The 144,179-nt window shown below is 39.2% G+C and overlaps 3 protein-coding genes across 16 annotated transcripts in view; 2 read left to right on the top strand and 1 right to left on the bottom strand.

The window, feature by feature from the left end:
- The window catches only part of C2CD6 (C2 calcium dependent domain containing 6), a 62,025-nt gene extending 7,503 nt beyond the window's left edge, over window positions 1–54,522 (top strand). The window contains exons 4-16 of one of the 5 annotated variants that reach the window (XM_036320293.1): window positions 1–26; window positions 2,994–3,113; window positions 7,121–7,165; window positions 8,389–8,457; window positions 8,642–8,721; window positions 11,614–11,760; window positions 13,488–13,593; window positions 18,054–18,120; window positions 20,416–20,459; window positions 21,536–21,775; window positions 32,003–32,060; window positions 33,243–33,301; window positions 53,534–54,522. The exon at window positions 1–26 is cut by the window's left edge and continues 135 nt beyond it. In XM_036320293.1, coding sequence (XP_036176186.1) covers window positions 1–26; window positions 2,994–3,113; window positions 7,121–7,165; window positions 8,389–8,457; window positions 8,642–8,721; window positions 11,614–11,760; window positions 13,488–13,593; window positions 18,054–18,120; window positions 20,416–20,459; window positions 21,536–21,775; window positions 32,003–32,060; window positions 33,243–33,301; window positions 53,534–53,821 — 1,349 coding nt within the window. In that variant the 3' untranslated portion in view covers window positions 53,822–54,522. Of the gene's footprint in view, window positions 27–2,993; window positions 3,114–7,120; window positions 7,166–8,388; window positions 8,458–8,641; window positions 8,722–11,613; window positions 11,761–13,487; window positions 13,594–18,053; window positions 18,121–20,415; window positions 20,460–21,532; window positions 21,776–32,002; window positions 32,061–33,242; window positions 33,302–46,891; window positions 50,362–53,533 lie in introns of those variants that run through there. The other 4 variants (XM_036320296.1, XM_036320294.1, XM_036320295.1 and 1 more) reach the window with 4 other exon arrangements.
- Window positions 54,523–63,005: 8,483 nt separating this feature from the next.
- STRADB (STE20 related adaptor beta) lies at window positions 63,006–82,277 on the bottom strand. 5 transcript variants are annotated; one of them, XM_036320059.1, is made up of 12 exons: window positions 82,122–82,277; window positions 79,091–79,186; window positions 77,678–77,758; window positions 73,361–73,460; window positions 70,601–70,779; window positions 68,638–68,746; window positions 67,461–67,584; window positions 66,107–66,278; window positions 65,700–65,804; window positions 65,296–65,540; window positions 64,564–64,606; window positions 63,006–63,834 (listed from the first exon to the last, which is right to left on the bottom strand). In XM_036320059.1, exons 2-12 carry the CDS (start codon window positions 79,100–79,102, stop codon window positions 63,691–63,693), a joined length of 1,314 nt encoding a protein of 437 aa, XP_036175952.1. In that variant the 5' UTR covers window positions 79,103–79,186; window positions 82,122–82,277; the 3' UTR covers window positions 63,006–63,690. The 5 variants fall into 5 exon arrangements, with proteins under 5 accessions (XP_036175952.1, XP_036175953.1, XP_036175954.1 ...); XM_036320060.1 differs by having other exon boundaries at window positions 68,638–68,716; XM_036320061.1 differs by having other exon boundaries at window positions 70,658–70,779; window positions 82,122–82,276.
- A 248-nt stretch (window positions 82,278–82,525) lies between these two features.
- On the top strand, window positions 82,526–140,429 carry TRAK2 (trafficking kinesin protein 2). 6 transcript variants are annotated; one of them, XM_036320055.1, is made up of 17 exons: window positions 82,526–82,733; window positions 84,012–84,078; window positions 106,516–106,789; window positions 109,660–109,854; window positions 117,048–117,124; window positions 118,648–118,764; window positions 119,763–119,972; window positions 120,558–120,636; window positions 123,771–123,901; window positions 124,774–124,848; window positions 126,734–126,868; window positions 127,598–127,677; window positions 128,506–128,709; window positions 130,605–130,903; window positions 132,306–132,572; window positions 134,299–134,419; window positions 137,050–140,429. In XM_036320055.1, exons 3-17 carry the CDS (start codon window positions 106,699–106,701, stop codon window positions 137,726–137,728), a joined length of 2,760 nt encoding a protein of 919 aa, XP_036175948.1. In that variant the 5' UTR covers window positions 82,526–82,733; window positions 84,012–84,078; window positions 106,516–106,698; the 3' UTR covers window positions 137,729–140,429. The 6 variants fall into 6 exon arrangements, with proteins under 6 accessions (XP_036175948.1, XP_036175947.1, XP_036175949.1 ...); XM_036320057.1 differs by lacking the exons at window positions 82,526–82,733; window positions 84,012–84,078 and adding exons at window positions 101,088–101,218; window positions 108,932–108,999; XM_036320054.1 differs by lacking the exon at window positions 84,012–84,078.
- Window positions 140,430–144,179: the final 3,750 nt, after the last annotated feature.

Here is a 144,179-nt window from a genome sequence, read left to right as displayed (position 1 = left end):
ATGAAGTGAAGTATTTTTCTGTACAGGTAATGTTGATGTTTTCTTCTAGATATAAGAATGCAATTGTTTCAAATGTGCTACATTAATTATATCCTTTGGGAAGGGATAGGAAAGAAACAAAAACAGTACCCTTTAAAAAAATAAATAGGTTACTGTAAAATGCACAATTTTGGTGGTCTTTTTCCCTGAGATCGTACTGTATGGGATTTATCACACATGCATTTTTCCTCTGTCTTGCTCTTACCCTCCTATCCCCCATTGCCTACCCTGTCTTAATCCGTTTGGGCTCCTATTACAAATTACTGTAGTCTGGGTGGCTTAAACAACAAACGTTTATTTCTCATCTTTCTGGAGAATGGGAAGTTCAAGATCAAGGCGATGGCAGATCTTCTGTCTAATGAGAGCCTGCTTCCTGGTTTGCAGCTGGCCCTCTGCTCTTTGTTGTAGTGATGTAGCAGAGAGCAAAGAGTGATCATCCTTTTTGTGCCTCTTCTTATAAGGGCACTAATCCAGTTCATGAGGGCTCTACCCTCATGACCTAATTACATTCCAAACACCCCACCTACAAATACCATCATACTGGGGGTTCAGGGTTCAACATGAATTCTGAGGAGACATTCCCTTCATAGCACACTATTTTTTCTCATCTCCCCTTTTTCTTTTTTCTTATATAAAATCTCTCCAATTATTTTTGCATGCATTAATTTCTTCAGTCTTTATAATAACCCCCTCAAATATGTATACTCTCACTAGCAAAATGAGAGTATACATCTCTCATCAACAAAATGAAAACACAACTTACAAAATGGGAGAAAATATTTGCAAATCATATATCTGATAAAAGGTTAATATCCAAATATTTATAAATATATGAACTGATACAACTTAATAGGAAAAAAAAAACAATTAAAAAAGGACAGAGGATCTGAAGAGATATTTTTCCAAAGAAGCCATGCAAATGATCAACAGATACTCACCTTCAGTAATTATCAGGGGAATGCAGATCAAAACCATAGTGAGATGTTGCCTTACACGTGTTAAAATGATTATGATCTAAAAGATGAGAAATTGCCAATGTTGGCAAGGATTTGGAGAAAAGGGAAACTTTGTGCATTGTTGATAAGAATGTAAATTAGTGCAGCCACTATGGAAAACCTCATTTCTCATCATTGATATTTCTCTCTCCCTTCCTTCCTCCCTCCATCCCTCTCCCTTCTTCTCTGAAATCAATAATATATATATTTGAAAACTTTATTGTTAAAAGTATTACATATGTCTCCTTTTCCCCCCATTAACTCCCTCCAGCCAGCCCCTGCCCTCCCCACCCCAGGCCTTCAGCACCCTATTGTCTGTGAATAAAAAATATATTTTTAAAAAAAGAGTATTTACAGCCTAGCCAGCGTGGCTCAGAGGTAGCTGATCAATTATTCTATCTCTTCAATGCTTCTATCTCTCTCTCCCTCTCCCTTCCTCTCTGAAATCAATAAAAGTATATTTTAAAAATTAAAAATAGAATTATTACATGATCCAGTAATTCTACTTGTGGGTATTTATCCAGAGAAAACAAAATCACTATCTCGAAAAGATATCTTCACTCCCATGTTCATTGCAGCATTATTTACAATAACCAATACATGGGGGAAAAAACCTAAGAATCCATCAAAGATGAATAGGTTTAAAATATTTTTAATAAAATATTATTTAGTCATAAAAAAGAAAGAAATCCTACCATTTGCACTGAAATGGATGGACCTTGAGGGCATTATGCTAAGTGAAATAAGTCAGGCAGAGAAAAGCAAATACTGCATGATCTCATATAAATATGAATCTTAAAAAAAAACCCACCACCACCAAAAAACCAAAACCTAACTCGTATACAGAGAACAGATTGGTGGTTGCCACAGGTGGAGTTTTGGGGTGGGCGAAATGGGTAAGGTGATCAAAAGGTACAAACTTCCAGTTATAAGATAAATATGTTCTGGGTATCTAATGTATGGCATGGCGACAATAGTTATAATACTATATTGTATATTTGAAAATTGCTAAGAGACTAGATCTTAAAAGTTCTCACCACAAGACAAAAATTCTAATTGTATGGTGATGGATGGTAACTAAACTTATTGTGATAATCATTTTGCAATATATACAAATATCAAATCATTTTTGCACACCTAAAAGTAATACAATGATGTCAGTTATAGATCACTTAAATTTTTTAAACACTTAGAATCTTGGGGTAGGGAGGCATGAGATATTTTTCTAATTAGCAAGAGAGTATGGATTTTAAAGGTGACATAGTAATGGTATTACAGGTTTCAAAGTTCCAAGTTGAGACAACGATGTCCATTTTATCAAAAAGTTTTTTTAAAAAAGACTGAAAGGGATGTTGGATGTCTTTTGGTATTGGATATTTGGATTACCTAGATTACTTGGGTTGGGTATTGGATTACCTTTAATATTACAGTTTCAGTAGAGTGTTGAGGCTAAACTTCTGTATAGAGTTAAAAGAGAAAATGTAGCCCTGGCTGGTGTGGCTCAGTTGGTTGTAGCATTGTCTTGTAAACCGAAAGGTTGCGGGTTCCATTTGCAGCCAGGGACTACACCTAGTTTGTGGGTTCGATCCCTACTCAGGGTGCGTTTGGGAGGCAACCTGTGTTCTCTCATCTCTCTCTCTTTCTCTTTTTCTCTCTTCCTTCCCTTCTCTCTAAAGTCGATCACATATCCTCAAGTAAGGATTAAAAAAAGAGAGAGAATGTAGGCATGGGTGTTTCCAAAAGACTGTAATTGACATTAGACATAAAGTAGATTCTGATTTTTGTGTGATTAGGGTATAAGTGCCTCGGAGTTTGAAAAGTTATGACTAATAACATGAAAACTAATCATTAGACTATGCACATAATATAATATAGTTTATGGATGTATTTATTCAGAAGTTATATCCGAAATTCAGATTGAAAATTTAATGCTTCTTTTTATATGTATTTTCTATCAAGGTTCCTAGACGTCAGAATGATGCACGGAATAATATTTACCTGGATCTAATGCAATTTGATAATAAAGAAAAGCATATTTTGTTAGGGCGTGTTCAGGTACACCTTTATGAAGTAATTCAGGTATGTATCCAAATACATTTTTACTTTGGTATTACATTGTCCAGTTGGTGTTTATTGTTAAGATTTACCTATACCTGATGAATTCCTTTTGTTTATTATCTTCTTTCAAACTCATGTGCTCAGGAAACATTATTTCCCTCTGGCTGTTAGAGAGAGAGAGAGAGAGAGAGAGATTTGGTTTATAACAGCGTAATGTTTTTGAAATTTTATTTTCTGGAAGGGCAGTGATACAACCTGAAAAATTAAGCATGTTTTATTATGCTTTCTGAAATATTTTAAAGTAAGACTCAAACCACTAATCTACCTCTTAGTTGGCAGCATAAATTTCAGTTCTTTTATCCTTAGCTGGGCTGCTTGCTGTCTGCCCTGTGCTTGTGTCATTTAGGAGTCAGCCAAAGTTTTGGACAGAGTTTATATACAGATTTTATGAGTCTTTCTCTTTTGTTTTCTCCTTCCTAGGAGTGTTCCCTCCCACATTACAAATTTCGAATTAAGGAAAAATCAATGAATCCTTGGTGATGACAGAGAGAAGAGAGAGAGACTGGGAAGAAAAAGGGAAGCTTTTTATTTTTAAACAGAAGAATGCCAGTTATAAATGTAGAAGGAGTGACAAAATTACAAACTCACCATTTTTACAACTTTTTATAGTAAATAAATTCAGTCAAGAGTTAGCAGTGGCTCTAACCAGTTTGGCTCAGTGGATAGAGCATCGGCCTGCGGACTGAAAGGTCCTGGGTTCGAAGCCGGTCAAGGGCATGTACCTTGGTTGCGGGCACATCCCCAGTAGCGGGTATGCAGGAGGCAGCTGATCGATGTTTCTCTCTCATCAATGTTTCTAACTCTCTATCCCTCTCCCTTCCTCTCTGTAAAAAGTCGAAATATATTTTTTTTAAAAAAGTTATCAGTGGTACTAGAAACATTAGGTAAAAGGTACTTGGGGAATAAGATATGTGCATGGTGCCACACAGTAAGAGCCCACAGATTAATTATTACAAAGGGGAAAGTGCCTGTACAGTAGAGAGATGTGGTGGCTACCACTTTAACCAAGAGCTTAAGCTTAGCATAGAGATTGTAGACAATTTAACACCTGACGTGGTACAATATAATGTACACAACCTAGGAATTATTCTCATCAAAACGTTTAAGTACTAAGAGACACAGCTGACTCTCACAGCCAGTTGGCCTGGAGGTCAAATCCCCCCAGTATTAACTACAACAATCAAGGCTTAACTACAACAAGACTACACACAAAGACCACTAGGGGGTGCACCAAGAAAGCATTAAAAAAAAAATGGGGAGACAAAGAAACAGGACAAAATTGTCAATGGAAGATATAGAGTTCAGAACCACACTTTTAAGGTCTCTCAAGAACTGTCTAGAAGCTGCCGATAAACTTAATGAGATCTACAAGAAATCTAATGAGACCCTCGATGTTATGATAAAGAACCAACTAGAAATTAAGCATACACGGACTGAAATAACGAATACTATACAGACTCCCAACAGCAGACCAGAGGAGCGCAAGAATCAAGTCAAAGATTTGAAATGCGAGGAAGCAAAAAACACCCAACTGGAAAAGCAAAATGAAAAAAGAATCCGAAAATACGAAGATAGTGTAAGGAGCCTCCGGGACAGCTTCAAGCGTACCAACATCAGAATTATAGGGGTGCCAGAAGATGAGAGAGAGCAAGATATTGAAAACCTATTTGAAGAAATAATGACAGAAAACTTCCCCCACCTGGTGAAAGAAATAGACTTACAGGTCCAGGAAGCGCAGAGAACCCCAAACAAAAGGAATCCAAAGAGGACCACACCAAGACACATCATAATTAAAATGCCAAGAGCAAAAGACAAAGAGAAAATCCTAAAAGCAGCAAGAGAAAGAAACTCAGTTACCTACAAGGGAATACCCATACGACTGTCAGCTGATTTCTCAACAGAAACTTTGCAGGCCAGAAGGGAATGACAAGAAATATTCAAAGTGATGAATAGCAAGAACCTACAACCAAGATTACTTTTCCAGCAAAGCTATCATTCTTAACTGAAAGTCAGATAAAGAGCTTCACAGGTAAGGAAAAGCTAAAGGAGTTCATCACCACCAAACCAGTATTATATGAAATGCTGAAAGGTATCCTTTAAGAAGAGGAAGAAGAAGAAAAAGTAAAGATACAAATTATGAACAACAAACATGCATCTATCAACAAGTGAATCTAAGAATCAAGTGAACAAATAATCTGGTGATCATAATAGAAACAGGGACATAGAAAGGGAATGGACTGACTGTTCTTGGGGGGGGAAAGGGGATGTGGGAGATTCGGGAAGAGACTGGACAAAAATCGTGCACCTATGGATGAGGACAGTGGGTGGGGAGTGAGGGCGGAGGGTGGGACGGGAACTGGGAGGAGGGGAGTTATTGGGGGAAAAAAGAGGAACAAATGTAATAATCTGAACAATAAAGATTTAATTAAAAAACAAAAACGTTTAAGTACTAACCTAAGCTAACATTTAGGGAAGAGGGAAAAAGATAAATGATGACATGGTCAGGTAAATGCATAATGGGAGACATACCAGCGTTGCTTCTTTAAAAAGTTAAGTCATTAAAAAAAAAAAAAATGGAGCAACTGTTCAAGATTAAAAAGAGATACAACAACTTTGAACACAAATCTGAAAAAATTACAAAAGACATTCTTGTGAAATTTAGGAAATTTTAAATATATACTGCATATTAGATAAAATTCTAAAATTGTTAATTCTCTGAAGTCTGATGCTAATACTGTGGTCATGTGGAAGGCTATCCTTATCTTTACAGTATGCAGGGGGAAGTTGGACATTTAGGAGTCAAGTGAGATGACGCTGCAACTTCTAAATTGTGCAGTAAACGTGTATATGGACACACAGACAACATAAACGTGGCCAGATGTTAAGACAGTTTAACACACTCTTTAATCCAGGGGAAGTGTACATTGGTTCTTATTATTTTGACTGATCCATATTTCACTGAGAATTAGTGATTAGTGACGGGAATGTCTGAAAGAGATGCCAGATAGCATGAGGCTTAAAAGAGGAAAACTGTTCCTATCTACCTGGAAGCAGCAGAAGGGAGTGTGGAGGATGTAACCCTGCCTCCTGACCTGGAGGTAGGTGGGCCTTCACTGGAGTTCAGTGGTGAACCGGGTCTCAGGTAAAGTAAAGGGGGGATGTATAGTGGATCCGTTAAAGCTGTAACGTTGTTGCGTTGCTCAGTGGTTGAGTGTCAACCTATGAACCAGGAGGTCACCTTTCAATTCCCAGTCAGGGCACATGCCTGGGTAGTGGGCTCGATCCCCGGTAGGGAGCATGCAGGAGGCAGCCTGTCAGTGATTCTCTCTCATCATTGATATTTTACTCTCTCTCTTCCTTCCTCTCTGAAATTAATAAAAATATATTTTAAAAAAGATGTAAAGTTGTTAATCACAGAATGGGAATTTCACGAGTCATGGTGGAAGATGCTGGGAAGGAAGGGAACTGTGGGATTTGGATTGGTGGGAGGACTGATAGCACAGTAGAGGTGACCAGAGATGGTGACCTGGCTTAAAAGATCCCAACAGTCCCTGAAAGATGAGAGAAGCCCCCAGTTCTGTCAGGAGTCAGCTTAGCATGTAGGTTTATGGTTTTTGTTTTTGTTTTGTGTGTGTGTGTGTTTTTAAATTTATGTTTAAGTAATCCTTCAATCACAAACTATAGAAATGATTCCTGAAAGTACTGTAGGCCGGTCCTTTAAGACTTCCAAAAGGAGGACCTATAACTAGCGGGAAGATTTTTTTCTAAAACATAAATATAAATATTAATTTTTGGTTCAACCTAGAATTTTGATTTCCTTCCAAATATTCATTTTATTTGTAATTAGCTATTAAATTAGTATGTGCATTAAAATCATTATCTGATTTTTTAAAAAATTTATGAAATGGTTTAGATTATATACATGAGTGAGTATATATTTAAGAATTTTATTTATTACTTTTTTCTAGAAAGGGTGCTTTACTGAAGAATTTCAAATGTTGAATGAAAACACAGTAAGAGCTTTACTGAAACTTCCAAAGTTTTTGCCCAAACTTAATTAACATTTCATAACTTTACTCTGATACTGTTTGTAGCCTCTATTGTTTTTATTCTTTTGGTATCCTGCTAGACACTGTTTGAATTAATGGAAATATGTTAAATAGAAAGTACAATATTTATTCATAAAAACTTTATCTCCACCTTTTTTTTAAAAAAACTATCCGACTGCTAAATGGTGAATGAGAATCATTGGGGAAGAGAGCAAGGTGCCTTCACTGCTCCTTTGACTGCACAGCCTCAGGATCCTCCCTTGCAGAGGAAACTGTACTTTTCTCCTTGAGGAGTTTCTGAAGAGTTGTTTACAGTTCTGACTTGAATTTCTTTTTAAGTACTTAAAATTGTTATCTTGATTAATTGCACTTCTATTCAGAGAGGCTCCTGCTGCCCATAGCAAAAACAGGGACAAGGACATAAAAAATAGAATGATGACTGGTTTGGCTCAGTGGATGGAGTGTCTGCCTGAGGACTGAAGGGTCCTGGGTTCAATTCTGGTCAAGGGCATGTAACTCGGTTGCAGGCTCGATCCCCGGCTCTGGTTGGGGCGCGTGCGGGAGGCAACCAATCAATGTGTCTCTCTCACATTGATGTTTCTCTCTCTCTCACTCCCCCTCCCTTCCACTTTCTCTAAAAAAAAAAAAAAATCAATGGAAACATATCATGGGGTGAAGATTAACCAAAAAACAAACAAACAAAAAACCAGAATTATGGACATTTGAGGTTATAACCTCTGACACCCTCCTTTATTTCACATATTAGCGAGCTGAGTTAAGTGTCTGAATCAAAATATTATCTGAAAATGGAAGTGGAGGTGAGAGAAGTGAGTAGATACTTTAAAATATATATACATGTATATGAATATATACATACATATATATGTATCTCGGCATAATCCTATTAACAATTATAAATTGATATTCTCCATATTTTAGTCATATAACATTCCTAACTTTAACCCAAAAGTTTTTAAAATTTCAGTGATTTCATAGATTCTTAAATAAGATTTCCTTGTGTAAATGTGGGGTTTTTTATTAGCTTGTTTTTGTTTTGTTTGTAAATCAGGAGATTCATGCTTTGGTTTTCTAACATAAATTTGTGAAGTAAAAATATCACTTGTTATCACTTCTTTATTAAAATATTTTTCTGATCAAACAATAAAGTAAGTTTGCCACATGTTTAGTTTGTCTGCAGGATGGAGGTGGACTTTATGTTCTCCTATGGAAACTTTGGTTATGGATTTTCACATCAGGTTAGTTCCCCTTTTGGCAGATATTTAGTGCTCAGTAGATATTAGTTCTTTCTTCCTCTTTTAATTTCTTTTCTCCTTATATGTATTGTTTAAGGCCTATTTTATAGTCCTGGAGAATAGTAGTATTAGGGTGAACTGTAACTGTCGTTAAACAGTGTTAAAATATACTTACCATTTTTTTCAGTTAAAACCTCTTCAGAAAATTGTTGAGCCACCTATGTTTATGAATGTCCCACCACCTCCGGAAAGAACAGACCCTGTGACGTAAGTGTTTAAGTTTACTAACACTGTCTGATCATGTGGCTTTTCAAACATTGAATCTGATCGGTGAGCATTTTGGTTGTGTTAGGAAATGGCCAGAATGGGTTAGACTCCAAGGTAAAGAGAGCAGTGAATTGTTTTGCTTACAAAGGAGGAAGAAAATTTCAGGACTGGTTATAGTCCTGAAGAGAGCTGGTGAGGAGGTCTGGAGATAAGAAAAATAAAGGAGGTGGGTGACAGCTTCATAGCTGAAGGAGGGAAGGAGGGGGGTGGCCTGATGAGGGGTGGCCAGTGGGATATTTCTTTTGGAGAAAGAAGTGAGGGACTTTTAAGATCAAGATGTCTAATAGTTTTTAGTTTTCTGCTCTGCAGTATAGTAATGTATACCTGACTTCCACACACTCCAGTGTTACTTCCAAATCCAGCCAAAAGTTTGTCTCTGGTCAACAAATGCCATTAGCATTTTACCAGGATAACTGTGCATTAGGGAAAGGAAATAATCCAAGTTTTCAGAGTTACTGGACATTGGCTTTGAGCCGACACTAATTTCAGAAGGTCCAACACATTGCTGATGTTGACCAGTCAGAGCAGGGGCTTATGAAGGTCAGGTAATCAATGGAGTTTTAACTCTGATCCATCCCACAGCGGGCCTAGTGGGTCCCCAAACCCAGCCACGAATTATTTCCCTCATTCCAGAATACATAGTTGAAAGAAATATACTCAGCAGTTGATGAATTCATACGTTGGTTCCCTGATCTGTGGAATGAGGGATATTATGGTAGGAAGGGTCAAATAGAAACCACTAGAGCAGCCGTGGGCAAACTACGGCCCGCTTGAAATGAATAAAACTAAAAAAAAAAAAGACTGTACCCTTTCATGTAATGATGCTTACTTTGAATTTATATTAGTTCACACAAACACTCCATCCATGCTTTTGTTCCGGCCTTCCAGTCCAGTTTAAGAACCCATTGTGGCCCTCGAGTCAAAAAGTTTGCCCACCCCTGCACTAGAGTGACCTCAACCTAGGAAAATAGTAAACCAAAAGCAACACCACATTCCTCAAGGGATTAGAGATTAGTGCCATCATCAAGGACTTGAAAGATCCAGGAGGTGATTCCCATCACATCCCCAGTCAACTCGCTTATTTACCTGTGCAGAAAGCAGGTGGATCTTAAAGACTGAAAGTAGATTGCTGTAAGCTTAACCAGGTGGTGACTCTGCAGCTGCTGTTCCAGATGTGGTTTCTTTGCTTGAGCAAATTAACACATTCCCTGGTACCTGGTATGCAACTATTGACTTGGCAAATGCTTTTTTCTCCAGGCTTGTTAATATAGACCCGTGGTTGGCAAACTGTGGCTCACGAGCCACATGAGGCTCTTTGGCCCCTTGAGTGTGGCTCTTCCTAAGCCTTAGGAGTACCCTAATTAAGTTAATAACAATGTACCTACCTATATAGTTTAAGTTTAAAAATTTTGGCTCTCAAAAAAAATTTCAGTCGTTGTACTGTTGATATTTGGCTCTGTTGACTGATGAGTTTGCCGACCACTGATATAGACCATCAAGCAGATTGCTATCAGCTGGCATGGCCAGCAACACACCTTCACTGTTCTACCTGAGGGGTGTATCAGTTCTCCAGTCCTATATGTCCCAGTTTATTTCACAGGACTCTCCACCTTTCCCTTAAACAACTTATCACCCTGGTCCAGCACAGTGATGACATTGTGCTGATTAGATCAAGTGAGCAAGAACTATACTTTTTTTATTTTTTAGTTCCAAGTGTACAGAACAGTGGATAGACAATTATATAATTAACCAAGTGATCCCCCTGATCCACCTCCTGGCACCATACATAGCTCTAGACTTATTGGTAAGACATTTGCATGTCAGGGTGGGAAATAAATCTGACAAAATTCAGGTGCCTTCTACCACAGTGAAATTTTAGGAATCAGTGATATGGGGCTTGTCAAAACTTCTCTAAGTTGAAGGGTAAGTTGTGTCTGGCCCCTCCTAAACAAAAAAAGAGGCACAACATCTAATGAGCCTCTGGATTTTTGAGGCAACACATTTCTCATTTGGGTGTGCTACTCTGGCCCATTTACCAAGTGATCTGAAAATACAGTGTGTCCCCCCACAATGTATACATACTTAACAGCTGATAGCCCACTTGATGGTTCTTTCTTTTCAAATTTAACCCATTGGAATGCATAATTATTCAAAGTGTGTGTACAAATTTTTTTGGGGGGGACAACCTTATATATCGCAAGTATCTTTATTTTCTTCCCTCTCTTGTCTTCTTATCATTTAACATAAGATATATTGTCTTTACATCATAATATTTAAATATTGTTAACCTTGCATTATAGAATTTAAGTTTCAGGATAGCGAGGAGAAGGGTAAAGGACTTTGCACCTCCTCTTCTGAGGAAGAGGCTAGTGAGTTTTTGGTTGTGTGTAGAATAGTTGTAGCAGATTAGGAGGAATTATGATCTTGTTATTGTTTTCAGTTGGTGATTAAATATGTTTTAAGGAAATGTTTATGGGTGCCAAGTTGACAAAAGGTGGATGTGGTAGTAAATTTTATGTATCAACTTGACTGGGCCATGAGATAGAGATTAGGAGTGAGGTCCGGGCTCAAACACTTTCTATTTCTCTTTAGAACTTTAGGTCCTTCCTTCCCACTCTGCTGCTCATGATCTTAAGTAGTAGGAGTATTCATAGAGCACTTCACTGAGGATTTCTGACTTTGTCTTCTTTTCTAGCTTGTCCTTTGATGGCTTAAGGTAGACAGGGTGAGCTTACAGTGTAAAAGAGAAGGATTCTAAAGTGATAGCTACCAGCGGTTTTAGATGTGTACTTTTGTATAATTTCAATATTTAACTTTATTGCCATTTTGCAGAAATACTATTATACCACAGTCAATAGAATATCCAGCATTCTTATCCCCAGACCTGAAAGTTACTGTTGGGATGCCACCTCCGGAAGCCCAACCCAACCAGCCCCCTGCAGTGCGACTTGAAAAACTTCAGCAACAACCTCGGGAAAGGTAAAAAACAAAATAAAAAATATTTAAAATATTATGTGCGTGTTACTTGTATATTAATATTTTCCTTTGAGGCATAGGCTTGCTGTTAATCTGAATCTTCATCATGGTTATATTTCATGGGTTCAGAGGTTATACCTGAGTTTTGCTTACCATATTTAGGTGTTTTTAAAAGTCAGTGCTATGGCAAGAAAAGAAATAAGAACTCATAAGGTAGTGTCAAAATAAAGAGGACGCCCTAATTGGTTTGGCTCAGTGGATAGAGCGTCGGCCTGCAGACTGAAGGGTCCCAGGTTTGATTCTTGTCAAGGGCATGTACCTTGGTTACGGGCACATCCCCCCTGTGCAGTGTGCAGGAGACAGCTGATCAATGTTTCTAACTCTCTATCCCTCTCCCTTCCTCTCTGTAAAAAATCCATAAAATAAATTTTAAAAAAAGAAAATAAAGAGATAAACGGAGGCTAGGTAAAAATTGTCGAAAAGATTAGTTTATTCAGGAATAACAGAGGACGTGCAAATTGTAGCAAGCTATAAGTAAGTCATTTGAGGGTTTGGGGTAGACTGTATTCACGGACAGGGAATGTAGAGTTTGGAAAAAGAAAAACAAATGGAGACGAGCCTTGAAAATTCCCTGAGCGGAGAAAAACAGCCAGCCAGTCGTACAAACGGCTCAATTTAACTATTTTGCAAGACCAACTTGATTTGGGTCATTTCTTGTTCATGATCTGGGAACCATAAAACTTCCCAGGTTGATATGAGTGAGGCAACCCTGGATTAATTTCCTATCATTTAAGAAAATTCCAATATTTTCAGTTTTCTGTAAATTAAGGATTTATAGGAAATCAGCTTTTCAGTCCTTAAATTTTGTTTCTGAGTTCACATGGGTGAGATTTTCCATTTTGTATCCTTTGGTTCCATTTAGATTGAAATTCTTTCACAGGAGGAAATATAATATTTGCTCTGCCTTCTGACTCAACAATGGAATCTTTAGGCCTCTCATTCTCTGCTCTGTAGTTCAGTCTAGGTATTTTATTCTGACCTGTTTACAGTTCACTGGTTCATTCTTCTTTGTACCTAATCAGCTGTTAAACCAATTGCATTCTTAATTTCAGTTTTCTTCTTCTTGGTTGTGGAATTTCCCTTTATTATATAGTTTCCATTTCTCTACCAAAGTTCTCAGTTGTAGCTCTTAATTTTTTTGAATATATTAATAATTTCTCCATTATCTGGATCTCCTCCTGTAAGTTTGTTTTCTATTGATGATTTTTTTCTTATAGTTTTCTGTCAAATATTATATTATCATATACCAAGTTGTTTTTATCAAGTGCCAAACATTGTACTTGAAAATTTATCAACTAATTTGAGACTCTTGGGTGTATATACTTTCAAAGAAGATATGCCTTTGCATCTGGCAGCTATTATGAATAATGCTGCTATGAATATTCATGTGCAGGTTTTTATGTAAGCATATGATTTTAATTTGGTGAATACACCATATGTACCTGAGAAGAATGTATATTCTACTGCTGTTGGATGGAATGTTTTGTAACTGTTAAGCCAGTCCGATATAATGTATAGTTTAGGTCCAGTGTTTCCTTAAACAATATATTATTGGTTTGCCTCTTTTAGAACTTTTAAAAATGGATCATACTATATGTATTCTTTTGTGAATCTACCATATATATTTTTCTTGCTTTTTAAATCTATAACTCTGTCTTTTCTTTCTTTAGGCTGGAAAAAATGAAAAAAGAATATAGAGATCTGCCTACATGGAGAGAAAAAGCTTCGTATTTAGAAGGAATTCTTAACCCCAAATTGGGACCTAATAAACTTGAGGTAATTAACGTAATATGTTCTCCCATATAGAACTTTTAATAATTTTTATTTTATTTATTTTATTTATTTTTGTTTGTTTGTTTGTTTGTTTTTTAATTAAATCTTTATTGTTCAGATTATTACATTTGTTCCTCTTTTTCCCCCCCCATAACTCCCCTCCTCCCAGTTCCCGCCCCACCCTCTGCCCTCACTCCCCACCCACTGTCCTCATCCATAGGTGCACGATTTTTGTCCAGTCTCTTCCCGCATCTCCCAGACCCCTTCCCCCCCCAAGAATAGTCAGTCCATTCCCTTTCTATGTCCCTGATTCTATTATAATCACCAGTTCATTCTGTTCATCAGATTATTTATTCACTTAATTCTTAGATTCACTTGTTGATAGATGCATATTTGTTGTTCATAATTTGTATCTTTACCTTTTTCTTCCTCTTCCTCTTCTTAAAGGATACCTTTCAGCATTTCATATAATACTGGTTTGGTGGTGATGAACTCCTTTAGCTTTTCCTTATCTGTGAAGCTCTTTATCTGACCTTCAATTCTGAATGATAGCTTTGCTGGATAAAGTAATCTTGGTTGTAGGTTCTTGGTATTCATCACTTTGAATATTTCTTGCCACTCCCTTCTGGCCTGCAAAGTTTCTGTTGAGAAATTAGCTGACAGTCGTATGGGTATTCCCTTGTAGGTAACTGAGTTTCTTTCTCTTGCTGTTTTTAAGAGTCTCTCTTTATCTTTTGCTCTTGGCATTTTAATTATGATGTGTCTTAGTGTGGTCCTCTTTGGATTCCTTTTGTTTGGGGTTCTCCGCGCTTCTTGGACCTGTAAGTCTATTTCTTTCACCAGGTGGGGGAAGTTTTCTGTCATTATTTCTTCAAATAGGTTTTCAATATCTTGCTCTCTCTCATCTTCTGGCACCCTATAATTCTGATGTTGGTACGCTTGAAGCTGTCCCAGAGGCTCCTTACACTATCCTCGCATTTTTGGATTCTTTTTTCATTTTGCTTTTCCGGTTGGGTGTTCTTTGCTTCCTCGCATTTCAAATCATTGACTTGATTCTTGCGCTCCTCTGGTCTGCTGTCGGGAGTCTGTATAATATTCTTTATTTCAGTCAGTGTATGCTTAATTTCTAGTTGGTTCCCCAATATAACATCGAGGGTCTCATTAGTTTTCTTGTAGATCTCATTAAGTTTATCGGCGGCTTCTAAACAGTTCTTGAGAGATCTTAAAAGTGTGGTTCTGAACTCTATATCTTCCATTGACAATTTTGTCCTGTTTCTTTGTCTCCGCATTTTGTTATGCTTCCTTGGTGCACCCCGTCGTGGTCTTTGTTCGCAGTCTTATAGTTAAACCTTGTTGTAGCTAATACCAGGGAGGGTTTGACCTCCAGGCCAAGTGGCTATGAGAATCAGCTGTGTCAGCAGTGAGAGAACTTCTGTCCTCTAGGGAGGTGCTAATCTAGCCTTTGCCTGAGGCTATCCGGCAAATGCCTCTGTGCAGGGCTTGGGTGGGGCTGGTCGCACAGGATCAACAGGGTGGGCCGGAGAGAGCAGTTATGGCGGCTCTCAGTCCTGTCCCCAGGGGCTCTGCCTCTCTGAGTCCCAGCACACGCTGCAAAGCTTGGAGAGAAAGCTGCACTCGCTCTGACCAAAGCCAGACAGTCCCGCTTCTCCCGTTTGAGTCTGGGTCCCTAAAGACTCGCCCGGTTCTGGAGCTCAGAGTCTGCGACTCCCTCCTGATTGAAAACGCCAACCGCGCCCTCCACCGCCAGCCCGCTCCGCGCACTCCGCACCTCAGAATTTGACTTCAGCACTGCGCCTCCTCTGAGTGTCCGTATGCGTTTCTCTTTCCTCCTAGTTGTAGGACTTCCACTCAGCCAGCGTTCCTGTGGTTCTGGGTGATGTCCCTTCCGTCTTTTAGTTTCACTTTTGAAGTAGTTGTTCAAGGCAGCAAACTCTGGCATTAACCTATGCCGCCATCTTGGTTCTCTCAGAACTTTTAATAATTTTTATTTTAAAAGATTATGATAATTAAAAGTGATGATCAAGAATTATTTATGTTCTTGATATAAAAAATGTTATTTATGGTTCATGCACTCTACTACTTTGATAATGTGACATTCAATAAATATTGATTGATAATTTATAAGGTTTAGTATTTTAACAGCTTGTTGAGATATAATTTGTATAGTATATAATTCACCCATTTAAAGTGTACAATTCGCCCTAGCCAGTTTGGCTTAGTGGATAGAGTATCAGCCTGTGGACCGAAGGGTCCCGGGTTCCTTTCTGGTCAAGGGCACATGTCTGGGTTGTGGGCCCGATCCCCAGTAGGGGGCATGCAGGAGGCAGCCAATCAATGATTCTCTCTCATCATTGATGTTTCTATCTCTCTCTCCCTCTCCCTTCCTCTCTGAAATCAATAAAAATAAAACAACATTTTAAAACAAAAAAAGAATGTTACCTTCTCTCAAAGCATCAATACAAGATTACTTAAAAATATAATAGTGTACAATTCAGTGACCCTTAGTATATTCATGGAGTTGTGTGTCCATTGTTACAATCAATTTTAGAACATTTTCATTACCCCCCCCAAAAAACCCCACACCTCTACATCCTTCAAGTTCCCATGTTCCTTAGCCTTACGTTCAGTCTCTGTGGTTTGCATGTTTCAGATATTTTTATAAATGAAATCATACATGGTCCTGTATGACTTGCTTTTTTAACTTAGCATAGTATTTTCAAGGTTCATCTTTGTTGTAGCATGTATCAATACTTTATTTCTTATATTGCCAAATAATATTCCATTGTATAGATATACAGCATTTTATTTATCTGTTCTTCAGCTGATAGGCATTAGGTTGTTTCCACTTGGTAGCTATTATGAATAATGCTCGTATGAACATTTGTGTACAGGTTTTTATGTGAGCATATGTTTTTAATTTGGTGGTGGTGATGGGGGATATACATGGAGTGGAATTGCTGGATCACATAGTAATTCCCTGTTTAACTTTTTTAGGAATTACCAAACTATTTTCCACAGCAGCTGCACAATTTTACCTTCAACTAGCAATGCATGAGAGTTCAACATCTTCTCCAACATTTACTTTCCCTTTTATTTTTTATTTTTTTTTAAATATATTTTATTGATTTTTTACAGAGAGGAAGGGAGAGAGATAGAGAGTTAGAAACATCGATGAGAGAGAAACATCGATCAGCTGCCTCCTGCACATCTCCCACTGGGGATATGCCCGCAACCCAGGCACATGCCCTTGACCGGAATCGAACCCGGGACCCTTCAGTCCGCAGGCCGACGCTCTATCCACTGAGCCAAACCGGTTTCGGCTACTTTCCCTTTTAAAAAATATAGCTGTTGTAGTGATTTTGAAGTGGTATCTCATTGTAGTTTTGATTTGCATTTCTCTAATGACCAATGATGTAGCTTCTTTTCATGTGCTTACTGGTCATTTGTATGTCTTCTTGGATAAATGTTTATTCAAATCCATTGCTAATTTTAAAAACTGTGTTATTTGTATTTTTATTGATGAGTTGTAAGAGTTCTTTACAAATTTAGACCCTTATCAGATATGTAAGTAAGGTTTAATGTTTAGAAATGTAGTCTAACCTCTATTTTTATCTGGCAATGAGGATTCACAGGGATTTCAGTAGATAGATAAACCAATGAAATGAAATGGTAGTTATAACATATTAGCATATTCATGATTTTTAATACCTCTGCTATCATTGGGCAGAGTTCCGCTGCTATGGAATAAATTGATTAGCATTACCAAAGTGAATGGATATTTTAGGAAAGTTTTGGGGGTTCTTCATTAAAGGGACTATGGACTTTGGGTTCTTATTAAAAAATCAGTATTTTATAAATGTGATTACTCTACCTTATAATTCTTCTTGGAATTTTGTAAAGATTCACATCACCTATCAACTCATAGGCCTTAATGTATTTTAATAAAAAGGTCATCTGTTTCCTCTCACAGTCCTTGAAGTTACATTATGTCATTTATCTTATAATCTTTTTCTCTCATACAATCATTATTACTAAATACCCTATCAATTCCTGGGTATCCTCTCCCTGGACCTTCAAGTCCTAGCCAGATCTCCCTCTCTTTAAAATAGTGCTGTTTGGTTTGCTTTTCTCACAGACCCATATCCTTCTTGTCTTCTGTACATTAAAAATATGTATTAAAAGTTATGAAGGCAGAGAAAAACGTTTAGCTCTTTAAACTGTCTAATATATTTTTCCCTTCCTTCCTCCCTCCCTTCCTTCCCTTCCCCTTCCCTTCCCTTCCCCTTCCCTTCCCCTTCCCCTTCCCCTTCCCCTTCCCCTTCCCCTTCCCCTTCCCCTTCCCCTTCCCCTTCCCCTTCCCCTTCCCCTTCCCCTTCCCCTTCCCCTTCCCCTTCCCCTTCCTTCTTCCCTTCTTTTCTTTCTTTATCTTTTTTTCCTTCTAGGAAAGTAATACCTATGAGGTACCTGAGAGCCAATTTGAAAAGAAGCCTGAAGATACTGTAACATCAGGTTAAGAAACTAGTTTACTTTTTGTGTTTATTATTAAGATAATTAAAAACAGGGTAGCTATATCACAGATATAAAATTAGTAATTTGCTTTAAGTGGATTTCATATTTTGATAGGGAATAAATATGCCTCTCATTATAGCTTAAGTACATAGTATTTCTTTTGTAACACTCCGAAGAAAAGACTTAGACTTAATTCAGTTATTTTAATTTTTAATGTTCCTTTCCTACTTTAAGGACAAGAAAAAAGTTAAATTTTAACTATGACCTATGAAAAGGAATTTTAAACATTGTTAACTGTAGAGCTATTGTCTCTCTTATGTAGAGGTGTGTGTGTGTGTGGTGTGTGAAAGAGAAAGGGGGGAATAAATTAATTAGCATTAAATTTGCAAACATACTACAAGTATCAGTAAGATATTTAATTAATGGAAAAAACTGTCATGCAATCTTTTTGAAAAAAATCTCTGTAAAAAGTTTTATTTAGAAAGTTAAAATGGATGCATAATACCATATCTTAAAAATCTTAAATTCTGAAGGTATGGATTAAGTACATCGTTATAAGACTTTGGTCACAGGTGACTTTTCTACTTCTCTACCTCTCCTTCCCTGGCTGCATCAGGCATCTCTGTTCCTTTCCTAACCTCTGAGGTCAACCGCCTGGCAGAGCTGCTGCATCTTTTGCTCACTCTTCGCCTGAAACATTCACATTTTAGGTGCAGAGGAATCACATTTCTCTCGGCAGTGTCACTGCTTAAGAAGGATGCTTGCCTCTTTCACTCACTGGTGGTGGCCATCTTTTCCTTTTTTAATTAATTTTTTCCACTTATCCAAAGAGCTTATTTCAAGTCCCATTGGATCATCTAGTGACTTCTTTCCTTTTGGTATAACTATGGTTTCCTATAGTTATAGCGAATATTTATTTATTTCCTCACCCAAGGGTATTCATTGTTTTTTAGAGAGAGTGGAAGAGGGGGAAAGACAGAGAGAAATATCAATGTGAGAGAAACACATTAATTGGTTGCCTCCTGCATGAGCCCCGACCAGGGCCCCACCAGGAAGGAGCCTGCAATGGAGGTACGTGCCCTTGATCAGAATCGAACCCATGACCTGTTGGTCCATAGGCCAACACTACCCACTGAGCTAAGCTAGCGAGGGCATAGCTAACGTTTATTGATCGCAGTGTTGTAGGCACTTTACTTGGGTTCTATAAATCAATCCTCACAGCAGTCAATTGAGGGCAACTATTACAGTAGGTCCTCGGGTTACGACGGAGATCCATTCCTACGGCGCAACATAAGGCGATTTTCGCAGTAAGTCGGAACCCACCTACATAAGCACCTAAGTCACACCCAGGGAACACATACACAGCAGCAATGAAGTGAAACTAAAAAAAATTTAAAAGAAAGATAATTCCTGACCTTTACTTGTGGTAAATAAATGATAAAAAACACAAAGCACATATTACATACGTCAAAATGACGAAACTTTTTTCTTAATAAATAAATGGGAGATGGCGAAGTAACCACGAAACAATGTACAGAGAGTACCCGAGGACTCTCTGTATTAATGACATTTTTACAGATGAAAAACTGAGGATCAAACCAATCAGTGGTCACATAGCCGATAAATGGTGAGGATTGAGTTTGAGCATTTAACCTTATGGTTGCTCACATCTTACATATATTGGTGTCATATCTACAAGATATCATTAGCTTATTTTATATGTGAGAAAGGCAAGGCTCAGAAAAATGAGCTGAGCACAATCATGCAGCTAATAATGACCATATAAATTTTTTTTGCTAGACTTCATTCCTTTGTGTCTCAATTCTTTATTCCCTCTCTCTTCCTTTCAGGTTTTCCTTTTCTCTTTGCTAAAATGTATCCTTCGTATTTCTAGAAAAAGTTCACAAGTGCTTTATTCAGCCTCTCTTGAATGGTCTTTTTTCACTCTTTTTCCAATCCCAACCTTAACACCGACCATTTGGGATTTATTTTATTTCCTTTTGACTTTTAGCAAAATACACTGAATACTTGTTTTTATGTCTTAATTGGTGAATCTGAAATCTCATCACTTTACATATTTTCATTTTACCTTCACACTTGTACATTCTCCCTGATCTTCCAAGAGATTCATCAGTCTGTTTTTATTAAATAGTGTTTGTTTGAATAGCTACCTTGATTTACTTGATTTAAATTGTTCTTCATTCTTGGTGAAAAAAATATTATAATAATAATTTATTAGTTTACATAAAAATATGTTTATTTTCTATATAATAAAATATTCTGTTAATTTAACAGATATCTCTCATATAAATAAGGAAGTTGAAACTATTCCAACTGAGGTAAGGGAACTTGGAAGACAACTTCTAATAGTCATTTTTTTTTAAAGGGATGAAATATTCATAAATGAAGAAATATTTACAGATGGAAATAAAAGCACTCAAAAAGTTATTCAGTTTATCCTGTTATTTTTGTTATGGCAATATCGTTACAGTTACATGACTTACTTAAGTAAAATTATACTCTTAAAAGAGAAGTTTTAGCATAAAATAGTAACATTTAAAAATACCTATGAAGATAGGGGACAAAAAGAAGGGGGGCACATAAAAGAAAAAGCATCAAGTTCTGCACAATGACCTTAGAAATGGATGCCGCAGACCTAACCACATTCTTTACTTTTTCTCTATGTAATAATAATCTATATATTATAGTAGAAATAGAGTTCACATGGTATTATTTGCTTTTTATCTAATTTTACAGAAGCACACTCCATAAAGTAGTGAATTCCTTTGTAAACCAATAAGAAATAAAAGATTCTTCCCATTACTTGACAAATGGGATTTGATGATTTTCACCTTTGGGTCAAATATCAGTTGAAGAGAGTTAATATGTACTATTTCCCTCAGTCCAGGGAGAGAGAGAGGGGCGGGGGGAAAGATAGAGAATTTTTCATACATCTCAGTTTATTTAGTTTAATAGTCCTTTATTATAAGATACCATTCCTTGTACTATTTTGCTATTAAAAATGCCCTTTATTTTTATGATATGTTGGTGATAGTATAACAGTAAAATGTTATACTATCTTCTTTTTTGAGATGTTGCTGATTTATAACATCTGAATATATGAGAACCACTGATTTATAAAGTAGTATGATCATTGTTATGGAGACTAGTCCATGTTTTCAGGCAAGTAGAGAATTGCTCAATTCTTTTATAAGGACTGTAATAATTTACAAATATTAATGGTAACTTGTTATGATAATGGATAAGGGTACAAATGATTTTAAGTCCAGTTTTATTAGTTTCAAATATTTCTAGTCAGGAATGATTAATTGGTAGCTTGTTCTATGGATATATTTTTTAGTTACTGGGTAATGATGATAAGAAAGGCCTGACTCTACCAACTCTGAACCAGCAGGATGGAGATAACTCAAAGGCGTTTGGTCCTAAAAGGGATGAACCAGCAAAACAAGGAGCTGCTCAATTGTTCACTATTCCTAACCTGACAATAACCGAAGGGAACAAAATGATACCTTTAGAGGAACACCAATATGAACCTGTAACAGACAGAAAACTGCATACTAAACCCTTGCAACCAGAAGGAAAATTATTGGATAAATATCCAAGCATTTTAAAACGAGAATCATCTACATCACAGGTAATGTTGAAAAATATTGCTAATAGTAAATCCAAGTAAAATAAAGGGGGAATTTAAATTCATCTCCAACAGAAATTGGGTGGGAAAGTAGCAATCTAAGCTTAGCTAGAAGGAAGAGGGTATTTGCCCTCATCTTAGAAGTATAAGACTGGGAAAAACAAAATCAATTCATTTAAAATAACAAATTAAATACAAATAAATTGAAAATGTCTCCAAGCAGAAGTGTGTCTAAGTATAGTAAACATTCCTACCCTATTTATACTCATCAAGGAAAGAGGGAAAAAAGCGTATAACAGTTTTATTAAAAATTTACACTGAAATAACTTTCCAGGCTTCTAAATATCCTTTAAATTTACATTTTGTTATTGTTGTTATACTTTAAGCTGAATTTTACAACAACCCATGGGACTAACTTCTGTTACTGGTATCTCTGATCACTTTTCTTTTCCAAGATCCTTAGGCTCATACTCTACTGCACCAGGGTTAGGCTTGAGATACAGAATTTCAACATCTAAATCAGATCAGCATCTAAGTCAGCCTCAAGAAAGAGGCTTCCTGAGTATGGCTTCTCTGTGAACTGAAGATACCAGTTATCTGTCCCCTGCATACATGAGTGAGTCAGGGTCAGGAAACTGCCATATTCTGAAGGTGGAGGAAGGGGAAAGTGAAGGCGGTGAGTGGGCCATACCAACTCAAATTCCTGGCTCTGTCCTTGGGACTTGGCTTTACCTTCTGAATGATCCTTTTTCCCCCTAAAAATGAGCTTATATTTGTGACTGAGTTGTTTTGTAGCTCATGTCTTGTCTGTAGAAAGCTGTAAGTTCAGACCCTCTTTTCACTTTAAATTGTCTCTGTTCCTTTCAGTCCAAGATGCTATGGTTAGCTTAAAGATCTTGTGAGCTTCCTATGTGTCAACTTATGACCCCAGCCAAATGTTACATCTCTAAATATCTTCAAGGCAGGCTATTTTCCTTTGGCTCATAGTCAAGGTTCTTTATAGCACCATATCCTTAAAAATCTTAGAAGCTCTCCTGTCTATGCACCCGAAGATACTTAGAATATTTTTGGTCTGAGTTGGTCTTTGATACCATCTTAAATCTTTTTTTGAGGTCTTAACAACAGTTCTTACAGCCACATCCTGTGATCTAGACCTTGAAACTATGTTTTACTCAAAATGCCTTTGGGCCCTGAGTAATGAAGTCATGAGGTGAGGATTTTTGGGCATTGACTCAATGGCTTAACAGTGCCATAAAAAAACCAGGAACCTCTTTTGTTTTCTTACTCTTCTTCTTCCTCCTTCTCTCCCTCCACTTCTTCTTCCTCCTCTTCCTTCTCTTCTTCTTTCTCCTCTTCTTCTTCCTCTTCTCCTCTTCTTCCCCTTCCTCCTCCCCCTCTTCCTCCCCCTCCCCCTTCCCTCCTCCTCCCCCTCTTCCTCCCCTTCCTCCCTTCTTCCTCTCCCCTCCTCCTCCTCCTCTTTTTATGCTCATGCTTGACACTTCATGATCATAAGATGTTGCTTTAGCCCTGGGCATCATAAATGGATCAAGGCAGGTGAAAGAATGTGGGGTGGAACAATCAAGTATTTCTTTTCCAACGGCTCCCTTTTATTTTTACAAAGAAACAGAAGTTTGGCGTATTGGGATGATGCTCTAACCAGCTGAGCTACCTGGCCAGGGTTGGGGGACTGGATGAAAGAAGATAAAGAGATTGAGCAAAAAACAATTTATGTATATGTGTAAAACATACACACAGACAATAGTTGGTGATAGCCAGAGAGAAGGGGTGGGAGTAGATGGGCAAAGGGGAAATAAATAGGGACAGAAAGAGACTTTGCTTAAGGTGATGGGTGCACAATACAGTGTGTAGATTATGTTTTTCGAGTTGTACGCTTGAAACCTGTACCCCAATAAATTAAATAAATTTAAAAAACAGAAGTTTAACCAGTAATCTCCCTGTAGATTTTGTGTCTCCTTGAGTAGAATTGGATCACATGACTATCTCTAGCTTCAAAGAAGAATTTTGTACTATAAACATTGCTGTTACAAGCAAAATTCAGGTTCTGTCAGAAACAAGATAGTATGGGGAGTGGTTATTGTGCAATCAGTTAGCAGTAGTGCCACAATTATTCTCCTCAACTGGGATGCTTTCCCCCTAGATCTTCTCAGGGTTCCTTTATTCACATCAAGTCCCTATTCAGCTGTTCCCTCCTTAGAGGGGGCTTCTCTGACCAATAATCACCCAGTCACCCCATCCCTATTGCTTTTTCTTCAAGTCTCATTACCTGGTGTCATATTACTTGTTTTATTGTCTGTCATTTCCACTCGATTTTAATTCTAGATGGTAGTGATATACTAGTATTCTTACCACAGTGTCTTACCATTTAGAATAGTGATAAGTCCATGATAGGCACTCAACAAATATTTTTTGAATTAGTTCATTAGTTACAAATACTGCAGGGTATTGCATTTTTTAGAATCTCTGAATATATTATAACTCTGGACCTCTTCGTATGGATTAATCAAAATCACCTGGTCATAGGAATTGCAAATTATTTTAATACTCTTCAGGAGAATAATCTACCTAGCTCTAGCATAGAAAATACCAGGCATCAGGCAGCTAGATTAATTCCACATCCCATAAAGAGTAGTGATAGGACTCCCATTATGTTTGAGTCTCTTGAATTTAAAGATTCTAGGATTAAAGGCGGGAAGTGATATATGCAATATCACTAATATCTGCTCACCCATTAAATTTCATTTCCTTAACGAAGCTGTGAATTCTATTTATGAAATTTTAATCCTTGAGTAATGCCTGATGGACAGATGGGAGATATGCCATGATCTCCCAAACTCTGTCTTTGATTATTCTGCACTTTGAATCAACGCAAGCCATGTGTGTGAAATGGACCTTACAATTATTTTATCCTCTATCTTTTTTAATTCAGTTTTTTTCACTTTGAAGTTTTTCTAATCTATATGCTTTCTCTTCATAGATACAATGAATTTTTAAACTAATTGAGACTATAAAAGATAAAAATAGTTCCCATGATTTTTGGAGTAAAGGGAACTTTTCCAATTGGTCCTAATAGACCCTCTTTTGAAATAGATCATTTTAAAATTTCTAACCATTTTTATCTTTGCCCATACCCTATGAGCTGCCTCACTAGATTCTCTTTCTAGTTGACTTCCAGTTATGTCCAGCACATGGCAGGCATGGCAGGACATTGGAAGGGAGGAGGGAAGAGAAAGGTTGGGGTTTTCTGTCCCACTGTCTTCCTATTGGTGCTGATTCTTACAATGAATTTTCCTTCACATGCACAGCTACTACTGGGGGGCCCCACCTCCGTGCCTCCAGCTAACACTGGGCTCTGGTTGGAGTGGTAACATCGCACTGTTGCTATCTAAATCCCTTATTGGTTTCTTATCTGTACACACACCTTTCATTTATTTTAAAGTTTCTTTAGTTGAACCATTTTAGAGGAACTCTTAATTCCTGCCCTAACTCTAACTAGTAATCTTCTCAGTTTTTTAAATGCATACAGAGTTTTCTCTATTTTCTCTGCTCATTTCATAGGAGCTTTGTAAAAACTCGTTATTATCTTGACTGGAATGTTCATAATGATTTTTTTAAAGTACAGAGTTGAAAATGATGTGTGCTTATGATTCTTCAAGCAGTCCCCCCGCCAAAAGAAATACAAAAAAATAAGAGCCTATAAAGCCCCCACCCAGAAATTATCAGTGCCAATAGTTAATATGTGATGAACCTCATTACATAAATTTTTCCATATTGTCGGAAGCCACTCTCTGATTCTCTTGCCTCTCTGCACATCTTGTGAGAGGCGCAAGGATTCCTTTCCTGTAAAGTAATCCATTGCATGTGCAGTTGTGATCCAACCCTCTTCGGATCCCCTTGTGGGAACTAGGGCTTGAGGAACTGATGGTTACTGTGATTGCTCTAAGTAATAATCTGTCCTTTGTCTCTGACTCAAGAGACTCATGTCTTCTATCAGCATGCTCGGAACCATGGCAGGCTAAGTTGTTAGCTTATACGTAGGGCAAGTTCTTGACAGCTTTGGTGACAAGATGGGATACTTTCAGACGTGGCTTTCTGAAAGAAGCAGGACAAGGACTTTGTGTCTGATCAATTGGATTTAGGGGAAGCTATGGGAATTGGTAGGTGAATATGCTGACCAAATTGTATGATGAATTGGGCAATAAATAGTCCTCCACTTCATTGCCTGTTAATGAGGGGGAATTGGAGAGGTAGTTGCAAGCCAACTGTGGAGAAATAGATTCAGCTGCCTGAACAGTGCCCTGGTTGTTGCTAATTATCCTCCAGGTGGGAAGACTTCCTTGCCAATCTGATGATCTGTTCCATTTTTACAATTGGTACCAAGGTCTGTCCTCAGTGAGAAGATTCTGCTCTTTGACAACAGTTACAGAGATGCAGACCTACACTGAGGATGACAGAACAGGAATTCATGACTGCCATGGACAGAAAACAAGTGAATCATTAGAACTTTGGCTGGTTTGCTTGGGAGATGAGTGTACAGACTGTGTGATACCTGTAAAGGAACAGTGGCAACAGCTGGGCCATCTTATGGCCAACTACTCTGCAGTATATAGTGTCAATCTTACACCCATTTCAAAACAACAGTAAAACATCTCAGTTTTTTGTGGTGAGTTTTGGCTGCTATAACGTAGTTTTGGTCCTCCCAGGAGATTTCCCTGGAGCAGATGAATTCTTGTGGGAAAACATGCTCAGACTTTGACTAGTATTCAGGCTCTCACTGCCCTCAGTTGGGAACACAAAGCTGATGAAAGTGATACCCTAAAAAATGAGAAACGGAACCAAAGAAATACAGACAAATTTTTGCAGTTGGCTTGCTCTGGGTAACTCTTCTAGCCTCTATGTTGAAAACAGGCAAGAATTTATGAGATATCATCATGATAATGGGACAGCAGATGCCTTGGACTGAAGTAGACACCACAGAGTAGCTCACTGCTACGCAAACAAATTCCAAGTTATCTGAGGGACACACAAACTTCATGTTCCTTTACAGAAAGCAGTGTAGATACGGCTGCTGTCAAGGCATTCCCAAAGTTGAAGTAAAAGTTGTCAGCTATGAAGACCTGGCTGCCTAACATAGAGTATTGGAAAGACCAACAGCAACAGTTCATTGGATTGAGTCATGACTTGCTACACCACTCAAAACCAAAAGTAAATGTGAAGCACTGTTAAGTGGTATGGAGTTGCTTCCTCCTTCTGCACCCCATGTCACCTCCCTTCCACCTTAACCTAATCCCAGCTGCTTAAGGAGACACATGATTGGAGATGGAGCCATGGTCTCCTTGTCCCTGAAGGAGATAGAAGGCTCTATACAGCCATTCAAGTTTGCTGGGGAATTTCAGAGAGGGTAGAGCCACGATCTTTTATAGCTCTATTGGATATGGGTGCACAAGTCTCTGTCTTATGTGCACCTGTGGAAAGCAAAGGCACTTAGATTCTGCTTATGGGGTTTGGCAAGGTTCACAATGGGGAAGGGAACTAACGTAACATTCTGGATGGAGCTCTGTAGGTCAATTGAATATACTGCTGTTTCTATATCTGGATGTGTAGTAGCAATTATTGTGTTACATACTTGTTCATCTTCATTCCATAAGTGCCAGAGCAATCAGAAGAGCCACATGTAGAGAAATACTAGTGGGAAATGTAAGTCACTACCCAACTTGTCTCCCTGTGCCCTCCCAGGTGGTCTAACAAGCACTAATTCTTGGAGAACAAAGGGCAATAGCAGCCTTCATTAAGGATTTACAGGCTATAGGGAAAGTAAGAGATGTATTATCTCAGTTCAGCAACCCAGTGAAATTTGCTAATGGAGTTGGAGACTTACAATAGATTATCACCAATAGAATCCAGTTGTTGCTTCCATATCCAAACTGTTCCAGATATTGTGACTATAAGTGAATCCATTATACAGAATGATGTCACTTGGTATGTTCTCTTGGGCATTGCCGTCACCACCTGTGCTATGCCACAGATACCTGAGGATCAAGATGAGTTTCCATATATTTTTAGTATTCCTCTTGGTGTACCTACTCACCTGCCATTTGTCACCAGTGAATGGGTCAGCATTTAACATGCTGTCCCTCTGATATCCATAGCTTTCACTATATAGATCATGTCCTATTGGTCAGCAAATCAAAAGTCTTAGTCTCAACATCCTTGAATATGGTATTATCACATCTCCACCAGCAGAAGTGGCTAATAAATCATGATAAAATTCATGGGTCTACTTACCAGGTAAAATTTATTGGGATTACCTGGGCAGATTTGTAACATTTAGTCCTTCTGGCAGTAAAAGAAAAACTTGCCTCTTTGTCCCACCCTCTTCCATCAACTCCATAAGAGGATGCCCAGAACCTTGTTGGACTCTGAGTATGGAAGATAGTAAGTGCCTCACTTGGCCATTCTACTGGTCCTTTGTATTGGCTTTACCTATAAATCAGCATCCTTTTAGTGGAGCCCAAGCCAACAAGCTGCATTAAAAGCTGTCCAGCAAGCTGTGATGCACTATCTTTGGGGTCCAACAACCCTAAGAATTCTTGTGAGCTACAGATCTTTGTGCTGATTGGAAACCCTGCCTGAAAACCCTTCTTGGGGTTTTGGACTTGTTCTTGAACACAACTCACAGGTATCCCCCTTTTGGAAAGCAGTGATTACCTTGAGTACCTAGTACCAAGAGTTACTGAACTTCATAAACACCTTATCTGTAAAGGCCTTGTGACTCTTTGGCCTGTTGTTTCCATTTTGGGATGGATCAAGTTTGGCTCAGCACCTATCAAAGTGGAAAGGGTCCAATAAGCTTTCCAAATGGAAATGATATATTCAAGAACACAGCCTGGCCCTAGTGAATCTCCGCTTTACAATGTGGCAATTAGGGAAACCATATTCCTCCTTCTGCCTCCTGAAGAAAATCAGTTGCTCCACTGTCTGCTTACCTTGTATCTGATGGAAAATGCCTATTAATCTTATTGAAGAACTTTTGTATATGATGAGTCACTTCTTTCTTGCTGCTTTCAAGTTCTCTCTTTGTATTTTGGTAGTTTGATTATAGTATGTCTTGGTATATATCTCTCTGAGTTTATCCTTCTTGGAATTTGTCAAGATTTTTGGATGTAGATTCATGCCTCTCATTAAATTTAGGAAGTGCTTGGCCATTATTTCTTCAAATATTCTTTCCTCTCTCTTCTGTGACTCCCATGATGTGTATATTGATGGTTGTCCCCAAGGTTCTTTAGACTCTGTTCATTTTTCTTGAATCTTTTTTTTTTAATACATAATTTTGATCTCCTGTCTTTAATTCACTGATTCTGCCTTCTGTCTGCTTCCATGTGCTCTCAAACTCCCTGAATAATTTTCTCATTCCAGTTATACTTCCTGATCCAGAATTTCTATTTGGTTCCTTTTCAAAATTTCTCTCTCTTTATTTTAAACTAGTGGCCTGGTGCATGAATTCGTGCACATTGAAAGGAAATTAATTAGAAGAAGTATTTTAATATTGCTATTTGCCCTTTCTCTATAATAGAAGTGTCAACCACATTCGCGATTGACAATGACAGATCGAAACACAGGCGTGCAATTGGCACCAACAAGAGCTTTATATGTGTATCGCGCATGCACGAGTCAACTTAGCCTTTTATAGATATAGAACAAGCTTGCTTAATTAAACCTGCTTTCGGATTTAGCTAACCTTTTTCCAGCCCAGTGAAGCACCCCAACTTCTCTTTCAGGTAATTGTCAGCAACGCACCAGTAAATATCAACACAAAGCAGATTATTATTGTAGATCACGCAGGGAGAACAAAGGGTAAAATATTTAACTGCAGCAGTGTTTGACTATATTCTGCACAGTGAGAAAACCTGAAATCATTTTCAAGGTCCACCATTTCTTACTTCTTTTCAGTCGGGTTAAGTTTCTAAACTTGCTAAATCTCTGTTTTCCGGCTAATGAAAATAAAATAGGATTCCACTGAGTCTTCTATCTACCTACTCCAAGACTTCTGTGAGGATCAAATGAGATGAGGCATGGGAAAACGCTTCACAGACATTTGGTTACAGTGTAAACTGTTTCCACCTGGCTAATGTGTTTCTGGGCTGAAGAAACTGCAAGGAGGCTAGTCATGGCTAGGGAGAGGAAACCAGGCATTGCTATGTGATGTCATCACCCGGACGGAGGGAAGGACACTTAGCATATTTTATATATATATATATATATATGGTATATACATTGTTTTTGTTTAGTTCTTTGTGATTCTTTTTAGCTCTTTGAAAGTTTTTAAAATATCTTTGTCTGTTTAGTCCAATGCCTGGATTTTCTCAGGGGTTGTTTCTATCCTTTCTTTTTCTTTTTCTGTGAATGGGCCATATTTCCTGTTTATTTGTATGCCTTATAATTTTTTATGGAAATTGGGCATTTAAAGTATTATAATATAACTCTATAACTTACATTATTCTCCTCCACATTATGGGATATTATTGTTGATTTTTTAGCGCTGCACTTACCTATTTCTTTTGTGACTTATTCAAACTATTTTTGCAAAGACTGTATTCCATGTCATTTCCATGAAGTCTCTGTTCCATTATCTCAGTAGCCAGGTAATGACCTAATAGATTTCTTAAAACACCAAAATTTAGCTATCCTTTTAAAATTAACCAGCCCTCTGGTTGCTGTAAGTTTTGAAACCCAAATTAGATTCTGGAATTTGAAATAATTGATCTGTCAGTCTTTGACTATTTATACTTGTTTCAATAGAGAAACCAATTCTTTGAGCACTGTATTCCACCATTTTATATAATGTCACTTCTCCCTTCTCTTTTGATATATGTTTTCTTTGATGTTATTCTCTTTTTTACTTTATTTTTTAAGTTATTAGTCCCCACCTCCAGAGCTTAGAGAGAACAAGAGGGGGTCAATGATGTACAAAGTAATATCACATGATTTGTGGGGTTTTTAATGCTTGCCATTCCCGACCTCCAAACCTACTAATACAATGTTTCAGCCATGTAAGTTATCTCACCACCTGCAGTTGTACTAGTGAATTATAAAGGAATTCTTTTCTTTATGTGAGATAAAGCCAAATGTAACATTGGACCTCATTTTATTATCTATATACTAGTGGCCTGGTGCACGGATTCATGCACATTGAAAGGAAATTAATTAGAAGGTGGCCAGTGTGGCAGGACTGGGTGAGAGATGTGCCAGACATACCCTGGAGCCAACCTCTGGCAGTCCCTCCCCGGGGGGCCCACCTGGGGCAGCACTGAGGCTCAAAGGGCGTCTGTGGATTGAGTGGGGTCCCTCTGGCAGGTGGGGTCCCTCGGCCTGGCCTGAGGGGATCAGGCCAAAACCAGCAGTTTGACATCCCCCAAGGGGTCCCGGAGTGCGAGAGGGCATTCTGCAAAGTTGCTATCGCTCAGCAGCTCCTGTGTTGAGTGTCTGACCCCTGGTGGTCAGTGCGCATCATACCTACCAGCTGGTCCACCGGTTGGACAGTTGTTTAGCCTTTTATATATATATATAGATATAAAAGCCTAAGCGACTGTTCGATAAGTTGCTATGATGCGCACTGACCACCAGGGGGCAGACACTCAATGCAGGAGCTGCCCCCAGTGGTTGGTGCGCTCCCACAGCAGGAGTGCCACTCAGCTGACCAATGGGCCCCCAGTGCCGCAGGGCTCACTGCTAGCAAGCACAGCTGCAGCAGCATGAGTCTCTCCCACAGACACTCCCCCTGTGCGCCACTCCCCCATTGGGACCGGGACTGGCATCGGGACTGGCTGGGAGCAAGCCTGCGGCTGCTTCTCAGTCATGGGCACACCAGTATTGCCCTAGGATAGGTGTGCGGAGAACTGCAGCGGAGTGGCCGTGAGCCTACCAAGCGGTAGCAGCAGGCGCAGCAGGGCCAGGATGAGCAGGAGCACCATGGCGCCCAGTCCAGGCTTGGGCTCCTCCCTGGCTGCCTCTTGCTTCGCGCATCCCTCGGGGGATGTTGGACTGCTGGCTCCAGCCTCATCCCCACAGGCCAGGCCAAGGGACCCCACTGGTGCATGAATCCGTGCACCAGGTCTCTAGTTATTTATAGCCATCAATAATACTAAGTTTAAATTTTATACTGATATTTAATTATTGTTTCTATTAACTTTTTCTGGTCTGTTTTTATTTCAGAGTTCATATTGTTCATTTAGCATGCTGGATGAATATGTAAAGCTCCCTGGTTTTATGCGTATGTTATTATTTGTACATGTATTCTTATAATTTTCAAATATTCAGTGAAATTGAAAACATGAACTCATATAAAACAATGGTTATCAAAACTTTCAAAATGTAAATCACACTATTATGTTTTGTGATAACTGGCATGAAAAATCTATGGAATTATAATATTAGTGGAAAATAAAGCAACATACGAGTGACCTTAAAATCCTAGCTAATGTTTATTTTTATATATTATAATATTAGTAGCCTATTTATTTTTAATTTTTTTCATCACCATTTAGTAAATCACTTATTATGTTTATCTTTGTTTATAAACATGTTGGCTATCCTGTAGATCTATTAGTAAAGAGGTTTTTCTGATTCAAAGAGTTGTTTTGTGATATCATTATGAAAACATATGCAACATATCAGTAAGCCCAAAGGTGATAATCGGAATATTTAGCACCTAGTATAGCATGAGCATGTAACAACCAAATCAAACAATAGTGTTGGATCAGAGTTCTGGAGGTTTCCTGCTGTGCCATGTTGGGGTTTAAGGAAAGAATGTGATTCACTTTTAACAACCACAAAAACATTGCGAACCACCTAGAGTGCATGATGAGTTTTTGTGTTTTTTTTTACTTTATTTTTTGAAATGGCATTAAATGCCAGAAAAATAGAAGTACGCAATACAAACATTGACTATAATCTGACTAAGAGACAGTCTTTTCTGTACATAAAAGTACAAAGCATGATGACATTTAATTGTAATTACTTGTATGCATTTTAACAGTACTATTGAAATAGTAATTGGATTTATTAGTGACAGACGCAAGGGCGCAGTGTGACAGAGATTAAAAGGAGTAGTAATCATGGTAACAATAACAACAACATTTGCATTCATTGCATGTTTATTGTGTTCCACACACAGTGTGACATGCTTCAGCTCCTTAAATCACACAACAACCCTATGAAGGAGGATCTTCATTGTTTGACAAGTGAGGAAACTGAGAGAGAGTCCAGATAAGATGTCCAAAGTTAGATGGTCCGTTAGTTACAGAGACTATTTGAGAGCAAGCAGTCTGGCTCCAGAGCATGCGCTCTTAATAGCTATGCTACACAATCATTAGTTAGATGCAGGTGTAGAACATGCTGGTCAAATGCGATAAGTGCCAACTTACTTATATAATTATTTAAAAAAATTTTTCAGATGAGTTAATGCAAGATAAGAACTGTGGATGGCTAAATACAAATAAAAAAGGAAAAACAGTAAGTAGACAACATATCCTAAAAACAATTGTTAACATTTTATATTGTTTTGAATTAAAATTTTATCATGCATCTATTTTATTTATTGTAAATGTGTTGATTTATTATAAAGCAATGTATATATATATATATATATGTATATGGCATTAACTTTAGCACACTACGCTATTGAATTGTTTACTTCTGCCTCTGCCAAAATAGATATGGCTTAATAAGCAACTCACAATATTATCGGGAGAGCATGGACTACCTCTGCCCACCTATTGTGATATGAACAATTTTAAAGAAGCCATTCTTCTCATCCCAATTGCCCATCAATACCTGAAATTAATGATATTGGATTTCTTTCTTTGAAAATTTTTAACTGTTTGTATGCCATAAACGTCTATAGATGCAAGTGGCAGACCTTTTTTAATTAAATTCAAATATCGTGGCAATTAACTGGTTAATTGTTCAAGATTCAACTATCTGCATGCAGGCTACCAGCAGTAAGTATTTCAGAGATACAGCAGGGCTTGTGTGGCTTGGGATGAGGATCAGGCAAGAAAGAAATACTGAGCCCAGCCGGCATGGGGTCAGTGTAGGCCTGCGAGCCAGGAGGTCACGGTTCAATTCAGGTTGCGGGGCTCAGTCCCACCCAGGCTCAGTCCCAAGTGGGGTGTGCAGGAGGCAGCCTCTGGGTGATTCTCTCTCATCATTGATGTTTCTATCTCTCCCTCTCCTTTCCTCTCTGAAATCAATAAAATATATGTATATATAATTTTAAGAGATACTGAGATGAAAGGTGAGAAGAGAAAGAAAGCTTTCTTGGCTTCACATTTTGCACTCAATAGAGAAGGACCATGCTTACTCAGGGAAGAAGATTCCGAGCCCCTGAGGAAGCATCAGTACTTTTCCTTGCAATTTTTTTTTTCCTTGCAATTTTTAATGACTTAACTGCCTCAATTTCAGACATTGGAACCTCATGCGAATACTCTTTTTGTAGAGTAGAATTTAATATAAGAATGTCTTGGACTCCATGCAAAGGGATTAGTCCCTTTAAGGATAGCAATCCCAAATTTTCAATACATTACTAATACTAATATTCAATTGTCCCAATAATCCATTAAAATGTCCTGAAAATTTTAATGTTTTGGTATTTAGACTACTTTTTCCAGACTGATTCAAGCACCTAAAAACAGACAAAATCCCATAAGATTACTGCCCTAAACTTCTATATAGTGTGTGTGTGTGGGATGGGGGGGATAGTCCATACCACCTATAACGCACATGATTTAGGGGGGAAATGGCATGATATCTACAAGGCATCATGTTGCAGCAGGAGTACAAGATTTTAAGTCAGAAGGCTAGATTGTGGCACCATTCTCACCCCTATTCACTGGAAGTTAAGTGGGGATTAATTCTTTGAATATCTATGATATAGCAGGCACTGTGCTAGTTAATAGTTAATAATAATATACTATAGATGAGCACATATTAAGCTTTTATGAGCATTCTTTTTTTAATCCTCACAACAAAATAGGCATTGTTATTGATTACATTTGCAGATGTGGAAACTGAGGTTCAGTGAGGTTAGATAATTGTACCATGTCACATAGTAAAGGAATTGGAGTTTGATCAACCACCTTCTCCTGCCACCTGATCTTGAGTAACTAAAGCTCCATTAGTGAATGTGGCTGACAGAAAAGCAAACGAGGTATTATGATGCAGCCACACTAGATGAAGGCATAGAGTACCTTGGAGCATCCTGTTAAGAATGCAGGGACCTGGGGCAAGACAGGGAGGATAGATATGGGTAATGAAAGGCCTTTTAACCAAAATGATGACCCAGTGAGATAATATATGAAAATATTTTCTAGTGTCTTGCACATGCAGATTGTGTTGTGTTGGTTAAATTGAATTGAACCCTCATCGTAGTGGCCTTCAAACAGTCCTATTGTGGTAGGACCAGCAGACTAGAGAAATAGAAATTCTATGTCTACTCCAACTCAAAATATTTTGACAAAGTTAAATGTTATCAGAAATATGCAGTCCCAAGGGTCTCCAAAGGACTCACTTAGAGACTCCTAGGCAAGTACAAATTATCTCCTAAGTGCCATTGTACAAGGTCACAGTTGTCTGTCTTCTTCACCAGAATGTAAGCATTATGAGAGCTGGGAATTCTGTATCTTGTTTTCCCAGCATCTGGAACACTGTGTGGAACCTAAGAACTCAACAAACACGTTTTTAATGAGTACCTACTATGTGCAAGATACGGTGGATACAAAAATGAAAAGAATATAGCTCTCGATTTCAAAGACCTTATAGCCAGATAGAGGAAAAGACTTGCTTGGAAGAAACCATTATATTACAGCAACATAATTGTTCTAAAAGCGATAAATTTAAAAAGTACAGTCGGCATAGGCAAAGTAGCACTGACAGGTAAAGATGATCTGGCTAGAGATTGGGCCTGACTCCATATTAACTATGGCACCTCTGGTGTTTGTCACAGAGAGCACTATTCCATCATTTGTACGTGACTATGTGATCACAGCCTTAATATATTTGGGGCAAGATATTTATGTCACTCATCTTTCTATCTTCTTGCACCTGGCAACATGGTATAAAGTTGTCATCTGACAGATGTTGTATTTTGTCTATTTGCCATGTGGGTTTTGGCTTATTGCTGTTGCCACTAATAGTTTGTCTGCCAAGTGCCCTGGGACTACCCCCTAAAGGTATTGGTAATGTTAGGCAAATGCTCACAAGTATACTCTAAATATATTTTCCTACTCCCAGATATACTACATCCCTCAGTCCCTCTAAGATCATCTGCAGCCAAGGCTTAAGGGCACGTATGAATGTAGGGAATTGCATTCCACAACTCCCCATGGATCTTGATTGTGGGTGTTAAGGTCTAGGTAGGGAGGAGGGTATTCAACTCAGCAAAAACCCTGCAAATAATGGGTATATTTCTTTGTTAGAAACAGTCACAGTCACAAACACATACACACACAATATTTATATAAATGGTATACAAAAGTTTACCATTTTAAAATATGCGGAGGAAGGAAAGATAAATGAGAGATTAGGGAAAGAGGTATTTATCATGGCATTAGGGAGAGGCACAGTGGTTAATGAAAGAGAAGAAAGGACAGCCTTCATATATATCAACAGAATAGGAAGCAAGATGATATCTCCCTGTAATTCCTAAGGTAAAGACATCCCAATTTGTCTTACAAATCATTAATCTGATATTACTACTGTTTAAAGCAGGGGTCCTCAAACTACGGCCCGCGGGCCACATGCAAATACAAATATTGTATTTGTTCCTGTTTTGTTTTTTTACTTCAAAATAAGATATGTGCAGTGTGCATAGGAATTTGTTCATAGTTTTTTTTTAAACTATAGTCCAGCCCTCCAACGGTCTGAGGGACAGTGAACTGGCCCCCTGTTTAAAAAGTTTGAGGACCCCTGGTTTAAAGTAAAAAAGTGTTACTATAAGAGCATTGAGCAATTAAATAGCAGTGCTAAGAAACCTACAAATCCTCAGAAGTTTTATGTGAAAATGAAGAGACTTCAGTTCTGCCAAGGTGGAATAGCCCTATTCCTCCCAGGTGCCTCCCTAACAGGAAAAAATGTACATACAACACAACAAACAAGCATAGGAAGTCTCTGAAACTTGGAAAGAAAAAGTTGAGTTGCCTGGGGATCTCAGGGCTTGAGGAAGACTTGGTTTCCGTATTGACTCCCATATATTCCAAAGAGGATGCTGCAGAAGCCTCCAACCAGAAGTTTCCAATAGGCACAGACAAAAAAGCGCCAATGAAAGCCTGTTCCTTCTAGTCAAGAGACCCAGAAGTGGAGCCAGCAGCAAATTTGTTTTGACAATACACACCCTACTCCAGCCAAACACCAATGGAAAAGCCGTGCTTTTCTCCCCATACATGGTATCAGTGGGTACAAGCAGGAAGTTGGTCTTCTATCTCATACCCCTACTGCCACCTCTGGGGAGCAGGTGATACACTCTGATTTTCCCATTAGGTGGGGGAATGCAGGCAGCCTGTCTTCCATCTCCACCCACAGAAAAAGGCAGTGCTCTGATTGCCCAGCTGGGAGAGTGTTGTCGGGGCTTAGCTGGGAGCTGATCTGTCATCCCTGACTGATGAAAGCTCTGATTCTCCCACCACCATAGTATCAGTGGGCTACATAGTCAGCTGAGACCCTCTCCCACTTAGTAGTAAGAATAAATGAGGCTGTGCATGCCTGGTAATTTTTCTCAGCCACCTTGAAGGGAGTCTCTGGGGTTAGAGAACTCCAGGGGACATCAGAGGCCTTGGGGTCTTTATACCCTCAAGGTTTATCTTAACTACAACTGACATATTCTGGACACAGTTTCATGGAGTATGCAAAGCAGGCTGGCTCTAAAATAGCTAAAAATATGCTATTTTTGGTTATGTTTAAAACAATTGGGTGTGTATGAAACTAAGTGTGGCTCTGGCAGGTTTTTGAGCTAATGGGTCTTAGCCTGCTGTGAAGAAGTAGACAACGTGGGTGGGGTAGCAATATATAGGTCCATCCTTGTCTCACTGTCAGAACACAGAACCAAACTAGAAATCAGTTACAGAAAGACAACAGGAAAATCCCCGAACACTGGGAAGTTAAACAGCATACTTCTAAATAATCCTGGATCAAAGAGGAGCTGAATAAAAATGAAAATAGAGCATATCAAAATTGATTAAGACACAGTTACCACTGCACTGAGAAAAAGTATAGCACTAAATGTACATTGGAAAAGGAAAACTTTAAAATCAATCATCTAAGCTCCTACCCTCAAAAGCAAAATAAACCCAAATCAACAAGAAAAAAAAAGAAATAATAACACTTTGTAAAATATATGATTATATGATAACCACTATGCTATAGATCTGAAACTAATACAAAATAACATTGAATGCAAACTATAAGTGAAAAATGAAACTTAGAAAGAAAGAATAAATAGCAGAAATCAATAAAAATGAAAACTAGAAAAATATAGAGAAAATCAATGAAAGAAAGCTAATTTTTCAAAATAATTGACAAAATTTATAAACTTCTACAAGACTGACAAAGGCAAAAAGAGAGGAGATGCAAATCACCAACATCAGGAATGAAAATATTAACACATCAATACAACAATGTATAAAAATAATTATATCCTATTACAGGTGGTATTTATTCCAGATATAGAAGGCTGGTTTAACATTTGAAATCAATCCACATAATCCACCCTATCAACAGACTAAAGGAAAAAATCATATGATCAAATCAATGGACAAAAAATGTTTGCGGGGATCAGGCCGAATCTGTTCACCGGGCCTCCGACATCCCCCGAGGGGTCCCGGATTGTGAGAGAGTGCAGGCCAGGCCAAGGGATTCCACTGGTGCACGACTCCATGCACCAGGCCTCTAGTATAAAATAATATTGAATGTCCAATGTAACTGAAAAATAAAGCTTAAAAAATATAGATAGATCTCGATTATTTAAAAAACCGTCCAGGAGAAACCAAGATGGCGGCATAGGTAAACACCGGAGATTGCTGCCTCGCACAACCACTTCAAAAATACAACTAAAAGACGGAACGGACATCACCCAGAACCACAGGAAGGCTGGCTGAGGGGAAATTCTACAACTAGAAGGAAAGAGAAAAGCAAACCGAGACTCAGAGGACGCGCAGTGCGGAAGTAAAATACTAAGGTGTGGAGGTGCACGCAGAGCGGGCTGGCGGCTGAGGGCACGGTTGTCTGTTTTAATCAGGAGGGAGTCTCAGGCTCTGGGCTCCAGTTCCGGGCGAGTCTCTGGGGACCCAGACTCAAACGGGAGAAGTGGGACTGTCTGGCATCGGTCGGAACTCGAGGGCAGCTTTCTCTCCAAGGTTTGCAGCAGTTGCTGGGACACTGAGAGGCAGAGCCTCTGGGGATGGGACTGAGAGCAGCCATAACTGCTCGCTCTGCCCGCCCTGTTGATCCCCTGGGACCCGCCCTGCCCAAGCCCTGAACAGAGGCATTTGCGGGATAGCCTTAGGCAAAGGCTAGATTAGCACCTCCCTAGAGGACAGAAGTTCTCCCACTGCAGACACAGCTAATTCTCACAGCCAGTTGGCCTGGAGGTCAAATCCCCCCAGTACTACCTACAACAATCAAGGCTTAACTACAACAAGACTGCTCACAATGACCACAAGGGGGTGCACCAAGAAAGCATAAAAAATGTGGAGACAAAGAAACAGGACACAAATGACAGAAATGGAGGATATAGAGTTCAAAACCACACTTTTAAGGTCTCTCAAGAACTGTCTAGAAGCCGCCGGTAAATTTAGTAAGGCCCTCGAAAAGACTGGTGAGACCGCCGATAAATATAGTGAGATCCTCAAGAAATCTAATGAGACCCTCGATGTTGTGATAAAGAACCAACTAGAAATTAAGCATACACTGACTGAAATAAAGAATATTATACAGACTCCCAACAGCAGACCAGAGGAGTGCAAGAATCAAGTCAAAGATTTGAAATGCGAAGAAGCAGAAAACACCCAACCGGAAAAGCAAAATGAAACATAAATCCGAAAATACAAAGATAGTATAAGGAGCCTCTGGGGCAGCTTCAAGCGGACCAACATCAGAATTATAGGGGTGCCAGAAGATGAGAGAGAGAAAGGTATTGAAAACCTATTTGAAGAAATAATGACAGAAAACTTCCCCTACCTGGTGAAAGAAATGGACCTACAATTCCTGGAAGCGCAGAGAACCCCAAACAAAAGGAATCCAAAGAGGACCACACCAAGACACATCATCATTAAAATGCCAAGAGCAAAAGACAAAGAGAGAATCTTAAAAGCAGCAAGAGAAAGAAACTCAGTTACCTACAAGGGAATACCCATACGACTGTCAGCTGACTTCTCAACAGAAACTTTGCAGGCCAGAAGGGAGTCATTAAAATGCCAAGAGCAAAAGACAAAGAGAGAATCTTAAAAGCAGCAAGAGAAAGAAACTCAGTTACCTACAAGGGAATACCCATACTACTGTCAGCTGACTTCTCAACAGAAACTTTGCAGGCCAGAAGGGAGTGGCAAGAAATATTCAAAGTGATGAATGCCAAGAACCTACAACCAAGATTACTTTATCCAGCAAAGCTGTCATTCAGAATTGAAGGTCAGATAAAGAGCTTCACAGATAAGGAAAAGCTAAAGGAGTTCATCACCACCAAACCAGCATTATATGAAATGCTGAAAGGTATCCTTTAAGAAGAGGAGGAAGAAGAAAAAGGTAAAGATACAAATTATGAACAACAAATACGCATCTATCAACAAGTGAATCTAATAATCAAGTGAATAAACAATCTGATGAACAGAATGAACTGGTGATTATAATAGAATCAGGGACATAGAAAGGGAATGGACTGACTATTCTTGGGGGGGAATGGGGTGAGGGAGATGCGGGAAGAGACTGGACAAAAATCGTGCACCTATGGATGAGGACAGTGGGTGGGGAATGAGGGCGGAGGGTGGGGTGGGAACTGGAAGGAGGGGAGTTATGGGGGGAAAAAAGAGGAACAAATGTAATAACCTGAACAATAAAGATTTAATTTTTTAAAAAAAGAATAAGAAACATAAAAAAAAAACACCCCTCCAGCTTAGGTACATTATAGTTAATACCTTTCAATACCAGGAACAAAACAAGGATATAGTACGGGAAGTTTAGAAATTGTAATAGAAAAATAAAAGCCACAGAGATTGGAAAGGAAGAAACACAACTCTATTTTCAGATTAAATGGTTTTCTATGTGGGAAATACCAAGAAGTCTACAAAAATAATAATAAGTGAGTTCAGTAAGGTTGAAGGACCAAATAGCAAAAATCAATAATCTTTCCATATGCTAACAACACGTGGAAGCAAAATTTAAAACAGAACAGTTACAATAACTTCAAAGAAATTAAATACTTATAAACCTGTCAAGACATGCACAGGATAAGAATTACAAAATGCTGATGGAAGAAATCAAAGACCTAAGTAAATGGAGAGGCATACCATGTTCAAGGATTGGAAAACTCAACTTAGTACTGGTATCAGTTTGTCCCTAGAGAACCTATAGGTTTAATGTGATTTTTATCTAAATTCCAGGTTTTTGTAAATATGGACAAGATCATTCCAAAAATCTAGTAGAAAGGCACAGGCCCTAGAATACCTAACATAATCTTTAAAAAGAAGAAAGTGGGAGGAATCACTTTACTTGATTTCAAGGTCTACGATATAGATATCGTAATCAAGAATCAAGAAGTGTGGTATTAGAGGAAAGAGAGACACACAAAGATCAGACACACAAAGGGACAGAATAGACATCTTAGAAACATACCCACAAAAACATGCCAAGGTGATTTTGACAGAGATATAAAGGTAATTCAATGGAGTAAGGCTAAGCTTTTCAACAAGTGATGTGGGAACAATTGGCCATTCATAAACAAAACCATATTTTGACCTAAGTCTCATACCTGAAATAAAAATAAAACCAAATATGGAGAAATTGATGGGAATTTAAAAATGTATAGCCACTCCTGAACACTGTTTGGCAATTTCTCAAAAAACTATATATGCAACTGCTATGTAACCCAACAATTACACTCTTCGGCATTTATCCCACAGAAATTAAGTCTTATGTTTACAAAAACAACCTGAATATAAATATTTATAGCAGCCTTATTCATAATAGCCCCAAAGTGGAAACAACCCAGATGTCCTTCAATTGATGAATGGCTATTACTGTGATATATCCATACCATGGAATAATACTCAGCAATAACAAGGAACAAAGTATTGTTACATACAACAACCTGGACAAATGTCCAGAGAATTGTGCTGAGTGAAAAAAACCTGATCCCAAAATGATATACATTGTATGACTCTATTTACATGTCATTCTTGAAATAATAAAAATGAATAACAGAACAGTGGTTGCCAGGCACTAAGTAGGTGGTGGAGGCAGAAAAGAAGTGGGTGTTACTATCTATAAAAGGACATTGGGGATCCTTGTGGAAATGTGCTTCAACTTGACCTTATAATGTCAGTCCCCTGGTTGTGATATTCTACTATTTTCACAGGATGTTACCATTGAGGGAAACTGGATAAAGGGTACATAGGCTCTCTGTGTTATGTCTTACACCTGCACATAAATCAACAAGTATTTCCAAATAAAGAGCTGAATTTTCAAAAAATAAAAGAAAAACTTACCTTAAATGTATTTCTTAAAGGTGGTAGTCAGACCAGTATATGGCAAATGAAACTAAAGTAAATTGAACAAGATAAATTCAGTGGGTAATCCATACAACATAGGTTATGTACAATCAGTAGATTTAGAAGGTTGAAAGAATCCATCACCTATGGCAACGGGCTTCTAAAGAAGACATATCAGAATTCTTGAACAAATTCCAAAAAGTCTAAGCTAATTGCTTCACAGACAAGTCAAAAAAATCCTCAGAATTTTATGGTAAAATAAATTTTGAAGTTGTTAGAAGTTGAAAAAAGAGGGTTTTTAAAAAATGAACTAAGGTAGTGTATTAAAGAAATGCAGTATTTTGCCTAGCCAGCATGGCTCAGTGGTTGAGCATTGACCTATGAACCAGCAGGTCATGGTTCGATTCCTGGTCAGGGCACATGCCCAGGTTGTGGGCTCCATCCCCAGTGTGGGGCACGCTGGAGGCAGCCGATCAATGATTCTTTTTCATCATTGATGTTTCTATCTCTCCCTCTCCCTTCCTCTCTGAAATCAATAAAAACATATTTTTTTAAAAAAAAAAATGCAGTATTTTGAGACAAACTTCTGAAGTGCTAATCTGAGTTGGAAAGGACTAACCTTTCTTTCAACTCTTGACTGATTCAGGTGACAGTCTTTCAGTAGTTTCTTCACATTTTTAGAGCCTCTTCATAAATTAAGACTTTCCAGATATGGCTTAATTAGTTTCTATTTAAACCCTAACAACATCGGTGATGGTGAACCTTTTGAGCTCGGCGTGTCAGCATTTTGAAAAACCCTAACTTAACTCTGGTGCCGTGTCACATATAGAAATTTTTTGATATTTGCAACCATAGTAAAACAAACATGTATATTTTTGATATTTATTTTATATATTTAAATGCCATTTAACAAAGAAAAATCAACCAAAAAAATGAGTTCGCGTGTCAGAGGTTCGCCATCACTGGACTAGATCCTAAAATATATCAGGATGCAAGAAAGGTAGGGAGGGATGAGGAATTTAACTTCACCCACCAGTGAAAGGCAGTGTTTGATGATGGTAAGAGAAATTAATATGAAATAGTAAAAGAGCTTGGATTTTACAGGTAGAAATATCTAGATTCTTTTACTTCCATGGTCATATAACTTTGGGCAGTTTACGTCTGCGTTTCAGTTTTCTCATCTGCAAAATAAGTATGCTATCATTTATTTCAAAGAATTTTAAAGGGCTTGGAACATAATAGTCACTTTCTAAATGGTAAGAATTATCTTTTTTTTCACCTGTATAAGTATATTACGGGATAAATATGAGAAGTAGAATTGTTGGGTCAAAGTATACGCACACATTTTATTCTCATAAAAGCTGCCAGACTACCCTTTAAACCAAACTTATTAATTTGTATTAACACCCCAATTGTAGGAAAGTACCCATTATCCCACACCCTGGTTTATTCTAGTCTTCCTTTCTTGTCTGTCTATAATGTAACTTCTGTCTCTAATCATGAGAAATATGGATCTCACCATTCACTATCGATTTATTTACATATATCTGTATATATATACATAGCAATTTCAGAATTCCTAACTTGTACTATACCCATGACAAACAAATTTACCTACTGGTGCACATACATTGTTTATGTACAGTTCATTTTATCTTTAGCCTTACATTTCTAGTCAAAGCATCCAGTTACCAAGATCAGTTTTTTTTCTCCTACTCCCTTAGGTTGGTTATATCTTACATTTGTAATAGTTAGATTCACTGTCTGCATTATTTCTTGACCCCCAACATCCTGCTTTTATTGTTTTAATTTTAGCTTGCATACGTTAATGTTTACTCTTTGTGAAATACAGCTCAGTGAATTTTGAAAAATGCAGTGATGTATTTTAATTATATTTAATAATATTGTCCATTCAAAATTTTCTTATTCCACTTGAGTCACTTTTGCAAAAAGACTTTCCTATATGCCACCAACATTTTTCCAGATTGCTTATCATGATAAACTAGCAATATTGTTCTGCATCTTAATTTTCACTTAATATCACATTGTCTATATAGCCTTTATTTCTACTTAATTGCTTTAAATGGCTAAAATGTTATTTTAATAATAATAGCCAACACTCTTATTGCAAGCTACTATATTAGTGTCTTCATATATTAACTCATTAAATTCTCACAGCAATTTTATGAGGTACATATTTTTACTATATTTTATATGTAGGGAAATTATGCTGATTGATTGAGGGGCTGATTGTCTAAGGACACGTAGCTATCATGTGGTAAACTTGAGTTTTGAACACAGGCAGACTGGCTCTGGAGTCTGTGTTGCAAACCACCAAATTCTACTGTCTCTCATTGTGAGCCTGTACAATTATTTAATTAATGCCCTATTAAGACTTCCCTATATAATTTTTACATTTATAAGTTTTATAAGCCTTTTTAAAAAAAATTAAAGCTATACCTGCGCAGCCCCCCAAAAATTCTTTCGGCACAAAAGTGTATAAATGCAAAGTGAAAGTTATCCTTTTCTACCCACAACCATGCTACCATTCTCATTTCCCTAGGGTGACTACTTTTAACCGTTTGCTTTATAGTTCTTCCAGCAAGTTTTATTAGAATTTTAACTTACTGAAAGCCTATTTGATTTTTCAACTTACCAACTTCAGGTAAAGTGTGTTGATATTACACTTGGAAAGATGAGTGCTTTAGAGCATTTATAATATTTCAAATCTTCCCTCTATAATTTTTCTCAGTGCTATTAGGCATTAATTTTTATTTTTCTAATGGTTATCTTTAAGAATATATTTAAAATATTTCTTGATATGTAAACCAAATGGACAGTGTCTACCAGTTTCCTTCTATGAATTATGAAAAAGATTTTTTAAAAGGTTTCATTTTCTGTCTCCTGAGAATCACTGAGAATGTGATTTCAATATATTTTCAAATGCCATTTGTTATCTAAAGAATTTCAAAACCTTTTAAAATTAAATTACAATTTGTTCTGACAATTCTGTTTTCTACTGTTGTTTCTCCTTGAAATTGTACATCATTTTGGTTTTATAAATTCAATAGAATAAATATTACAGCATCAATGAAGCTAAGAATATATATTTGTATACCTATATATACAGATTTATTTTGATAATTGGAAAAATATAACATTATGAGAAACTTGGGAAATATTCTTTCATTACAAGCAGTCCAAAATTAAACCTTCTCTTTTTATAAGGTGGCTTTTTTACAAAAACAATACTTGTTACCACCTTTGAAACCAGAACATACAGAATCCAAAACAAAATATCAGGTGAGTGCTGAGTTATCCTATCCCAATACCAATCATACTCAACTATTAGGCTTTTCTAATACATTATGTAATTCAATGGCCCCAGAACCAAAATGCTCATTAGAAACACAGGGTTATCTTTTAAAAATACATATTCCCAGGTCCCACCTCTGACCTAAGAACCTCAGTCTAGAAATGGAGCCTAGGAATTTTTACTTTTCAAAAAACCTAAGGGGATTCTTATGCTGTCACCTGGGTATCAACTAGCATTTGAAAACCAGTTATAATGAATTGTATCCATTAAAATGAAGCTTGGACTACTAAGGTGACATGAACTAAAATTCTAGGCTGATTATTTCACACTTTATTTTTTTTCAATTGGATAGATAATGTAGAAGTTGTTTGAACAAAAGTTTTGAATAAGAGACTTCATTTTGAAGGCTATTTCAGTGATGAAATAGTTTGATTCCAGAGCTACAAAACTGTCTATGGATGTCACACTGAAATTTTACTGTAATCCAGAATTTTGTGTACTGCTGTCTCTTAACCATTTCTGACGCATATAAAGTATTCATCAAAAAGATTTTACTGTGATGTTCTAAGGGTTGAATGGAACTCATCACGGTTGAAATTCTCAGACTTAAGAGCAGGTGATATATGCCCCCAAGTCAGCCTTTAAAGAATATTCCTGATATTTTCACTGGGATATATACTACTACACTTTTTTTTTTTAATTTACTAAAACGATAAATGTTTGTATGGATCCTGATGTTAGCCTATGTTTAAGCAAATGCAGCTAACACTGGAAGTTGAATTCTTTACTATTTGTGAAGTATTTACAAACATTCCAGGTAGGAAAAAGCTTTGACACAGAATAGTATCAGAGTTAGAAACTGAAAAATTTTGCATTAAAATTTCAAATATTTTTAAAATAATTAAAGTTAGTTTTCTGTTTGTAGAAGGTAGGAGGATGAATAGATAGACTGACAGATTGCTCAAAGACTTAGCTAGAAAATGTATTATAAATTCAAAATAAATGTTACAGAATGTCTTACCTTTTTTTAAATTTTACAGAATCTCAACATCAAGGACAGTTTGGATCCTTTTCTAAGGCTTTCAAACAACAAAATATCAGCCACTAAAAGGAGCTACCAAGATATGTCCAAATATAGAAACACTTTAAGTACAGAGGTTATAGAACATGAGGACCAAGATCCTCCTTACCCAATACATTCAAAACCTCCAAGCCCTACTGATACAAACTGGCCCAGTGGTCTTGATAGCAGCATTGTAGACGCTAAGACTGTAGACACTAAGAAAAAGTTAGCCCCTGATCCTGATATCATCACAATACAGACTTTAAGCAGTAAGAATAATTTAGACGGTGAGCCTACCACCACCACAATAAAGAGTTTAGATATTAAGAATCACTTGAAGGAAAGACTGCCAGCTGCATCTTTGCCAAACTTTGAAGGAGAATCATCACTGACTGGAAATGTAGATGTACATACAGGTCGCCCCTCAAGATCATTAAGTTTTACTTCCCTCCTAGACAACTTAAAACAGTCAGTGGTGCTCAAGCCAAATTTAAGTGAAAATCTTGAAGACCTTATAGATAAATTACTTTTTAAACCAAAAATTCCTAACGGCACTGAAGCAAGAGAGAAAAGCCATAGTTCTCCACTTCTGAGTGTTCATGATAAACCACCAAGTTTGGAAGACAAAATACTTGAAAAAATCCAAGATTTAAATAACTGGCTTTCAGAAGAAGATATTTTGAATTCAGAGTCTCCTGTAAATCCAAAAACTAAAGGTATTTCTGGAGTTTCATTGTCAGAAGCTGGGCCAGGAAATTCTCCAGAGATAGAAAGGGACCTCGTCTCTGAAAACCACTTGGAGGACTGTGATATAGCTTTTCCAATAATAAAAAAAAGTAGTTTCAAAAAGAAACATTTAGAAAGTGAAGTGTCTAGCCCCGAACCAGATTTCAATAGCATCGCGCATGATTACATTATCAAGCAGATATTCACTGCCCCATTCCTCTCCAAGTTGGCTATGGGAGCGGAAGAATTGAGTGAGACACAGATGAACTGGCAGAATCAATTACCCATATCTTGGGAGAGTTTATCTTCAAATATTCCAGGTCACTATGAAGAAAATGATGATGGGAGAGAATTGCCAGAGGCCAAATCTGTTGCAAGCCAGATAATTGAAGCATTTTCTGTAGATACTCTTTTAGAATCTGGGATCATCAAAGTGGTAGAATTAGGTGAAGACCAGAAGGGTTCTTTGCTGCACACACAGACAGCCTTTGCTGGAGAAAAGCCAAAGGACTCCACAGAAGTTTATTCAGAAATCAAGAGCAAAACAGATTTTCTTTCAAAGCAGAATATACCCATCATCCCCAAAGAAACCACTTCTTTTTTGAATAGAGCCACATTTATAGACAAAGGCCAAAATACCTCCCCACAAGACACAAAATATCAGTCAACACCAGATGAAAAAACAGATTTGCCAAGTAATGGTCAGAGGCTTGATAGAGAAGAAAATGATCTAAGTTCTACCTTAGAAAATTTAAGTACCTTGTTAATGAGTAAACTTAATGAGTCAGATGTAACAATGTTAAAATCCTTTTTCAAAAACATATTTAATGTTTTTTTAAAACATAATCAGTCTGAAAAGGGAAGACAACCAGAAAAAGAATTAGAGAGACTAATCCAACATCCTTTTCTAAATAATGCAGAAGACCTTGAAGAAATCAAAGAGAATTTTGATGAAGCAGACAAATTAGACAGAAAACCTAATTTGAATCCAAAGCTGCGTGTATTTCTAGATACACTCTCAGAGTCAGAAATTAAAAAATTTAAATCTGAGGTAAGCAAACATATCCAGCATTACCTTGTAGAAAGACTTTCAGAATCAGGACATATCACCAAAGAGGATTTACCCAAAATCTATCAAAATCTGTATTTGATAAATGAGAAAACAGAACCAAAAGAGCAAAATGTTTCTCTGGAGAAATATTCAGAAATTGTAAAAGAAACGATGTCTTTTGTAAATAATTTTAATCATCATTTTATAGATAAAAATTTGGAAATAAGGCTGAGATCCTTTTTAAATGAAATTCTGCAAAACTATTTCCTAAAAAATCTTTCGGAAAGCAGTTTATTTAAAGAGACAGAATCTGAACCTATGCACTCAAACATACCTTCTCTAAGAACTAAAAGTTCTTCAATATCTTTTCATGAGTTAGGACAAGACATTTCAAAGGGGAGTTTTGGCAGAAGGCTTGAAATAAACATGAAATATCCTGTAAATAAATCTCTGCAAAACCATCTTATAGGTTTATCAGAAAATGAACTATTAAATCTAAAAGCTGATTTAAGGAAATACCTTCAGGTACTTTTTATAGATAAACTTTCAAAATCAGGACTAATCACTGAAAGGCAATTAAAGGGAATCAGCAACCGTATAAATTTGATTAAGTCTAGTTTCACACCATTAAAATGTATAAAGCCAGATTTATCTTTCAGAGATGAAAATAAATTTATGAATGAGCATTCGGAAAAGCAAAATAAATATCCAAAAGTTGTTCATAAAGCTACTTTACAAAAGGCATCTGAGGATAGAATTGTAGAAACAGAACTGACCAGGAAGGATGAAAAAGAGTATTTTCCCTTACAGAATACTAAAGAAAATCCAGCAATAATTAGAGAACAGAAAACACTGACTTTAATTAAAGTACAACCTTCTTCCAACAAAAATACCCAAGCAATTCCATCAAAGAAGTCATCAGAAAGTCCTACAGACATGGTGCTTAAGAAACAAAGGAAAACACATGGTTTTGTGCAGCTTTCTGAAGCAGAACATTTTGATTTTAATACAGAGATTCAAAATCCACAGAGTTGGAGTGGTAAATCAGAAATAACTCAATCAAACACTTGCTTTGAAAGCACACTAAAAATGAAGTCCCTTGAAAAAAAGGAGCAGAATATCTATAAATTGATGGTACAGGAAAGACATGAAGTATTGTTGCCACCGAATGTTAGAATTCCTTATTGCAAACTGCCAAGTGAAGATGAAGAAGACGTAGGTAAATTCACGTTTCCTCCCAGGCAGAGGAACACTTTAACTCATCTCAGTTCAGAGGCTGGGAACAACCATTGTCAGAGACTGAAAGGATATAATAACAATAATAAAAAACAACATTTAGAAACACTTGCACATTCTGAAAAAGAAATACAAACTCTTTATATAAAACCAAGTGAAATTTGCAATGAAAAATGTGCAAAGGTCCTTGAATCGTTTAAATATAAAGTTGTGGAAGCTGAGAAAAACTCAAAACCATCCCTCTTCCCAGAAGTATTGAAGAGAGGAAATCTAAATCCCAAGGTCCGAAAAGAAAGAGACCGTGTCAACAAACAAACAAAGTCACCTAAGACGGTGAAGATACTAGCACCCACGCCGCCCACCAGGAAAAGGCCCAGGAAATCTGTCCCACGGACATTGCTTCATTGGACTGCAAGAAGAACGATACACGTAATTACGCTTTTCTAGTCTTCTCCCTCTGTATTTTGCGAAGTTCTGTAAATAATCTGTAGGATATCTATATCTATATATTTATACATAGGTGTATCTGCATGCAAGTGTGTGTGTAACCTTTGTTGCCCCAAGATGTACAGATCTCCAAATTTAAAAAAAAATCCTTCTGACATTCAAATATCATCTTACCTCATCCCAAATGTAATCACAAAACCAGGGGACTGTTAACACATTGAGTACCTTTGTGTAATGAGTACCTTTGTGTAAAATAGATAAAGGGCACACCCTCTGGAGCATTAGGAAAAGGCACCCTTCCCTCTGGGAAGATTCTGCAGGCTGACCCAGCCTGGAGCCAGAGCACAAGCCCTGTCCATGAGAAACTGGCTGGCTTTCAGCCCCAGCTCACCCCCGAGTCAGGGGCCATTGTACAGGCACAATCCGAACAACCATTGGCAGTGGCTGTATGCTATGGAAATATATAAGGTTTTTCAGGTCACTGAACACCTGTTTCAGTGAACAAATATATTATTATGTGCCAGTTGTTCTGCTAAGCATTAGGGTATGCAATATTTACAATCAAATTATGAAGTGCAAAATTTTATTTTCTAGCCTCTTTTTTTTTTTTTTAACCACCACCCCACTGCTATATTGTATGCTGACAAATTTGGGAATTCAAATCTATTTTTAATATTACATAAAACAGGAAGGTAAATCTGCTATTAGACTTTATACAAACTATTCTAGGAATGGAAGGGATGTATTTTATTTTCTTGACCCCAGCTCTTATCTATATAAACAGGCATGACCTACAATGTAAATTCTTACATTGTAATGGTAATTTGATATGCATAATTCTATCTTTGAGAAAATAGATTTAAGTTCAAAATAGTTGAATTTCCATAGTAAATTGTTTTTCCTCCCTCCCTCCCTCACTCCCTCCCTTCCTTTCCTTTCCTTTTCCTCACCCAAGGATATTTTCCCATTGATTTTTAGAGAGTGGATGGGGAGAAACAGTGAGGGAGAAACATCCATGTGAGAGAGACACATTGATTGGTTGCCTCCTGCATGAGCTCCGGCTAGGGCCAGGGATCCAACCTGCAGCCGAGGTATGTCCTTGACCAGAATTAATCCCGACCCTTTAGTCTGGCTGACACTCTATCCACTGAGCCAAACCAGTTAGGTCCATAGCAAATTGATTTTCCAGGGTAAAGCAAATATTTAGCTTTAGTAAGTAGTAAAATTAGTAGCAGGGTAAATATTATTAATATAGCTTATACTCTCAACATTGGATTTCTCTTTTCTATCTGAATTCAATAATTTAGTATCAAATGAGTGAGGGGTTGTATGCACTAGGAATAGGAAAAAATGGGTTTATAGTCTTCAGAAAAGAAAGGCTGAAGTTTTAGTCAAGTGGAATCATTAGTATCACTTTCAAACAAAACAAAAAAATTGTGTTTATATTACATGTTATGAGATCATATAGGGTCTCAGAATCCTTATCCTAAGAGTGGGCAAGAGAGATTGAGTCATCTTTATTTCCCTCTCTTAAACCAACCGTACCTGAACGTTTCTCTCTAGTGACATTGGCAACAGAGAATAAATGGTAAGAGGGAATTTTTCAGATCATCAGAATGTCTGGCTCATCTGATTCTCTAAAATTCAAGAATTTCCCAAAGAACTCAAAACAAAAGACTGAAAAACTGAGTTACAGGAGCATCCAGAAAAGGGCAGGGAGGAGGGGGGGTGCGGGTGGGGGGCCGCAGCTCCATGCGCTTCCACTGGTCCTCTAGCAACAGTACATCCACTGTGAAGCAAGTTACATATCACTCGCCAGTGTAGCAGATGCTCCCTTAATGCTGGGCTGACCTAATTGCTCTATGTGCATGAGAGGGAAGAGGGAGAAGGCTTGCTTGTCCTCTGCAAACCCAGGCAAAATTGTAAAGTGGGTCACATTTCCCTTTAGCCTCGTGGTACCTCCTCTTTTGTAAATCTCTTTACTGCTGTCTAATTCTTAGCCCTGCCAACCCTCCCCCAGCTCTCCAGTTCTAATAATACACGCCCACTTCCTCTCCAAAGGAAAGCAGCCCATTTCTTTGGTGTGGCCATCTTTCTGAAGTGTTAAGAGACAAGCTTCTCAAACTGCAGGGGAAACTGGTTTACACTAATTTGAGAATGACTAATAGCTCCATATTCTCTTATGCGCATACTTGTAAAGTATTATAAGATATAGCCATATTATTAAAAATTTGAAAAGGAAAACAAAGCCCATAATCCCGCCACCCTAACACAGCCACCATTTAAAAAATTATTTTGGTATATATCTTTTATTTTCCTGAATGTCTTACTTGTTTACTCTCAAAATATACACAATTTTAAAATTGTTTTAATATAAACATTATAACCATATCCTTAGATGCTGAACTCTGTGCATGTGTGTGCATTAAAGATGTTTATCAGCTTTTAAGGAATGAAAGTTGGGATAACATAAAAAGTCAAATATAAGAGTTTATAATTTATACTTGGGACTGGGGAAGATGTATTTTGGAAGAGGAGAATTATAGAACAGGAGGCTGTTCAACCTTGCTTAGGAGTCTGACCCCTAAATTTATCTGGTTTCAAGCTTTATATCTTCCATGCCTTTTGAAATAACAGATCCTTTGAAACAATAGATTTTTTTAAAGATATGTTTTTATTGATTTCAGAGAGAGGAAAGGAAAGGGAGAGACAGAAACATCAATGATGAGAATCATCGATCACTGTCTCCTGCACGCCCCCTACTGGGGATTGAGCCATAAACCCGGCATGTGCCCTGACCAGGGGAGGGAGGGACGGAATCCAACCTCGACCTCCTACTTCATGAGTTGATGCTCAACTACTGAAACACACCAGGGGACTGAAAGATGGTTGTGATTTTTTGTTTGTTTTTGCGGTTCTACATTCTCATCTCTATTTATTTGGTTATTTATTTATATCTATTTATTGTTGGTAGTATTACAAGATTTCTGTATTTTCTAATGGGAGGCATTGGTGGAAGGTTTTACCTATAAAACATTTGATGCTCTCATTTTTTGTCTTTGACTGTTGATATTACAAACTTTGGTTCTTATAAATGTAAAATATACTTTAAGGAAGCCTAACTCACCAACTCGATCTTTTATTTTAATTTTAGGATTGTTCGGATAGATTTGAGGAGGATCTTCCTATGACCTCATTTCAGCATCTTGAAAAAGTGAAATCAAGAGCAAGGCTTTTAGAAAAGAACCCAGATGAGAGCCATGATCGGTTGAAACATGCAAGACCATGTACTGCTCCAGGGGTTAACAAGCGTCGAGAAAGCTGCACTGGAAAGTTTACAAGTTCTCGAATGGTTTCAGCACGCTTAGTTCATTTAAATGACACAGTCCCAGATTATGAAATCCATAAAACACAGCCAAAAATTTTTAAAAGAAAATGCTGAAAATGTTTGCTCACTTGTGATATTATCCAATTGTTAAAGAGCTCAGAATGATATGTGAGGCCGACAGTCAGAATATCATTTCTCCAATTAACAAAATGGTTTGGAGATCTGTCCTTTCGTGTGATAGAAGTCAGCAACCAAAATTCATCTTGTTAGAACCATTTTGTTTTAATTAAAATGTAAAAGAAACACATTTTGATGTAAATGTTTTTGTTTATGAACCATAGGGAACACAGAAATACATATTCAGTTCATATTCATTAGCAAAGTTGTATTCCCAGCTTTTCTTCTTTTTCATTATATGACAGAATTGCTCTAATTCATAGCTCTCAGATTTTTCAAATCTGTGTTATGCTCTGAATGATCCCTATCACCAGTTTTTAAGTTCTCTATGTGCTGTTGATCCCCCTTTAACTCTTCAACTTTAGTTATATTACTTGATTAACAGTATAATTCTCTAGGCCTATAAAACTTGTTAATTTTAATATTGGCTATCACAACTTTTTACACTATAAAGATTATAAAGAACAGGTTTAATATGAATTTCTGAGGCAGCTCCTACACTGTAGTGACTTTCTTACTTGAAAAACTATGAAAGGGTCTCTTTTGTTATGCCCAGAATTCAAGATCCCCAAGAAACCATGCCAGAGAGCCAGTCCGATGCAAAAGCAGAAGGTCCTTTATTGAGTTAGCTAACCCGACCCGGGCCTCCAGTCGACGCAGCAACCGGAAACCGAGTGAGACCCATGAGAAAATCAGGGCTTTAATAGTGAGGGGAGGGAGCTGGCTGTGGGCCCTGCCGATTGGCCAGGCGCAAGTCGGGTCTTGTTACACAGGATGTGGTCATCTCTATGGCGCGCACATCCCTTGCTTGTCATTGGTTAGTTCAAAGAAATCCTGGGCGTGGCCAGCAGGGGCCTGGACTCGGGAAGAAGGCACTTTTCTGAGCACATGGCCTCTGCCCTTTCATTCCCCCCTTGTCTTGGAACTTCCGGCTCAATCATGAGACGGACTGCACTTTTATTTCACCGTCGCTAGGGGCCCGTAGTGAGCACACAGAACTATCAACTGAACTATTTTATACACTTAAATGGTCCGGTGGAAGGGAAAGAAACCATTTTAGCTTTAACAACTTCTATTGAAATAGGATTTTTCTTCTTAAAATTCCTCCATGGCTATTAAAAAGCCAAATAAAGATTAATTTATTTACTGTCCTGATGTTTGCATAAACACAACAAGAATGGTAACTGACTACCTTTGCTGGAATTTCATGGTTGAACCTTAATGTGCCCCATAGGGCCAGGAAGCCAAGCCATCCAGCTGCCATCAGGCCTGCCTGCAGTATCTGCTGAGTTAGGTGAATCCCTCACCTGTAGCAACTCCACCTGAGCCCATGCTCCAGGCTTTAAGGCCCATCTCAGTAGCCCTCCTACTCGTTGCGGCCCAGAGTGTGTGGGGGTTCTGCAGGGATGCAGAGGCATCTTTACTGCTCCCCTTCTACTCTTACCAACCGCCAGTGATGGTAGGGCATGGGCCTGACGTTCCAGTGCCAGCCGTCTTCAGGGCTCCCAGGCAGGATACCAGGCTTTCTTCGTGGCATTCTTAGTGGCTTCAAGTCTTTAGAGCTCAGATAGGGCTCTTTAAAACATGATACTCCAGTCAAAGTTTTCCGTTAATAAAACCACTACTAGGCACCAGTCTTACTGAATCTATGCAAAGAAACGTACTTACTTAGCATTGCCAGATTTTGGAGGAATTACATAAGGAGAAAAACATACTGATTTACTCTAAGATTTTCTGACTTTCCTTGCTAATTTCTTTTCATGGATTTAAAACAAAACAGTAATTGTTGGTCTATGCCTCGGACTTTCTAGTCTAAACAGGCTTTTTCCAGCTTTACTACCCCTGACATGGGCATGGTGACTCAGGCCTGCAAGACAGTATTACAGGCTGTCAACTGTTAGCTGTCTCTCAACAGAGACCAAAACCTGATGGGCACCCTTCCCTGCCCAGTTGGGCACTTGTCCTCTTGGCAGCTAGACACCCTTTACTTTTGGGGGTCACCCCACACAGCTCCCTTCCAGGACAGCCAACATACATTCAAACCTGCAAAAGAATCAAAGGTTAATATAACATATCAATACAATGAAACATAATATTGGCATCATGGCCGCTTCAGGTAGCCAAATCTACCACTAAACATGTGATCCTATAAATGGTCCTTGTCTCTTTGGAGCCATGTCCATGAAGATGCAGGCATTATCTAAGTGTATTACACAGTATTGTGGGGGCTCCTGGTGACAGGAGCGATCGCGAGTCATGTTACCGGCATCAGGCAGGTCAAGCACTCCGTAGCTTGAGCTTGAGCGGGTTGTGTTGATCTTGATCGATTGATGCTCCATTTGGTGATGAAGTCTTTCCGGATGGACCCAGGTCGTGACGCCGTCTACCTTGAGAGCGGTGGGGGTCTTCAGCACCACAGTGTAGGGACCCTTCCAACGTGGCTCTAGGGTCTCCCAGCAGTACCTTCTGATGTAGACCCAATCTCCTGGTCTGTGCTGATGAGGAGTTGGGGTTGGGCTGGTCCCATAGATGGTGCGGAGGCGCGACCAAATGTCCTCGTGCACCCTCTGGAGCCCTCTCAAGGAAAGAGATTGTTAAAGAAAAGCCACCCAGTCCTCACCAGTCTCTGAGTCAGATTCCTCCTCTCTTGGAGAACTTCCAAGTCCTGATGGCTTCTAGGTAACCCTGTTTATCAGTTACAGCACTCTGCTTTTTTGTCTTTCTACCGGTTCCCTTTGTGGCAGAGCAGCAACCAGGCTTCTTTCAAGGGAGTGCGCTAGAAGTGGGTATCAGCCCCTCCTTTGCTAGCAGCAACAGGTACCAAACTCTTTCAGTACATTTGACCAGCTTCATTCCCGCCCACCTTTACAGATTCTAAGGTCCATTGTTTTCCTTTAACCAGCAAGCTAAATGACACTGGCCTGTATTATTTAATTCAGCAAAGGCAGGGGGAAGGGCCCATGGAATCTCTGCCCTGAGGAACTGTGAGCCCCACCCTTAGCCAGTCCGAGTTTCGACTTCCCTCCGGAAGTCCCAGAGACGGTGAATACCATCTAGAAGCCATTCCTCCAGATACAGGACAAGTCCCTTAGAGATTCTTGATAATCTACATCAGTAATCCATTTATACAATCCCCTAAAAGTTAAAGAGGAAGGAAAGAACCATTCAATGTCCTTCAAGAGGATTAAACACATTGGATCCTCTGACGTTTCAGGGGTACCAAGGAAGGAGAAATTAGGCCATGTTCAGCCCTTCTCACAATCCATCATTAGTGACCAGTCCCAGCTCACTGGTATATTATTTACTTAACATTTCTTTCTTTTTTTTTTTTCTCCTATCACACCAAGGCCATGCTTTCCAGGTAGCTAGAACTCTTAGCCTTAATTCTTAGGTGATTAGCAATACATTTTAAGAGACACAGAAAAAAGAAAAATCTTTCTTGGGTAACCTAGGTAAAACATTTTCAACACTTAAAAACAGTTCTCAACATAATAGGATTTAGTCTTGACCATGGAATCAATTACTCTTAATTTGTTTATGATATTATGTATAACTGTGGTTCTGCTATCATACCACTGAAATTATATTAAGATCGTGATTGCTAATTTATTAAGTGTTAAATAAATCCACGAGGCTAGCACACTTTTTGCCCCATCCGCATTTCCGCAGTAAAACTCCGCCTTAAAACTCCACCCCTGAAATCCCATCCTGCCTCAGTGAGCAGACATTCCTTTTGTGATTGGCTAAGTCAGAGGGGGGGGCTGTTCCAAGATGGCGGCCCCCAGGGGTGCGGCATGCCATGCGGCCAACATGGCGGCTGCCAAGTCAGGCAGCTCAACATTGTGGCTGTCCACTGTTCTCTGACAGAGCAAACCAAAACCCCTAAAAGGTAGATGGCCAACATTATATTGTAGGCAAACAGAAATCTCATTAGCTGTTTATACCCTTTATAATTATCTTAAAGAATATTAATCAAATTTAAACTGGTTTTTGTATTAAAAATTTCAGTTGAGATCTTAAAAATTAATCCTCTTTTTAAAATCAGACCAAGAAGTAACATATTTTGAATTCCTAATCATTTAAGAGAAAACACATTCTATTTTTTCAAAAACAAGTTATACATTAGATATTTAATTTCTCCCGATTCAATTTGCACTTTAAACTTTCAGAGCTTTAAATCTTAGACATTTCAAATAAAATATAAGGCATTTTCAATTAATAGATTAACTTCTATCTTCTAGACTTCATAATAGGCATACTCAGATCAACATTTCAGTATTATAAATTTCAATACTTTTAGATGATTTGAACTTAAAAGCTTTAAGTTTCCAGCCAATAAGCCTGGCATAGCTGCTAAAATGGTCACAATTTTCCTGCTGGGGAAGTCAAGAAACAAACCCATAGCTATTCACATGTAAACTTGACTATCAACTTCCTGGTGGTACTTGCCTCAGGGCGGGAAATTTCAAAAGAGCTACTTTAAATCGCCTTGGGAAACCAGCCTGTATTTCTTTGTCAGGTTCATCTCCGCCTTTTTTAAGGCCAAAACAGTCTCGGGTTTTTATTCTGTACACAGCAAAAGGTCAAGTTCAGCTCAAAACTATGCGCACTCGTTTTTAAACTGGCCTTTTCCCTTTACATGTGCACAGAAATCCCAGATGCATTTATAAATTTGTAAATGCTTTTCAATTACAAGAAGGATTTTAATTTTAGAATACTTGGGGAGGGGGTGACCTGTTTCCACAGACCCTCACTCAGGCGGCCACCCGACCGCCACACAAAGGAGGGGTGAGAGCAGTCCCCCTCCCTCCACATTCATTTAGAGTTTATACAATCCATTCAATTCCTAACAACTTCCCCATTCCTGAGGGAGCTCTAAAGCCTCCCCCAATCTCCTTGAAATTATTAATCCAGCAAGTCCACAAAATAAAACGGAAACACAAACAACTAAAGGGCCCAAAAAAGTACAGCCTTCCAACTCCATGGAAGCAAAAACCGAAAGCTAGACATTGGCTGCGCGCCAACCAGCAGGAGCGACCCGCCTTTTCTCAGATTGAGGGGTTCCTACAGACCTTCCGACTCCGCGGAAGCAAAATTTCCCCTCTTCAGATGGAGGATGGGGACACCCCCCGACTCCTCCTGCCTGTCTCAGATTAAGGGGTTTCCTACAGACCTGACTCCGTGGAAGCAAAGCTATACCCCTTCAGATGGAGGATCGGGGCGTCCCCCGGCTCCTCCCGCCTGTTGATCCCGTGCATCCACTCAGATCATTATTACAGGCATTTACAGGCATTTACAGATTTCAGAAGTGAGCTCACACCGGATAGATACAAAACAAAACACACGACACAAACAAAACAAGACCTACCACGTTCAGTCAGGCCCTCCGGACTGGGAGTCCCCTCAATGGTGTTGGGGATCCCGGACGAGCCCCCAAAATGTTATGCCCAGAATTCAAGATCCCCAAGAAACCATGCCAGAGAGCCAGTCCGATGCAAAAGCAGAAGGTCCTTTATTGAGTTAGCTAACCCGACCCGGGCCTCCAGTCGACGCAGCGACCGGAAACCGAGTGAGACCCATGAGAAAATCAGGGCTTTAATAGTGAGGGGAGGGAGCTGGCTGTGGGCCCTGCCGATTGGCCAGGCGCAAGTCGGGTCTTGTTACACAGGATGTGGTCATCTCTATGGCGCGCACATCCCTTGCTTGTCATTGGTTAGTTCAAAGAAATCCTGGGCGTGGCCAGCAGGGGCCTGGACTCGGGAAGAAGGCACTTTTCTGAGCACATGGCCTCTGCCCCAACATGGAGGATCCAGGGTAAGATGGAGGGCGTAGCCCTCGCCCTTTCATCTTTAATATCACAAAGCTCAGGAAGCTGCATACATCTATAGAAACTGCCTAAAATATTACCTAGCTAAATCAGCCCAGGATTTAAATCAGAGACTTCTGAGAATTGGCTCTATTCTCATCAAGTACAGTATTTGGATCTTGTTGAACTTAGGTTCATTCTTGAGAAGCAAAACTTCAATGTATAGAATTTTTGTGTTTTAATTTTTCTCCCATAAGTCATAAAAACTATGGGGTTTAAATAGATTGGCTAATGGGGAACTTAAATCCTGATCATTTATTTAATGGTATGATCAAGGTAATACATTTTTTTGGAGGCCAAGAATTTCTAGTAATCCTCAAAGTTGTACTTGCATCAGTCATAGTGTAACTGGGAAAACAGTTGTAACTTAGAATCTTCAAGTAGAAGAAACACGGGGAATTGGTTTCGTGAGTGATGGAATCAAGGCTAAGAAGTCAAAAGGGACGGTGGGTCAATCCAGAGACTAGCAAGAGCAGGATGTGCCACTACCCGTCAGATGGAAGAGACAGCAGGAGCAGCGGTGCTACCAGAGTCCTAAGGCCAAAAGGCCAAGAACAGAGAGCCACTGCCAGGACTCCGCAAGAAACCGGGAAGAGCACAGGGTGAGAAGTGCCACGTTTCCCCTCTCTTCCTGCTCTGATTTCCCAACATTGCCTCCCTGGACCCCTGAGAGAGAGGGTGATGGGAAATGTAGTTCCCAGCAAAGCCGAGAAGGGAAGAGTGGAGAAATGGATCTAAGAGCAAACAGGCAATTGACCGGCAGTATTTATGAGGAAAACCATTGATCTGGTTTGCAGTAAAGGAAGAAATATTTTCTAGATGGAAATCTCAGATCCCTTTGTCTCATTAACTCTTAGTGGCAATACTGTGACACAGTTTAAAATTTCCTACCAGGGAAATCTCTCAAATATTCAAGTCTTTAAAAAAACAAGTTGTACCCTTTAGTCAAGGTTGAATTCCTTAAATATTTATTAAATGTCCATAATATGCCAAACACTTTGCTAAACATCAGGATGTACTAGCGAATAAGACAATATTCTCAAGGAGTCCACAGTCTATTAGAGACACACACACACAGAGTAAGCATTGTTTGGGGAAAGTACCTAGAAGCTCATGGGGCATTTTAGCCTGGGTCCTTCAGAAAGCCGACATGACTGGACGTGTGTTAGGCAGAATGATGATCCATCAACCCTAATCCCAGGGACCTGTGACTATGGTCCCTTACCCGGCAGAAGGGACTGTGCAGCTGTGACTAAGTTAAGGATCTTGGGATGAGATTATCCTGGATTACCTGGGAAGACCGCAAGTAAGTCTATTGAGTCCTTATGAATGAGAGGCAGAATGTGAGAAAAGGAGATGTGAACACTGAAACAAGTGCTGGCCCCTGAGGCCAGGGGGGCAGGCAGCCTGCAGAAGCCAGAAAAGGCAGCATTCTCCCCCACAGCCTCCAGAGCATGTTTCTGTGAGGCACGTTGGATGAAATTAACGTCTAAATCTTGCCGGGGTCCAACCCCAGCAGGTCCAGGGGTTCCCAAAGGCGTAGACGGAGTTGGCGAAGAAGGAAGGACACGGAGACAGTGTTCAGTTGATCAGCAGCCTAGCCAGGACCTCTAGCCAGGATCTCCAGCCAAGTTCTGGTCTGGATCTCCAGCGAAGTTCTGGTTAGGATCTCCAGCCAGGTTCTGTGTCCATGTTCTCTTGCTAGGTTCTCCAGCCAGGTTCTGTAGCCATGTTCCCTCACTAGGTTCTCCAGCCAGGTACTGTCCAGGTTCTCCAGCCAGGTTCAGTCACCAGGTTCTAGTCAGGTTCTCTTGCCAATTTCTGTAGTCAGGTTCAGTCCAGGATCTTTTGCCATGTTCTCTCGCTAGGTTCTGAGGCCAGTTTCTGTCCAGGATCTTTTGCCATGTACTCTCCAGCGAAGTTCTTCTGTCTCTAGAGAACGTTCTGTGTAGGTTCTGTGCCTAGGTTCTGTCTCTATTAGTTCTGTGTTCTAAGTTCTGTGTTCTTACATCTGTATTTATACCAGTTGATTCCAATCCTATCAATCTCTATTCCAAAGGTTAGGGCGTTTCTTATCTCCATTCCAGGGAGTAAAGATTATGTAGCTTAAGCATGATTGTTCGTAAAGTGATTAATTACCCGCCTGGTACTTAAGAGGTTTTATTCCCTCCGTAACTTCAGGGGAAAATCCCTACCTGGGGAAACAACCTTTTTCAGAGAGGAGACCTTGGTTAAAACACATACTGCCAAGAAGGTGAGGAAACATATTAAGAACAGTATGCCATATATGCCGGGTCCCTTGAAACAGCAAGGATGGACCGGCTCCCGGCAAAATCTGTAGACTAACCGAAGCAGACTGCCCTCCTCCATGTGGGTGGGCCTCTCCAGGTTAAGGCCTGTGGCACCAGCTCTGCCAGGTCAGCCTGCCGGCCTTGGGACTGGATCGCCATTGGCTCTTTAGGTCTTCAGCTTGTCCTTTCACCCTGCAGATCTGGGGGCTTGTTAGCCTCCATCATCGTGTGAGGCAATTCCTTAGAGTAAGTCTCCTATTGGTTCTTTTCTCTGGAGAAGCAGAACACACGGGAGATCCGAGAGGCACTGCCTCACGCTCTCCCCAGTCCACCTTTTGCACACGTTCCACTGCTCCTCTATGATTCCTGTGGGTCTCTCTTGTGAAGGAAGGTTTCGGAGGTTGGTGGACCACTACAGCCCCCGCTACTACATGTGATCTCAGGGCCTCAACTGGTGCTCACCTCTCCCTCCTCCACCTTGCAGGTCTTTGTGGCTGACTTGGAGTGACCTAAACATTCTTGACAAGGGCTGGCAATCAACATGGAAAGGTTTGTGTTTCAAGTTGTCTATTAATTTATATACTGTCTCATTGCTTTAATCTTTTAATCTTAAGACAATCATTTAAAAATAATTTTAAATGGAATGTTAGATAAGTGTACAGATTAAAAAAATCCACAATTCAAACTGCATACTCTGAGACAGCATCTCTCTCTTGCTAATGTGGTAATACCATGAATTAAGGTCTCTCTGTCATTATATGTTATATCACCTACAGGAGCAAGAATAATCATATAAAGGAACAGAATGTCTTCTCTCTCCATTGTTCAAAGACCAGGTTGTCCCCAATTCACAGGTTATGTAAGTAAACCTATTTGTTTGCAAACGGCTTTCCTTGGCAAAACAAATTAGAATCTGTGTTTTAGCCTTGTCAAACCAGGCAAAAAGATAAATAAAAGCATAAACTCAATTCAATAAATCTTTATTGAGCTCCCACGGGATGCATGAATTTAGGATCTATAATTTACATGAGTAGAAAAGTGTTACTTTAGCCCCTTAAAAAAAAAAAAAGGAAATCACAACTTCTCTATATATTTCAAGTGAATCATTTAATGTGAGTGAGGCTCAGTTTGATATTGCCATAAGTATTAACACAAGAAAATGGGGAAGTATACCTGTTTCCCTGTTACCAAACAAGGGTTTGATGCCAAAATCAACTAGCCTGTTGGTCTAACAATAGCTGATCAAAAAGGCTCGAAAATCTGGAAGTAAAAAATGTATTTGGAAGCACTGTCCTTTGAGGGCACATTCCCTGAGGGCAGGAAATGCTGAAAGAATTAAATGGCTCAAAAATGATAGTGAGATCAAGAAGAATTAGTCACAGCTTTGGAAGAAACAAAACTTGAGAATAGATGACACTAAGTGTAGCTAGGTGAATCCTTCTGAAGTTTCCCTGGAGGTGTAGTAGCACTGAGCTAACCAAAGGGGCTACAAACTCATGCTCCTTTGAATAGAGTGGTTTTAAGTGGTAGATTCTCCAGTGCACCAACTGTATTTTCAAGTATAATTCTAGTATTTGTACCTAGAAATACAGAAGACAAGCAGCAGGGAGAAAGTGTCAAGTATGTAGGATGTAAAGGATTTGGCAGCCCTAGAATTCCCAGTTTGCATCCTTTTCATCAGGAAAGTCACAGTCTGGCTCAGTCCAAGGTGGTGCTGGAGGCAGTGCTACTGATGGCTTTTGATAAGCTGGAGGCAACAGTGAAAGGATTGTGTCCTGGCTCTCTTCTTTCATCTGTCAAAGAAACTCAAAATAAGGCTGTTGGTACATAAACTTAATACATTAGTTCTGTTAGTAAAAAATAACTTTTAAAGAAATCATTGAAAGTATTTAAGATTGTTTTTAACCAAGTCACTAAAAATACCTTTGATTCTGGTCATCTGAAAATAGGAAGAAGTGACAGCCAAATAGAATGATTTTTATCAGAATTGTTTTGCCCTTAAATTATTTTTAGACAATATAGAAAAATAAAATGTCTCTAAATTAATCAAAATACCAACTGAAGATATAGTCACATATGATGATATTCCATTTGTTTTTACTCGTTTTGCAGAATGGATGTATTTTAGAAAGTCTAACTCAATTACCCAAAAGTTTTCTTGATTTTAACTTTATTTTGTAAGAAAGCTGTTATTAAAAACCTTAACAACTTGCCGAAACCGGTTTGGCTCAGTGGATAGAGTGTCGGCCTGCGGACTGAAAGGTCCCGGGTTCGATTCCGGTCAAGGGCATGTACCTGGGTTGCGGGCACATCCCCAGTGGGAGATGTGCAGGAGGCAGCTGATCGATGTTTCTATCTCTCTATCTCTCTCCCTTCCTCTCTGTGAAAAATCAATAAAATATATTTAAAAAAAAAAATAAGTAAAAACCTTAACAACTAAACTGTCCCATTAAGCCAAAACATGAAGTGACTTTTTAATAGTATTTAAAAACATCTAGACAACAGAAAAAAGATCAGCTTACCTGTTTGAAGAAAACATGGGACAATAAACTGCTTGCTGATGGCCTGAAACATTTTTAAAAGTTATAAAAAAAATAGAACCTCATATTAGAATGTTGATTTTTAGATGTAAAAATATAGTAGAAATTAGGTTCAAATCTATAAAACCCAATACTAAAAAATTAAAAGGAAAAATAATATATGTCAGAAGCCTAATTCTTAGCTTCCCTGACCAATGAGAAGAAGTCTAGAGATATCCTTTAATTAGTCCATAACTCAACATTTACTGGGCACTTACTAATTATAAGGAGCTTATGCTAGGCATTAAGGGGCTAAAAAAAGATAAGACCCACACCTAATTTCCAAAACATTAATGATAAGATATAGTTATATATGATAATAATTTATATTATTATAATAGCAACTAACATTTTTGTACTGCTTGGAAATTTCTAAAATGTCTTCACATAAATGCAGTAATTAATGTCCAGAAGATTAACTGATTTTTACAAGGTGACTTGGTTAGGAAGTGAAATAGCTAAAACTGGAGCCAAGTTTTCTGATTTTGAATCCTGTATTCCTCCCTCTTGCTCACTGCTTCGACTTGTTTTTAGCATTGATGCTGTCTAGATTAGACTATGATTTTTTGACCAAAAGACTGGTTAAGGATTTGAATTTGGCGGGAAGGGACTATCACAAAGCTTCTAAAAGTGTAAAACATACGTTTTATGTTACTTAGAGGTGAACAATATTACCTTTTCTCTGGATCTTGCTGCAAACAGAGCTGTACCAAGCTAAAGAAGGCAGGGGAGAAAGTTTTTGAGGATGGTGTCTGCAATCTGTCACTGTTTACTGTGCGAGTTCCACTGGAGACAAGTACACTTTCTCCAATCCCAGAGTCTACACCTGACCGGGAATTCTTCATTCTGGATTCTGACTGAGGGAAAATGCTGATATCCAATGGGCTATAAGGAGGACCTTTCAATTTCTGTAACAGCATCTAAAAGACAGAAAAATTTCTTTCAACCCTTATCAGGCAAAATATTAAAACAACAACAAAGATCCTAAGAGTCTACAGCAGGGATGTTTAACAGATATTACCTAGAACATAAGGGATCATATGGAAGGACAGTAATTCTGGGATTTTAGTAGCATTTACCTGAGTCCTATGCATGTCCTGGAAAGGTACCTGCCCACTGGCCAATTCACACGCTGTAATGCCAACACTGTAGATATCTGACTTCACGTTGTATCCATGTAAATCCTGTAGAACAACGAATGTGAAGTCCTTTAGTGTAAGTAACTTAAAAAGTTAATACATGTGCTTTTTTGATAAAGGATGGTGAACAATAATGGAAAAAAACTTATTAAGTGAGAAATCAAGCTATACTTAATATATGGTGCACATTTTTAAATTCCTAACATAATAATTTTGACAAGAAAGAGGGAAAAAAGTCTTGCAGTAGTGCATTCACCAATCCAAATATAAGGTCACAACTGTCCTTTAGTCAAGCTTAGAAGACACTCGAGACGCACAGACAACCCAATGCAACGGCCACACCTGACCTGTCTCAGTAGTTCTGGACTCAGCCACGGCTGCACTGATGTGCTGAACTGTGGGAAATCAAACACAGCCCTATGCCTCTGTCCGTGCTTAACCAAACTATGCAGGTGGGACAAGCCAGAGAGGGTCACTAGGCCATCACCAGAAATGAGGATATGGCTGGCTTTAAAACTCCTAGAACAAAAAGAAACAATCCTAAATACTGGGAAATTGGCCAATGAATCAAGAATAAAAATCTGGTCAGAACAAATTCATGTATGCTCTTGGAAATTAAATGCTCTTTATAAAGTAGCAGTACACTGCTATGAATATATGGGAAATGCTCAAAGAATTAAGGAATCCTTTCAGCTATTCAAATAGCTTTAGGACAAGAAAATATGTAACTGACAACTACATACATGTTTGGAAGTGATAATATTTTATGCAAACTTGGAAAGGAATCAAACGATTAATTTCACTCTTGTAGGATGCTATTGCAAAACACCCAAGGAGAAGTCTTAAAAAAAAATCAATGAACTAATACATAAAGCATAAGGTTATAATTTAAAGTTAAATGCAGTATTATCCAAAAAAAGCCTTTTATAGTATTAACACTATTTACAAAGATATGTCATATATAAAAATTTCCTTTGTCAAATTATAAAAGAGCCTGTTTTTCATCCAAAACACTGGATTTGAAAACTAAGAGAGTTTCTAATAGACTAACTACAGTAGGATGACCAATAATCTGATAAAATTAATTACAATACACTCTGCGAGAAAGCCTCAGTTAACCAGAATGCTGCTAAAAAACAACAAAAAAAACCCAACAAGCTTATTTAAAAGTAACTTAATTAAAAAGGAAAACAAAGTCCCAGTGTATCTTAAAACAGCACTGTTTTTAAAATTCAGCCAATTCTGCATCTACAGTTCGGTAACTAGAGAACAGATATTTAGTATGATAATCTCAAGATACTACAAAATATTTAAGAAAACAAAGAAGGGTTGTTTCAATGTGTACATGATATAACTATGACTTAAAGATGAAAAACAGATAAAGGAGCTATTAGCTTATGGAAAAAGAGCTAACTAGGACCCCACTCCCTACAGCTCCCACCCCACATTAGATTGAGAGGTGAGCTCCGTGAGCGCAGGCTCCAACAGGCACTGAGCACAGCACTCAGCACAGGGAGGGGTCCGAACACTGTGGTGAATGAGCACAAAATGTAAGCTTCAACAGTACCCCTCGGCCCCTGCCTCCCTCAGTTCCCTACCCCTCCTTTCTGATACTCAACTACTCCCACCTTCCTAAAAGCTCCCTAAAAGATTCCTTCCACTAAAATTCTTTCATTTTGCAAAATACAAATAAGTAAATACCTGTGAATACAGCCATTTTGGTGCAGATAGTTCAACCCTCTCACTGCTCCAAAGAGAATGTTTCTTATTAAAGTTTCACTCATTCCTTCAGGAAAGTAAGTCCTCAAGAGCTGACTTGCTGAACCTGAAAAAAACCGCTGAAATCTTTAATGAACATTAAAAGTGATTTTGTTTCTGGCTATCTTTTTTTAAATGATTTTTTATTTATTTAAGAGAGAGGAAGGGGGGAGGGAGGGAGAGAGACATCGATTTGTTGCTCCACTTATTCATGCATTCTTTGGTTGCTTCTTGTATGTGCCCTGACTGGGGATAGAACCCACAACCTTGGCATAAAGGGATGACGCTCAAACCAACTGAGCTACCTGACCAGGGCCTATCTATGCTTTAAATGTTCTTTTCAACTATAAACACCACACACACACACACACACACACACACACACACACACACACCCTTGTTACATTTCAGAATTAACTATTTTCCTATGCAAAGGTAATTTTCCTTCCAGAATATTTAAAAAGACTTTTTTAATGGCACTGAGGACCAGAAAAGAGAATTAACAATTTTTAGCATTACTGAAAAAACAAAACATACTGTGTATGTATACGTATTTTTAAATCCAGAGACAATTCACAAAAGCTATCCTAAAAATCAAAGTTCTAGAATCCATTTGTTTATTCAACACACCTACTGAACACTGTTTTGTGCTAGGTACTGTATGAGCCCCAGGTAAATGATAAATACACACATAATCCTGCCCTCAGGGTGCTCCGATCCAGTGAAGGAGCAGGCACACACAGATGTTTACAAGACGTGAACTAAGTTTACTCTGCGGAGAAACGGATGGGGATGATGTACACAAGCAGAAACACTACTTCTGCCTGAATAACGCAGCTCTCCACTGAGGGAGGACGGAAACCAAAGGGGGGAGGCAGCGAGCTCAAAGGCACGGGCTTCCTGGAGAAGCAGTGGTGGCTCACTCATCATCAGACCTACTCTTTTTTCTGAAGACTAAAATTCAACATAAGCCAGAAATAAAAATATAAAATGAAATTTGGAATTGGCCATCAGAATTATAAATTAAAAGTAGTTAATCATAAATCTTAAGATCCCATTCATCAATCATTATAACTCAGGCTAAGCTATGAGTTATTTTATCAAGAAAGAGTTTTCTTACCATAGGCCATAAACGGAGAAATAACCCAAAGCCAGCTACCGACAGTGAAAACAGTCCAGTAAGTTGTAATATTGGGGTGCTGGAAAAAGTGAGATAGAATCACAGCTTTCTAGGATAAACACAAGAGAAAAGACATGTAAAAACAACCTTTTTTCCCTTATGATGAAGATAACAGCAGTCGTGTCAGCTAATTCTCAGTAGAACTTATTAGTACTAACCACTGTTCTCAGTGTTGTATGTCTTTAAATCTTGTATCCACTACACGTTGTGATATGATTTTACAGAAGAGGACACTTAGAAATGAGTTAGAAAACTTGTCCAAGAGCACATAATAAAAGAAGTGAGTGGGATATGAACTTAGTATGAACTCTTATTAACAACTAGAGGCCTGATGCAAGAAATTCGTGCATGGGGTTTTGAGCACCGGGTGTGTGTCGGGGGGGTCCCTCAGCCCGACCTGCATCCTCTCCAATCTGGGATCCCTTGGGGGATGTCCACAGGGATCGGGCCTACACAGGCAGTTGGCTATCCCTCTCACAATCCGGGACCGCTGGCTCCTAACCACTCACCTGCCTACCTGCCTGATTGGCCCCAACTGCCCTCCCCTGCCAGCCTGGTCGCCCCTAACTGCCCTCCCCTGCCTGCCTGGTTCCCCCCAACTGCCCTCCCCTGCAGGCCTGGTCTCCCCCAACTGCCCTCCCCTGAAGGCCTGGTCTCCCCCAACTGCCCTCCCCTGCAGGCCTGGTCTCCCCCAACTGCCCTCCCCTGAAGGCCTGGTCTCCCCCAACTGCCCTCCCCTGCAGGCCTGGTCTCCCCCAACTGCCCTCCCCTGCTGGCCCAATTACCCACAACTGCCATCCCCTATTGGCCATCTTGTGGTGACCATCTTGTGGTGGCCATCTTGTGATGACATCGCACAAGGGCGTGATGCCACCTAGGCTTTTATTATATAGGATACTGTGTTCTTAGTATAGAAACATTTTAAAAAATACATAAAAAGCCCTGGCTGGGTGGCTAAGTTGGCTAGAGCATTGTCCTGTACACCAAAAGGTTGCAGGTTCAATTCCTGATCAGGGCACATACCTAGGTTGCAGGTTCAATCCCAGTGGGGGTGGGTATCGGAGGCAACTGATCGAGGTTTCTCTCTCCCTCTTCTCTCTCTAAAAATCAATAAAAACACATTCTCAGGTGAGAATTAAAAAAACACACAAATAAATGAAGATAAAAGTAATTGCTAACATGACATCACAGAGAAAACCACTAATAAAATTTTGGTATAGCCCTAACCGTTTTGGCATTGGTAGGTAGAGCATCGGCCTGCAGACTGAAGGGTCCCAGGTTCTATTCCAGTCAAGGGCATGTACCTTGGCTGTCGGCACATCCCCAGTAGGGGGTTGTGCAGGAGACAGCTGATTGATGTTTCTCTCATCGATGTTTCTATAACATCTCCCTTCCTCTCTGTATAAAAATCAATAAAATGTATTTTAAAAAATTTTTGGTATAATTTCTTCCAATCTTTGTGTAAGATACATGTGCACATGTAAACATTTTGAAAATGAAGACAATATCAAAATCAAATCCTTTCCTTCTTTATACAGAAAGTGATTAGTGACAACGAAAATGGTATTATAATATTACTGAAAGGCAATTCTATTAGCATTTATCAATTTAGAAGTTAATTTTGCCTAACTGGATGGGAAGGATACTGTCTCTTCCATTTCCCTGTATGACTATTTGTGATTGGACTAACTAGTGGTTTGTAAATCTCCAGACCAGCATTTCAAATATGATATTCATGTGAAGGAATGCATAATAGTTATCTAAGTTTGAGTATCTTTTTTCTTTCATGGATCTGCCTTCCAAGTATTCTTTCTAATTCTGTAATTGCATGTTTACAAAAGAAAGAAATCTACTTTTCTCTAACAGAAAAGACCTGTTAATTGGGGGGTTGGGGGGGTCTTACAGATGTAACTCCTCGGATAGACAGCACTTTAAATGCATTATTTTCTGGTGGTGTCACCTGTAAAGCTTTCAGGCGTTCTTCAGTGCAGTTTTCCAGATTTGTGATTTTGATCGTCACCAGGGTTCCTGTGGGAGTATGCCGTGCAAGATGGACAGAAGTCAGGTTGTCAAAGCCTCTTCCTTACAATCAGACATAAAACTGTGTTAGCCACCAAAGAAGGAAAAAAATGATAATTTGAACTTCATCAAAATTAAAAACTTCAACTCTTCAGGAAAGTGAAAAGGCAAGCCACTGATCGACAGTATTAACAATACTTTTACATCCAGAGTATATAAATAACTCTTACAACTCTTAATAATCAAACAAAAACTCATTAAAAATAGGCAGAAAATTAAATAGGGAATACATAAAAGCAGCTATAGGAATGGCCAATAAGCACATAAAAAGATGTTCAAGATAGAGAAATGCAAATTAAAACCACAACAATATGGCATAACATACCTATTATAATGGCTAAAATTGTGACTTGATAAATTGTGACTCAAACAATGGAATGCTGCTCAGTAATCCCTACAGCCACTTCCAGTCCCTTCCAACCACTAATGTGATTTTTGTCATGAAATGGCATCATAAGGAATGGAGTGTTTCGTGCCTGGCTTCGTTTGCTTAGACCACTTTGTAGGCTTCAGTAGTTAATTTCTTTTTATTACTGAGTAATAATTCATCCTATGAAAATACCACAATTTATTTATCCATTTACAAGCTGAAAGATCATTTGGGTTGTTTTCAGTGATTGGAGACTATAAATCAAACTGTCAGAACATTCTTTAAGTAGACATGTTTTCATTTCTATTGGGCAAATACCTGTGACTGGAAGTGCTGGGGCATGGGTGTTTAACCTTATGAGAAGGTGCCAACTTCTTTCTGAAAGTGGCTGAACCGGTTTGTGTTCCCCAAAGCCACAGTTGCTTGATATGCTCGCCAGCATTTGGTGTCAGTGTTTAAATTTTAAAATACCTAGTGGCACCTATTAATAGGCACTTAATAAACATTAGTTCCCCCCTCTTTCCACAATCCCCAAATTCTGTTACTTTTATCTTTAAAAAGACATTATTAATCTCAAATTCATCCCTTCCTCTGCAGTGCGGGCATCACTGCCTTGGTTCAAGGCCTGTCCTCTTTCCGGGACAGATGGAGGGGCTTCCTCACTGTGCCCTCTATTCTCAACCAGGGCACGTGGCAAAATCTCCGAGGGGACTACTTCAGAAGCCTATGCCTACCTTTCAGTCGCCAGCAAGTTTGATTCAGTAGGTCTGTGATGGGATATAGCATTGCAGTTTTTAAAAAGACTCAGGTGGTGAGGATACTTCCTCACCACTAATCTACATCTTCCAGACTTCTGCATGGAATTGCAGTTGTCTTTCTAAATCTAGCATTTTATCAATAGAAAGGAACTACAGTGCAGCAGCTGAAAGCTGAGACCCCGCAGTCAGAAGGTTTGCTTTCAAATCACTAGCTGTTTGACTGTTAAACAAATCTCAGAGCCTCAGAATTCTTACCTGCAAAATGGGAGTGGTAGAATGAAAAACCCGTATTAAATGTTCAGTATAATGCCTTTTAGATGCTAATATTAGCATCCTCATGATTCCAAAATGTCTTTCTAGCACAGAGAGGATAAATTCCAAATTTCGGCCTTAAATCCTTTGAGTAATAAAGTGGGTCAGTTGTGGGGGTGGACACAGAGTCTGAACCTCTAAATACACAATGTGTTCCCAACCTCTCAGATTTATCTCCTGCCTACACTCCCCTTGCTCCCACTTTTAGGCAACTATGTGGCAGTCCCTTTCTAACCATCCTTCCTCACTCATCTATTGACGTAAATATTTTTTATCTTTTTTTAATTGACACCATCTGAACCTCCTTCCTAAGGGCATTTCCACCAGAGCTATTTTAGAAAAGGGCAGATCCTTATTCTCCTTGTCTCCTTGACCCTGGACGGGAGTGTCAGTGACCTAAGCTTGGCCAACTGGAGGATGGAGTGAGAGACAAAGAAGCGGCAGTCAGAATTCGCTGCCGTGGGACCCCCTGTCTGGTGGTGGAGGTACCCTATGAGGTAGTCCCCGACCGAGGCTGCTCCATGCCATGCCCTGGCTATGGTTCTAGGCTGAGCTTCTCTTGGCTCTTCCAACCCTAATTATTTCTCCAGTCAGTAATTCTGTGTTAGAACATTGTTTAAAAATTTTCTCTTTTGCTTGTTAGGATTGTTTTCTGTTGTTTGTAACAAGCACTCTGACTGGAACATCTGCCAACCTTTCCCTCATTCTCAGGATCCAGCTCTTTTTGCTCTTTGTTGACTCCCAGATGGATGGTTGGATGCTCCATCTTCTCTGTTCCCACAGCACCTTGCACACCTCGACTACAGTTCCCTCCAGGGGGTAAAACAAAGCCATCCATGTGTTCATCTTCCCAGAGAACGAACTCCTCAGGTGTACTACACGGCTTTCTATCCCAGCATCTAACAGCACCTGCAGTGCTTAATGTTTCTGAATATTCAGAGCCAATGTTTCACGTGTATAAGGCTATAGATAATGACCCATCCTGTTCCAAACTTAGCTGAGATAGGTTACCACAACAGATGGGATTTTAGGTTTTAAGTTAAAATAAAGTAATTTGGTTAAAGGACTATAACGAAAAAGATCTTTTTTGCCATCAGCTTAATTCCTAATAATGAAGGATCAATTATGTGAAATCCATGATTACCTATTTCCACTTGGAGTTCATAGTGAGAAGCGTTGGTGGAACAGACCGCTTCACTGAGTCTAGCAGATGGAGACAACCAGGGAAGGGTTGGCTTATCAACCTGCATGGTTTTAGAAAGATGAAAACAAAATACGTTTAGACTCTTGGTCCTCCAACCCAACATAAAACGCAGACCTTGTATTTTAAACACACAGTGCTCATTAGGAAAGGCACACTGAAAGGGGACTTAGGACACCGGTTCAAGATCTAAAAAGAATTTACAATTGCTAATAATTGATGCTAGTTAGAAAGCTATCCGCTGATAAAGGTGAGAGGGCAGGAAAAACAGATTTATAGGTGGCAAAGAATACTTTCCAGCACAATTTCAAGTAAGCCTTTTTAGGAGTTGCTAAGAACAGTTCATTCTTCAAGGTAGTAATAAATAAATATGTCGAAGGAAGAGATGCAGGGGCCTGTGAGGAAGGATTCTCTGCTTGTGCTACTGCTTCAAGGGATCCCAAGTTTTATCCATGACACATCCAGATACATACTCAGCTAGTGGAGGTGCTAACATCAAGAAACAATTTCCACACTCTAGTCTATTAAAATTGCTGAAGATGTTCTTCACAAGATGAAAGGAATAAGAAAGGAGATAAATAAATGTCAAGAAATGGGAGACCACAGTACAGACCCCCCGAGTTAATGAACAGGAACCCTATGGATGTCTCACAGGGTGCTCTAGAGTTGGAGTCTGGTCTGCACCGTCCCAGTGGCAGTGAAACATGCACGCAGGAGGAAGAGGAGGCCAACAACTTGGTGTCATACGATAGCCAGGAGGCTCTCCAGAGGACACCAGCACTCCAAAGACTCTTAGGCGCCTTCCAGGCACCAGCAGGCGCCAGAATCTTATTACTGCCCCCGAGGTAAGGAGAAGGAAGAAGGGGGTTAGAAATCATATTACTATGTGCTAGGAATTGTGCTAATTACTTTTCATATCCTTAACTCTACATGTTCCCTAAAGTTTTAAGAGAGCAGAAAAATATAAGCTCCTGGCTAAAGATGAATGAAAGTAAATATTGTTAAAAGAGGGATGAAAGATTGTAAAAAGAAATTCCATTATACAACTGGAAACAATCCCAATGAAAAAAAGAGAAATATAAATAAATCAAGTTAATTTCTTTAGGACAGGCAGTCTTCAAATAAACTGAGATCTAAAGAACACATGTAAGAGACAGAAAGATGAGCATATAACAATTAAAAAAAAATTTAAGTCACAACCTGAAGCCTGTCAGGGAGGCTAGAACACAGAATGAACTGAGGCTTACAGTTCACTGCCTGAAAAAAACGGCATAGGTGGTCATATGAGGGAATGCAGTCAGACTGACCAACCTGTACATTGCTTCGTTGCTTCTTCTTTAAACTAGAAGGCACATTTGTTGTATATAACTAGCTCAAGCCCAAAACAGGTTATTACATATATATATATATATATATTAGAGGCCCAATGCACAAAATTTGTGCAAGAGTAGGCCTTCCTTCCCCTGGCTGCCAACACCGGCTTCCCTCTGGCACCCAGGACCCAGGCTTCCCTCGAAGCCCTGGCTTTGTCTGGAAGGTTGTCCAGTCTAATTAGCACATTATGCTTTGATTATTATAGATAAAACAAAATAAATCTATAAATAAAAACAAAACTCTCTCTATATATATATTAGGTACTAAGAGTTGTCAAGGTCACAGAGACAGAAAGTAGGATGGTGGTGCCAGGGGAAGGGGAGGGAGAGGGAACAGGGAGTTGCTGTTCAATGGGTAGAGAGTTTCCATTTTACAAGATGCAGAGTTATGGAGATGAATAGTGGTGATGGTTGCACAACATTATGCATGTGTTTGATACCAATGAACTGTACACAGTTAAAAATGGTTAATATGGTAAATTTTATTTAGCACATACCTAAAAAAAGGTAGCACTTGTTGAAGTTTACTGAGTTCTAGGCCTGTTTCCTGGCAACAGCAAGGAGATAACAGACACTTTACTCTCTGAATACCTCAACCTAAAGGTAATATTTGAATAAAAGCAAGGATTAGACACTACATCCTACTGTACAAAAGGATAGATAACTAGAAGACTTTAGAGTATTAGTGAGCAAAAAGTGAAATGACAAAAATGAAGACAAAATTGGGATAAATGTATAAACAGGATTAAATGGGATTATCTTATTTTGTAGGAAATAAGCCATTTGTAAGGCAGGTTCCATTTTGTAGTGAGAAATATTCATTCCCGAGCATGTTTCTTTAAATATTATTTACATCAGGCATTGCCCAGGGGAGATAAAGATGAAAAAGACAGGATGCCTATTTTAAGGGGATCATGCTATAGTTGGAAGAGACGTATACAACAATCATTGTGAGATAATGAATAAATGCCATTTTATAGGAATGTCTAACATATGTTGGAGAATAAATAAAAAGTACAAGAAGAAAAGCTTCAAGATGTGATATTTGGGCCAACTCTTTATGAATGAGGAGAAATTTTAAGAGGCAGAAAAAGGAGACCATTTCAAACAGAAAGAAGAGTATATGCTAAGACTCAGTAGCAAGAAATAAAACTAAAATAAAGTTATTCCATACCACTAAGATCCCTTATACCCATGGTCGGCAAACTGTGGCTCACGAGCCACATGCGGCTCTTTGGCCCCTTAAGTGTGGCTCTTCCTAAGCCTTAGGAGTACCCTAAATAAGTTAATAACAATGTACCTACCTATATAGTTTAAGTTTAAAAATTTGGCTCTCAAAAGAAATTTCAATCGTTGTACTGTTGATATTTGGCTCTGTTGACTAATGAGTTTGCCGACCACTGCCTTATACCATGCTAACAAGTTTAGGCCTTCCCTCACCCACGTGGAAAACCTCTATTAATACCCTAAGACTCTTAGTAAAATCTGCTGTCCTTCGCTCATTAGCCGATATTCTCTTGTGGATACTATGGAGCACAGCCAGGTTTGCTTTCAGAATGGAGGTGCTAATCTCCCCAACCACTAGGACCACTGAGTCTTGTACAGGAAAACCTGAGGGTGCCCTCTTCAGAAAGAAGCCACCCTGCCCACTGTTATGCCACTTCCCTGGGGTCAGTTTGTATCCAACACTGGTGGATACAGGAGTACAAATGCCCAGAGCCCTTGGGCAACTAGGACAATTAGGTAGAGCCATGCCAGCTCCAGAGATGCTCACTGGAATGGCTAAGGCCTCTCTTCAGACTTCTTAGGTACCAACAACACTGCCTCCTCCCTCTCTCACAGTGTTGGTCTAGAAAGAACTTCCCAGTAAATTTCCTGCATGAAAAAGAAAAAGTTTAGGCTTCATCCCATAGGTTTTTGGAAACCAATAAAATCTTAAAGTTGGAAAGTGACACAAGGAGGCCTGTATTGGTAATAGTGTTGAATCCTGATCTGAGTGGTGAGAGGAGGGTATATGAATGCCTAGGAAACTAGAGGCATTGAGTCTTCCTGTAATAGTCCAGTGAGAGATGATGAGACTTGAGTAGCAGTAGTTAGTTACCAGGTGAAGGAGGGCATGGACTCAAGGGTATTTCAGATACAGAACCATAAGACTTGGTGTATATTACATGTGGGAGCAGAGGTAGAGGCAGTGTGAGGATCTTTCCAGTTTCTAGTCAGGATGATCTAGTAGATGGGTTTTTTATTAGCCAAAGCAGGAAACACAATGTATTGCTGAGTCTGAGAGAAAATTAAGGTTTTACCGAAACTGCATAAAAATGCCTTCGAAAACCCTAATACAAGATATTCTACAGACAGCCCTGTGCCCAAGAAAGAGCGAGAGTGATAGGTAAAAATGTGAAAATCATCAGTTCTGCTTGATGCCAGAGTCCCCTCCTCACCTGAAGGAAAACCTGAGGGCGCTCCGGGATAATCTGAAACCTGAGCAACAGGGGCTTAAACAGGTGAGATGCTCAAGGGGGGATGGTGTAGAGCAGTGGTCGGCAAACTCATTAGCCAACAGAGCCAAATATCAACAGTACAACGATTGACATTTCTTTTGAGAGCCAAATTTTTTAAACTTACACTATATAGGTAGGTACATTGTTATTAACTTATTTAGGGTACTCCTAAGGCTTAGGAAGAGCCACACTCAAGGGGCCAAAGAGCCGCATGTGGCTCACAAGCCGCAGTTTGCCGACCACGGGTTTAAACAGAAGAGAAGAGGCCAATGATAGACCACTGGAGCGTAGCAAAGACACGGTAAAGGAGAAGAATGTCAGAGAACCAGGAGTGAGTGGTATTACAGAAGGCAAAGGAGTATTAATTGTACTCAATCATTTCTTACCAAGTTTTGACGGATACTGGTTTCAGACTGTTTTTCAGGTCTGAGTGATTCAACTTGTGTTCGTGAAGTGCAGAAACAATCCTGGAAATTCAAGAAAGGAATTAAATAAAGTGAAAAAAGCCCCCACGAAATAAGTAGGGGTGGCATGTGATACAAGAAGGTCTAGTGATGGAGTGAGGGGCAGAGAGAAAGGGTAGCATGCAGGGATCTGGAATTGAAGCCAGGACGCATAATGTGGGGGTACAGTAGCGAGAGGACAGAGAAACAGCTGTGTGTGTGCAGAAGACAATGCCTTCTGTTATAATTCTACTTGGCGTATCTCTGATCCTTGTCCTCTCTCTGGAGATCATAGTGTCAATTCACTTTTACAGTTGGTATTGATACTGAACTCTTCTATCACCTGCAGTTTTCTTCTGAGTATTTAGCTAAAGATTATTCTGCTCAACCCACAATAATCATTTTTATTTTGATCCTCAGATTTGCTTTGGAAAATGAAGTAGGTATCTCACCTTAATGTATTTTCCAGATATATAAAGCTCCCCCTTTTAAGTAGAAAAGCTGTACTTCAGACAAAAGTAATGCATCCTGTATTTTCTATATAACTAACATTCTTCTCGTTCATAGTTCTGCCTCTTACACTTGGCAAATGAAGGTGTTGATGAGCAGGTATGAGTCTGAGCCCTGGCTCTAATTTTTCGCAATCCTGGGCCAAACTCAACATGAGGACTATACCCCCTGCCCAGCCAGTCAGTCACAACTTTGAAGACTGGAAGAGATACAATGTATGAAAGTTTTCTGTAAACTGTACATCCTCATATAAATGCACCCATCACTTTTTAAAAGATCACTGCTTTAATATAATAATTCAAATATTCAAGTATTGTATTATATTCTGTATAAAGCAAGATGAAAGTCATAAAACTACTTAATTAGAGCAGATACCAATATCTAAAGTATATTCAGATGTGGATCTAATAGTATCTATACATCATATTATATACATTGACCCAACTGCTTTTTGTCTTGTCAAGTCAAGGGGCTTATTTAAATATTATTTTGCTTGCCTTTAGTCAGATGGAAATTTTTAAGAGATATTTTTGAAATATTTAAAGGGTAAGACATAGCTAACTGGATGAGAGAGGCATATCCAAGCACAGCATATGTATGAGAAAAGTGTGTCTGGGTCACAAGAACAGAATAATGAGTGTATCAGAAAGTACAGGAGAAACTCTTTTTTGAAAAAACAAAAACTCGATGAGAATTTAACTTATTTCTTAAGACCAGAAGTCATTCAGGTCAAAATAACATCAGAGTAAAGACTGTCTCATCAGAATATGCCCTTTGTTATGGCTCTGGATCACCATCCAACTACTCTGAAGGCACAAAATCAGATCCATGTTAACAAGAACTTACCAGAAAAGACATTGAATCGCTTTATTTCACAGAAAGTGACAAAAATCCATCTACTGCAGAGAAGATTATTGCTTTATCTTCAGATGCAGAAATATCCTAATATGAAAACAAAAGGAACATAATTTAGACTTACATGTAAGCTTCTTGAAGAACTAGTTGTCATAAAGCCACCCAATGTCTAGGCAGCTACTCTTTGACATAAGGACCAGAGCCAGTCCTGGAAAGTGTCTTTAAAGAGCATTTCTGTTTACTGAACACTGTCTGGGCCCTGACATCACAACAGAAAGGCAGAGTGGAGGTTCTGGATCCTTTCTCAAAGCCTCAACATACCTGCATCTCTCCTTCCCTATATTTTCTGTACTTTTAAAAAGAGCCCTAACAAATGTGAAAACAATTTAGAAAAACAATATTGGACCCACTTTTGATATAAATGGTGTTACAAGAATTCAATGAAAAAAAAAAGAATTCAATGATTCCACTCTAAGTAAATTTTGAGGCTTCCTAATCAGATTAATTGCCTTTTCAATCATTTGGGTTCCCTGACCAGCAAATTCAGAAAGAATCAGGATTAGTAACAAACTAAGAATTAATATTTTCTTGTTGCCACGTTTAAAATAAAAGATAATTTTTTTCCAGTTTTCATGTAAAATAACATCTTTGTAGGTTGAATTTTTTTTACTTTATTTTGATTTCTCAGTTCTATTCTTGGAATTTATTTATAGGCATGAAAATATGAAGATTATTATACAAATAATTAGTCCACTTTCAGTAATAGAGTATTAAGCTCAATAGTTTATGAAGACTCTGCAACAGATTCAGAGATTTAAAATAGTAACTTCTACAGATTCAAGGAGCTACAAAAGCACCACCAAAAGTTTCCAGATCTTTTCTAATAGAAAGGGTAGTAATTTTCTAAACTTGCTAGTGCTTTGGTGTTTCCTTATAACTAATCAATGTCTTTACTTTCATATACATTGTGCTTCATTATTTAATTTTAATGAAGTCCTCAAGTTTGATGAAGGCATCTGAAAATATCTGAGCAAAATGAGAAAGAAAAGGAGATCTTGTAAAACCATAGATATTATAGCGTGGTACCCAATTTTATTGCTAAGGGAAAATATGTATTTGTTCAGGATGGTCACTACACACCAAAGGGAAAGAATGTGAGGAAGAAGAACCTGAAAGCATGATTATTTTGTCTTCTGTCATTCACTGTATCAAGTTAAGGCACTGGAAGATGCTGTTACAAAAGGAGGAATGCAATGCCTGCCCTGCCCACCTTCCAGGCTGACTGAAATCAAAGGAGATACGTCACCTGAAAGTACCCATAACTGCCAAACATTGTATCAATAAGAGCCTGAGAGGATGCTCTGAAAGGCACTGTCAAATATACCGGCACAAAACGGTAAGGCTCATTTGGGTAGTGAGTTGGCAATATTTTGATAAACATGAAAATATTCATACCTTTTGACCCAGTATAATTCTCACTTCCAGTAATCTATTTTAAGGAAGAATGCAAGCAAATGAAGAAACCACATCTATAGAAAGCCATTACACTGTTATGTGAAACAGCCAAGTATTCATTTCACAGTTGTTCAATCAACGGCTACTATGGAATGGGCACTGCACCGGGCACTGGGCACTCACTGGTGATGGGGCAGGGAGGGCTCTGACCACCTGCAGCTTACCTTCCCACGGCAAAGACTAGGGATGTCACGATGAACTGAACTTTCTGGTTATTACGATTTTGTTTTCTGCTTTTCCCACTTAATATCAGTTTTTTTTTCTTAACAACAACAAAACTTTAAACTTCATTACCTTTCCTATTTCTCAGAAAACTAAGAAGAAACGGGCGCCATATGTGAGAACTGTTAGTACTAAAGGGTTGTCCCCATGGGGTGGTTTAATCCCAGAGGTTTTGCTTAAGATATGCCAGTCTAATAAGAGATAATTTTACAAGACATTTTGAGGTCAAGGCAGCAGCTGCACCTGGTAAGGGGTGGGGAAGTGTGTGTGTTGGAGGAGATTTGCTGTCATATTTTTCTCTACACGTTCTTTCACTAGGTATGAACATAAATACTTTTAAAAATTTCATATTTCAGACCTAATTTTCTAAATGTATTCACAACTACATTAGTGTGGCTCCTTGCACCTGTATCTGAAAAGCTAACTAGGATAAAGCTTTATAAATAATTTAAAGTTGTCCTATAACAGAATGGTAGGTAGTCCGAAGGTTTTCATCTGAAAGGGTGACACTTTCTGCGAAAATCAGGAGCTGTGTCTATTTACAGAACGCCAACAGTCCATTGTTACAGGGAATGCAAACAAAAAAACAAAACACAAACCCTTATTTAACTCTTTGCTGAGCTTTTAAATTACTGTAATTTTCAAAGTGATCTTGGAAACCTATAATATCCGTAATATCTTAAAAATTGTAGCAACGCACAACTCGGTATAATTTTCCAAATTAGTATCGTGACTCATGCTTTCAGGAGACATCGCCTGAACGCCTACTGTGTGCTCCGTGCCAGGCAGGCGATGTGTCACAAATCCTGACCAAGTTTTCAGGGAAAAGGGTGCCCGACACAACAAACCCACGAAGGCAAACACAACGCCGAGCTTCAATACTGAGGACAAACGACGCCTGGGCATTTGCTTTTGTGAAAAGTTCCCTCCTAGTCCTGCTTGGGGCGGGGACGGACTTGGTAGCGGTCCCCAAGGCGGCACAGAGCCGGGCCAGGGGTGTCTTCGGTCCGGAAACCTCTCCAGGCCCCGAGCGCGGCTCAGGGTGAGAGCTGGGGGGACAGCGCCGCGGGGGCTCGTACCCCGCGCACCTGGCGCCGCCCACCCCACGGGCACCGCCTCCGCCGCACGCAGGTGCCTCGGCCACCACGCGGCCAGGGGCGCGGGCAGAGCCGGAGCAGGGCCGCGCTCCAGGCCGACGGCAGGTCCAGCCTCGGGCTTTGCGCGGCGTGCGCGGACCGAGCCGCCCTCCTCCCCGCCCCCTCCCGGACCCGGCCTCCCGCATTACCCGGAGGCGATCACGGCCAGGACTCTTTCTCAGGCGGCCAGCGGTGCGGGGCCTGGGCGGCGTGGGAGCCCGGCCCGCCCCGTGGCAAGGCGAGCACGCGAGGCCCGCTCCCAGCGCGGGCCGCGGGGAGTAGGAGGCCGGCGCGACCCGGACCGGGGCGGTCCGCGAGGAACTCTGCCCCAGTCCCGGGCTCTCTGTCGGGACGGAATTCGCCCCACCCCGACCCGAGTTGCCCCGCCCCCCGCCCCAGGGCCGGGCAGCCAGGGGGCGGGGCCTTCGAGCTTGGGGGCGGGGCCAAGGTGGAACTACAAAGTCGGGGAACTACAATTCCCAGCAAGCCCTTGGGCCGGTGCGTGGAGGCTGCTGGGAGAGTGGGTTTCGTTCGCTCGTCCCCAATTGCGTGGGGACTGCCATTGATCCGGTGCTGCCGCAAAACTGAAGTCGCCGAGTAATGATGTTGTGAAGTCGCCGCCCGTCCCTGCCACGCCCGGAGGTTCCAGGCTGCGGCGGCGGCGGCGGCGGCAGCTCAGCTGCTGCTAGGAGTCTGCCGCCGCCTCAGAAGCTTCTCCCTGAGGGGACGCGGGCGGAGACGGAGGGCTCCGGGCCATTCCTGTGAGTAACCTTCCGTGCGCGACCCGCACTTGCCCTTGCCAACTGCCCTGGGACGCGGAGGCGCCCTCCAGACCCGCGCGCTGCCCGGTCCTCTGAGGTCACGCCGCCCGGTCCTCCGAGGACACCCGAGCCGGCGGCTGGCGCCGGAGGGCAGGGGCCGCGCCGGGTCCCAGCCCCCGGGGGAGTGGGGTGTTTCCCCAGTGCGGGTGCGCAGTGTGGGCGCGGTGCGCCGGCCTCGGGGCTCCCCCTCCTCGGAGGACTGGCCGCGTTCTCCTTCTCTGCGGACCTTGTCCGTCCAGCCCCCGCCCCTGAGCGATGAGGGCGTCGTGTCCGGCGGCGGGACCCGAAGCCTCGCTCGCCATCCGTGCTGTGAACCGAGGGCCGGGCGTTGGAAGAGCTCTTTCTGGGTGAAGTTGCGGTGGACTTTTCTGGGGTTGATTGTGAGCCAAGACACCACACGTCTTTCCAAAGAGACGGTTGACTTCAGTTTCCAGCGCACATAATGGGTCCTGGCCGGTGTCCATTGGAGGACTGGCATAAAGATCATCTCTGACACTTGAAAGATTTCTGGGTCACAGGAGCGGTGCTTGCCCACAAACCTTTGATCTAAACGTGCAGTTTCTGAGCCATAAACAGACAAACAAACAGAAACAGTGACCGTTCACTGGCAATTCGTCAAGCTAGAATGGGCCATAGGGATAAAATGAAATGGGCTCTGAGTTTTAAATATATGCATAGTCGCTGTAGAATTGCATGTCTGAGCCCCAGGGGTCTCCAAATAGCAGGTTAAGGGTGGAGACGGGACACTTCCGAACAGACTGTGAAGGACAGTTGGGGGTGAGAGAGGGCAGGATGCGGACACTTTATCATCTCGGCATTCATTCAGCTTCCTGTTTTTAAAATTAAGCACTGTCCAGCAAGCCTCAGACATTCAGCAAGCGCACATAGGTTTTTATTCTTATGCTAGAAGGGCTTGGAAAGAACAAACATTTGGGTGCTCTCCATCTGCCAGGCAGCCCGGTTAGGAGCTCTGCATACATCCGCTCCATCACTACGATAACCCTTTTGCGCTAAGTCTGAGGCTCAAAGACGTCAAGTGGAGATTCAAACCTAGACTTGCCTCCTCCAGAGTTACGGGTCAGGTAGCTGGGACCTCCTTCAGAAATGATCTTGAAGGCATTTTCCAGTGTTATTTCCCAATACTGGTTTCTACACACTTTGGACATCTAGAGTAAGTCCAAACCCCGCTTTTGAACAAGTTGTTCTTTCTGCTTGCAGTTCCTGTCCGGAGGGCTACTCATTAAGATCCTAGAAGCGCACGCCAAATCCACTCCAGTTTACTTATGTAAGACATAGGATTGGGTTTTCACCTTAAAGGCCCTTTCTGGTTCAAAGTTTTAGTGAATCTACAGTTGGAAATATGAGCCAAGGAGCATTATTCTCCACTGACAATGCTTAATATCTATAGATTTTAAGAGTAGAAAGACTTGTTTCTTAAAATTTTTACTTCTCCACCCCTTTATGTTAAAAACCAGTATAAGAAATGAGACAGATGATGATAATATATTATTTCATGTTTATTTTGAGCTTTGTTATATCATCTGTATCAATTTTTGGAGCTCTTTAGTTACCGTACTGTTTAGTTGGTAAGAAATCTGAGGCATTAAAGTACATAATACATTTTAAATGATTTAATAATGGAAAGAACTAAATTATGCATGGGTTCCAGTCATTTGTTCAGATCTGCAGTGTTCATGTAATAATAGGAAACATTTATATAATGCTTACTACCTATTACATACCCATCTAAATCTTTACCTGTATTAACCTATTCTCACAGAAGCGCAACGAGCTAGTTTTAAAATTATATTTATTGGCTAATAACATAAATTTCAGGTGTATAACTTTATAATACAACATCTATACATTCTATTGTGTGCTTACCAGCCAAAATCTAATCTCCTGTCACCTCGTATTTGACTCCCTTTACCTTCTTTGTCCTCCCTCCACTTCTCTTCCCTTCTGGTAACTACCATTTTGTTGTCTGTATCAAGGAGTTTTGTTTGTTGCTTTTTGTTTTATATCCCACATGTGAGTAAGATCATGTGGTTCTTGGTTCTTGTTCTTTTCCATCTGACTCACACTAGCTATAAGTGAAATGCAAATCAAAACAGCAGTGAGATACTATCTCATTACACCCATTACAATGGCTCTTATCAATTAGTCAAATAAGTGTTGGAGAGGAGGTGGAGAAAGGGAGCCTCATACACTGCTGATGGGAATGTAAATTGGAACAGCCGCTATGGAAAACAGTATGGAGGTTCCTCAAAGAATAGAGCTACCATATGACCCAGCAATACCTGTTCTGGGTATCTACCCAAAAAATGGAAAACACTTATTTGTAAAGATATATGTACCCTGTGTTCATTGCAGCATTATTGTGGCCTAGACATGGAAACAACCCAAGTATCCTTCAACAGATGATGAGATAAATAAGATGTGGTACATACATGCATACACTAGAATACTACTTAGCCATAAAAAAAAGAGATGAAATTTTTTGTGACAGCGTAATGAATATTTAGAGTGTCATGCCAAGTGAAGTGAGTCAGATGGAAGAGGTGATTTTATAGGTAGGCAACTGAAGCAGAGGATAAGTGAACATAATCAAGGCCACTCAGCTGTCTGGTGGTAAAATTGGGTGTTAACCTCAGGCAATCTCAGAATCTTTACTCTTCACATTTTTTGAGCATCTGCTGTGTACCAAACCACAACTGGATTTTTTAAAAAATTATAATTAGGTCATTTATCTTTACAACTAGCTTGTATAGAATGGAAGTTCAGCATTTAGTGTCTTGCCCAAAGTCACAAGATTATTAAATGATAGAGCCAGGACTTGAACCCACATTTGCCTGTCTTCAAGTCCATGCTTTTGTAATACTTTCAGTAATCAAATCTTTTTTTTTTTTTTAAATATATTTTATTGATTTTTTACAGAGAGGAAGGGAGAGAGATAGAGAGTTAGAAACATCGATGAGAGAGAAACATCGATCAGCTGCCTCCTGCACATTTCCCACTGGGGATGTGCCCGCAACCAAGGTACATGCCCTTGACCGGAATCGAACCTGGGACCCTTCAGTCCGCAGGCCGACGCTCTATCCACTGAGCCAAACCGGTTTCGGCAGTAATCAAATCTTGATTAAATACCTTGAAGGGGCCAAACACTGCTAAGTGCTAGAGATTTCATCTCTGCTCTTAAGAAATACAATCTGCAAAGGGAAAGAGACCATTGTGATAGTGTGTGACGGGACAGCAGCATACAGAGGACATCATACAGAGGTGCTGTGGGAACATAAAGAAAGAGCACTGAGATCTTCCTAGGGTGGGAAGGCTTGGGCCAGTCTTGGAAAAATAAATGAGAATTGGCCTGGACAAAGAAAGGAGAGGGGCTCTTATGGGCTGGATTCTGTCCCTCCAGAATTCTTGTTAAATGTTGAAACCCGAATCCCCATGACCTCAGAATGTGACTGTATCTGGAGATAGGGCCTTTAAAGAAGTGATTATGTTAAACTGAACCCTTTAAGTTAGGTCATAATCTTTTCTGATTGGTATCCTTATAAGAGAAACTTTGGCCACAAAAAGAAATACAGAGAAAAACCATGTGAGGACACATGGAGAAGGTGGCCATCTGCAAGCCTCAGGAGAAACCAAATCTACCAGCACTTTGATCTTGGACTTCTAGCATCTAGAATTGCGAGAAAATGAATTTCTGTTATGTAAACTACCCAGTCTGTGGTATTTTGTTATGGCAGCCCTAGAAGATTATACAGGAATACACTGTTCTAGGTCAGTGGTTGGCAAACTCATTAGTCAACAGAGCCAAATATCAACAGTACAACGATTGAAATTTCTTTTGAGAGCCAAATTTTTTAAACTTAAACTATATAGGTAGGTACATTGTTATTAACTTAATTAGGGTACTCCTAAGCTGGCCTTTGCTAAAAACGTCCTCAATCTGATTGAGGTACGTTTGCAGAGGTCAACCCCTTCCAACTCTCCTATCCACACTCGTCTTGTATGCTTGTTTCATCTATCTCCTTTTGTTCATCCTCTCTATATGTCCACCCCCCACTTCTTCTAATGCCACTTCTTCAAAATAGACTCGCCCAGGCCGAAAACCGACTTCTGCGCATGGGCCACGAAGTTTCAATCACACTGTACGTGCGTGCTTGCACGTGGTATTTTGGGGAAGAGCCACACTCAAGGGGCCAAAGAGCCGCATGTGGCTCGAGAGCCGCGGTTTGCCAACCACTGTTTTAGGTGAAGAAATGACATTCAAAAAGCCTTTTAAGTGTGGCCAGGTGATTAGGTTTTGTGATAAGAAGTGTTGAGAGGTGAAGTTGGAGACTAGGCTGGGACCATATTAGGACAATTTTGTATGAGATGCTAAGGAGTTTAATCTTTATCTTAAGGAAATGGGATGAAAAGGGTTTGTAGCAGTGCAAAAACATTAGCTCTGCATTTTAGAGCAATTTAGATTACTCTGTGAGCCTTATGGAGGATAGATTAAAGGGGATAAGGCTGGAGGCAGGGAGACCAGTTCAGGTGTCTATTTCCACAGGAAACTGAACTAAATATTTTCTTCGAATATCAAATGTCAAACTAAAACAGAACCATTGTTAAGGAAGATTTTAGAGGGCACAGCTAACCTTTAGGGTATATATAAGAAGGTTTTGGAAGAATTTGTATATCCTTTTTTACCTGTAGACTGGCTATGCTTTTGACATTTGGCTTTTCATAAAGCTTTCACAGAATACTCATTGTTTTCCCACCGTATTTAATACACTTTTATGGTGCTTACACTGTTCTAAGCCAAGTCCTATACTTTGTTTGATCTTAGCCAAAAGGCTGAGAAGCAATAAGCCAACCTTATGAAATACCTACTATTACTATCTCCATTTTATACATACAGATATTGAAGTACAGAGACGTCCAGTAACTTTTCCCTGGTCACATAGCTGATAAATGGCAGTGGTAAAATTCAAACACAAGCTGTCTTCAGAATCTGTGCTCTTAGCCATTATACTATGCTGTTGCCATACAGTATTAAGATCTTCTGCCTATGAAAGGAGGAATACAAAAATGAATTGGGTATTTTTCCATAGGGAGTATACAGTTTATCAGGGAAGATTAGGAACAATAATAAGTTTTTGGGTTTTTTAAAGTTTTTTAGAGAAAAGTGGAACATTGAGAGGCAGTAATTACTAGAGCTTCTGGGAAAACTTGATGGAAAAACTGGCATTTGAACTGGGGTGTGAGGATTGGATATGTAGAAGAAAAAGAGAACATTGAAGTTACAAGCAATAGCATGAAAAAGTTATAGGATTGGGAATTTTCTGATGTGTCTAGAAAACTAGTAAATACAATCCTTTGTTTTGTTGGGAATATATTGTGTAGTTGGAGAAAAGAGTTTGGGGGATGGGAAAACAGGAAATGTCTGGGAAAGAGAACTCTTAGGGCTTGAGGAGCAAGGAAAATTGTAAGGTTTTAAGCCAAATGATTGAAGTTATACTGAATGTAATGATCTTTTAGGAGAGGATAAAATTCATCTAGTCCCAGCCCATCCATAACAAGTCCTATCTTCACTGTCTCACAGATCCCTCTGTTTCCATTTGCCTTGTTATGCATTTGTTACAATAATTCAGGCATAATGTGATAAAATTTCTTAATTATTTTTCTGTGTCTAATTTATCCTCTATTCTGAAATTTATCCTCTATTCTGACTCCAGATTTATTTCTCAAATGTCACTTTCCATTTAGAAACTTGTTCCCTGTTGGATCAAGTTCAGATTTCTTAATCTGAGCTAGTCAAATTTAAAGCTCCAAGTACTTTCCCATGTATTCCCACTGAAATTGGTCTGTACACTCCTGCCAAACTGGCTCTGGCTGCTTCTGTCTTTCCCTACCAGCTATCCCCATTCCCACTATCCAAATCTTTCCATCCTTGAGGAATTCACTCAAATCTTACTCCTATGTGAAGCCAGACCACTTCAGCTAGAAAAATGCTCTCCCCCTCTGTCTATGTACAGAACAGTTCTGTCCTAACACTCATAAATTCTTAATAAATCTGGTGGTGTTATCTTATTTTCTTAAATTTCTTTACATTATTAGATCTTAGGTCGAATGTTAATCATAGAGATTATTCGAGCTCTCCCCATTAGATCTTAGGTTTCTTACATCTTTAATCTCCTTAGGGCAGAGTCTATTGTACACTACTTTTTATTTCTTTTCAGTACTTTTAGTTTATTTCAAGAGGCATTGAAAGCTGTCTCATAAATAGCTGATTGACCAATTGTTCATTGAGGTAATTTTATTGAAATTTTTTAAATCACTGACCTGCTTTTTATTATGTAATGTTCTGACTTTATTCTTAGCTTTACCAGACTCACGTAACCTTAGGCATATCCTACTTGACTACCCCACCCTGTATTATGGTTTATTCCTGCTAAGAAAATGAGCATACAAAGTCTACTCATGGAATAGAGGTGGAACTAATTCATGTTGTAAAGATCAGAGAGGTCTTGGAAGCTTATCTATATATCTCTGTCAGTGGTTGCCAGACTTTGAGTTCTTTCTTTAGAAAGCTTTCTCACAAGTCATGAAGAAGGAAGGAATAGTTCAAATAAATTAGGGTCTAATTTAAAAGCGTTACACCATGTTGTGTAACAATGGAGTTGATAAATTATGCATGTTAATAGTGAAAGAATTCACCCACCAGTTCAGTTGATAGTTCAACAACAAATATTTATTGAGTTGCTGCTCCTGCCATTGTGTTGCCATTCTGATCAGCAAGGAGGAAAGGGAAAAGATAGCAGCTTCCCTTTCTCTTCCTGGAAGTAAATGGTAATATATGTTGTAAAAGAATTAAATTAGATGCTGCATTGTAAAATAAAGGTGGCAGAGGAGACTACTTTAGATATGGTAGACTTCTCTCTTAGTATGGCTTTTCAACTGAGTCCTGAAGGGTGAGAAGTAGTTGCCATGTAAAGAACAAGAGCGAAGAGTAGTCCAGGTCCAGTGAATAGTTACAAAGGCCCAGAGATAAGAGAGTGTGATGAGAAGTGAAAAGAAATGACAAAAGGTCTGTGTCTCTGTGGCTGAGTCTGAGCAAAGAGCAGAGTGTGGCAAGATGAGGGACAAGTAGGGGCAGACCTTGTAGACTGGGATTTTAAGTGTGGATTTTATTCTAGGTATTATGGGACCCCTTCATTTATTTTTGAAAGGAATTTAGTTTTAAAAAACATGATTCTTGTTGCCTTATGGAGAATAAGAGATTAACATGGAGTCCTAATAGGAACTTGGTTCACCTTAGGAATCTAAGAGTTGATGATGGCTTGAATTAGGATGAAAGCGGAGGGAATGAAGAGAAGTGGGTAAATTTGAGAGACATATATTGGTATTAGACTGCACAGAACTTGGTAATGGGTTGGATGTGGCAAGGTGAGAAAAAGGAGACATCTGTTCAGTGGATCAGTTTAGGGCAGTGGTCGGCAAACTGCGGCTCGCGAGCCACATGCGGCTTTTTGGCCCCTTGAGTGTGGCTCTTCCACAAAATACCACGCGCAGGCGTGCACGTACAGTGTGATTGAAACTTCGTGGCCCATGCGCAGAAGTCGGTATTTTATGGAAGTGCCACACTCAAGGGGCCAAAGAGCCGCGTGTAGCTCGCGAGCCGCAGTTTGCCAACCACTGGTTTAAGGGATCATAATCAGCCTTTGAGAAAATTGTTTGAAGCTCAGGAAAAAGTCTAGTTTAAGAGCCAGACTGGGAGTTATTAACAGAAAAGAGAGTCAACAGAGGAAAGCAGGGAGTAGTCAACAATATTGAACCAGAGATGACATAAGATAACAACTAAGAAGGTATGATTGGATTGGTTAGCAGGGACTTTTGGTGACTGAAGGGAAAGTGGTTTCAGGAAAAATCAGATTGTAGTGGGGTTGAGGTATGAATGAGAGATGGAGAAAAGAGAATGAGAGGAAATACCCTTTAAGGAAGCACGGCTGAGAACAGAGGGCAGTAGTTAGAGGGAGATTAGAGAAGGCAGGAATAGAGACTTTTAAGTAACGTATTTCATTATTTTTCAATCTGGTGGACATATACACATGTAGAAAAATTGAACGGTATATTAAGAAAAATAAGTTTCTCTCCCCCTTCTATCTTTCACCCAGTTCCTCTTCTAAGAGGATTGCTAATTTATACTCCCCTCAACAAGTGTGGAAGTGCATGATTGAGATTATGCTTGTACTTCATTCATAAAGTTTGGAGAGAATACTAGCTATAGATTTTGTGAATTTACTGGTGGGAGCAATGAGAGTAAGAGAAATAGAGAACAGATAGGGTTTCAGAGATTAGCAAGAATGGTGTGGTATGAGGTTGTCTCAGAAAAGGATGTTTAAGAGAATAATGGAGGGCATGCCTGTGGTGTGAGGACCAGGTTGATGGCCAAATCTGCAACAGCCCCATTCATATCATTTGTAATCTTTTCAGGAGAACTTAACTACTTCTTTACATTTAATAAAATGCTTGTCAACTTAGAAAATGGACTTTTCAAAAAGTCATCATGTACAGAAAGGTTTGGGGTCTAAGCACCAAAACTCTGCTTTCCGTTCTTACTGCTTTTAGTCATTGGCGTGTTGTGTGTGGTGCTTTGGGTTATCCAGGCCAGTGGTATAAATCTAAACAAAGGGAAGTTTGTTGGTTAAGAAAGAACACTCTCTGTCTGAAGGAAGAAAGGAAGAGGAGGAGGCTGGGAGCCAACTAAAATGTCTCTGAGATGGTACAACTGTTCCTAAAGCACATAATTTAACAACTTAAAAAGATTTTTTCCCATCTAGTCTCCTCTTTTTAGCTAGTACTAGGCTAAACACTGTTCTATTTTTAGTCATGAAAAACAAAAGACTGCAGATGTTAGCAATTGTGGGGTTTTTAAGTAGATATTTTCTCATTTCTTATTTAATATGAGACTTAATTTAAATGTAATTTATAAACAGTTGCAAATACTGTTAGTGGGAAACATGATAAAACTAAGTTGTGAGCCAAAAATTCACTTGTAGCTTTCCTATGAAATTGTCAGCCAGTTCTTTTTAGTTATTTGTAAGAAAAGTGGGCACTGTGTTATTGCTATAAAAATAATAAATCTCTCTTTTAACAGCAAACTCTTATACAGTTATTCATAAAGCAAAAACAATGTTTTCTTTCAACTGTTCACTCTTAGCTTAAGGTTTTTTGTGTGTGTTTTTTTCAAGGCAATTCATTTAGTTGATGTTGGACTGAAATGTACTAATAAGCAATTTTGTTCATTAAATTACTTCTATAATTCAGTGTATTGACATTTTATTTTTTTAAAATATATTTTATTGATTTTTCACAGAGAGGAAGGGAGAGGGATAGAAAGTTAGAAACATCGATGAGAGAGAAACATCCATCAGCTGCCTCCTGCACACCCCCTACTAGGGTGCCCGCATCCAAGGTACATGCCCTTGACTGGAATCAAACCTGGGACCCGTGAGTCCGCAGGCCGATGCTCTATCTACTGAGCCAAACCGGTCAGGGCTGTATTGACATTTTAAATCACTAAGCTTATAGTTAGGCATGTATTGCTAGCCTACCATGTGTCAGTTGCTTTAAGTTTTGGGCATGCAAACATAAGATAACTTCATTCAAGGGGCTCACAGTGAAGTGAGGAAGAAAGTGAGCACACAGTCTCTGGGAGCGAGCATTCAAGAGAGGAGTCTGTGAACACTGATTAAGGAACAAATCACAATGAAAAATTTTAAGATTCCTTAAACAACTTTGTCCATGTCTGTAACCTACTTTATATTTCTCTATGACAATTGACAGTAACGTTCTCACACAAGAGGAGGACTTACACTTTTCTTAGGAGACAGTGAAGAAAGGACAAAGCGTATTCATAGCCAGTCTAGGGAAAGGAACACCAGGTGAGAAAGCACTTGGCGGCGACTGGGCCAAAGGAAGAGAAGAAGCCAGCCAAATCCCTAGCGCTGCAGGGATGAAAGAAAGAGGTACCGAGGAACCAGCCAAGGGCAGGAAAACAGGTCCTAAGGTTTAGTCTCCTGCAGACACTTCTGGGTTCTCTGATAACCTGGTTATCTGGTTTCTCAGCTAACAGCAGATTAGAAAGGGGAGAGACACTGGCAACTGTAAAGTGTAATAGTTGATTGCCTTTACAATAAGGCAGAAAACCAAATTAGAAGTCGACTTAAAATCTCAAAAAAAAAATAGCAATTTGAGACCATTTAGTGTAGGAAGAAGGAGCTCTTTAAATCTTATAATCTTAGAGGCTATTACTACAGTCACTATAATACAGTAATTGCTTAGTCATAGTAATAACCCTGAGTCATCGCATTCTATCAGCCTTTTCTATCTCAGGACTTCTCCCCACAATAGCAGTTTGTTGGACTTTTTTTCATTACCATGTCTTAACTTTATTGGGAAACATCTTACTACCAATTTTTTTTAAATAAGAAAATTGTGGTGAGGGAGAGTATTAAAGATTTTGTAGTTTTTGCCAGTGTTTTTAAACACATTTCTCTAGGGAGTGGTTCTCAACCTGTGGGTTGCGACCACTTTGGCAGTCGAACGACCCTTTCACAGGGGTCACCTAAGACCATCCTGCATATCAGATATTTACATTATGATTCATAACAGTAGCAACATGACAGTTATGAAGTAGCAACAAAAATAATTTTATGGTTGGGTCACAACATGAGGAACTGTATTTACAGGGCCAGAAGGTTGAGAACCACTGCTCTAGGGAATGTTTGCAATATTAGTGTAACTGATGGACTTAATTGACGTAGCCCAATATATACACTCATATCTCTTTACTGAAACCCATGAGAGGACTATGTAGATTTTTGTAAATTAGGCTAAGAAAGCTTTCAATTTTCAAATGCTCTAACAACTTTATATTTTGTGTAGTGCCGTTTTTCTCTCTACTACAGATTGCATGGATGTAACTTGACTACAGATTGATTTATTCTCTTAGCAGATATTTATTGAATGCATGGCATTTGCAAGATAATGTATTACGATATAGGTGGACTTAATTTCTTGCAACAAAATTTTATTTTGATCTTCATCCCACTTATTTTTAGCAGCTCATAACAAGTGACAGAATTATTCCCAATTTACAGTAATAATATATCTGTATTATTTTCTCAATACTGTTGAATAGTTATTTAATGGCAAAATCAAATTCAGATTTGGAGTTGTCTTATTAAAGAAACATAATAAACATAAAAACACAGATCATTCTGTTTCTTTGTAAATACAGCCAACTTTGGGATCAGATGACTCATTTTTTTCTAAAAGCACAAAAGAACAAATTGGGGGCTTGTTTGCCCTTTATTTCTCTTCCAGTAATCAGTATGTATTTTTTACAAAATGGAGTGGAGAGCTAAGCCTGTTTTAGAAGGATCTCTGAGGCTTTTTCTTTTTTAAAAAAATATGTTATTGATTTTAGAGAGAGAGGAAGGAACAAGAGAGAGAAAGAGAGAGAGAGAGTGAGAAAGAGAGAGAGAGAAACGTCAAGTGGTCAAACTACACACATTCACAGTCCCCTACACTCCTTGTTTTTCCTCATAGCACTCAGAAGTGAGAGGCCCCAGCTCTGAGTTTGATTCTTGGCTCTTACCAGCTTGGCTCTTTTTAACCTGTGAGCTTAAGTTTTCTCTATCTATGAAACCTTAACAGTAATATCACATCTTGGGGTAGTTGTGAGGATGAGAGGGGATTATGTGCATAAAACAAAAACAGGCTTCACGGGAGAAGAATAAAGTCAATGCCTTGCACATAGTAAGTGCTCTGTCAGTGTTAGCTATTATTGGGAAAGACTGAATTTCGAGCAGAATTGAGAATCAATTTCTCTATCTTGTATTTTCCATTTGAAACAGAGCTCTTCTGTCTTTATATCAGTTGCTTACCATTATAAGCTGATCTCAGCAAACTTCTGTAGTGCTGGGTTCATTTGGTATATTCTGTAGTAAAGTCATGAATTTAACAAAGAGGTTTTGCTTTTTTGTTCTCAGTGTCAAAAGAACTCGTTTCTGCTCAGGAACTTTCACAGGACAGCGATGTCTGCTCTTCAGTTGTTCAGGTCTAGAAACAGAAGTTGTCTCAGTGTACTCTGTTGATCAGGCCTTGAGGAAAGTATACACCAAGCAGACCCACTAAGGCATGATGAGGAGGCCGGAGTGTCTGCTGTTTATACAGTGGAACTGTCAAGTGGACCACATGTTTTGGTTCCCATAGTATATTTTTCCCTTATAGGAAAATCTGTGTGAGAGACCAAGTTACCAGAAATTTTTTCCTGTGTGTGCATTTAGAGGTGGAGGACACTTGAAGCATAAGGTACAGTATGCTAAGGGAATGGGAGCGCAGGGCTGAGTTAGCAGTATGGGTTCCAAGAACCTCAGCAGATTAGAGCAGAGAATGAGGGCTGAGGTTGGAGGACCAGGTGGGAAACTATTGCCCTGGTCGGGGACAGAGAGAAGGACTTGGGTAAGGCCATAGCCATAGGCTTGGCGAATAAATGGACAGTAACTGGAAACTACATGGAAAGCAGGGATTGAGGAGAAGAAAGATGACTTTGGTTTTTGGCCCTGCTGATGATGTGAATTGATAATATTAGCTAATTAGTAAAGCAAGAAAAAACAGATTTAATGGGAGAAGGATAATGAGTTCAGTTTAGAATGTGATAAATTAATGGTATTATAGCCAAAACCGGTTTGGCTCAGTGGATAGAGTGTCGGCCTGCGGACTGAGGGGTCCCGGGTTTGATTCCGGTCAAGGGCGTGTGCCTGGGTTGCGGGCACATCCCCAGTGGGGGATGTGCGGGAGGCGGCTGATCCATGTTTCTCTCTCATCGATGTTTCTGACTCTCTGTCTCTCTCCCTTCCTCTCTATAAAAAATCAATAAAAAATATATTTAAAAAAAATTTTATGGTATTATAAGTTGATAGAGAGTTTCAGTTTAAAGTCAAAAAATGCCAATTTGGGCTGAAGATAGAGACTTGGGAGTAATTATCATATAATTAGAAATTAAGGCTGTTGAAGTAGATGAGATTTCTGAGGAAAGAGAGGGACCATGTTAAAAATCGCTGAAGAACTGGGGATACCAGCTACTAAAGGCAGGAGGAGGGATAGTGTTACTAAATTTCCCTAGCCACCTAGTTACTAAACCCAGCTAGCTCATTTGAGAATCTTAATTGTCTCCTGAGTTGCAGATAGCCAACAGAATTTTTATCTGTTTTTATTTGGTTCCTGAATTTCATTGGCAAACCAAAATCACATGTCATTTCTCCCTCAAAAGGTAACCTGATCATGAAGTCGTGTAATTGATTGTGACAAATGGTTTGGAAATCAATGAGTCTTATGTCCAAACCATAATATAATTTGAACATTTTTTTGCCTAGTAGAATTATGTTACTAAAATGGTTATAAATCTTAGATATGCAGAATTCTAGACTCATTCTAGAATTATATATGTTTATAAATATGTTTATATAATAAATATTCTACCCTGGCATCACTCCCATTTTAAGTTACACCCTGTTTCTGGCCACTTAAGATTGCATGTCCTGGTGCCACTGATTACTTTGTTGATCTGAAGAGCTATATTGGCTACAGTTTTTCTTTTGGCACCTTTTGGAAACATCAGCTTCTGAAGACTTTAAGTATTATAAGTTTAAAATAACTGAAAAATTTAGGATCATCCTAAGCCAGGAAAAAACAAGTTTACATTTGATTTTCAGAGGGGACAAAAAGAAATGAGGACACAGATTTTCTACCTATTCCTGAAATATTTCTGTTTTTTAAATTTGTATTTATTTTATTGCTGTGTAAAATGCTGCTTGGAGGGATCTCCTTAGCTATTTGATTTGAAGATAAGTCGTGAAGTGCAGATTACATAGTAAATACTCTTAAGTCTGCCAGCATGATTATATTTGTTCAGTTTCTTAATCTGTGAAGTGTCTGTAGGTTTTCAGGTAATGGTGTCTCTTGATTTAATTTACAACCTAAAATTTGTCAGTCAGCATTGAAAAAAACACTTTCTAATTTGGTGGGGAAGAATTTTTTTGGTTGCAGAAGTATAGTACATATTTTAGTACCCACAGAATCTATTATATAAAATGCCTCAAGACATTACCCCCTCCACTGCATTTTTGGTTAAGAGAACAGGAAACCCACAAACTATAATACCACTTACTCTGCATTATCAATTTTGAAGACTTATAATTGTGTTTTTTCCTTTTTTTAAAACCAGTACTTTAGTCAAAATGACATAATTTCCTATGTTGGAAAAGATTTAAAAATATAACAGCTATGATGATTTTATTAATATTCTGAAATATAAATTCTTAACAGCAACTGCTCTTGTGAGCAAATATTTTAATATTCCAGTAACCCAAGTATCAGCTGAGTGTCTGGATTTTAAGTGCTAAATAGTTGTTTTGAACCTTGAGTTTCATGTTATAGGGAAGCCAAAACTCTCCCTAGATTTCTGCAAATTCCTGGTGTTCTTGTGGCCTCTGAGCTACTGCCATCTGGATGGGACGTCTTTCCAGAGAAAGAGAGAACAGTCATTTCCCTAGTCTTATGCAGAGGAGTTCGCTTTCCTGTCGATGCTGCAAGAACTCACCTTGCACCATAGCGGGCTTTACCAAACAGAACCATTTCTTTCCTCAGAGGAGCTCTGCTGTCCTGTGTTAAGATGATGATGTAATATTCAAGTAAATATTTCCTCCATTTATCAAACTTCCATATATTTAAATAGTTCATACTAAACTCAGTCTCTGTTCTTCAGAAGTTATAAGAAAATCCTATCTTAAAAGCTTTTGCAATGTTAGAATTGAATATACTATATAGCTCTTTGTAGCTCTTTTATATATATATATATATATATATATATATATATACACACACATATATATGTATATATATATACACATACATACATACATACATATATTTGTATGTATTTTTTTATTGATTTCAGAGAGCAAAGGAATAGGAAAGAGAGATAGAAACATCAACGATGAGAGAGAAACATGGATCATCTCCCTCCTGCACACCCCGCACTGGGGACCGAGCCCGCAACCCAGGCATGTGCCCTGGACCAGAATCGAACCCCAGACTTTTCAGTCCACAGGCTGATGCTCTGCCCACTGAGCCAAACTAGCTAGGGCTTTGTAACTCTTTTGTCAGGTAGTACAGAGAAGATAGTGCTGTCTTCTACCCTTTTGAGGTTTGCATTTAGTATTTTTGAGCTATTTTCTATCCTGTTTCCTTTTACTTAAGCTACCATATGACATCACTAAATTATTTTTGACTACCAAATAATAATGTGCTTTGTTTTTTTATTTATTTTTTCAATCTTTATGTGCTTTGTTTTTTTATTTATTTTTTCAATCTTTATGTGCTTTGTTTTTTATATTGCTAAGCCAGTCATCTTTTATAGAAATGAGTGAAAAGCAAAAGATGAAATTCCTCTCCAAAAGTAGTTTTAAAAGATGTTGATATTTCTTATTTGGCTATTTATAATATTTTCCATAAGAGTTTGGTGTTGTGATGCAAAAATACCATGATTTAAGGTATAAACCAGAGGTCAGCAAATTATATCCCGTGGGCCAAATCCAGCCAATTCTGTAAGCTAAGAATGTTTTTTACATTTTTAAAGGGTTGAAAAAAAAAAGGGGGGGGGGCAGCAGAAGCCTTATATGGCTGCAAAGCCTTAAATATTAACTACCCATTTTTTACAAAAAAATTTGCTAAACCCTTGTTATATGGATTCTTGAGTTTTGAAGTGGATGAATAACCCGTTCATTTTTAGAAAGTCCCTGATGGAAAGTATCAGTGATTATATAATTGTATATTCTAAATATTGTGTAATTCAGAAATGAATTACTTTAAAATGATGGCATATATTGATAATAAGTTGACATGGAAAGATAAATGAGTAGGCTGCTAAACAGCATGTTAATATTCTACTTCCCAGTGAAAGCTGTTAAGAGATTACAGTTAGCTTTCATTTATTCTTCATTTTTTTATCTGCCATATTATACTGCCAGCGTTTTTTTTGAATGAACATATTACTTTATTTATTTATAGTGAAAAACAGAGGTGCACATGTTTGTGTTGTGTTAATGTGTTTTGAAGAGAGAAACTGAATGGAAATTTCCAGTGTAGCTTGTGACTGATTTTCATCTGATGAGAATCAGAGGTTTGTTTATTTAAAGAATGTAGTTTTTTTGTTTTTTTTTCTTCTTTTTTTATTATTAGTTAAGGTATTACAAATGTGTCCTCATCCCCCCCCCCATTAACCCCTAACCTCCCCCCCTTAAGGAATGTAGTTTATATGCACCACTTTTAAACTCTTGTCATCTTTGAACTTAAAACACTTTTTCCTTCAAAGCTTTTATCAGATAACCAAACACCTGAAAATGTCAACACTGAGCCTTCATCACACTTGTTTTTTGTTTTCTTTTCTTTTTTTATCATTTCCTTAGTTGAAATCTAATTATACTGCTTTAGAGCAGCTAGGTAGTAATATAAAAGCAACATGGCCTTTTAAGAAATTGTCAAGAACTGTGTCCACGTAGTTTGCATCGCCAAGATTGCTAGTTCTGCATAGATTGTCTCCAGCAAATGTTTTCGTGTCCAGGTTCATGTTCAGACTTTATGGATTGAAGAGATGCAGTAATAATTATATGGCAAGTAGCCTACTAAAAGAACAGTAGGATTTCCATATGTTTTAAGAATTTCCCTTTTATCCCCATACCTTCCTCCAAATTCTCCTTATTTTCTTTCCCCTAAGGCAAGCATTTTCATATGTTTATAAATATAATGCAAAAAAAATGAATTAATGTAAATGGCATTGTGGTATCTCTCTCATTTTGCTTCTTGCATTATTCGCTCGGCACTGTATTTGTAGTGCTTTGGTGCTCTGTAGTGTGTATCCACCACATTTTGCCTGTCTACTCTCCAGGGAGTAGGCCCTCACCTTACTATCACAAACAGCAGTGCAGGAGATTATCTCGGAATTGTCTCTTTATGGGCTGATAAGAGAATTTCTTTGGGATACAGTAAACCCAGGAGCACAATTGCTGAGTCTTAGGTTACACATGTACTTCATTTGACTACATAGTGCCTGATGGTTTCTTTGAATGGCTGCACTGGTCTGCATTCCCACCAAGGGCTTTTTATTTGGGGACATTTTTATGAGTTTGTCCAAGACCAATAGTTAGTGACAGGAAAGGATTACCATAGGTAAGAATAATTGTCAGACTCCCAAATTATTGCTAAGTGGCAGCTCCAGATGAGATATACAGCTATGCTTTTTATAAGCTCATGTGCTCTTTGAGAGCTAACTTAATAATGTGGAAAAGTAGGAGCTGATTTTGTAATTTATGAACTTTCTAAATTAGCAGAGGGACAAAGTATGCTTGAGACCAAGGGATTCAGCTCTGCTGATCACCAACAAATGGTCATTTTCAACTCAGCCCTTATTGCTATTGATAGTATGTTTATTTTATATGTGTTTGGTTCTGAGGTAGTTTATAAATATTGCAAACCTTATTTTCTCTCTAAAAGCAGAGCTATGATAAATTGATTTATACAAAAGTAGAGCCCTGACCGGTTTGGCTCAGTGGATAGAGCATCAGCCTGCAGACTGAAGGGTCCCAGGTTCGATTCCAGTCATGGGCATGTACCTTGGTTGCGGGCACATCCCCATTGGGGAGTGTGCAAGAGGCAGCTGATCGATGTTTCTCACTTTCTATCCCTCTCCCTTCTTCTCTGTAAAAAATCAATAAAATATATTTTTTTTTAAAAAAAGTAGAAATAGTGTAAAAAATGAAAGTGGGAAAATTATACATGTTAAATAAATGATTGGACATAAGAATGATTATGAAGAAGAGTTCCACAGTGTGTGAGACATATGTATCTGTGCAATTGACAACTGGCCAACGATGAAGAAATGTGGATGTCTGAAATGTTTTAAACTAAGGATCATAGTTAAAGTGGGATGTCTATTTTAGTTAAAGGTTGATACAGGTTAGAATTAGGCATTCAAGAACTTAAAGGCTAAGCATGGTGAATGAAGTGCGACTGGAAATTTATCAAAAACCACAGATGGCACCATGGGTTCGATGCCTTTCCTAATCTGCAGGTGTGGATTCCTTAGCTGCCAGAGGTTCCCTCCCTCCTCCTGTTGGTAGAGATTGTGGCAGGGAGGGGTTGCCCACCTCAGCAAACGTTCATTTTAAACATAACAGGGCAGGGTTTCTTTAATGTTCAAAATATCAGCTAGGAGGAAATGTGGACCCTGAAAGCCTAAATCTCACTCATGGTTTTGGACTTTTAAACTAAGTGGACTTAACTACCTTTTGGAATCCAACCTTTTTGTAAGTAGAACTGCCTCCATATATTTCATATTCTGAAAACCCTACTGATCTTTAACTTAAATAGCACTAAAAAGGAGGAACAAAATATTTGCTGGGCACAAATCCTATTTCCTCAGGGTGAGCTTTACAATTGCTGGTAAAATGTAGCCAGTGGGATATACTGTAGCACATCAGTACCCCTGGACTTGGTGTTGGTGTGTGGTCTCTGCCTTCCTCAGCTCTGCTGCTCACTGTCCAGGTTGGATTTTGGTGAGGGTTCCCCTTCCCCCCCAAACCCTCCTTTTCTTTTAGCTCCTAGCACTAAAGTCATCAAATAGTCTTTTGTGGTTCAGTGTCTGGTTTTAAAATGATTGTGGGTTTTTTGATATCGTTGATGTAACCAGATACATTAAAATTAGTGAGTCTCTGTCAAAATCTATTATTTAATGTAGGGACAATGTACACTTATTTCTTAAATTACACAATTGATCCTTTGTCTGGATTAGGGCTGCCACTGCCTGAAAAAGCTGCTGCTGAAACTGGTGATGGGCACTGTTACTACTTCTGAGTGCTGATCAACAGCTAACATGTATCTTAAATTAATCCCCAAAGTATTATTTGTACAATAAAAATTTTAAATATATTTCTACTTTAAGTGATTCATTAAATCATTATATTTACTATACTTTTGTCTGCACTTCTGTCAAGAGGAAGTTTCCCAGAATTTATTTTAGCCTTTCTGTAAGCCTGTTCTGACTGGAGTATCCTGTGTTAAGGAAGTAGCAATATTTTTTAAGGCACAGGACCTATATTTAGGCACTCATTGTTGACCATTAGTTTCCATGGCTAGGCTAAATTAAGTCAGTAACCATGTTGTTTTCTGCCAGCAATATTTGTATCAAGGCCATGATTTGCTTGTTCTTTTTTAAGTCTCCTTCTTATTAAAATTTGGCTATTTTATTTTCTCCTCAATGTTCATGAATTACAAAAGCTGGCTTCTTGTTAATAATGCATATGCTTGATTGTTTTTTAAAAAAGCAGCAAAATTGTTCCTAAAAAGTGTGAGCAGAGATCCAGCATAGAGAGTAGATGGTACTCAAGGAAATACTTAGAATATGCGTGTACAAACTAGGAAGGGCACTGAAGGGTGTTGTTTGGCTTGTCAAAGTTCAGTTTTACTACATTTAGCACTCTGATTTTGCATGCTTTCTCTTTATTTAAGCATCAGAGAAGTAGAAAGAAAAAGGATTAATGGCACTAAATATCACTTGTCAGAAGGCAGGAATTAAATGTGACTTTTGATGTTGAGGGAAGATGCATTAAGGAGTCAGGAATAGGGTTTACATTGTGCTTAACTTCGAGTAAGGTACAGAACTAATAATAATGATGACAAATAGTACTAATTGGTGCTAATAGAACTAAAACTAATATTTGCATCATATTTACTGTATTCTAAAGTATTGTTTTAAGAGCTTTACATGTTTAACTCATGTAATTCCCTCATGGACCCTGAGGTAGGTGCTATTATTTTTCCCTCTCAACGCACTTAATCCTCATAGCAACCCCATTAAGTAGACCCTGTTATTAGACCCATTTTATAGGTGAAGAAATGAGGTTAAGTAATTTATCCAAGATCCTACAACTAGTAAGTGAAGCTGGAATTCAGATATAGGCAATCTAGTTCCAGAATTCATGTTCTTAACTACTGTGGTAGACTAGGGGTCCTCAAACTTTTTAAACAGGGGGCCAGTTCACTGTCCCTCAGACCGTTGGAGGGCCAGACTATAGTTTTAAAAAAAAATATGAACAAATTCCTGTGTACACTGCACATACCTTATTTTGAAGTAAAAAAACAAACCGAACAAATACAATATTTGTATTTGCATGTGGCCCACGGGCCGTAGTTTGAGGACCCCTGGTGGTAGACTAAGTAATGGCCCTCAAAGATATCCAGATCCTATTGCCTGGAACCTGTGACTGTTATCTTATACTGGAGGCCTGGTGCATGAATTCGTGCACTGGTGGGTTCCAGCCGGCCCGCCCCCATGGGCGCCAATCGGGGGCAGGGCTGCCCGGGGCAAGGGGTCGTTCTGCCATTTGGTTGCTGGGCTTTTATTATATAGGATGATTAAAGAGATTTTGCAGAAGAGACTAAAATAAGAATTTGGGAGATGGGGAGATTATCCTGGATTATTCCACTCCATTTAAATGTAATCACAGTTGCCCTTGTAAGAGGGAGATAAAGGGAGACTTGGCAGAAGGTGGTGATGGGACATAGAAACAGATTTGAAGATGGAGGAAGGGGTTGTAAGCCAAGGAATGTAGGTCTAAAAGCTAGAAAAGACAAGGATTCTCCCCTAGAGCTTCCAGAGGAAGCACAGCCCTGATTTTGGTCCATTGAAATCATTTCATCCTTTGGCATCCAGCAGTGTAAGATAATAAATTGACTTTGTTTTAAGCCACTAAACTTGTAATTTGTTGTAGTAATAACAGGAAACGAATACAGCCACTATACTATGGATAATGGTACCAGTTATAGTTAAGACTTTTATTATAAGCAGCCCTTCCTCACAATCCATGAAGAAATAATCTCCCTTAATAGCCCTGTTTTATGACACTTGTCTCTTTATAGTACATTTTCTCAGTTCTTATCTCTTTATGAAGATTATTCAGATGTAATCTTTAGACTACATCTGTTCTATACACAAACAGGGTAGCCATTATGGGCTTAGAGTTGGCTGTTGAGCCAGAAACTTAAGAAATATTGAAATGGAGTTTGTATCTGCTTCCAATAAACTATGTTTTTTATTAAAGTAAAAAAGAATAAATATTAGGCTGAAGACAGCATCTTTTCTTCAGGCCCAAGCAAAAGGCGGAAACTAAAGGCAACAAGCATTTTAGTCCTCATACCTGACCCTCCCTATAAAGAGTAGTTAATTATAACTCCTATCTTGACAATGAGAAACTGTTAGATAATGTGCTCAGAGTCAGAAAACCAGGCTTGAAAATTCAGGCTTGTCTAATGCCAAGTTATAGACATTATTCTGTACTCACTGTTGCTGCTCCAAACTAGACCTACTGAGGAGCTCAGATCTAGACCAGAGCATATCCAGCGGGTTTATTTAGTACTAGAGAGTCACCAGGAAGAACACATCATTTCCAGATCATCCCTGACTTGCTCCATAGTCTGCAGGTTGGGTAGGTTCTTGGATTGCCCTGGAGGTCTAGATTCCTCCTGCTTGACTCGGGAGATGGACTTAGTTCTGTGTTCAACTTGGTTTTCTCTATTCTTGTTTGCAGAAGTTAAGACCAAACCCTTAACAAAACCCCCAAAACTGATTAAGATGCAATTCTCTTGTATGACCAGGGATCAGACCTACAACCTTGACATATTGGGTCAATGCTGTAATCAACTAGGGCATCTTACTTATATGTGGAATCTAATAAAAAAATAAACTGATGAACAAAATAGAACCAGAGGCATGGATACATGAAAGAGACTGACAGAGGGCAGAGGGGAGGAGGGTTGTGGGGGACTGGATGAAAGAAGCAAAGAGATTAGCCAAAGAACATATAGACATAGCCCATGGACACAGACAACAGTGTGGTGATAGCTAGAGGGAGAGGGGTGGGGGCTGAATGAAGGTGGGTAAATGAGGATGCATATAGAGGACATCTGTAATAGTATCAACAATTTTAAAAAGCAATTCTTTTTTAATATATTTTTTATTGATTTCAGAGAGGAAGGGAGAGGGAGAGAGAGATAGAAACATCTGTGATGAGAGAGAATCATTGATTGGCTGCCTCCTGCATGCCCCCTACTGGGGATCAAGCCTGCAACCCAGGCATGTGCCCTTGACCGGAATCAAACCAGGGACTCTTCAGTCCATAGGCCGATGTTCTATGCACTGAGCCAAACCAGCTAGGGCAAGAAGCAATTCTTTAAAACAAAGATCTGGAATCCATAGTTGAAACTTGAGGATTTTTGTGTGGGAGTGTTCCTGTGTGATATATGTAAAAAAAAATTTTTTGAAAAAATAGGAATGGTAATGTAAATATAAGATTAAACCAGCTGGCATGTAACAGTGTTCAGCAGAGGTTCTCAAGGTTAGTGTTAAATTTTCACAATGGTTTTTGGTTAAAATATGATTAAGAACCACAGTTCTATTTAAGAACCATTTGGACCAGTATGAAGGACACTTCGCCTTTATCCTCTCCCATTTCATCTTCTCCCTTTCTCCTTCCCCTCTCTTCTTCACAAGCAAATTTGTGACATTACTTTTTTAACAATGCTTTCTTAGAAATTGAAAATAATTTTAATATACTTGTAGGTGTAAAAAGTAGAAGTCTGTTCTTTAGTTTATTGGGATTTTTCTAGAAGTAGTGATATAATTGCAAGTATCTAAATGTAGGGGGGAACCCTGTTTAAGAAGTTGATGTAGGAAATAATTGATTTAGACAGATGTTTATTTGATGCCTGAATAATAGTACTATTAAATCAGGGATTGGCAAACTTTTTCTGCAAAGAATCAGGTAGTAAATATTATACAAAGCATATGACAAAGTATTATCTGGCCCAGAATGTCAACAGTGCCACGGTTGAGAAACACTGTTGTATATTATTCTATTTTATCTCCTTTGTTGGTTTATTATCTGTAATTCTTGAGTCATTTTATTGGTTGCTTTAGGATTTATAGTACACATCTTTAACTTATCACAGTTTACCTTTAAGCAATATGTTACTATTTCCATGTAATATAAAAGCTTTACAACAGTATATTTCCATTTTTCTCCTCTGGCCTTTGTACAATTGTTGTAGTACATTTTACATCTACATATATTATAGATCCCACAATATATTATTATTTTACTTTAAACAGTCAATTATTTTTAAAAAATTTAATAGTTTTATTGACTATAATTAACATATTTCAAGTGTACAATGTGGTAAGTTTTGACATAGGTATACACTTGTGGAACCATCACCACAATCAAAATAATAAATATATTCATCATCTCCAAAATGTTTCCCCTACCCCTTGGTAATCCCTCCTCCAAACCCAGGCAGCCACTGATCTGCTTTCTGTCATTATAGATAAGTTTACATTTTCTAGAATTTTATATAAATGGAATTATAAACTACGTACTCTTTTTCTGTCTTACTTCTCATCCAGGGTAATTATTTTGAGATGTATCCATGTTGTAGGCATCATTAGGAAAGCATTCTTAATGCCAGACATTGTATTGCAGGTAATTGGACTGCTGCTGTTAGCGAGCATGCTGAATGTCAGAGTCATTTGTTTTGTTCTTTGTTTTAGGTCATGACTGTCAAGGTATGATAATCACCTGAGAGCGAGCACTCATTGCTGCAGATGTCATTTGTCCATCGGGAAATATCCATACAACCAGATCCATTTTTTTATTGAATGGCTTGATGGATTTCCTTTACTCTAATTCATACCAAAGCTGTCCTTCTCAACCAAAGCAAGAAAGGATCCTGCATGAATCAGTCCCAGAATGCCATTTTTACATCACCAATGGGTGAAGAAAACCTCATGAATAACAATCACAGAGACTCGGAGAGCATCACTGGTGAGTGCAGTTTAATAAATATTGAAGGGTGTTGCTTACAGGATAAAATGCAGATGCCTTAATCCAGTGTATAAGATCACTGTAATGAAATGGAGGATGACTGAATTAATTCTCTCATCCCATAGTCTCCTATCATATTATCAAAATCTGCCTTGTGTGCCTTTACTTGTCTGTGTCTGACGCCCCCTACCATGTGACAGTCAGCAGGAACTGTCATACTAGTCTTCCTACTCCCAAAGGGCAAGGACAAAGATGCTTGTATTTGTATATCCTGCAAGCACCCAACAAAGATACCTGGCACGTAAGAGACACTCAGGACAGACAGAGTGTACAAACACAGGTGAAGACCTACCAGCCCTCTTTTGCAAGACTAAATACAAAAACTGAACACCCAACGTTTTTTCTAAACTTTGGTTCTAAATCTCATTGGTCCACAAAACCTGACCTGTGCAGCTATTTCTAAAGTTACTTCACTTTAGTTATATTTATGTTTGCTGAAAATGTATTTTATTTTTTTAACTTTGTATGGTAATTTTTTCTTCTAAAATACGTTTTTATTGATTTCAGAGTGGAAGGGAGAGAGAGATAGAAACATCAGTGATGAGAGAGAATTATTGATTGGCTGCCTCCTGCATGCCCCACACAGGGGATGGAGCCCACAACCTGGGCATGTGCCCTTGACTGGAATCAAACCTGGGACCCTTGAGTCCACAGGCCAACATTCTATCCACTGAGCCAAACCAGTTAGGGCTGTACGGTAATTTTTAAAAATTTATCTTTATTGTTGAAAGTATTACAGATGTCCCCTTTGTTTGTTTGTGGTTTTTCTCCCCCCGCCCCCCCCCCCTCCATTGGCTCCCTTCACCCCCAGCCGCCCCTCCTAGGCCTTTACCACTCTGTTGTCTGTGCCCCTGGGCTATGCATATATGTATATAAGTTCCCCATTAGTTAATCACTTCCCACTCACCCCTAACTTCCCTCTGAAATTCGTCAGTCTGTTCCATGCTTCTGTGTCTCTGGATCTATTTTGTTCATCAGTTTATTTTATTCATTAGATTCCACATATGAGTGAGATCATGTGATACTTATCTTTCTCTTACTGGCTTAATTCACTTAGCACTCCTCTTCCTGCAAAGTATTATAATGACAACCGGTAGGATATATATTTGTGGCAGGAAAATTTTGGATAATCACATGGAATTCATAGAAATAGAATTTGATGTAGTTTAGGGCTCATTTAAGAGATCTGCTAAGAGCTCCTTTAGAACCATATTTAAGGTTTTAAATGTACCTCATCTTTGTGATTATGAAGTGCCGGAAGCCGGTCCGTCCTTGCTGCTTGACACAGTCGCTGCAGGGAAGAAACATCTGCACAGCATATGTTTCAAGGGACCTGGCGTTATATGGCATACTGTTTTTAATATGTTTGCTCACCTTCTTGGCGCTATGTGTTTTAACCAAGGTCACCTCTCCGAGAAAGGTTGTTTCCCCAGGTAGGGATTTTTCCCTGAAGTTAGGGAGGGAATAAAACCTCTTAACTAAATGCCAGGCGGGTAGTTAATCACTTTAACTACAAACAATCACCTTTAAGATACATAATCTTTACTCCCTGGAATGGAGATAAGAAACACCCTAACCTTTGGAATAGAGATTGATAGGATTGGAATCAACTGGTATAAATACAGATGTAACAAGACAATAAAAGACAGAGATCCTGGCTAGGCTGCTGATCAACTGAACGCTTTCTCCGTGTCATTCCTTCTTCACTGACTCCATCCACACCTCTGGGGATCCCTGGACCTGCTGGGGTTGGACCCCAACAATGAAGCCACAGCATATACTTCTAGGTGCATAGGGTTGTCTAATATTGTCAGCCTTCTTGTAATTGATTTATTAAATTGTTATTGTTAAGTTAAGGTCAAGTAGTAGAAATTTACTCTCTTAGGGTGTTATTTTACTTTGTTGTTATTTGCCAGAGTTAGGACATGTTTCTTTATATAACCCACAAAGGAAATACTAGATCTCTTAAAAAAGTGAGGGGGTTGGTGTGACATCCTGTATTTTCTCTATGTTAAGCCCTAGTATTTTAAGCATGTTACAAGGGATAACTTTCCTTTTCTTGTAAATGGCTAAATTTGAAAGGTGTTAAATGATGGGCAGTGTTTGGGACAGAAAGCCAGGAACAAGCACGCAAAGGCAGAGAAGCCCAGGTGAGTTCAGAGATATGAATGACGCGGGGGAGTTAGGGTGTGCAGGTGAGAGTAGTGATGTGAAAGGTATTTAGGAAGTTCAGTGTACCACATATTTCAAATAAAAATGAAGTACTTAGTCCAGAACCAGTGCAAGAACACTGTGCTGGAATGTTAACGTAACAGTTAATATTTAACCAGTAAGTGTTAATTTTTTTTTATATCTAGCTGATTTTTCCAGATTTTAAGGAATCCTCCCACAGAGTTTAAATTCTTTTACTAAAGAGGATACAGTTTTATTTCTTTAGAACCACTTTCTGCTAGTTGTTTTGTGCTGCTGCCTTTAAGCCTATACATTTTTGAGATCAGATCTCTTTTAACCAGCACTAACTAGATTGACAAGGAGGAAATAATAAATTTGTCTAAATTTATTTTAAAGTTTAAAAACATAGGCACTGCAATATATTTTTACATATTTGTGGTATTATTTTTACTGTAGAAGTTCTCATGTTAAAGTAGCCCAGAGAAAGACCAACTATAGTACTAGGATATATTAGTAAAAATTAGTGGAGAAATTATCTTGGCTAATATATACTTTCACAAAATGAATTTCACTGAATTTTTTCTGTAGCCTAGTAATTGAAATATATTGGATTCATTTACATGAACTCTCTTCTTTAGATGTCTGCTCCAATGAGGATCTCCCTGAAGTTGAGCTGGTGAATCTGCTGGAAGAACAGCTACCCCAGTATAGACTAAAAGTGGACTCTCTCTTTCTATATGAAAATCAAGACTGGACTCGGTCCCCACACCGGCAGCATCATGCATCCGGCGCCCTCTCTCCAGTCCTTGCTGAAGAGACTTTTCGATATATGGGTGAGTATTTTTTTATCCTTTTAGAGTTTGTCCATTGAAGTAATTATCATGAGTATCTTGGTATTGGCTTTTAAAACATTTGACAACTATAGCCATTGTTTGGCGATGATTCTATGTGTTATGTCTGAATACAAAAAGTTTGTCACTCTTACGGCTCTGAGTGTCCAAGGTTGCAAGCATATCCAGATGTTCCCATTTCTTCCATCTTTTATTTGATATTTTCTCACACTGAGTAGAAAGGGAACTTTTTAAAAAGTAGTGAAATCATTTAAAATTTAATATTCCTTTATGTCTCTTGACACTTAACTGTCCCAATAGTTTGATCTCCTAAGCCATCAACTTTTTTACTCTTATCTTCCCTATTAAACACAGTCAAAGGAACTATGTCAGTCTTTTTTCTTTTAATTTTTTTTTAAATATATTTTTTATTGATTTTTCACAGAGAGGAAGGGAGAGAGATAGAAAGTTAGAAACATTGATGAGAGAGAAACATCGATCAGCTGCCTCCTGCACATCTCCCACTGGGGATGTACCCGCAACCCAGGTACATGCCCTTGACCGGAATCGAACCTGGGACCTTTCAGTCCGCAGGCTGACGCTCTATCCACTGAGCCAAACCGGTTTTGGCAGAACTATGTCAGTCTTTAAGAAGCATAGTTCTTGGACACATACGTGGTTTTAATAATGACAAGGAAAAATAAGTGCACATTACGTAGTAATCTTCATTATTTACTTAAGAATTCATAGAGAATATTTGTGAAAGGCTAAACCAGATTGTTCTGAAAGTAAGTCTGTTTTACACCAAACTCTTAGATATGACAAAATTAAATAGAATATATTTTTTTAACTAAAGTATGGAGATCTTTTTGCTTTTCACCTAATTCTAAAGATCTACATTCAGGCTGTGCTTACTTTTTCCTTATTCCCTATAGAAATTTTGTTTATATAATAGCTGTTATAATCCTCCCATATAATAAAAGGCTAATATGCAAATTGTCCCCTAAGGCGGGAGTTCAGCTGACCAGGAGTTCAACCAGGGGGCAAGACCAGCCAGCCAATCTCCTATGTCCCCTCCCCCTGGCCAGCCCACCGGAACCCCACCCACACATGAATTTGTGCACCAGGCCTCTAATATATAATAAAAGTCTATAGGTTCCACGTTATGTTTGTGAAATATTTTTTATTTGAATTAGATATGAGGTTACGTTAGATCCTAGACATTTTCCTAGTCCATGCTTCTGTGTTTTTAAAGATTGTGGCTGGAGAATGATGGTTGTGAAATACTCGTTTTCATAGTAATCATTAACTTGCTTTTAATAGTAGTTTCCTGGAACAAGGTTACTCACTGCTCAGAAAGAATTCTAAACATTTTTTAAACTTGAATTGGAATATCAAGAAACTCAGATAAGACTGTATTTCTGTCCCCAATAATTTTTTTAAATAGTTGAATATTAAACAAGGCTCTTACGGTTTTTCTAACTTTCTAGTTTAAGAAGTGGCTTGCTTGAGATTTTCTAGAAAATGCTTTTTTAAAGGAACACTATTTTTTATTTCTATTTCCCTTTGTTCCATGAGTTTTTTGATTTGTGAGAAGAAAATTTCAAACTGAAATTTCATCATGATAAATTTAGTTTGTCATTATTTTGATAAAATGGCACAGAAAGTATCCCTTAGTTTATGTTCTTTGTCCTGTAAGTCACGGAGGGATATGGAGGCACTGTAGCTAGAAAGATGTCTTAAAGATTTAATGGAGTTATTTTTTAGGATGAATTTTTTTTTTTTAACCTGGGAAATGAAAGATTTTTAAATACTTGGTTTTTAGGACTTTATATAAAACAAACCATAATGTTCAAGGGAGCCATTTAAAACGAGATTAATGGGATGTTACAGATCTGTCCTTCAGATCCTGGAAAACACTCCTGCTCCATTAGTTGAATGATACTTTTTTTACTTCACTTTGAAAATTAAACTCTATACTATATGTTGATATACCTGAGATCATGAAGCAAATAAACTGGGATTATAATTGCCTCACTAATAGTTTATCTTTGTGATTTACTTTCATTTCACTGTTATTTTAAAGGTATCAATTCTTTGGGTTAGCAGTTCACTCTAATATAAATAACTTTCATTATGAATTTTCATCTTATGAATGTAAAAGATAAGTGATTTACTTTATTTAGCAAATTGACCAAGGCTTTAAAAAGCAAGATACAAAACATTCTCTTACCCTTTCCCACAGTTTTCTATCCCCTTGATATTTCAAGATTGGTGGTTTTAAATAATTATGTATCTTGGTGAGCCATCCTTGGGTTCAGCTTCTTCTTATCCCTACTTCCTGCACATGCCAGTAGATACTGTGCTCATTAAAATGAATTTTAACAAACTATAAAGAAGTGGCACCTTCTCTCTCACATAATGTAAAGAAATTGAAAGAGCTGTGAGAAGAAGATCAATTTGGAAGGAAACATGGGTTTTGGGTTGGGAGCCCATTTCACATGAGGGAAATGATACTGGTTGTTCTCAAGCTCCCACCAAACAAACTGGAAACTGGAAAGAAGTTGTTTACTTTAAAAATAGATCACGAGAGTAATGAATGGGTCCAACAAACCCGTTCCATCTTAGTCCCCACCATGCACACAAAGTTTAATATTGGTAGTTCCCATCCTGAAAAAATGTGAGATTGAGGCAGTTGATGCAGAATAAATAAAGTAAGTGCTTGTGTATATTACCCCCATTTTTTTTTTCCAGGAACATTAAATTCTCTAAATATTACACCAAAAATGTTGAATATTAACAGCCTTCCAAAACCAAGTTACAAAATCGTTCTGTTAAAAAATATGTTTATCTATATAGTCCATTGTACCTCAATAAATTTTTTTTATTATCTCCCTGATTTATATGGTTTTGTTATTATTGTTATTTCAGAGAATTAGGTTAGGGACGTTCATGTCTGGAAATAAGCAAGAAGCATTGTTAATTTCTGTACCATTTAACAAATTTCTATTTTAACCGCTAAGAACTGAAGGGAAAATAGGATTTTATAGAAATTACTATAATAAAGTCAGCCTGCTTGACTATCTCTTCATTCCTGGTTAGAGAATTACAGTTAATAGTCTATGGTTTTAGAAGCATTTAATTTCAATGCCTAAATGCCAAGAGAACTTGTAAGAGCTGTGCCCTGAGTACTTTTGAAATCTTCCTAAGCAACATGTCTTTATTAGGAGTATGTGATAAGGAAGAGAAGACAGAACTCATTAGGCTGCAGAGAGGAATCCATTCTGTTCCTATATGCTTTGTGACTGACATCAGTGGAGCAACTCTGCAATTGAGCTGGCTCAGCCTTTGGGGCTTGGTAGTATACAGCCTGTTTCACATAAAACATAAGAATTGGAAAATTCTGGTTGCATTACCTAACTTCTTTGCCATAATACATATTAAAGCATTTTAAATTTTACTTTTGCAATCTCTTAACAGGAACTATTTTTTTTTATTATAAAGATAACATTTATTCATGGAAAATTAGCAAAAAACAGAAACAAAAACAACAGATCAAGTATAATCCCTACCCAGAGATAGCCACTATTAACAGTTTAATGTATATCCTTCCAGCTTCTCCTGTATGTAGATAATACCCACCCTTTAAAGAACAGAATTGGGATCTGTGCTGTTTTAGAACATGTGGATACTCGAGTACCTCGTCAGATAAATGCCTTTTGATCTCGGTGGGACTGTGGTAGAAACAGCAGGATGGTGTTAGAGCTCCGTACTAGGAATGAGCAGACCCAAGTTTTATCTTCTGACCTTGTGAGCTGGGGTTGTTATCACCTCATTATTATTCTGGCTTTGCCACTAATGGCTTGCTTTGTGGTATTAGACATCATATACTAGTAATTCCTCTCAGTCAAGGTCCCTCATACAAGAAAATGAGATCATTAAATGAGATTAACTTCTTAAAGTTCAGTTTTAAATTCTCAAGCAGTGACAGATGGTTTTATGTAGTACTGTGTCTTTCATTTTCTCTTCCTCTTTCATCATGTGTGACTTGCAGCTCACAGCTGCTTTTACATCCTTAACTTACTGGCTTTACTTCAAATTAAATTTGCCACTTCATTTTCAACTGTGGTCAATTATGTAAAATGAGCTATGTCATGTTTTTTTTTAAATTGTATAAAATTGTTTTTAACTGAGTCTTATTATTCTAAAAATAAAAGGCCAAGGTAAGAGGCAATAGGCATTTATTTGAGATCACAAAAAATAGCTGTTCAGGAAGCACTGATTCAAGCAGAAACCCAACTAGTGTTCTGATTATGGGGTGAAGGCAAGGGGTTTTTATGAGAAAGAGAAGGGAAGTAATTATATGAATACTAGAGGCCCAGTGCACGAAATTCGTGCACTGGTAGGGTCCCTAGAGGCTGCCAGCTGCTGGCCAGGGCGCCTCCCTTCCCCTGGCCTCCAGCCGCCAGCGGCCCCGCCCCCTGGTTGAACTCCTGGTCAAACTCCCAATCAAGGGGACAATTTGTGTATTAAGCTTTTAGTATATAGGACAAGGAATGAATTTCTGTTAGTGCCAATAAGCTACCAAATTGTGAAGATTTCTTAAACCCAAAAGCCTGTTTTCCTTAATCCTGTGGTTAAATTATGGAGTCACTTTTTCTACTTGTAAATATGAATTCTTTTCAAGTGAAAATGTTTCTTTTTAGTTTTGGATAGTTTTCTTCTTTTAAGTTTTCTTATATTCAGTTTAAAACTTCTTTTTTTTAGCTATTTTCTAATATCAACACAGCACTTTGTTTTACTTTTAACTAGGAATAAGATTATCATTAATAATTAAGGTCTGAGTAATTCTCATATTCATTTTAAGCAATGATACTAGGAAGAAAAATTACAATCTCAGATATAATAACCATGTCTAATGGTGCCTTTTGGGCAACTTCAGGTATCAAGATGGGTCTAAAGAACTACAAATGACTTAAATCATAGTATTTGCTGCCAACTCAGTGAATTATTTGCAGAGAATTTAAAATCAGGGCTATTTCATACATATCAGTTGTGTTCAGAGAGTAATAGCTGTAAATAGTTGTATGATAGTTAACAGTTTTGATCAATAAATGATCATATTTGAACTTCCTAATGACCTTGTGCGATGCATGTTATGGCCTCCATATTATAAATACAGAATCTGAATCTCAGAAGGGTTAAGTGGCTTGTTCAAGCTCACTCAAGCTTTTCTGCTCCAAAGTCTCTGGTTTTTTTATTTCTTCAAGACAAAGTAATTATAAAAACCTAAGTCAAACATAAATCTGTGTCATGTAGTACACTCCAAAGTCAAAAGATTCCTTTTGTATTCACCGTTTTCAGCTGAAAAAGATATTGCTTATTATGACTGTGGAGTCACTGGAGTAATGTTTGTCCTTCTCTTTGGAGCAAAATTATCCAAGTGCATTAACAGTTTCTGAGTTTATGAGGTGCAGAAATACTGCGCTTGCATTATGCAGGTAATAATCTATATTTATAAAAGCCTAAGCGACCATTATGACCATATGACCGGTTGACTGGTCGCTATATGATGCGCACTGACCACTAGGGGGCAGATGCTCAACGAAGGAGCCGCCCCCTGGTGGTCAGTGCACTCCCACAGCCAACCTCCTGCAGCCGGTCAACCTCCTGCGGTCCCTCCCCCCAGCCAGCTGGCCCCAATCAAGACTGGGTGAGATGGCCCCGATCGCTGGCCAGGCCGAGGGACCCCACCTGTGCATGAATTTGTGCACTGGGTCTCCAGTATAGGTTTATTTTATAGCAATAGTCTAGATATGAAGATTATCATAACAGGTTTTTAATTAAGCTAAAAATGATTATGGTCATAACAAAGCTACAAAAAGTCTTACAAGTCTATTCCTTATTTATTGACTGGAGGCCTGGTGCACGAAATTCGTGCACGGGGGCGGTCCCCTCAGCCAAGCCTGCACCCTCTCCAATCTAGAACCCCTTGGGGGATGTCTGACTGCAGGTTTAGGACATGGTAGTTTATTGAACTAAACCGGCAGTCAGACATCCCTCTCACAATCCTGGACCACTGTCTCCTAATCACTCACCTGCCTGCCTGCCTGGTTGCCCCTAACTGCCCCCCCTGCCAGCCTGATCGCCCCTCACTGCATCTGGGTGCTGGCCTGGTCACCCCTAACTGCCCCCCAGGCCAGCCTGGTCGCCCCCAACTGCACCTCTCTGCCAGCCTGGTTACCCCTAACTGCCCCCCCCCCCCCCGCCAGCCTGGTCATCCCCAACTGCCCCCCCTGCCAACCTAATCACCCCCAACTGCCCCCCCTGCCAACCTAATCACCCCCAACTGCCCCCCTGCTGGCCTGGTCACCCCCAACTGCACCCCCCCTGCTGGCCTTGTCGCCCCTAACTGCCCCCCCAGTCACCTCTTACTGCCCCCACTGCCGGCCTGGTCTCCCCCAACTGCCCCCCTCTGCTGGCCTGGTTGCCCCTAACTCCCCCCCCACCACCGCCGGCCTGGTTGCCCCTAACTCCCCCCCCCACCGGCCTGGTTGCCCCCAACTGCCCCACACACACTGGCCTGGTCACCCTCACGCTCCCCCTGCTGGCCTGGTTGCCCCACGCAGCTTGCTGTTCAGTTGTTTGGTCATCCCTCACTAACCCCCTTGCCGGCCTGGTCATAGGCAGCCATCTTGTGAGGGTGTTAGGGTTAATTTGCATATTACCCCTTTCTTATATAGGAGATTAACTCACAATAATAGGTGATGATATTCAAGATAATTACAAGAGAATTCTAATTGAATTCCTTTGTAACAGTATAACTTCTCTCTAACTAGCCCTCAGTGACTTCAATTTAGATGAGGATGTAAAACATTTGGTGACTTAATACATTCTCCCAGCTCACTTTCTGTAGTGTGAGTGGGCCAAAGTTCTAATCTTACCAAGGAAGGAAGAGATAGGAAGTGACTGCCTTGTGATCATTTGATACTTTCTTAATTTATTGTATGATGTATGTTTGTTTGTAATAATGAATCTATTTACAGATTGTCTAACACATGAAACATCTCCTTCCCCTTTTTTTCACATGTATTTTTATTCTCTTAAATGGCTTGTAAAAGCCTGGGTTTTTGGTTGTCATCTTTTGTTTCTTATGAATAGCTAAAATTATCTTCTGTTTCTAAATCCTACCTTAGTTCTAGGCACAGACAGGGTGGAGCAGATGACCAAAACTTACAATGACATCGACATGGTTACACATCTCCTAGCAGAGGTAGGAATATATCTTTTTCTTTTGCCAGTACAAAAAACTAAAACTTAAAGATCATTTGGAATCTATCAAGTTTTTATATCAAATGAAAAATGATGATGTCTTTGTTTTGGGTTAATTTATAAGGTTGTTACAGTTGGAACAACTGGCATACCATCTGGCATTCCAAAGCAGAATGGTTTCTGAACTTAATTGTTATGAAATTATAGAAGGTTTAGGGGGCTTTGCTTGTCTGCTTTGCTTTTTATTACAATGGTGCTGGCTGGCCTCCCTGTCCTAAAAAAAAAAAAAAAAATGTCACTCAGCCTGGAGCAGAACTGCCTATTCAAGAGACAGATCCCTTGCAAATCTACTCCTGCAGCTTGGAGCATCTTCCCAAAGAGTTTTACTCTCAGTTTGGGCTGTTTTTTAGCTCACTTTGTCCATGACATTTTTAGTATGTGTGGTGTACCTTTCCCACTTGGCAGTCATAGAGGTGTCTCCTTACACTTCAGTTTCAGTGATCTTATGGAAGACTGTCTTTCTCTTTGAAGTACCCCTTCTCCCCTCCCCCAGCTCCCCAGAACGATTCTGTGTATGCCACTTAGCTTACGTTGACAATGAGATAAGTGGGCCTTGAAAATCTGGAAATAACCCATCCACCTGTTGTCATGTATTATGGAGCAAAAGAACAGAAGCTTAATTTTATTTATAGTGATTACTGTAAGCAGAGCCCATACTCATATATAAGGTAGTTATATGTATATTGACAGGTTTTCATCCTATAGAATACAGTCCTCACCACCACCATGTAGATGAGATTTCTGTGCTCTAACTATCACCATGTACCCAGGAAGAGTAACTCTTGCTTTGCTTGGCTTTTCTCTAGGCATGCCTGCATCATTACCACCAACTTCTTTGACTCTCTTTTTTTCTACACTTTAAACAGAACCTTGTACGTCAAAACTTCCAGTCCTTTATCCCCTACTTTATTTCACATCATCATTCTTGCACCAGTTGACAGTAGAGCTCTTGACTATGCTTTCTTCTAAGCCTCTGGCTCTCAGGGCATATAAGCTTTGCTCTAAATAACACTTTTCAGCATACCAACCTGATCCTCATGTCTTAAATACCAAATTCTGCCTCATTACCATGCTTGATAGACAGATGCATTTGTTGGGCCTTTATTGTGTGTCAGGCCCTGTCCTCAGTTTTGAAGACTGCATTGATTTTCTAATTCCCCAAAGTTGTAAGTGTAAAGGTTAGGTCGCTGGATCCTAATTAATAGGGTTGATTAATCAATAAATTTCACTTGATATCAGGGGGAAAAATGCCCTCTTGCATTTATAACTGTGGTGGTCATCCATTTGACCAACATATTTTAAACATCACCTGTGTGCTAGGCCCTGTGTTTATCTGGTATCTGGGTGTTAAAATACTTTCTAGAATGTTGCTTTTTGTGTTTATTTAGCAAAATTGACTGCAGAACTCTAACCTACCATGTAATATTGTTGTTGCTCAAAGAAAAGTGTTTTGGATTTTAACAGAGGGATCGTGATCTGGAGCTAGCTGCTCGCATTGGACAAGCTCTCTTAAAGCGGAATCATGTGTTGGCTGAGCAGAATGAAGCCCTGGAGGAGCAGTTGGGACAAGCTTTTGACCAAGTAAGTCTTTGATCAAGTATTTGCAGCGTGAAGTGTTTAGGTCTTGGGCTGTGGAGGAATTTATTTTCCTGGGTGTCCCTGAATTGATGACAGTAAGTAGGTAAATAACACCAGTACATGTGGACTTTGTTGGTAACCATTGAACTAACCAGTAGAGAAATGAAAAATACCTTACAGAGGAGTGCTTGTGTGAGTCTGCCTTGGTCCATATAAAAGCCTATATTCAGTGCCTGTAGTACTTAAATTCTAACGCTTTTTTCCTCGCCCCTTTGTGTAAACTTTGTGTGTCATCTATAACTTTAGTTTTAAAAAAATTCAGCCCCAAATAATAGATACCCAAATGAAGTATCTTCAGTCAAAAACCCAAACAAAAGGAAAAGGAAAAGACATTTTGAAAGTTTATTTATTCCTAAGCAGTGAATATTTTTAGTGAGAACTGCTTTATTATTAATTTGAATGGTTAAATTTCAAGTTTTCTGTAATTTGTTATTTTTATCTAGTTTTACTTACATTTTAGAAATGCATTATATTTAATAACATTTGAGCCTTTATGTTGAATATATTTCCTAGGACTACTTAGGAAATCATGCAGAGTTATACAGCTTTAAAGTACAAAACTTTAGGATAAGAATTTGAAAGTAGGGATCCATTCTTATAGTTTGAAGTTCCTTCAGTTTTGTTTTGTTTTCAACTGTGAAAAATTTCCTCCTATATTTCTATTATATAGAATGTAAAAATTGGCTTTCCTTCTCATCTAGTATAGAAAAAGCTATATTTGTTGAGTTAATGCTGTAAAATTATAGTTTGGGAAGTATCTGAGGTTTATTATTTTCTTTTTAGCACTTGCTACTTTAGTGAGTAAATCTAGCAGCTAATTACATTATTTTGTTTTATGATGAGGAATAATTGCTCAATGAATTAGAAGTTATATTACATATGTTATATTAAATAATACAAAATAAAGGACATCTTGTAAATCTAGCTCTTTTGCTGTGCAGGTCAATCAACTGCAGCATGAGCTATCCAAGAAAGATGAGTTACTTCGAATTGTCTCCATTGCTTCGGAAGAGAGTGAGACCGATTCCAGCTGTTCTACACCTCTTCGGTTCAATGAGTCCTTCAACTTATCTCAGGGCTTGCTACAGTTGGACATGCTGCAAGAAAAGCTCAAGGAACTGGAGGAAGAGAATATGGCTCTTCGGTCCAAGGTACATTCAACCCAGTTCCCAGTTTTGTTAACTTAAAGGTTGTAGGTTTAAACCCAGGTAGAGTTGAGATGAAATGTGGCATAACTAAGGATTTGCTGTTGACATTCTAATTAGGGAGTGCAGCCAAGACGCTCGTATTTATTTTCCTTCCCTTGTTTCTTAGATCCCACTGAGAAGTGGATAATAGCAAGCTGACAGATGAGAAAGCCACAGCATAGAATATGTACCTTGTGGAGTTTATGTTGGAAAATTACAAGGTTCTGTGAGCTTGTGTGATGGAGGGGGGAATCAGAGAAGTCCTGCTTACGCAAGTGATATTTTAGCTGAGGCTAGGGATTAGCCAGGCAGAAATGTATGGGAGCAGGGCGAGGAGGGGCTAGAGGGGGGAGGAGGCATTTACAGAGACTCAGAGAGAATGAGTAAGATGTTTGAAACATCCTTTTCCATACCTTTATTTTATGGTAGATAAAGGTTTATGAGTTGTTGTTTTCCTTTGTAAGTGATCAACTTTTATGTTCAAATTAGAATTTTTTTAGTTCATACTGTAAAATAATTAGAAGATATCACTATTTTTTTTTCTTGAAGGCTTGTCACATAAAGACAGAAACTATTAGCTATGAAGAGAAGGAGCAACAGCTTGTCAGTGACTGTGTTAAAGAACTTCGTAAGTATTAAAACATTCTGTTTGCCTTTGGGCAGTTCTTTGGTAGGATATCTCCAACTCAGAAATTAGATCGAAGGTTTCAGTAGAAACATCTCAAGAAACACTATTAAATAATTACTGAAGATCTTGGAATATCACATTAACGTACAACTCTAAATAAAATAACATATATACTTTTCAGAAGTGTCTTTGTTTCAATTGCCATCTTCATTGAATAAGATCTATATTTCTATCAGTTATAGCATGTTAGAATGAAAGAAACCAGAGCTCTTATTTGGTTGACGAGAAAATAGTCCTGTAGAGAACGTGATTTGTCGGTCAGAAAATGATAGATCCGTGGCAGAGCCTGGTCTGACATTCAGTAATTTATTAAGTGCCAACTATCCTATCTAATAAAAGAGAAACATGGTAATTAGCCGTATGACCGCTACCCTTCCCATTGGCTAATCAGGGCAATATGCAAATTAACTGCCAGCCAAGATGGCAGCCGGCAGCCAGGCAGCTTGAAACTCACATTAGGCTTGCTTGCTTCAATGACAGAGGAAACCAACGTTCCCCGCCTGCCTTGCTGGCCTCTGAGCCTGCAGTTTGAAACATTGTAACAAATATAGAAGCTAAACAAAACCCCAGAAACCTGCTTTCAGCGAGCCAGGATCTCAGAGCTGGAGTTATACTATACATTGTTTTGATTATAGAATCTAAACAAACCAGATACCTGCTTTCAGCAGCAGAGGCCTCAGAGCTGGAGCCAGAGCTAAAGCTGGCCCAGAATAAAAAAGAAAAGAAAAAAAGAGCAGTTGGGAGCTTCAGCCCTCAGCCCCTCACCCAGACTGGCCAGGCACCCCAGTGAGGACCCCCACCCTGAAGGGTGTGTGACCAGCTGCAAACAGCCATCATCCCCTCACCCAGACTGGCCAGGCACCCCAGTGTGGACCCCCACCCTGAAGGGTGTGTGACCAGCTGCAAACAGCCATCATCCCCTCACCCAGACTGGCCAGGCACCCCAGTGTGGACCCCCACCCTGAAGGGTGTGTGACCAGCTGCAAACAGCCATCATCCCCACACCCAGGCTGGCCAGGCACCCCAGTGGGGACCCCCACCCTCATCCAGGACACCCTTCAGGGCAAACCAGCCAGCCCCACCCATGTACCAGGCCTCTATCCTATGTAGTAAAAGGGTAATATGCCTCCCAGCACCGGGATCAGCGGAGCCGCGAGGCCTCCCAGCACCGGAATCAGTGGAGCCGAGAGGCCTCCTGGCACCGGGATCAGCGTGACAGGGGGCAGCACCCAAACCCCCTGATCGCCCTGCGGCTCTGTGTGTGACAGGGGGCGGGGCCACAACCTCCCTATCCGCCCTGCTCTGTTTGTGACAGGGGAAGGCACCCCAACCTCCTGATCAGCCATGCTCTGTGCCTGATACGGGGGAGCTCCCCAAACCCCTGATCGCCCTGCGGCTCTGTGTCTGACAGGGTACGGCGCCCCAACCCCCTGATTGGCCCTGCTCTGTGTGTTACAGGGTGCGGCACCCCAACGCCCCCTCCCCACGGGCCCTGCTCTGTGTGTGACAGGGTAGAGCCATAACCTCCCCATCGGCCCTGCCCTGAGTGTGACAGTGGCGGCGCCCCAACCCCCTGATCCGCCCTGCTCTGTGTGTGACAGGGGGCAGTGCCCCAACTCCCCTATCGGCCCTACTCTGTGAGTGACGGGGGGAGCTCCTCAACCCCCTGATGGGCCCTTCTCTGTGCGTGACAGGGGGTGGCGCCGCAACCTCCCCATCAACCCTGCCTTGAGTGTGACGGGGCGGTGCCCCAACTCCCCAATCGGCCCTACCCTGAGCCTGACTGAGGGTGGCATCGCAACCTCCCAATCCGCCCTGCTCTGTGCATGACAGGGGGTGGTGCCCCAACTCCCCAATCGGCCCTGCTGTGAGCCCGACCAGGGGCTGCACCTAGGGATTGGGCCTGCCCTCTGCCACCCGGGAGCAGGCCTAAGCCAGCAGGTCGTTATCTCCCGAGGGGTCCCAGACTGCGAGAGGGCACAGGCCAGGCTGAGGGACACCCCCATCCCCCCGAGTGCACAAATTTTTGTGCACCGGGCCTCTAGTGTGTCTATAAAGGAATATATTTTCGTTTGATGTAGTGTTAACTAAAATAGTTTTTAAAATAAGTTAGTTGGGAAAAGATCAGCTTTACTAGAGAAAGATATTTAATTTCTCTACTAATATAAAGCCTGTCACATTGAAAGAGAAACATAACATCACATCAGTTCATTTGGGCTGTGGGCCTCAGAATATGGTAACTTAGAGTAACAGAATATTAGAGAACCAGAAGCAATGTAAATTGAATTTCTCCATCAGCACTATCATTACCCACCTTTTAAACTTTAAAAAACAAAGAAGTGATTACTTGCCCAAGAATTCAGATCCAGCCCTCCTTCCTTCTTGTTGCCATCCTATGAAATGTTATAGGGGTTCTGTCAATTAAGAAATAGTTTTATATGACACTGATACATGGTTCTGTCACTTGTGTTTAGATATCAAAGTTTTTATTTGAAATAAAGATTTATTTCCCCAATGGAAAGATTCTGTTTCATGTGCATTCAAGAGTGCTAGGCTGTAAAAATTGCTTTTAGAGGCTCTACTCAGTTTGCCACATATCCCAGAAAGTCTCTCTCCTACAGAAGCATCTCAGTAGCTTTATCAGTAGGTTTAACAGATTGTAACTGCTCCATTCTGGAAATGTCCTATGTTAGACTTCTTAAGTTTAATTTTCATTGTTTGTGGGAGTTTATTTACATTCCTGAAGAGTTCTCAAAGACATAAATGAGATTATGTCTTGACACTTGCAAAGATATGTAATTCACCTATATCTTTTCAGCCTACTTGTTCTTCATAATGAAAAATATTAAAGCAAAACCTTTAGCTTGCCTTTATAAGTCATCATTGCCTCATATTCAATTCCTAAGATTAGCTTTTATTTCAGAAGAATCTTTATTTTTTAAATTTATGTTAAAGAACATTGTATTTGTGATAGTCCAGTGCTTGTTACAAAACAAGATTTGACGCACAGTCATAGTTTGCCAACCCCTACCCTTCAATTATATTAATTTTTAAAATTCTTATTTGTTTCTAAGGTGAAACAAATGCTCAGATGTCCAAAATGACTGAGGAATTGTCTGGGAAGAGTGATGAACTGATACGATATCAAGAAGAGATCTCCTCTCTCTTGTCTCAAATTGTAGATCTTCAGCACAAACTTAAAGAGGTAAGTTCATTCTTTCATTCAACAGATGTTTGTTAAGCACTGATCTAGTACCATGCACTGCACTAAGTACTAGATTAAGCAAAATAAACACGGTCCCTGTAAACTGATGACTTTTAAAGTGCTGTAAACTGATTACTGTTTTAGTCTTCTCTGTGTCATGAAGCATGAATAACTACTTTCAAGTCACTATTTCTCTCTCAAAATGATACTGAACCCAGGTCTGCTGCCTGCCGCTCAAAAACCAATAATCTAGAGACGGGCTGGTAGAAGGAAGGTAGGTTTATTCAAGAGCCGGCTGCCTGAGAAGATGGTGGACTCCTGTCACCAAGGCTGTCTTAACAATTGGACACAGGCAGAGGTTTTTGTAAGGAGGGAGGAGGAAGAGAAAAACCACACAACAGAACAATCAAAATGAAGTGGTTGAGAGTTCTCCGAGCGAGCCAACAGTCTGTTCAAATAACTGGTTGAAGGTCAGCAGTTCTCCCGAAGCTGGAATGTCTGAAGGTCAGAGTCTGCTTCTTTTGAAGTTAGTTCCTAGAATTCTTAGGCAAGCAGACTGTTTATCTGCGGTCATGTATTCGTTAACAGGTCATCATTTACAGAAATAATGTTAAAAGAATGTTGGGGTTGGTTACAGTAAAATGGGTCAGATCTTCCTCAGAACAGCATGATGTGAGTTACTGTCTCGTGCTCATTGTCCTCTGAACACCTTTATGGATTTGTATTTTGCCCATGATATTGCTCTTATTTGGCTTTTGAAAGGTGAGCTTTTTAGAGATCTCTACATAGACTATGCCCTTAAGAATGTCTTAAAGAGAGTAGCCTCTATTTTATATGGGAAGGCTTTACGTGTCTCTTTAATATGTTGTTAGCATGTGATTGAGAAGGAAGAACTGAGACTGCACCTGCAAGCTTCCAAAGATGCCCAAAGACAACTGACATTGGAGGTAATGAAATCTTTCTTTATCTTGTGTGATACAGGAGGGGGAGGAAGGATTAGCTTCTTTCATCTTTGTAAATAAGATTTAAAATAACAACAACAGAGGATCAAGATGAGAGCTAAGAAGTAAAGCATCTAAAAAATTACCTCTCTAAAACTAATAACGTGGCAACATCCTATTGATTCATAGGGAAAACCTTGACTTTTATAAGATTCTTTAGGAATATGTGACCCTTTTACCAGTTTACCTTAGCTACCACAACAGTTTTTTTTTTTTTTTTTATTTTATTGATTTTTTACAGAGAGGAAGGGAGAGGGATAGAGAGTTAGAAACATCAATGAGAGAGAAACATCAATCAGCTGCCTCCTGTACGCCCCCTACTGGGGATGTGCCCGCAACCAAGGTACATGCCCTTGACCAGAATCGAACCTGGGACCCTTGAGTCTGTAGGCCGACGCTCTATCCACTGAGCCAAACCAGTCAGGGCCAACAGTTTTTAAAATGTCAGGAGAAATAGCAAAAATCTCTAACTTGGTATCTACATAAAAACTATGTATTAGATATAATTTTGTGGCTCTTTAGCAAGCATAAGAGTCACCTGGCAGGCTGAGTGTTAAGAGGATATTCCAAGCACCATCCCTGAACGTTTCTAAGTCAGTAGGTCTAGACTGAGGGCCTAGAATCTGCATTTGTAATAAGCATTCCCAACCCTGGTGATGCTAATATACAGTCTACATGCTACACTTGAAGAAATTTTTGAAGTTAAAATGCACTCTGAAAAGTATGTACTCTTTTAACATGCTTGTGAATCTAACAATAAAGAAGGTTCTGAAACAAGGGAGAAGAAACTACTTGTTTAGGATAATTGAGCACACTGACATCAAATATTATACTGTGTAGACTTGATCTTGTCATTTACAGACTTCAGAATGATGTTTAAAAAATATAACAGTATGCTAAATCTGACTTGAACATGACTATTATATTTCCTCTATAAGTTTTTTTTTAAGGGGATGAAGTAGTAAATATTGAATTGACGGTTATGGTTTTCTCAGCTATATATTTTTTTAAATATATATTTTATTGATTTTTTACAGAGAGGAAGGGAGGGAGATAGAGAGTTAGAAACATCGATGAAAGAGAAACATCAATCAGCTGCCTCCTGCACACCCCCTATTGGGGATGTGCCCACAACCAAAGTACATGCCCCTGACCGGAATTGAAACCGGAACCCTTGAATCTGCAGGCCAATGCTCTATCCACTGAGCCAAACCGGTCAGGGCTATTTCAGATTTTTAAGAAATCATGTTTATGTATAATTCTGGCCAAGACACTTCTACTTCTGGCAGTTTGAAATAGATATGTATTCTCCTTGCTTAGTTTATTCCAGAGTCTTTGTGTCAAAATGAATTATATTCATAAACTTAGACCTCTGGATAAAATGAATACTTATCCCAAAAGTTTCCTCCCCCTTGTCGTATCTATATCTATAAAAGCCTAAGCAACCGAACAACTGATCGACTGGTCGCTATGACATGCACTGACCACCAGGGGCCAGTTGCTCAACGCAGGAGCTGCCCCCTGGTGGTCAGTGTGCTCCCACAGCTCAAGCGCCGCTCAGCTGACTGATGGGCGCCAGATGCAGGGCTCACAGCTGGTGAGTGCCGCTGCAGAAGCGGCGCTCACCTCTCCCGATAGGGACTGACTGGGCACGAGCCTGCGGCAGGCGCAGCAGAGTCCGGATAAGCGGGAATGGCAGGCAGTGTTGGACTGTCAGTTTTGGCCGGATCCCCACAGGCCATGCTGAGGTAACCCATCAGTGCACTAATCCGTGCACTGGGCCTCTAGTTAGAATATAATAGAATACACTAATTACCATTCTTTCTTTCAGTTACATGAATTACAAGACAGGAATATGGAGTGTCTAGGAATGTTACATGAATCCCAAGAAGAAATAAAGGAACTTCGTAGTAGATCTGGCCCTGCTGCTCTCCTCTATTCCCAATCATATGGAGCTTTTTCTGGGGTAAGGAACTGAGAAAGATGTTATGTATTTAAGGAAACTTGTTTAAGATTAGACTGTCCTGAAAGTGGTATAGTTTCTGATGATGTAAAGCATCTTAAGAAGTGATAACATGGATTGTCCTTTGATTTAGGCCTTAATTTGCATATCTACATCTACCTTAATACTCTTATTTATTCCAGCCTTCCTCTAACAGATGACCATCCAGATTTATTGTAACATGCATATGAAGTGAACCCAAGGGAAATAAGTTTTGGGTCTGTGTACCCTAGAGCTACTTAACCTTGGGTCATCCTTACCCTAGGCCCACTACACCCACTTACCATTGCTTATTTTTCTTTTAATGACTTTTATATATTATAAAAACTGTACATGTATTTATAATATAGGAAAAGAAGCCAAAAGAAATTCTTAAATACCATCAAATATTGCCCTCCACAGAATCACTATTAACAACTTAGTGTATAGCCTTTTATACCCTTTATTTTTGTGTGTCTGCATATATAATGTTTTGTATTTATCATATTGGTTTTTGCCACCGCTTTCCTGAAAAAGTAATTGGTTCTTGTTTAAAAGTTACATTTCCAGAATGTCTCTTTTTTTCTTCTGTATTTTCTTATAACACCAAAGTACTGGATTCTGGAGACTCTGTTAATTAATTTAAGAACAATCCATTTCTCCTACCAGGCTTCTTACGTAATTACTATAGGAATCTCAAACTCTTTTCCTTAGGAATCTCTGGCATCTGAGATTGAGGGGACAATGCGTAAAAAGTTGAGTTTGGATGAGGAATCGTCTCTCTTTAAACAAAAGTAAGTACAGATCACATACGTGTGCTGTTACTCAGCTGTTAGGATGGAAATTTAAAAGAAGCCACAATCCAGAGTGATAGGTATAAGGAGATTCAGTAGTAAATCTGCTTACTTTTCCATTTTTTCCTCTTACTACTCACATTTGTGAGAGAGTTCCGTGTTCTGACGTTTATTTTCTCATGACCTCTCCTCAACTTTAGAGGCTCTTCAGGATGGCTTTATTTTTATTGAATTATACCTATACCAGGGACCCAGTGCACAAATTCGTGCACCTTGAGAGGAACTGTGGGCTGCGAGGCTGCGGTGGGCACAGGGGTGGGTCTTGGCCCATCCTCCATGCCCCCGCCCAGCCCCTCCCGCCACAGCCTCCTGTCTGCCGGCAGCCCCGCTCCCACTGCCGCTGCTCCCACACACTGATGGCACCGGCCAGTGCCAGCAGCGGGTGTGAGTGGGGCCGGGGCCAGCGCTGGCAACAGGTGCAAGCGCCGGGCAGGACTGTGGAGTATGGAAGCAAAGAATTTTCAGTAACCACCAGAGGCTCGTCCCATGACAGTGACCGGCGCCCTGCCTTGGTCTGGCGCCCCCCGCTCACCTGCTCCACCATCCCGCCACAGCCAACGTCCGCCATGGTCCGCACTCTGCCACCTGCTGCCAACACCTGTCATGTTCCGTGTGCGCCCCCGGTGGTCAGTGCATGTCATAGCAACCAGTTGTTTGGTTGTTCTGCCGTTCGGTCTATTTGCATATTAGCCTTTTATTATATAGGATGTCTCTTTTCTGAAGCACCCCAGCAGTAGGGAGTGATAATGAACACTTCTTTTTTGACAGGGCGCAACTGAAACGGGTATTTGATACGGTCAGGATTGCCAATGACACACGGGGCTGCACTGTTCCATTCTCAGCTCTCCCATCCATTCCAGGCTCCAACCGCTCAAGTGTCATCATGACAGCAAAACCTTTTGAGTCTGGTTTACAACAAACAGTGCAAAAAACCCTCCTGAGCCAGAGGAGCAGCTCGGAGGAAGTTCCAGGGTAAGAAACACAGATCGTGGCAGTGATTCTGCATATCTTGTGGCATTGACATAACAGATTCACATGCACACATTCCAGCATTGCTCTGTGCTGTCCCAAGGAAGTTCTAGAACTGCCCTATTCCTTCAGTGATGATGCCGCATATCATTGTTTGTAAAACTGATCCCTGATAGCAAACAAGTGTTTTAGAGTGAAAAAGCTACATTTAATTAAATATATTCAAAATGGAGCATGCATCAAGTTTGAGTCTAAATCTTCCTGTTCAATTCAAATTTGTTTTAATGTGTTTGGTCACTAGCAGTTATACATAGTATAACTTTCTCATAACCCATGCTCATAATCTCAACTACTTTGGTGCCTTTAGTATAAACAATAAGTATGAATACCCATTGAGGAAAACTAGCTTGCTCTTAATTTTCTAGTTGTTTAAACTTATATCTTTTCCACTTTCCATTGAACTAAATATGTAATTCAGTTCATTGAATTACATATAACTAGAAAATTAACATTACTAGGCAGTCAGCTGAAAGCTTTTTTTTGTTCGGGTTTTTTTTGTGTGTCTTTTTTTTTTATTAATCCTCACAGGAGGATATTTTTCCATTGATTTTTAGGGAAAGTGGAAGAGAGAGGGAAAGACAGAGAGAAACTTCGATGTGAGAGAAACACATCGATTGGTTGTCTCCTGCAGGAGCCCTGACGAGGGCCCAGGCCGGGGAGGAGCCTGCAACCAAAGTACATGCCCTTAACTGGAATTGAACCCGGGACCCTTTGGTCCGCTAAGCCAAACTGGCTAGAGCTCAGCTGAAAGTTTTTGACAGATAGATGTTTGGCACCTGAGAAAAAACTTCTCTAATGCAGCAACCGTTACCATACTCTGGGTTTTTTATTTTATTGCCTGGTCTGTAGTGAGCATGCTCTGCACCCACAGTAGCTTTTTGTGTGAATAGTACCTTACCTTAGAAGACTGAACAAACAGATCTTTGTGAATTCACACATAGTACCAGGAGCAACTACAACTCAGCTTGCTACTCTTTCTTTTGATTTCAATTATAAGATGCCCTGTCCAGTTTGGCTCAGTGGGTAGAGCGTTGGCCTGCGGACTGAAGGGTCACAGGTTCGATTCCAGTCAAGGGCATGTGCCTTGGTTGCGGGCACATCCCCAGTAAGGAGATGTGCAGGAGGCAGCTGATCGATGTTTCTCTCTCATCGATGTTTCTAACTCTCTGTCCCTCTCCCTTCCTCTCTGTAGAAATCAATAAAATATATTTTTTTTTAAAAAAGGATGCCTCTAATTTTAAAATTGGTGAAAAGTGAAAAAATATGTGTCATAGAACTATGAAAATGCAGTATTTATAAATCTTGTTGTTTGCTTTTTAAATATTCTGTAATGTTCATAGAGAGTTCTATGACCCAAAGCAATTTTTTTCACATTTTAATATTTTTGAACTTGTTTATTTCTTGCATCTCATAGTTTAAGGAGTAGCATTTTTTCTTTCTTAGTAGCACATAAAATAAATGGTGCCTTTTGTAATCAGTGGTATTATAGATTCATGAAATATGATAATATTTACTTTTTATACTTACTATCTATAAACTGAATTTATAGATGGTCATTTCTGTAGTTTTGTATATCAAGTGAAATAGAAAGGGTAGAAAACACAACATAATAACAAAGTATATTTTTGTCTACCTGAAGTTACTATTTTTATATATAAAAATAATATATAGTACTAATGATTTTGGTGTGTTGTTACTATTTCTGTATTCTAGATATCTAAGAGAAACTACTGTGTTTTTAAGATCAGTCTTTGAACATTCACCATTGCAGAAAGGAGAGGGCTAGGTGGTGGTCGTGACCCACACAGACCTAGTCAGTGAATGTGATTTTCCCATAGGAACGTTCAGAAGCTGGGTCAACCAGAACCCTCTGAAGATAGTGATTTGGCTACAGCACTGCATCGCCTTAGTCTGCGGCGACAAAACTACTTAAGTGAGAAGCAGTTCTTTGCCGAAGAATGGGAGCGGAAGATCCAGGTCCTGGCTGACCAGAAAGAAGGGGTTAGTGCCTGTGGCACCCCCACTGAGAGCCTTGCCTCTCTCTGCACTGACCAGTCAGAGACCACGGACTTCAGCAGTACCAGCTGCCTTCGGTGTTTTATGCCTGAAAAATTACAAATTGTCAAGCCCCTTGAAGGTAATAAGTCAGTAAAGGCCATTTTTAAGCCGTGTTCCTTGTTGGCCTTTCCTTGTCCTAGGTTGCGATTTGTATTGTCATGGTAAGAGCACAGTGTGCAGAAGATGTCTTTATTGTCCCTAAATACCACTGTTTGGGTGACAGTGCTTTGTAGTGCTTTGTGGGAAATGAATGAAGAGGTCTGCATACTCCAGGTCATCAGCCATTAGTTTTATTTTCACTGGTTATTTTTTTAATATAAATGTGATGGAGGAAGATTAATCTTTTCTTGTCCTTTCCTAAGGAATACTGTTGATGGTAATTTTTATGGTAAGATAAATGGGACATGATAAGTAAAAATAATCTAGATATAATACTTCATCTCTACTTTTCAAAAAAGAGTTCTTTACCCAGGAATATCATCTACTTAGAGGTATATGTCCCTCTATTTTTCTTTTTCAGTTCTGTTCATTTTAGTTGTTACTGTTCTCTCCTAAGATAGAACTTGAATTAAAAATAAATTACTTATTTTATAGAAAATTGACAGTCTTCAAATGATTCTCTTATTATCATAAGAGAGTCTGTGTTAGAAAAAAATTTTAGTAGGAAACCTATGAGGACCCCCTCAAACTCAAAGGTTCTATATGTCAGTTTTATTCACTAATAATCAATGCACACATTTGTCAGAGTTGCCATTTTTAGGATGAAATGACTGTAGTGTCATAATTAGACATGGCATGTTATGCAAATGCTTGGGGTAATCATTCACCAGGACTCATAGACAGGAGCCAGGGGTATATATTGTAAATTGTGCCGCTATGAACATAGGGGTGCATATATCCTTTCTGATGGGTGTTTCTGGTTTCTTGGGATATAGTCTTCGAAGTGGGATCACTGGGTCAAATGGCAGTTCCATTTTTAGTTTTTGAGGAAACTCCATACTGTCTTCCATAGTGGCTGCACCAGTCTGCATTCCCACCAGCAGTGCACAAGTGTTCCTTTTTCTCCACATCCTCTCCAGCACTTGCCTTTTGTTGATTTGTTGATGATAACCAGTCTGACAGGTGTGAGGTGGTACCTCATTGTTGTTTTGATTTGCATCTCTCGGATGATTAGTGGCTTTGAGCATGTTTTCATATGTCTCTTGGCCTTCTTTATGTCCTCTTTCGAAAAGTATCTATTTAGGTCCATTGCCTTTAGATGTCCTTTTTAAAGTTAACTTTTGAAATAGAAAGGTTATTATTTGTATCTTCAGCAACTTGTCATTCTTCCACAGAGGACTTTAATATGCAAATTTTACCAAATATTAAGATCAAATAAGTCGTTCTTTTTCTTTACACATGTAATTTTAGCTTCTGCTTCAAGATTTATTATTTGTGAGAAATTCACAGCATGCCTTTTTATTTTTGTCTTGCATATTCAGGATCACAAACTCTGCACCACTGGCAGCAGCTTGCTCAGCCAAACCTAGGAACCATTCTTGACTCCCGACCCGGTGTCATCACTAAAGGCTTTACCCAGTTGCCCAAGGATGCCGTCTATCACCTCTCAGATTTAGAAGAGGATGAAGAAGAAGGCATCACTTTTCAGGTCCAGCAACCTCTTCAAGTGGAACAGAAACCTACAGATCCCAAGCCAGTAACAGGAATCTTTCTACCACCCATTACTTCAGCAGGTGGTCCAGTTACAGGTGAGAAGAGTGCTTGGTTGAATATAGTCTAGTAACTTTACATCCTGACTTACTTATGGTCAGCTGACTACCTCTATTTCAGTTTCACTATAGTGTACTTAGTCTTGTAACATAATATAATAAAAACCTATAGCATTTAGTGGCCCTTCTAATTCTACTTTATCTTAGCCAGCCAACATAATTAGATTTGGGGAGAGAGAGAGATCAATTCAGTCACTGGCTTATAAACATTTTGGGCTCAGGACCTCTTCATACTCTTAAAAATCAATGAGAATTCCAGAGAGCTTGTCTCTGGGTTGTAGCTATTGATAATTACCATATTAGAAATGAAAACTGAGAAATTATAAAAGTATTAACTAATTTAAAAATAATTACATGTTAATATGTTTTATGAACAATAGCTACATTTTAAGTAGTGGGAAGAATGGTTTTGTTTTATAATTTTGCAAATCTCTTATTTATGGTTTAATAGAAGATAAATTCTCATATCAGTGTTCACATTTAGTTTATTATATTTTGTTGTTTTGGTTGAAGAGTGCAAAAAAAATGCAGCCTCACATATATGTAGTTGGAAAAGGAAAGAGAATTTAAAAGCCTCTACAGGTATTTGCGGATATTCTTTGATTTTACACCAAAATTTGATAAGTGGTAGTTCAAGGTTTGTAGCAATATAGTATCTGAAACCTATCAGTGAACTTTTATACTTCGTTACATTAAAATCTGTTGGTGTGTCCTACACTTTGAATGCATTTTTCCTTATGCATGATTTTTTGCATCACTCATTGGTCATTAGAGGATATTGGTTCACTGAGTTATGCAGATCCTCCAAATGTTGATACATTTCATTATGTAATATATTAAAATCACATAAATATCACCACCTATCTCATCAGATAAGTCTTTTAGTATTAGGAAGCTTTCAAGCTCTCCAAGTTTTCCAAAATCTCATTTTCATTCGAAAGCTCAAATTTTGTGAGCTCAATATTTGACAGCAAATATTGTCAGCTATTTTTCTTGAATAGACAGATTCACGATAGTCATTTTCAAGAAAATTTCTGCCAGTTATCCAAGTCTGAATTACTGTAGTTTGCCTATTTGTTGTTCTTTCAAGTAAAAATGATGTCCCATGAAAAAATTACAGCTCATTGCACATGTGCTTTTCCTCTGGTGTCTTGGTGTGCAGCAGAGTGCTTAATGATTACTTCCCATTTCATCACATAGAATATTAAAAAGATTCAAGTCAAGATTTAATAAATAATTTTTGCTGCTTCATCAAGGACATGCTTATGTGAATCTGGCTTTTTAAAAATTCTATGAGTAGATAACAGTGCAAATGCCACCCCAGTCGAGAAGGCAGATAGTGTCTTAGCATTGCTATGAAAGGGGACTCCCACAACATCCGTAAACCACACTTTGAGAACCACTGGAATAGACAGTTTGACTAGAAAGATTGAATGACTAGATCTTGCTTGTTGGTTATTTAAAAAAAATTTTCAGAGTATCTTTTGTCTTGTTTCTAAGCTATTTTTAATCCTTTTAAATTACAGCTTTAAAGTATTAAAGGATTCAACTGTATACAAACCAGTCAATACTAATTACAATATTTATATATTTTTTATTTCCAGGTTTGTGGATTTTTGTACAATGACACTTGTATTATAAATAAGCATTAATGAACTTTTTACGTTATTAACCTGGTCTTTCAATGTTGTGTTTGAATCCCTAGAAATCTCTGCTTCAGTTGCAGCCTCAAACCCAGGAAAGTGTCTGTCATGCACAAACTTGACATTCACCTTCACCACCTGTAGGATATTACACCCCTCCGATGTCACTCAGGTTACTCCCAGGTAGGTCTGGGCAGTTTGAGGCCTGACGTCTTTCCTCAACTATGTTTTCATGAACTTCTTTTAAAAATTACTTTCATTTGAATTCCCAGAATTTTAATTAATGTTCTGTGATGATATGTCTTTAGAATATTTTCACATTGTATTTTCTCATTTGGTCATTGTAAGTCTTTTAAGTAGGCAGGGCAAGTGAGTGTCGTGTAAATATAGAAAATGAGGCATAGAAAGTTCATGTGGCTGATCCAAGGACAGACAGGTTGTAAATGGCCCATCTGGGACTCTACCCACAGTTAGCCAAACTGCAAGAGTTGAGGGGACCAGTCCTCTCCACACCAGAGTACCCTCACTCCTGACACCACCTGCAAGTTCAGGGGGTTCCCAGAACCACTCCCTGGTTTGATAATTTGCTAACAGGACCCAGGACTTCACTGAAAGCTGTTATGCTTATGGTGACTATTACAGGGAAAGGATACAGGTTAAAATTAGCCAAAGGAAGAGATGCATAGACCAGAGTCTGGAAGGGTTCCACTTGCAAAGCTTCCCTTGTCCTTGGGATTCGTTACTTCCTTGGCATTGATGTGTGATAGTGCACACAGAGTATTGCCAGCCAGGGAAGCTCGCCCGTCTCAGATTTTGTTTTGAAGCTTCAGTGTATAGGCATGATTGATTGATTGATTACCCATATGGTTGAACTCTCCTCCAGGTCCACTCACCCAAATCCACCACCCTAAATAAAACGGTTGGTCTGTTTGACATGGCCAGGCCCACACTGAGATCTGTTGTGGCCAGCTTCCATCCTAAACAAAGACACTTCTATCAGATATGGCATAGGTTACCTCCCAGAAGCTGAGCCAAAAGACCAGACCCCTCTGGCCAAGGCCAAAGTATTTACTACACAGTCTAGAACATGGATATTCCATTCCAACACGTAGTCGAGGGATCTCAACTTAATAAACCGTATTGCTATTTCTATCCTACCAGTTCCCAAATAGAATATAAGGCAGTTTTCAAAAATTCAGAGACTATTGCAGTGATACTATTAACTAGGAGAGAAGAAAAATAAAGCAAAGAGTAAGGCTATAAAATGGATAGAGGAATAAAGCTTAGTGTGCATATTGTACCATAAAGTTTTATATACTTGCTGAGGTGAAGCATGCATTTGGTTCTTAACTTTCCATCTGCCAGTGTGGAGGGAAATAACATTATGATCCACAGTGTCTATCAGATAGAAGCAAATTAATTGTTCAGGGAAGCATTTGGGTGATATCCAGTAAAGATCTCAATAAAGTCTGTAATGAACAGACATCTGTAATTTTTTTACATTGTTCTTATATTCAACAAGGTAAATTTTATAAAATTGGTTCCTGAGGGGACTCTCAATTCAGGTTGATACCGTCATATGAAGTGTACAACTTGGGGAAGGACAGGGACATTCTGCATTAAGTAGGGACTCTGGCAGCACAGTATATAGACCTCATCCGTTTAGAGGTTTTTAGTTTAACCAAGCAGTCAGTTATTTGCATTTTGCTTCTTTTATACAAGTTGGTACTTTGGAAAGTTTACTTAGTGATCCTAGCCTTGCATTTTGTTCAGAATCTTTAAAAACCTTGATATCTTGATATACTGAGTCTTTTCTGTTGAAGTGAAAGTTTATCTGTTAAATACAGTAACATTTGATCAAGGAGGGAAATTGACTAAAGAAATATTCTCCCCATTCTATCACCATTTCTTATTCAGTTTTTTTTTCCTTTTAACAAAACAAAGTTGGAAGAAACATTCTAATAGCTGTTAAAGCTTTTAATTATTTTTAATTTCCCAGAAACCTGTATTCTAAGTCAAAGTTGAGAAAAATGTGTTCCATGATATCCTTATACTACTGTTTGGAACTAACATTCCTGAAAATTCAGATTTAACAGAATTTTATTTGTTCTCAATAATATAAAATTGAAAGGTTAAAAAGAAATAAATTTCTCCTTAGAAGAGCATCTTAGATTTAATTATGAAAAGTTGTGTTTTTTAAAAAGTCCATTGTTGCCCTAACTGGTTTGGCTCAGTGGATAGAATGTCAGCCTGTGGACTGAAAGGTCTCGGGTTCAGTTCCGGTCAAGGGCACATGCCCAGGTTGTGGACTCAATCCCCAATAGGGGGCATGCAGGAGGCAGCCCATCAATGATTCTTTCTCATCATTGATGTTTCTCTCTCTCCCTCTCCCTTCCTCTCTGAAATAAAAAAATAATAAAAAGTCCATTGTTTACTTATGGATTGCTATCTTGGCATATTTCACTTTATGGAGTGGATGTATTAATAAAAATTTCTAGAGGTTACTTTCTTTAATATTTAAATTTGATTTCTATCACAAAATTTAATTATATTCCCATAGATATATAGTTAAAATTTAAGAATTTAACTAAGAGTACGGTAAACTTTCATATCCTATGAGATGTTTCAAATTATAAATTAGCCAATCATTGAAGTAACATCAAAATTTTAATTCCTCAGATCTCTACCACAGAGTTCAGTTCAGTTCCTCTATATTTACTGTGAATAACTACTGTAATTACTTAAATACTGATTTGGAGAATTGGAGATGGCTTTTTATACTTAAACTGTCTCTCCTGCATTTTTTTTTTAAGCTCTGGGTTCCCTTCGTTATCCTGTGGAAGTAGCAGTAGCAGTTCATCAAGCACAGCAGTGAATTCTCCTGCTACATCCTATAGACTCAGCATTGGAGAATCAGTCACCAACCGACGAGATTCCACTGTAACCTGCAGCAGCACCATGAGCTTGGCCAAACTTCTACAAGAGCGAGGCATTTCTGCTAAAGTGTACCATAGCCAAGTTTCAGAGAACCCCCTCCTTCAGCCTCTCCCTAAAGTCCTGGATATCCCTTCCACACCCCCAAATTCACCATCTCACTCACCTTGCCCTTCTCCTTTGTCCTTTGAGCCTCGAGTACATCTCTCTGAAAATTTTTTGGCCTCACGACCGGCCGAAACATTCCTCCAGGAAATGTATGGCTTGAGACCTTCCCGGAACCCTCCTGATGTTGGCCAGTTGAAGATGAACTTAGTAGACAGGCTGAAGAGGCTAGGAATAGCCAGAGTGATCAAGACCCCTGACGCCCAGGAACATGGAAGAAGCCAAGAGGCAGAAATTGGTCTTCGAAGACCAGACTCTACTGTTTATTTAAATTCAGGTAGCAATTTATTGAGTGGATTGAGGAGAAATCAGAGTCTTCCAATCATGATGGGTAGTTTTGGCACCTCAGTTTGCACATCCTCACCCAAAATGGATAACTTGAAGGAGGAGTGAGGTTCAGCAGTTAACTGAACTCTTATACAAATTAGCACATGAAGGATAGATTTGTACTGACACATGTAGTCCGGTCTTACTGAAAGAAAAGGAATGTTGCAGTTGGGCTGTGAATGTGGAAGAGGAAAGTGGAAGATTGGAAACAATTAGGATGAGGTCCTAATGAATGAGGTCTAGTAAATTGAAAACTATAAATGAATGGGTCATGAGTGGAGACAGAAAAGGAACAAAGGTTTAATACACTCCTTCAGTTGTTTTTTTTTTTGTCTTGAAAATAAAAAGTGACCAGAAAATAAATTCAGTAATATGGAAGTATACCAGGAATACTTAATTTGCTAGCACATTTACGTCTGGTAAGTATAAGCAGAGAACACTCCGGATCGGAGGAGGTGGGAAGAGAAAAGGACCCGCCTTGACTGTTGCCTAGAGAAAGCTGTTCTGGAAGGTTGCTGGGGTAATCAGTCTCTTTACTGAAACACCAGTGAGGTGGCTTTTATGTTTTCTGTTGATGTCTGGTTAGATTACGCCTTCATCATATGGCAAGCTCTCAGCATTAGCAAGCAAGGTATTTTCATAAAATCAGAACAGTAGAGTCTTTCTGCTTCCTATTTTCAGGCCTGTGAGTCTCTGGGAGCCCAAACACCACCCAAATTCCTTTTATATTTGTGATTAATAAGTTCATTTTTTAAATTTGTATTTTTATACAACATCCAAAAGAAACACAACATTGTGGGAAGTAGGATTTATTTTTAAGAAGGAAATATGGGTAAATTGGAACCAACATAACTTTTTTCCAGAATATTTCTGGATAAGAGTGGTGGCCAAGGAATGTGAACATAATTGACTTTCCTTGGAGGCTGGACGAGATTAAATCAGAAGTACAATCAGTAGGAATTAGAGAATAGTGTATATTTACAACTGTACACTTTTTTAACAAGTACAGTTGGCAACTAAACTCTTTCCAAAGTGTGCTATGCATATTTTTAATGGAAGATGACATGTATTTGCACAAAAATTCTCAGGCACATTAAATTATTTATTATAAGCTGAAGTAAAACCCAGGTGCTTGCTTTGAGACTGATTTTTTAAATAAAAAATAATTAAAACACATCTGCCTTTTTCTAGACATCTGTGAAATTATAGAATGAACTTTTTAATGGGGGAGTCAAGGCTTTTGCTTTTTGAATGTGAGGTTGTCGTTGGATGGGAGATTATTCTCCAGGAGGTCCAGTAACATCACAGTGTCTTCTTTGGGCCATTGGTCTTGGCCATTAGTCAGTGCCATTTCTAGGACTTTGGGCCACTTACGAGGTCCCAGTTATGCAGACACCACAGCAGAAACTCAGAAGTCTTCACGCTTAAGACTTAGCAGGTGAGCTATTTTGGAAGTTTTGCAGTGTGTTTTCTGTATTTCTTTTCTTCTTTTTTTTTTTTAGCTGGTTCTTAAAACTTTTTTATTTATTTTCTAAGAAAGTAATCTTCCTGTTGCCAGATCCTAAGAGATATCAGGAAGTAAGAAAATGTAGGGCCATAGAGTAGTACAAAATGTTAAATTATGATATTTATGTCTATTATATAAATATCTCTAAATTAAGCATCTGTAAGTTAAGATTTTGGAGTGTTCTGTATCCTTACTATACTATTTTATAACCAATGCTAAAATGATCACTTGGGAGGTGGGTAAGGGTGTGGTCACAGCCAAGTGAGGCACATCTGATTAAGGAGAACCAGACGTAAGTTTTTGAAAATTAGGTTGATGTTGCTGTTTCACCAAGAAACATGATAATTGTATACTGGTGCATGCTTGTCCCTAGAAATGAATTCTGTCTTGAATTGGGTTTTACTGTTTGCTGAAATTATTTCTGGTACAGCCTGGGAATCTATTATACCAAACTTGTGTGCAAAGTATAGTAAGAAGAAATGGAGCCTTATAGCAAGTTCCTCCTCAATTATCTGTTACGCTTTAATATTTTAGTTTTTTTATATCAACTGTGTATGTACTTTTATGCCAGTATAAGAAATTCCAGTCTTTTGTTTTTCCCCTCCTTCAAGAAGGTTCTCAGTGATTATACCTCAGGTATTTCTGAGTATCCTATTATATAGTTGGAAGGATACCTTCCTAAGCTCAGAATTAAAGGGTCTCCTGAATTATGATTTCAAATCTTCTGTAAATAACCTTAGGCATGCGTCTTAAGGAAAAGGTAATGGCCATTGTTAGTTTTTAAAAAAGTTTTATACTATATGTCCTTGATTTAACATGAATAAACAGATTTTGACAAAGGGAGGAAATAAGTTAGAGGCAGCTCATAACAAGAGCTTTTTTATGAAGGTATATTATATAGGGTATTCAAAGCCTGTTTTGCTTTTCTGATCACTCTAGTACATAATCAGTAGTACTTGTTGGTACTAACATTGACTTTTGACATCTGAACTAGAGCTCTGAGTGTTTAATGGTCCACTCCTTTGAGGTCGAGTGCCTGCAGGCCTATACTCCAAGTGCGGCACCATAATGTCTACACTGATTGGTTTGCATTGTGGAGCACAGCTACCTAGGAGTGGCAACCTGCGCTCTGGGGCAGCCAGGGAAATACTGTTGTTTGATATCTGGGCTTGACTTTGTCAAACAGCTCTTTGTTGCACCTACCTTTGCTTTGTCAAATGTAAATCAGATAATAAACACGAGTATCTTCTTAAATTTTCATTTGTCTTCCTGTGTAATTAGTCCCAGTTCTTTTCACTGAAAGTCCTGCATGAAGTCTTTCCATTTTGTTTTTTTGGTACAGCCAACACACAACAAACCAACAATAGTCATAAGTAGTAAACAGATCTTACTGTATTTTCTCAAGATATTTATTAAAATTTTCTTTTTCTTGCCTTTTCAGCAAAATACTAAAGTTAGTAGCAGCAGTCCTCTTCCTGGGCCTTTGGAAAGAAAGGAGCCTTTTATGCAATGCCAAAGTTTCCCTAAATTCAACCAGAGAAGAGCCATTAACACTTAGCCCCCTTAAAAGCCTTCATTTTCTTCCCTTCTGTTTTGGAGCTGACAAAGTTGCACTAGTATCTAAAAGGAGTAGGAGGGAAGAATCCCGAAGTCGTGTTAATCAGTGCTATGCCTCGGCCAACTCAGTGCCTGGGGTTTTCCTTTGGAACCTGCCTCTTTTGTAGCTTTGTTTTTAAACGCTATCCACATAAGACCCAAATCCTGCTCTTTACATCATAACAAAACACTTAAGCCGAAACCGGTTTGGCTCAGTGGATAGAGCGTCGGCCTGCGGACTGAAGGGTCCCAGGTTCGATTCCGGTCAAGGGCATGTGCCTGGGTTGCGGGCATATCCCCAGTGGGAGATGTGCAGGAGGCAGCTGATCGATGTTTCTAACTCTATCTCTCTCCCTTCCTCTCTGTGGGAAATCAATAAAATATATTTTAAAAAAAAACAAACACTTAAATATAAAACAGACTCAAATATCCAATCTCTAGCTGGAGATGGACTTGACTAGGTGACTAGTCAAATCTATCCATTGTTCTCTGTAACTTCTTTCCCTCCCTTTGAGCTTTTAGAGGCTGTCCCCAGCTAGTCTGCTCATGGTGCTTCGAGTTGTGGCAAGCACAAGGCTCCCCTCAGCACACTGAGGTTGCATGACAGAAATATGAAAAGAACCCAGTTCTTCAATGACATTGCAGCGTCTGCTTCAATTCTGGTAGCACTCCCTCCATACTTTGTAGTTCATGGAATTAATGAACCTCTTTGATTTAAGCCACTTTCATTCAAGTGATAATTGTACATGCTAGAACTGACAGCTGGCCCACACTTTTAGGAATATTGGTGTTCCTCAAGGCTTTGTCTTCTCTTCTTACACAACACCCTTTCCCTGGGTGATGGCATCCACTCTCTTGGCTTTAAATATCTACTCTGAAGACTCCTAAGGTGTTTCCAGCCCACACTCTTCTTTGGAATTCCCACACATGTAATAGACATCACCACTTGGGTGATGTCTTGCTGGCATCTCAAACTCAACATGTCCAAGCCTGAAGTGGGGCTCTACTCCCCTGAGCCTGTTTATCCCCAGACTCTGCCATCTCAATAAATGGCACTGCCAACTACTCAATTGTTTAAGTTAGAAACCAAGGAGTCAGCATTGCCTCCTCACCCCAACATCTGGTTGCATCCCACTGCTGTTCCCACAGTTAAGGCCACCACTGAGCCTCATTGGACCACTAATTTGGTTTCCCTGCCTGTCTTGGCGCCTCCTATTGTTTCTCTACATTGCAGTCAAAATGATGGTTCTAATATGCAAAACTAGTCAGATCCCTTCTCTGATTAAAACTGTTGTCTCATTAGACTAGGAGAGAAATCATGCCATACACTCCCACTGCATCTGGTTTGCAAGCCTCATTGTGCTTTTGTTGAATGTATTGTGTTTCCCCCACTAGTCTCTAAGCTCAATGGAGCACAGGAACTGATGTATATTCCCCACCTCACAAAAGTGCCTGGCACACAGTAGATAATAATGTGGAGTAGAATGAATGGACGAGTTTAAATCAATGTTTGTAAACTGGGCTGTGACCCATCAGTGGATCATGACATCAAAGTAGATTTATAATCAACTTTCATTTTAAAAGGAAAAAATAGGTGAGAACAGTATGTAACAATGGTATAATTTCATACAACTTATTATAAAGTGTGTAATATATATTTCTTTTTAAAAAAATTGATTTCAGAGAGGAGGGGAGAGGGAGAGAGAGAGATAGAAACATCAATGATGAGAGAGAATCATTGACTGGCTGACTCCTGTACGCCCCACAATGGGGATCAAGCTCACAACCCGGGCATGTGCCCTGCCCGGGAATCCAACGGTGACCACCTGGTTCATAGGTTGATGCTCATACCGGCTGGGCTAAAATATATTTCTTTTGGATTGCAGTAAAATAAAATGAAAGCCACTGGTCTATAATAAGCATATTTTTTTCTATAATGAGAAAAAGCAGCCTTCGAGGGAAAAAAATCTGAACTCCCAGCAACTGAAAATGACTCCTGCCCTTGGGGATTTGCACTTACAGATTTCAAAGCTTGAAATTCAAGGAAGAAAGTGCCTACGTTAGAGTTTAGGTTTCTGTGAGCAAATGACAAGCTTAAACTCCATCATAGATTCTGTCTGGCAACTACAGTCATAGGCCAATTTAGCCAGGAGTGCTGTTTAACTCTATTTCCTCTGAAAGCGTATCTAACGTGTATTTTATCTTATGTCTTGGAGAGTTTCTTAACTGGCTGCTTCTCCAGCCTTCTCTCTTTAAGAGCAGAGTGCCTGAGCAAAGGAGGCCATTCTGTTTCCATGGCAATGAAAGAAACAAACCTTCCCCAACCATCTACCAAGGACAAACCTCACAACTCAGAAGGGCCAAGTCAAGACAGTCTGAATAGAGGGGTGACTTTCTCCCCTAGTTTGACTTTCGTTGCAACATTGAAAGACTTACACTGTGTGTCCTTAGAAAGGACATTCATGCCCGTGCCAGTTCAGCCTTTGTAAAAGCCTGTGGCTGGATCCCCGGGAAGTGTCTCTCTGTGCTACACATACTCCGCATTTTCTGCTTTGGCATTTCAGTCACTTGGAATGATCACTAAAGACTTGAGTTCTGGAACCTCTGGATTTGACTTAAAATGAATTTTGATTTTGTGTGGATAGGAAACAGTTTCTCTCTAACATGATGTCATTAAGACTCTTGACTCGGCAAGAAACCACATGGGAAAAACAAATCTTTGCGCAGACCAAGGTAAGTTCTTTGGAAAAGACGTTTTATATAACTATTTTCTTCTGATTAATTAGTACCAGTGACCTTTCTGAAGGCTCAGCTGGCTCACTGATGACCACCAGGTGGCACTTTCAGTCCACTGAGCCTCAGGTAAAATCATCAGGGAGAGATGCAGGAAAGGAAAATGGGGAGAAAAAAAATCCTAAATCACACATGCATGCGTGCACGCGCACATGCATACACACACACACACACACACACACACACACACACACACACATCCTTATATTCTTAGAGCCATACAGTGCAACATCAAGCCACTGTGACTGTAGGAGATCTGTCTATGCTGATGTGGAACTATCTACTACACACCCTCTTATGCAAAAAGAGGCTGTGTGGTAGAGGGTGCAAAGTATGCTCCCATTTAGGTGAATGTTATATATATTTCTGGAAGGACGCTAAAAATACTAACAGTGGCACCTCTTGGAAAAACACTGAAAGTGGAGGGTTGGTGTTTAGTTGGTATGCACAGTTGTTGAAACAGTGAAATACTGCCACACAGTTGTATGTATACATTGTCCAAGACCCCCAAATACCCTCCCTGCCCCCTGGGTGGCCCCCATTCCTCCCCTGGCACCCCCAAGCTTCCTCATGATTCCTAAGTGGTTACTGTAGCCTGGCATGGGGGCGGGGGCGGGGGGT

This window comes from Myotis myotis, unplaced genomic scaffold (assembly GCF_014108235.1).
Source record: "Myotis myotis isolate mMyoMyo1 unplaced genomic scaffold, mMyoMyo1.p scaffold_m19_p_8, whole genome shotgun sequence".
Classification (NCBI taxonomy): domain Eukaryota; kingdom Metazoa; phylum Chordata; class Mammalia; order Chiroptera; family Vespertilionidae; genus Myotis; species Myotis myotis.
The sequence above is the reverse complement of the archived record's forward strand: the minus strand, read 5'-3'. Positions and strand labels throughout refer to the sequence as shown.

Excerpts from the sequence above, each read along its gene's own strand:
- TRAK2 (XM_036320054.1), top strand. The coding sequence starts at position 106,699 with ATGAATCAGTCCCAGAATGCCATTTTTACATCACCAATGGGTGAAGAA. Across the intron at positions 117,125-118,647 it reads TTACACATCTCCTAGCAGAG|AGGGATCGTGATCTGGAGCT; the intron begins GTAGGAATATAT and ends GGATTTTAACAG. Across the intron at positions 123,902-124,773 it reads TTCAGCACAAACTTAAAGAG|CATGTGATTGAGAAGGAAGA; the intron begins GTAAGTTCATTC and ends ATATGTTGTTAG.
- STRADB (XM_036320059.1), bottom strand. Across the intron at positions 65,805-66,106 it reads GTCCAGAACTACTGAGACAG|GATTTACATGGATACAACGT; the intron begins GTCAGGTGTGGC and ends GTTGTTCTACAG. Across the intron at positions 64,607-65,295 it reads CAGCAAGATCCAGAGAAAAG|GCCATCAGCAAGCAGTTTAT; the intron begins GTAATATTGTTC and ends AAAATGTTTCAG.